At 48.0% G+C, this 142,116-nt stretch overlaps 2 protein-coding genes and 1 pseudogene across 7 annotated transcripts; all 3 read right to left on the reverse strand.

Annotated features, from left to right (window-relative positions):
- Positions 1-18,231: 18,231 nt before the first annotated feature.
- Positions 18,232-59,376, reverse strand: TOM1 (target of myb1 membrane trafficking protein). Of its 4 annotated transcripts, none has more exons than XM_053585924.1 (16): positions 59,113-59,376; positions 42,848-42,932; positions 39,595-39,673; positions 38,583-38,732; positions 38,104-38,238; positions 37,811-37,957; positions 35,314-35,430; positions 31,102-31,235; positions 28,996-29,029; positions 28,559-28,652; positions 27,571-27,691; positions 22,985-23,060; positions 22,021-22,074; positions 20,477-20,536; positions 19,152-19,194; positions 18,232-19,070 (listed from the first exon to the last, which is right to left on the reverse strand). In XM_053585924.1, the coding sequence occupies exons 1-16, from the start codon at positions 59,162-59,164 to the stop codon at positions 18,916-18,918; spliced, it is 1,536 nt and encodes a 511-aa protein (XP_053441899.1). In that variant the 5' UTR covers positions 59,165-59,376; the 3' UTR covers positions 18,232-18,915. The 4 variants fall into 4 exon arrangements, with proteins under 4 accessions (XP_053441899.1, XP_053441900.1, XP_053441901.1 ...); XM_053585925.1 differs by having other exon boundaries at positions 19,155-19,194; positions 59,113-59,375; XM_053585926.1 differs by lacking the exon at positions 22,021-22,074 and having other exon boundaries at positions 59,113-59,375.
- Positions 19,405-19,525, reverse strand: LOC128582954 (uncharacterized; annotated as a pseudogene).
- A 4,966-nt stretch (positions 59,377-64,342) lies between the features above and the next one.
- On the reverse strand, positions 64,343-106,184 carry HMGXB4 (HMG-box containing 4). 3 transcript variants are annotated; one of them, XM_053584942.1, is made up of 11 exons: positions 106,085-106,161; positions 100,394-100,494; positions 99,608-99,756; positions 99,282-99,360; positions 97,299-98,257; positions 80,782-80,863; positions 79,226-79,290; positions 75,122-75,227; positions 73,694-73,860; positions 67,450-67,572; positions 64,343-66,445 (listed from the first exon to the last, which is right to left on the reverse strand). In XM_053584942.1, the coding sequence occupies exons 2-11, from the start codon at positions 100,422-100,424 to the stop codon at positions 66,401-66,403; spliced, it is 1,806 nt and encodes a 601-aa protein (XP_053440917.1). In that variant the 5' UTR covers positions 100,425-100,494; positions 106,085-106,161; the 3' UTR covers positions 64,343-66,400. The 3 variants fall into 3 exon arrangements, with proteins under 3 accessions (XP_053440917.1, XP_053440918.1, XP_053440919.1); XM_053584943.1 differs by lacking the exon at positions 100,394-100,494 and having other exon boundaries at positions 106,085-106,184; XM_053584944.1 differs by lacking the exons at positions 99,282-99,360; positions 99,608-99,756; positions 100,394-100,494; positions 106,085-106,161 and adding an exon at positions 99,061-99,131.
- Positions 106,185-142,116: the final 35,932 nt, after the last annotated feature.

The following is a 142,116-nucleotide window of genomic DNA, read 5'->3' on the forward strand; positions in this document are numbered from 1 at the left end:
AGTCTTACTATATCACCCTCGGTAGAGTGCTGTGACATCACAGCTCACAGCAACTGCCAACTCCTGGGTTTAGGTAATTCTCTCGCCTCAGCCTCTTGAGTAGCTGGGACCACAGCGCCCGCCATAAAGCCTGGCTATTTTTTGTTGCAGTTTGGCTGGGGCTGAGTTGGAACCGGCCACCCTCAGTATATGGGGCCAGCGTCCTACCCACTGAGCCACAGGTGCTGCCCCCCAGCTATTTTTTGTTGCATTTGTCATTGCTGTTTAGCTGGCTGGGCAGGTTACAAACCCGCCAGCCTCAGTGTATGTGGGCTAGTTCTGTAACCACTGTGCTATGGCCACCGAGCCCAAGATCTCACTCTTGAACAGGCTGGTCTTGAACTCGAGCTCAAAGGATCATCCTGCCTGAGCCTCACAGAGTGCTAGGATTACAGTCCTGAGCCACCCTGCCTGGCCAAGAGTCGAAATGTTTTTAAGGCTTCTGCAATCACCTTTCATTCAGTTATCAGTAAAAGTAAATGGTTACTTTTATTATTATTGTTATTTTTAACTTGGAATATTCCCCATCTTTTTATTATTTTATTATTGGAGTAGGAGAGATCCTTCCGTTTGTTTGAGTGACAGCTGGGACCTGCAAGAGGGTAGGCTGGGAGAGACTGTAGTGGGGACTTAAAGGAACTACTCACTAAGGATCCTGGTTTCCGGGAAGAGGCCTGTTGTGCTGAATCCCAGGCTGGGAGGAGCCTCCTCACAGGTGAGCTGGCAGAACTATGCCCCAGCAGCTGGCTGGCAGCTGGGTGTGGGGGCAGAGAGGAAGAGGAAAGGGGTGGCAGGAAGAGGAAGAGCTTCCCTCCCCCCGCCCCCTCTCTCTCCTCTTCCCGCTTCTACCTTCCTGGGCCGGAAGCAGCACCCCCTGCCCCAGCACCGCCTCTGGGTTGTGCAGGAAGGAGTGGAATTGTCTGAGAAATGCCCCAGTGAGGTTCAGAGCTGGAGTGAAGCTGATGATAGCCTCAGAGTCTGCTATGGCGGAATTATGTCCCTGCAAAGTTCATCTGTTCAAACTCTAACCTCCAGCACTTTAGACTATTTGGAGATTGTATCAGAGACTTTGAAGTGGTGATTAAGATAAAATGAAGTCATTAGGGTGACCTCCTAATCCAGTTTGACTGGGGACCTCAAAAGAAGAGGAGATTAGGACACAGATAGGTACAGAGGGTGCCCATGTGAGGACACAGGGAGAGAGGGCCACCTGCACGCTAAGGAGAGAGGCCTCAGAGAAACCAACTTTGCTAGCCAGCTGCAGTGGCTCAAGCCTGTAATCCTAACACTCTGGGGGGCCCAAGTGGGTGGATCTCCTGAGTTCAGGAGTATGAGACCCACTTGAGCAAGAGCGAGACCCCTTCGGTCTCCACTAAAAATAGAAAATTAGGCTCGAAGCCTGTAGCAGAGTGGTTATGGCGCCAGCCATATACACTGAGGCTGGTGGGTTTGAATCCGGCCTGGGCCAGCTAAAACAATGTCAACTGCAACAAAAAATAACCAGGTGTTGTGGTGGGCGTCTGTAGTCCCAGCTACTTGGGAGGCTGAGGCAAGAGAATCACTTCAGCCCAAGAGTTTGAGGTTCCTATGTGCTGACACCATGACACTTGACCAAGGGTGACATAGTGAGACTCTGTTTAAAAAGAAAATTAACCGGGTGGCACCTGTGGCTCAGTGAGTAGGGCGCCGGCCCCATATACCAAGGGTGGCGGGTTCAAACCCAGCCCCTGCCAAACTGCAACAAAAAAATAGCCGGGCGTTGTGGCGGGCGCCTGTAGTCCCAGCTACTCGGGAGGCTGAGGCAAGAGAATCGCTTGAGCCCAGGAGTTGGAGGTTGCTGTGAGCTGTGTGACGCCACGGCACTCTACTGAGGGCAGTAAAGTGAGACTCTGTCTCTACAAAAAAAAAAAAAAAAAGAAAATTAACCAGGCATTGTGGCAGATGCCTGTAGTTACAACTGCTTGGGAGGCTCGGGCAGGAGGATTGTTTAAGCCCAAGAGTTTGAGGTCACTGTGAGCTCTGAAGCCACAGCACTCTACCCAGGGTGACAGAGTGAGACTCTATCTCAAAAAAAATAAATAAGTAAAATAAAAAAAGAAAGAAAGGGGCGGTACCTGTGGCTCAAGGAGTAGGGCGCTGGCCCCATGTACCAGAGGTGGCGGGTTCAAGCCCGGCCCTGGCCAAAACCAACAACAACACACACACAAAATAGTAAAAATAAACAGGCAAAATTACTTTGAAAAAAAAAGAAAGAAAGAAAGAAAAAAGAAAATGTCCCATGTTAAAAAAAAAAAATTTTTTTTTTTGCAGTTTTTGGCTAGGGCTGGGTTTGAACCCGCCACCTCCAGTATATGGAGCCAGTGCCCACTCCTTTGAGCCACAGCACTGCCCTCCATGTTCAAAATTTGTCCTTCTTCTCAAGGCTAGATTCTGGTTAAACCAATTTTTGTTAAGAATACTATATAGTATGGCTCGGCACCTGTAGCTAAAGTGGCTAAGGCACCAGCCATATACACCAGAGCTGGTGGGTTCGAATCCAGCCTGGGCCTGCCAAACAACAATGACAATCAACCAAAATATAGCCAAGAGTTGTGGCGGGCCTGTAGTCCCAGCTATTTGGGAGACTGAGGCAAGAGAATCACTTAAGCCCATGAGTTGGAGGTTGCTGTGAGCTGTGATGCCACAGCACTCTACTCAGGACAACAGCTTGAAGCTCTGTCTCAAAAAAAAAAAAAAAATACTATATAGTGATGTTAGATCCTCTCATAAGGGAGGTGAGGAAACCAAAGCCCAGCAGGTTGATGGCAGAGTTTTGCTACATTTCTTTCTTTCTTTTTTTTTTTTTTCGGTTGAGAAAGTCTCACTATGTCGCCCTTGGTAGAGTACTATGGCGTCACAGCTCGCAGCAATCAAACTTTTGGACTTAAGCAATTCTCTTGCCTCAGCCTCTCAAGTGGCTGGGACTACAGGCACCCACCACAACACCCCGCTATTTTTTGTTGCAGTGGTCATTGTTGTTTAGCTGACCCAGGCCAGGTTTGAACCCTCCACCCTCAGTGTACGTGGCTGGCGCCGTAACCACTGTACTACAGGCTCGGAGCCTGCTACATTTCAATACCGGATTTTTTTGTTTGCCTGGGCTCTTGAAGGATTATGTAGGACAGGAAAAGTGCTAGTGTGGAAAGCAGGAGACCCTTCCCAAGCAAAAGGAAATGGGATCTATAAATAAAAACCATACTGTTCCTTCCTCATAGAGCCTGGTGTTTAACAACATCCCTAGACCTGGCTTTGCATCCCATGAGTAATAAGCTGTGTGACATGGGCAGGTCTTTTCATGTCTTTAGGGCTCAGTTTTCTTATCTATAACATGAGGATAATAATAGTACCTACCTCTTAGGCCAGTATGAGGGTTAAATCAAAGTATACCTGTCAGGTGTTTAGCATTGAGCCTGGCTCATTGTAATTGTGCGATACAGTGTAGTTGTTTGTTACAGTAATGATTACCAACCAGTAAAGTGCCCTGGCCTTGCCACTTGTCTCCTTCCCAAACACTGAAGTGAGTGAGCAGCAGTGAGGTGGAAGTGGGGAAGAGGAATAGGCCTATAACTTGAACTTGAGCCCCACACAGAAAGACACAGCCTCAAACCTGCGTGTCCCAGGCTTTTCTGAGGAGCACAGGACTCAGAGACACTGGACAGCAGAACTCCAGGGGTACTGTCCACACCTGGACCATGGGAATGGCCCCTGGGCTGGGTGGTGTACAGCCTGCCTGGATGTTCAGGTGGCCAAGTAGGACTGGGTGAATCTTCCCCAAGGGCATCCGAGTGCCCACCTCTTTGTTGTGCAGGTGAGGAAACTGAGGCCTTAGAGGTGGGACCACATTCCCCTTCTCTGCCCTCCAGTTTCCACCAGGGGATATGATGGGGGAGGAGGTGAATCATGGATGAAGAGCTGGGCTGAGCCTCTGTTTCCTCTTTTCTAAATTGAAAATTAGTTAATTAAAAGTAGTTTTTTGCCGGGTAAGGTGGCTCATGCCTATAATTCCAGCACTCTGGGAGACCAAGGCAAGTGGATTGCCTGAGTTCAGTAGTTAGAGACCTGCCTGAGTAGGAGCAAGACCGCCCCCCGCCCCACCCCCACCGGCTCCAGTCTCTACTACAATTAGAAAAACCAGCCAGGCATTTTGGTGGACATCTGTAGTTCCAGCTACTTAGATGGCTGAGGCAAGAGGATCACTTGAGCCCAGGAGTTTGAGACTGTTGTGAGGTAGGCTGACACCATGGCACTTTAGCCTAGGGCAACAGAGCGAGACTCTGTCTCATAAAATAACAAGAACAAAACAAACAAGCAAACAAAAACTAGCTCTTGGACTATCATAAGACCAGTAGTGACACACTGTGTCAACTGTCAAATGCCGGGAACTGAGCTGCCGGGAACTGAGCATTTGGTTTGGTTTCCAGGGGTTCCCCCTTCTTTGAAGATAGCTATTCCCAAGGCCCTGTAGGAGGGTCTGAAGTCCAGGGATCCAAGGGTCTTCTCTGAAGAAATTCCAGAATGTGGGCTCTGCACCTTTAGCTCAGCGGCTAAGGGTGCCAGCCACATACACTGGTGCTGGTGGGTTCAAGCTCAGGCCGGGCCTGCCAAACAACAATGACAATTGCAATGAAAAAATAGGCGGGCATTGTGGCAGGTGCCTGTAGTCCCAGCTACTTGGGAGGCTGAGGCATGAGAATCGTGTAAGCCCAAGAGTTGGAGGTTGCTGTGAGCTGTGACTCCATGGCACTCTACCGAGGGGGATGTAGTGAGACTCCGTCTCAAAAAGAAAAAAAAAGAAATTCCAGAATGTGCCCAGCCTGCTGAGGAGGCAGCAACAGCTTGGGAAGGTGGGCTGAGGAATGGCCACAAGCACCTGGCCTCTGGCGTCAGACAGAGCTGGGTGCCAGACTCTACCATTTGCCCTCACTGTCACCTTTTCACTATGCAGAACCTCAGTTTTTTCTTCAGGAAAATGGGCATAACAATCTTAATTTTCCAGGGTCAAATGAGATCATGGAGGTAGGGGGTGGTGGCTCAAGCCTGTAATCCCAGCACTTGGGGAGGCTGCGGTGGGAGGATTGTTTGAGGCCAGGCATTCAAGACCAGTTTGAGTAACATAGTGAGACCCTGTCTCTACAAAAAATAAGAACTATTAACTGGGTGCTGTAGTGTGTACCTTCCGGTTCCAGCAAGCTACCCAGGAGGCTGAGGGAGGAGGATCACTTGAGCCCAGGAATTTGAGATTGCTCTGAGCTGTGATGATGCCACTATTCTGTGACTTGAGCAACAGAGTGAGACCCTGTCTCAAAAACAAGAGAAACAGGCTCAGAGCCCATCGCACAGTGGTTACCATGCCAGCCACATGCACCAAGGCTGGCGGGTTCGAGCCTGGCCTGGGCCAGCTGGCCAACAATGACAACTGCAACAAAAAAAATAGGTGGGCATTGTGGCGGGCTCCTGTAGTCCCAGCTACTTGGGAGGCTGAGGCAAGAGAATCGCTTAAGCCCAAGAGTTGGAGGTTGCTGTGAGCTGTGATGTCGCAGCACTCTACTGAGGGCAACATAGTGAGATTCTGTCTCAAAACAAAACAAAACAAGAGAAACAACCAAAGAAATGAGATAACAAGTGAAGGAGTTTAGTTGACCCAGTGTGTGTTACACAGCAGGTGCTCAGTCAGGAATACTTCCTTTCCAGGGGAGAGCTGATCCTATTGAATAATTGATAATGACCATGATAATGGCAAACGTGACAGTCAGTGTGCTTGTCAAGCTCTCTCCTTGCCAGCTTAGGTTTGACTCCAGCTGTGCCACTTTTTAATTGTCCGACCTTGGGAAAATAAATCTAGCCTCTGTGCCTCAGGTTTCTCTTCTCCAAAACGTGGTAATGTTACTGCCTACCTCTTAGGCTGTGGGGAGAATGAGCTGATATGTAAAGAACAGGGAGAAGGCGGGTGTGGTGGCTCACGCCTGTAATCCTGGCCCTCTGGGTGGATTGCCTGAGTGCAGGAGTTCAAGACCAGCCTCAGCGAGAGTGAGACCCCATCTATACTAAAAATAGAAAAACTAGCTGTGGGCGGCGCCTGTGGCTCAGTGAGTAGGGCGCCGGCCCCATATGCCGAGGGTGGCGGGTTCGGACCCAGCCCTGGCCAAACTGCAACAGAAAAATAGCCAGGCGTTGTGGCGTGCGCCTGTAGTCCTAGCTGCTCGGGAGGCTGAGGCAAGAGAATCGCGTAAGCCCAAGAGTTAGAGGTTGCTGTGAGCCATGTGACAACACGGCACTCTACCCGAGGGTGGTACAGCGAGACTCTGTCTCTACAAAAAAAAAAAAGAAAAGAAAAACTAGCTGTGGTCCCAGCTGCTTGGGAGGCTGAGGCAAGAGGATTGCTTGAGCCCATGAGTTTGAGGTTGCTGTGAGCTATGATGGCATGACACTCTACCCAGGCAACAGAGTGAGGTGGGACTCTCTCTGTCTCAAAAAAAAAAAAAACAACAAAAAACAAGGAGCGCTCAGTATACACTCAGCCATCATAATATGGTGATATGATGCTATTCCCATATTGGGTGTGCTCTGGGCTACTGGGAGCTGTACTTAGTACATCTCAGGCCTGCTGTCCTTTCCCCTCATACACAGGCTGCCTGTGGCAGTACTAACCCTCTGAAACATGAGGGCTTTTTTGTTTTCTTTTTGAAATAGAGGCTCACTACTTTGTTCCCTTGGTAGAGTGTTGTGGCATCATTGCTCACAGTAACCTCAAATTCTTGGGCTCAAGCGATCCTCTTGCTTTAGCCTCCTGAGTAGCTGAGACTATAGGCACCTGCCACAATGCCCGGCTACTTTTTTTTCCCCCAGTTTTGGGCTGGAGCCGGGTTTGAACCCCCACCTCAGGTATATGAGGCTGGTGCCCTACTCCTTTGAGCCACAGGTGCTGCCCCCAGCTATTTTTAGAGACAAGGTCTCACTCTGGCTCAGGCTGGTCTCGAACCCATGAGCTCAGGCAATCCACTTGCTTCAGCCTCCCAGAGTGCTAGGATTACAGGCGTGAGCTGCTGCGCCTGGCCCAGGAAAGCTGGACCTCTGTCCTGTCAGTGGTTGGTGGCTAATGCCTGTGACAGTGCCTGCCATGTCAGGGCCCTCCAGGAGCTGTTGAACAAATGAATGAAGGAAGGAAGATGTGATGTCTGTGTGGCTGAGCCCCCCTCGGCAGCAGAGGCAGAGAGGAGGTTGGAAGGTGGGGCACACTCAGCTAAGCACTGACAATCCTGTGACCTTGAGGGAGGTTTTCTGGGAGTCTGAGGAGGAGCTGTTCCATGCACATCTTCCTCCAGAGCCCCTCTGTGGAGGTCATGTGGGATCTGCTTGATGACGCCTTGGGGGAGGGGCAGACTGCATGATTAATGGGGGCCAATGACTCAAGTGTGGAGGGGTTGTGTGGTTCGACAGCCAGCCATTGAGATCCTCCAAAGCTCTTTTCCCTCTGATTTATTTTTTAGAGACAGAGTCTCACTTTTTCACCCTCGGTAGAGTGCTGTGGCGTCATAGCTCACAACAACCTCCAGCTCTTGGGCTCAGGTGATTCTCTTGCCTCAGCCTCCTGAGTAGCTGGGACTACAGGAGCCCCCCAGAATGCCTGGCTATTTTTGTTGCAGTTTGGCCAGGGCTGGGTTCGAACCCGCTACCCTTGGTATATGGGGCCGGTGTCCTATCCACTGAGCCACAGGTGCCGCCCTTTCCCTCTGATTTGGGATCATCAGTGTTCAGGATGGCAGCTGCTCTAGCAGCCTGTGTCCCTAAGGTCTTCTGCCAGCCTTCTGTGGATATGGCTGTGATGTAGAAACAGGCTTTGCTGGGCGGCGCCTGTGGCTCAAAGGAGTATGGCACCAGCCCCACATGTTGGAGGTGCCGGGTTCAAACCCAGCCCTGGCCAAAAGAAAAAAACTGCAAAAGAAAAGAAAAAAGAAACAGGCTTTGTTGTCTGGAGCTGCTGAGAGGAGGGATGGTTCATTCCATACCTTCCTTGTCATTGTCCCGACTGATGACTGAAGTGTGGGTGCCCTTTCCCCAGATTCTTCCTGGATCGCTGCCTCGAGCTCCCACCCCGACCCTCCCACCCAGCCCCCAAATGCCTTTCAACTTGCAAACCTGGTTAGGGAAACAGTCCGGAGGAAGCAGCAGGTCTGGCAAGTCTGGTGAGACATGGAGCTGGGATGAAGCCAAAGGTGGCAAGAATCACGCTCTGGGATTGTGGGACATTATCTCTGTGTGACTGTCATTCCCAAGAGGGCACAGGCTCCACCCCACACGTATCCTGCTTGTGTCCAGTGACCAGTGTCATCCTGCACTGTTGTCATCCCACCCCAGCAAGGGCTTGTGGGGACGCAAGTCATCATGGCCCAGTCCCCGGGAGGTTGGCAGCAGGGAGCGATTTCATGGAGACCGGAGCACTATCGGTTCCCACTAAACAAGCACATAGATAATCCAACCCCCTCTGACTGTCCCGTGTGTGAGGAGGCAAGAGCTAGGAGTCATTCTGCGTCCTGAGTCCAGCACAGAGTGGGCTCGTAGCCGGGTAGCGTGGCAGCAGCAATCGATACAGCCCCTGCAGGGAATAGAGGCAGGATTCAAGCTGGAAATACTCAGCGGACACAAGTGAACCAAAGAAATCCAGGATCCAAGGTGAGGTGGGCCTAAGAGTTTGCCTTAATTGCCACTCAGATTTCTTTTCTTTTCTTTTTTTTTTTTTGAGACAGAGCCTCAAGCTGTTGCCCTGGGTGGACTGCTGTGGCATCACAGGTCACAGCAACCTCCACCTCCTGGGCTCAAGCGATTGTCCTGACTCCACCTCCCAAGTAGCTAGGACTACAGGCGCCCGCCACAACGCCCGGACACTTTTTGATGGTTGCAGCCGTCATTGTTGTTTGGCGGGCCCCAGCTGGATTCGAACCCGCCAGCTCAGATGTATGTGGCTGGTGCTTTAGCCGCTTGAGCCACAGGCGCCAAGCGCAGATTTTTTTTCTAAAGTAACCTGCTCAAAACCACAGTTTGTAAATTGTGAAACCTAGAGATAGTGCTTTTTTATTTTTATTTTTTACAAAAAGATTGTGAAATACACATAACACAAAATTCACCATTTTAACCATCTTTAAGCGTACAGTTCTAGAATTGTTCCACCAGCTCAAACTGAAACTCTGTACCCATTAATCAATATGCTTACTAGATTTTATGGCTTATTTTATGGGGTCAGTGTTGAGGGATCACCAGGTGAGATGGCTCCCATTGGAAGTGGTGAGTGCTCTGTCACTGCAGGCATGCAAGCAGAGACTGGACATGAGATGTGAGTTGGCTGGAATAGAACCACTGATTATGGCTCTGTGCAAGTCTCTGCCAGGTTTCTTTTGGAGGGTGAGACAAAAAGCCTTACTAGGGCGGGGCCTGTAGCTCAGTGGGTAGGTGCGGCCACATACACCCAGGCTGGCAGGTTCAAACTGGGCCCAGGCCAGCTAAACAACGACGACAACCGTAACAACAACAAAAAAATAGCTGGGCGTTGTGGCGGGTGCCTGTAGTCTGAGCTACTTTGGGAGGCTGAGAGAAGACGATTGCTTGAACCCGAGAGTTGGAGGTTGCTGTGAGCTGTGACACCACAGAACTCTACTGAGGGCAACATAAAGAGACTCTGTCTCAAAAAAAACAAAAAGACTTACTATTGCCAACTGAGCCGGGGGGTTCTGTTGTGTGTGGGTTGTGTGTATGAGTGTGTCTGTCTATCTCTCAGGGACATGATTTGACCTGCAATTATCTGTATGAAATGCAAGCTTTCTGATAATGAGGCTGTATCACACTTCACACACCTCTCATCTCAGCAGGCCTGGCTGGGACCAGTGCCCAGACACGGTGAGTTCATGTCTAGTAGCCTCCTTCCTCCTCTGCAGGTGAGGTGAGCTGGAGAGTGTGCAGGGTATGGTAATGGGGCTGACTCTATGGCCAGACCCTCTGACCCTTGATGATAGCTCCCCCAATTTGCTAAGATGTGCCCAGCTCTAGGAGGAGTTGTGATTGGTCTGAGGTGAGACTCTAAGTCATCTTGTGGTTATCCCACTCCTATTTGCCAGTGCAATTATGGAGGTGGATGAATGACTGGTCAGGAGGTTAGGAGTGGCTTGTCTGAGGAGGTGCTACTTCAGCTGACCTGAAGCATGGATGAGTGGCAGATGGTGGTGGAGGGTGTTCTATAGGGAGCAGCATGTGCAAAGGCCCTGTGATCAGGGCATAAGACTTTTGGCTGACAGCCTGTGCCTTTAGAGCTCAGGGAGACTGGAGAGTGTGGCAGGGCTAGACTTCAGGGCCATGGAGGCTGGGCCAGTAGGTGGGTCTTTAACCTGACAGCAAGTGGGCTGGGTGCAGTGGCTCACACCTGTAATCCTAGCACTCTGGGAGGCCGAGGTGGGTGAATTGCCGAAGCTCACAACAGGTTTGAGGCCAGCCTGAGCCAGTGTGAGATCTCATCTCGAAAAATAGCTGGGTGTCGTGGTGGGTGCCTATAGTCTCAGCTACTTGGGAGGCTGAGGCAAGAGAATCACTTGAGTCCAAGAGTCTGAGGTTGCTATGAGGGCTACAGCTTGAGACTTTATTTCAAAAACAAAAACAAAAACAAAACAAAACAAAAAAAACCTGAGGGCAAGTGAAGGGTTTTAAGTGTGTGTGTTGGGGTTTGGAGGTGCAGATGTTGCAAGACACAATCAAAATTGCTCTTCAAAATATATTTCAGTTACGTCTGCCCCTGTGGCTCAGTGAATAGAGCTCCGGCCCCATATACTGGAGGTGGCGGTGGCAGGTTCAAACCTGACCCTGACCAAAAACTGCAAAAAAAAAAAAAAAAAAGTGTATTTCAGGGCGGTGCCTATGGCTCAGTGGGTAGGGCACTGGCCCCATATACCGAGGGTGGTGGGTTCAAACCCAGCCCCAGCCAAACTGCAACAAAAAAATAGCCAGGTGTTGTGGTGGGCATCTGTATTCCCAGCTAATCAAGAGGCTGAGGCAAGAGAATCGCCTAAGCCCAGGAGTTGGAGGTTGCTGTGAGCTGTGACGCCACGGCACTCTCCCGAGGGCAATAAAGTGAGACTCTGTCTCTACACACACACACACACACAAAAATGTATTGCAGTTACATGTGGGGAAGACACTGGGGGAGGGGGAGAGCAGATTCACGCTTTAATCTCCTAACTTCGGGTCCAGTAAAGGTCCAAAATCCTCCTGAAGATCTGGGCAATCCCTGGGTGCTTGTGTTTGCCCCACTTCCCCTGCCTGCTGGCCTGGCTGGCTTCTTCCTGAGTATTTCTGCTAAGTGCTGTGCTGACTCAGATGTGAAACTCACCCCTTCTCCATTTCCACAGGACCCTACTCTGCATAAATACTTGTTGGCAGAACATTTAATGAAGATCTTGGGGTCACAGAGTGGGGTGACATCAGATGGACACAGCATCTGTCCTTCCCCGTCCCTCCCCGCTCTGGTAGACCATCTTGGGTCCTCACAGACCCTCTGCCAGGGGGCCTCACCCCCTCCTGCCCCCTCTCGCCTCCCTTCCTCCGTCCTTCCTCTGTGCCGTCTGTTTCCTATTCCAGATGGTACCGAGTAGTCCCCTCCCTCTCACAGGCAGAGGGATCTGTCTCTTCCTTGCTCCCTCTCAAGCACAGATGCAAAGTCACAACAAAGCTGGGCACATTATAGTTTCCTTTTCTCTAATCACTGCCTTTGACTTTGTCCACCTCCCATCAATGTCCTTTGTGACATCTCAGTTTTTTTTTTTTTTAATTAAACCATAGCTGTGTACATTAGTATGATCATGGGGCACCATACACTTGGTTCATATATCGTTTGACACATTTTCATCACATTAGTTAACATAGCTTTTGTAGCATTTTCTTAGTTATTTTGCTAAGACCTTTACATTCCACATTTACTAGGATTCACATATACCCTTGTAAGATGCACCGCAGGTCATCTCAGACAGTTTTGCTGACTTTATTGGCACTTGCAAGCATGAAAAAGTGCAGTCTCAAAGTTCAAGCTCACATCCCATTTAACACCCATCTCCCATCCCCACTCAGCACTTCAGGGCTTTAAGGAACAACCCAGAGATCGGGGGTGTGGCTGCTGCAGAGCTCCCCTTTCCTCCCTCTGCAATGTCCATGTGGGGCCAGTGCAGAAGCCAGGGAGGTTATAGAGGGCAGTGCCCAATGAATGTGAAGGCCAAGGCTGTCAAGAGCCATGGCCTAGCCCCTATGGGCAGCAAACATTGCCATCTTCAGCTCCTGCTCTCTTGGGTCCCTGTTCCGCCCTGAACAGTTGGGGACTCGGAGGGGCTGGACAACCCCAGGCTGTGCGGGTAGTTCCCTGGGGTAACGCTGCCCGGACAACTGGAATGAGGTATCACCTTGGTGTGTAAAAAATCTGACTGCTGATGCACAAAAGGGAAAAATATGAACTATTGAATGCATTGCAAAATATTTTATTGCCAAAAATCTCTCCCATCCAGGGTCCTGAGGAAGACTACGATAAAGGAATTCCTTGGGGAGAGAAAGTTTAGGACTATGGGACTAGCTGGTCCCCCAGTTTAACACTCTGTGGGGGCTCAGAGCAGAGAGCAGTGAGCAGGGTGCTGGGTAGGCATTTCCAGAACCTCCCTCCCCCACCACTTCCCCTGCCTTCCCTTCATCCTCTCCTGCTGGGCAGGTTCAGGGAAAGACCTGGGTTCTAATGTTGCTTCTGTCATAACTTTGCTATTTGGCTTTAGGCAAGAGGACTCCGACTCCACTTCCCAGCTGTGTGACCTTCGTCAGTTGACTTTTCTGACTTCGCTTCTCAGAATGGAGATTCCTTTTCCTTCCATCGGGGAGCTTCCAGAACTGCAGTGAGGCCAGTCCCGTGGGGGCACAGGCAACCTCTGGCCCTCCTCCTTGTGGACCCTGCTTCCCCTTTCCGGGGACTGGCCTTGGGGCAGGTGCAGGGATGTCCCAGCTTTGGTTTCATTTTCCTCTGGTGACATCCCCCACCCTTGCCAGCTCCCCTGTGGGCGCCCAGCAGGGCAGTGAGGCAGTTGCTACCTCCACCTCCCCTGTCCCACTGTCCCTGCGGGGGCCTTTTCTCCACCCTTGCTGGCCTTGGAGTGGGAGATGAGCTCAGAGACCCTGCTTCCCCATCTCTGTAGATTTTTGGGTTTCTTTCCTCATGTTTCTTTTTTGGAAGGAAGATCATAAAATCTGGGGGTTGATAGAACAGCAGAGTGGAAAGGGGCTGTAGAATTATTTAATTCATCCCCCTAGGTTAACAGATGGGGAAACCAAGGCCCAGAGAAAGAGCTTGCACCAAATCAAATAGTATGTGGGTGGCTGTGTAAGCCAGAAGATTGCTTACCCAGGCAGTGCTGAGGGCACCACGGCACCTGGCCCGAAACAGGAGCCCCAGGATTCCCTTCTTGGACCTTGCTCTGCTCTCCCTGTGCTCCTGGGGGTGCGGGAAGCTCCTCCCCAGGCCAGGCTGCAGCGGGTGGTGGCAGCAGCTGATGCAGGCCCCTCCTTTCTCTGGGCCCCTGTTTCCATGTCTGTACATACTTAGCACACTGGCCTTAGGAGGTCTGAGGTCCTGCCAGCCTGACACACTGGGGATTTGGGGTTCGCATCAGCTAGCCTGGAGCATGGAGAGACCAGAGGAGTTCTGAGCCAGAGGCAAGGGCAAGGATAGGCCAGGGAGGCTGCTCTCTCCACTCGTCTTGTCCCAGAGTGGGTAGGCGCTCGTATAGCACAGTGGTTATGGTGCCAGCCACATATACCGAAGGTTTGGCGGGTTTGAACTCAGCCTGGGCCAACTAAACAACCACCACAACAACAAAATAGCTGGGCGTTGTGGCGGGCACCTATAGTTCCAGCTACTTGGGAGGCTGAGGCAAGAGAATCGCTTAAGCCCAAGAGTTTGAGGTTCCTGTGAGCTGTGACACCCCAGCACTCTACCGAAGGGCGACATACTGAGACTGTCTCAAAAAAAATGGATCTAGCAGCCATCCTGAAACCCCCACCAGGGGCAGGGGCTGGAGTGAAGTGGGCGTCACCCATGGCCGCCCTTGCAGAGCCTGTGGGAACCTTGGAGCACTGTACCTGGGAGGGAATGAGGGCCTGAGAGAACTGAGGGCTAGGCTGTGTCCCCCCAAATTCATATGTTGACTTAGGACCTCTGAATGTGACTGTATTTGGAGATGGGGACTTTAAAGACGGGATTAAGATAAAGTGAGGTCATGAGCCTGTGCCCTAATCCACTGTGCCTGGTGCTCTTAGAAAGGGGAAATCTAAACACAGACACACACAGAAGGGGGACCATGTGAGGATAGAGGGAGAAAAGAAGCACTTGCAGCCAAGGAGAGGCCTCAGAAGGAGCCAACCCTGCTGACGCCTTGGCCTTGGTCTTCCAGCCTCCAGAACCGTGAGAGTCAATTTCTGCTAAGCCCCTGGGTGGAGGCACCTGCAGACGCCATGCTGGCTGAGCACTGTGCGGTGCTTTCTGATGGAGAGGTGGGCAGGGTAGTCTGGAGTGTAAACACCAGCTGTGCATGAACATGTGGGTGGTTTGTGGAGACACGGGGGACAGACATCATTTCAGAGAGGCTTCCTCCATCTGCTTAATATTAAACCTCTTTCTCTTCTTCCTCTTCTTGTTTTCCTGTCTCAAAGCCATGAGGTGGGCCAGGCAAGGTGGGGGTCTGGGTCATGATGGTAGGGTCCTGGGGCCTGAGCTGGGGAGGAGGGCTCCTCCCGGGGTGGGCAGGCGGGGCAGGGTGGCCATGGAGATTTGTTACTGCCAGGGATTGAACAAATAAGGGAAGGACAATGGGAAGCAGGCTTCTCACTGCCACAGGACAGGGTGAGGGATGTGGACGAGGGGAAAGAAGGGATCTGTGGTGTCGTTGGAGTCCCTGGTGTGATTTTCCATGTACACAGACCCAGCAATACACACAGAGCTCGGTCCACGTCTGCCTGGAGGGGCTGGGAGGAGGAGCTGATGACAGCACACACGGAGTACAGAGGGCACAGGGCTGGTTCCTGCCCACCCAAAGCTTGTCTCACTGGATCCTCCCCACAACCCTGTGAGTCAGGAGCTGTCAGGAGATCTGAAGCTTCTGGAGATGAAGACCCTTCAACAGTCACACAGCAGAGCTGGCCATGAAGCTACAACCTCAGACTGCTGCTCCCAGGCTCTTTGCTACCCGGGTAGCTGGCCTCAGAGCAGGGAGGGCTGGCCTGGCAGTGGTGGCTGCGGGCCCCACCCTGCACCCTGCACATGCAGTGCTGCTGCCATCTTGTGGTCACCCTGAGGCATTGACCCTGAACTATCCAGGAGTCAGAGCTGGACAGGCCTCCAACCACCTGGGTGAGGGCAGAAGCTTCCCCTGTAGTGCCCACTGTGAGTCAACAGAGCCCCAGCCAGGACCATGGGTGGACCCTGCCTCGTCCTCCTTGCTGTGATCAAGGCAGCTGTGGGCCCCCTTAAGGGCAGCAGCTCACACCAGGAAGAAACATTGTCCTTTGGTTCTCCATCAGCTAAGGAGAAGGGACAGAGGTTGTCCTGGAAGCAGGGAAGGCAATCCCAGAGGCTGAGCTGGGGTTCCCGAAATGACCCAGGAGTCCGAGGGGCAGTGCTCAGGGCCAGTGTTTGTACCATCCCTGACAACAGAGATGTGTGTGGAGCACTTCCTGTGTGGCAGGTGCTGTACCCCTTGTCAGCTCAGTCAACCCTCACAACAAATGTTGGCCCATTTATAAGTGAGGCACAGAGAATTCAAGTAATTTGCCTAAGGCCACACAGCTCAGAGGTGGCTGCACTGGGACTTAATTCTTTTTGTCAATGTATTTGCTTTTAGAAACAGGGTCTGGCTGTGTTGCACCGGCTGGAGTGCAGTGGAATGATGATGGCTCACTGCAGCCTCAAACTCCTCGGCTCAAGTGATCCTGCTGCCGAGCCCTCTCAAGTGCTGGGACTACAGGCATGTACCACCTTGCCAGGATTAGCTGCTATATTGCAATTGCAGAAGTTGTTTCTGAGTCTGAGAGTTGAATGCTGCCAGGAGGTCCAGGGGTCAGGGTCTGGGCCCAGGGTGGGATTCTGACAGTTTATGGATGCCAGGAGGGAGTCTAGGCACCTCCCAACCCCTGCCCACAGCTCCACTGTACCCTCCCTGCCATGGCCCTGGCCCAGTGCCCTCTTCCAAGCAGCCGCCGGTGCCTCCTTAATCCTGCCCTGTGGCGCCAGGTGGAGGCCCTATTGCTGCCCAAAGTCCCCACAGGCAGCTGCTCCTCATTTTTGTGGGGCCGTGACTTCCTGCCCCTGTAAAGTGATCCGGCCCTGTGGCCTCAGACTCAGCGCCTGCTGCCAGGAAACCCAGCCTGGCTGCACTAATGGCTTCCTGCCAGCACCCCCTCATCAGCCCCAGGCCCAGCAGCCTCCTCTCTGGAGGAGGGCCCTTCAGGAGCCTGATGCCATGTTGGCCAGTGGATACCAAGAGAACTCCACAGAGCCCCTTCCTGTCTGGCATCCAGGGCTCTGTGGCTGGCCGTGTCCTCACTGACCTCCCATCTCCAAACCGTCTGCATCCAGTTCTCCTTCCATCGGTTGCAGACCAGGAAACCATCACTGCGCTTGTCTGTACTGTCCTCTTGCCTGACATGTGAACCCACAGGGCCAGCACAGCCACGTTCACTTCTGTATCACAGCCCCTGCTGCCATCCCTGGCATGCTGTTGGCTCTCGGCAATACGTCCACAGGAGCGACCAACTTGGTGTTTTTAGCCCTTGGCTGGGCGCTGAGTCCCTGCAGCCAGGATGGAAAGTTCTTTGGGCTTCCCAGCTGACACAGGAGAGAGGTAGCCTCCGCTTTGATCCTTGTAAAAATCACAATTTTCCTAAGGGGTTTGCAGTTAAATGGAGGGGTTTGATGGAGGCAGGCAGAGGAATGGGGGCTGGGCAGGTAGGAGGGGCAGCAGTGAACAGGGGACTGGGCTATCTCACCCCTCCGCTGCTTAGTGTGTAACTGGGCAGGACCCTGCTTCCCCAAGCCTCAGTTTCCCCCACTTATGAACAGAGGCCAACACCATCAACCTCCCAGGACTGTGCTGAGGTGTGGAGAGGGCCAGGCTGGGTTCAGCACACAGCAGGAGCTCACAGACACCCCGAATGGGGGTGGGAGAGCTGGACCACAAACCCTCCTGAGGGCAGTAGTGCCTCCCTCCTGCTTAGGGTCCCGTGTCTGCCCGCAAGCTGCCTTCCTTACCCCACCTCCACCTGGAACCCACCTGGAGCCGGTAGGTGCTGCCTATTTGCTGGCCATGGGAGCCGGTGGCTGCTCACACAGACTCAGGCCCCTGTCCCAGGAGCCCAGGCCCTTTGGGACCCATTTGTTTCAGTCCTCCCGCAAGCCCCTTCCCTTCTGCCACCAAGGACTGGGAAAGGAGGCTCCAACATGCCCATAACTCTTGGGGGGCCTGGTGTGGAGATTCTGGACCTGAAAAGGTGGTATCCCTTCAGCCCACCTCGAAGCCTGGGCTTTCCAGCTGCCATGCAGGGAGGTAAGAACTGACCCCTTATACCTGCCCCGTGACTCAGCATCTTTAGCTGTATGCCAAGTCATCCAAACCGTGCTTCTGTGTGGTCATCTGAAAAATGGGAACAATGTGCTATGAGGAAGTGCCCAGCACATGACAGACAATAGTCTGTCCCTCTTCCTGAGCTGGGGCAGCTCATGCAGCCCACAGAGTCACAGTCTCCATGTTTATAAGCGAGGATGGTAAATTTGCTTCTCCTGGGTTGGTGTGCTGAGCCCGTGAGCTGGCAAGGAGCCTAGTGCAGTGCTTGGGCCTCAGCGGGGACCAGCAACCTCCTGTGGCTTGTTCACTGACACACCAACATTGTCCACGTGAGCTCCCTCCCTTGTGATTAATGTAATGTTGTGCAGGGCAGGAGGTGGCCTGAAGGAACAGCAGTGGGAGGTGGGAGGGTCTGCACCGTCTGCAGAAGCCACCTCTTAAGACAGCCCCCAGCCCAGCCCCAAGTAGTCCCTGCTCTGTGAAGCCAAGAAGTCACTTCCCACCAGGAGACCGAACAACACTGCCAGAAGGGTGGTTTTCTACCTTTATTGGGGATATATATAAAAGGCACCTCTCCCAGTACAAGAGGACCAGCCACCAACAGGCCCAGTGCCAGAGGAGCCCTGCCGGCAGCAGCAGAGGCAGGATGCAGACCAGGCAGCAGAGGGAGTGGCCCAGGCGCGCCTGGAGCTTGGCCCTGCAGCCTATGGCAGCTCATAATTGGACAGTGGGCAGCGCTCTATGGCTAGCTGAAGCCATTGGGTGCCCTCGGGCAGGGCAGAGAACCGCACAGCTTCCACTGTGGCCGGCTTCCAGCCAGGCAGTGAGGCCTCTGAAGGTGCTCGGCTGGGTGAAGTCCAGGACAGACACCACCCAGGGCAAAGAGAGTCACACGGGGTCAACCAAGCAGCTAGCCCATCTGTTCTGGGGCTTCCCACTTCTCAGCAAAATTGTAGCTGTCAGCTCCGGTGGGGAAGGAGGCAGGAGTGGTCAGGACCCTGCTGGGGCATGGGCCTGTCTTCTAATCCATCCTGCTGCCTCCCACCCTGCCCCAGGCATAGCCCAGCCGTGGCTGGTCAGCTCCATCCTCGAGGAGGGAGAAGGGGGAGTTACGAGCCACCCCCAAAGCAGCCTTAACACCAATGGAGGGAGAGAGCCCCAGCCCAGGGGTATGGGAGCAGCGGGGACCTGGCCTGCAGGGTGTCAGACCCTCCACTCATAAGGCAAACAGCATGTCCTCATCTTTTTCCTGGGTTTTCTTCCGAGGGGCTGAGCCAGGAGGTGGGGCTGGGGGCCCTTCAGCTGAGGGGCTGGAGAGATTGGGCAGCCGATCAGCAGCTTTGGCCCGTTCTTCCAGGAACTTGTCAAATTCTAGAGGAAGGAGAGAGGGTGCAGTTGGGCTCTGAGGTCAGAGCCCAGAAAAGGGGGTGGCTAGTAGGGGATGGGGACTACTACCTTCACTGGTGACACCCTTAGGCTCTTCGGTGCCATCCCCCTGAGAAAGCAGAAGGAGAGGAGGCAAAAGTTAGCTGAGCTCCTGGGAGGAAGGCCACTGTCCAGCCACCAGGTGGGGTGGGGGTGGTAGCTCGGGTGCCGCTGACCAGTGTTGGCCTTCCCAGGACCTGGACCTCGGGGTCTGCTGTTTCCTGAGCCCCAGGGCCTTGGGTGCCACCTGACTTCTCCATGCTTTGGCTTTTTCTTTTTCTATCAGATGGGTAATGTATATCGTAACGTATGTATGTAATGCCGTCGTAATGAGAATTGTGGGCAGGGCATCTCACGCATGCGCATGAAAACCCAATCATGCTTATGAACTACAAGAGGATCTGCCTTGGCTTTTTCTTCCATACAATGGGGAGGTTGAAGTTAACTTGGGAGGGTTGCTGGGAGCTAAAACAGGACAATACACAGAAGGCCAAGCACAGGATGTGGTGCCCAGTGGGTCCCGACAAACACCAGTGCCTTTCGTTCCAGGGTCTGGAGGGGTGGGCGTTCTCACCCCCATGCAGACAGGGAGATATGGCCATTTACGCTAAACGGGGGAAGCGGAAAAGGGGCAAAACTTTTACCACCAGACAGAAAGGTCGGAGTGCTTGCCCCCTGACCTGACCCTGGGCAGGGAACCTCCTGTGACCAGCAACCTGGGCAGAAACAGTCTTGGCATCTGCAGGAGGCAGCCTCTGGGCCTGGAGGGGCCCAGGCTCTGGTGTGGTCCGTGGTGCCCAGAGTGGGTTGTGGATCCTGGGGAGACCACTGCCCCTCTCTCCCTGGGGTCCCCGTCTCCTGGCACCCACTGCTTCTTCTTACCAAGTCTGATTAAGACTGAGTACCAGTCTAGTCTGTAAAACAGCGCTGCGGGGTTTCCCTCTGAGTGGCTGTAGGTACACTGAGCTATTGCAGGTACAGAGCTCATGCTGCCACCCTTCCTCTGTTAGCCTCTCTAGCCTGTCCTGCTGTCCCCACAGGGGGCTGACACCCACTGGGACTGTGCACTGGGGGCAGGCTCTGGGAAGCAGCTGAGGGGTGCTGTGCCCAGGTCCTTCTCTGGGGAGTCGGGTAGGGGGACGTGCCTAGGAGGTGGTAGGCTGGTGGCAGGAAAGGAGGACTTTATACTCATCCCTCCTCACCAGTGGTTCACCCCACCCCCGTCAGTGTACTGGACTACTCTACCCTGGCCCTGTGGCTATTCATTTCTTCACCAGAAAAACAGGCCCCTGCCAGGTGAGTGAGGGATGAGCCTGAGCCTTTGCTTCTTGGCTGAGTGGGCCCCAACGTACCACATCAGTGGACAGCCACTGCTCAATGTCCTCCATGAGGCAGGCCTGGGAGACAGGGATCTGGAAGGAAGGGCAGAGGGTGAGGCAGGGAGGGGCAGTGCCCTGGTGATAAGCAAAGGCTCCCCCAGCTGGGTGGCCTTGGGCAGTCACCCACTCCTGCCTTGAGCCTCCTCCTCCTCACTTAGACCTGCCCTGTCCCCTGCTGGGGTAGAGACCCTAGTATCATTCCCCCCTCCAACATTGGACCTGTAAGTCTGCCCACTGTGCCGGGCTGTGGGTGAGGCAGTGGAGAGCCAGGGCACTAGGCAGGGGATGGGGACATTCCTCCTTTCAGCTGGAGAAGGGCTGACAGTGACTGGGAGCTCACAAGGAGACACAGGACCCCTGTCCTGACACACCAGTGATACGGGGAAGGCTCTCACTTGAGGAGGGGCTGCTGTGTTAGGGCAGGGCAGGGACCATCCCACAGAAGCATCTGAAAGAGAATATGCAAAGCCCAGGGAGGGACCCCAGGTGTCTGCTCCAGCCATGGAGGTTGGGGTGAGGTGCACACTTAGTGGGCCAGAAGCCACCAGGTTCTGTCCCCTGTACGTCTACAGACTCAAGAGTTCATGACAATAGGTGGTTTAAAAGGGCCCAGGAGCAGGGAGGTACTGAGTCAACCGGACAAGGCCAGTCTGGTGGACTCAGAGGGGAAGTGCTTCAGATGGGGACATTTCACTTTGGGCCACAGAGACACAGGCTGTGCCACAATGGCTCCCACTCAGGGGCACGGCTTGGAGCTTCCTTCTCTAGCCGAGTTCTGCACTGGGAGACTCCAGGTGCAAGTTACAGGGATAGAATTTGGAGCCAGGACTGGAATCTGGCCAGCCCCTAACAGTGTGACTCTGGGCAGGCCGCTCCATTTCTGTGCCCTTCACTTCCCTCGTCCTTACAGTGAGGATGACAACAGTGACCACGTCCAGACTCTTGTCAGGAGGAAATGGAGAAACAGAGATCAAGAGCTTGACACAGTTCCGGGCCCCGAGCAGCCGCTCAGGAGATGCCAGCTTCCACTTATGGTGGTGCTGTCTCCTAATCACTGCGTGGTTGCTTAGGGCAAGAGGAGGAGAGTGAGAGTCTCTCCAGCTAAGACAGTTCAGTCTCCAAGTTCTGTCACTAGCAGCTCAGGACCCCACTGGGCAGCAGCAAAGTCAAGGGGGAAGGCGGCGCCCATTTCCTGAGGCAGCCACAGCAAGTGCACTTGACTGCCCACACCGCTCACTCTCCCAGCCCACTCTGCCCCAGGTGCCTCTTAGCTGCCAGAGCAGCTGCCTTGGCCTTGTCTGAGACAAGAGCAGGAACTGGGCAGAAGGGCTGAGGAAGCTGCACAGGCCTGGCCAGTCTGGGAACAGGCCAGGCCACGGGGCCCCACAGGGCCCTCGAAGCCCCTCCTGTCTCCTCTGGGCCTTTGGCCTGGTCCTGCTCCCTCAGGCCGCACCACTACACCCTGTGCTGTGCGTCGGCATGTGCCCTGTGAGTGGCCAGGCCTGGCCCCTGCTTACCATGCCTTGTCTCACCATCCAGTCACTGAGGCTCTTCTCGCTGCCACCTCCCGTCTGGGTGAGAGAGAGTCACACTGATGGTGGTGGCATGGCAGGGCCGGGGTCACTGGCACCCATAGTTCCTTCCAGCAGGGACTGTCCTTTTGGGTCAGGAGCCCTCCCGTGTGTGTGCGCACCCATGTGTGTGTGGCCTGGGAAGCCCCCGAGGTGCTGCCCCCATTCCTCCCGACTCCCAGTCCTGTTGCTTCTATCTCCCATGGAAGACAGCTGCTCTGCTCACGGTGGAAGCAGAAATTCTCGCCCTGCCTGAAAGGCATCTGGATACACATGTATAGACAGAACTGTGCGTGGCGTTCTTGTCAAGGCGCAGGGGTCACCCACAAAGCATGCTCATGCCAGTGCCGGGCATGTGGCTGTCAATAATAGTGAGAAACCAAACGGAACAGACCCCGAAAACCCCCCTCTGCTATTTCAGGGTCTGTCCTTGAGTTCCTCTGCCCACGATCCTGCACACAAAAGGTCTCTGGGGAGGCAGCGAGGTATGCTGTCGACCGGACTCTAACTCTGGGCCAAGAAGCCTAAATTCATCCCCTCACATCCCCTCCTATTATAAACTATTTAAGTACTGCCAGGTCCCCAGGGCGCAGATGAAACAAAGGGCCAGGAAGGCTAACAGTCTGCCTGAGGACACGCAGCTGGTAAGTGGCAGAGCTGGGACAGGAATCCAGGCCTGCTGCATTCCAGCTTTCTGGAACTCAGGTCAGAACCTCTGCCACGTAGGGTTGGACAAACATCTTTGCCTCTCTGATAGTTTCCTTAGCTGTAAATTGGGAACAACCACATTAGCCACAAAGAGCCAATCTAAGAGCCAAACGAGGAAAAGGGGCAGGGATGTGCCACGTCAGGGCCTGGCACACAGTGGGGTGTTTATTCCATCGTCCTCCTTCCAGGCCCCTCTGCTTACCGCACCAGTGCTCTGCTGCCGGGCGTCCAGGGCTCCAGCCAGGCCATCTGTTGCTTGGGGGGCTTCATATTTCACCCTGAAACAGAGGCCACCAGGCCATCAGATGCTGTCTCTGCCTTTCTGGGCCTGCCGGCTGATGCAAGCAGCGGTGTGGGCTGAGGCTCCTACTCTCCTAGGGCTGCCTGGGGGTTGGTAGGAAGGGTCTCATTTCCCGCCTCTGGGCATCAGAGTCAGCCAAGTGCCCCACATGACAGGCAGCAGCAAAGGCTGGTGAACTTAGGGAGGGTGTCAGTGGCCAAAGACCAATACCAACACCACCCACAGCTATGACCAGATTTGGCCAACTCAGGGGACCAAGATGAGGCTGTCATGACCCCACGTGGGTTCAGGATTATCTACAGATCCTTTCTCCAGCAGTCCCTGTTCCCTCATTTTATAGACTGTGGTCCTGTATAAGGTTGCATTTGAACAGGGGATTCCGTTCCACCCAAAGTGGGGAGGTGCTGCTTTGCACTGGGGACCCCCATCCCACCGGTTCCCTGTCTCAGCAGCATTAGATGACTGGGTTAGGACTGGGCCTGGGAGCTGCCAGCCACAGGCAGGGTGGGAAGGCAGGAGCTGGGCAGATGGGGAAGGGCAGGGATGTGCGCGCTACGTTTGAGGTGAGGTCTCAGGGGAGCAAGAGAAAAGACTGAGTGGGAGGAGCAGCTAGGCTAACAGGGAGGCTGGAGAGGCTCCCCTGGATGCTGCAGGGGGATGTCCAGGGCAGGTCTTGGGGTGCAGCACTGATGCTGGGAAAGAGTCCACCTATTTTCTCTCTGAATTGCTGGCAGAGGCCAGACCAGCTTTGAGGCAAAGAAGTGAGCCACAGACTTCTGGTCATGAAGGGAAAGCCGCCTGCAGTTAGGAACGAGGGTCTCTTCCAGGTGGGGACACTGACACTCTAACTTTGGGCTTCAGGAATTGGGACCGTATCACATTTAACTTTTGCAGTGCCATGAGTAGCGCCTGTGGCTCAAGGAGTAGGGTGCTGGTCCCATATGCCGGAGGTGGTGGGTTCAAACCCAGCCCCAGCCAAAAAAAAAAAAAAAAAAGAAAACTTTTGCAGTGCCAATTTGCCTTCCTAGGAATGAGGATGGCACAGAAAGGGTTTTTTTTTTTTTGAGTCAGAGACTCACTTTGTCACCCTCATTAGAGTACTGTTGCATCATAGCTCACAGCAACCTCAGACTCTTGGGCTCAAGCGATTTTCTTGCCTCAGCCTCCTGAGTAGCTGGGATTACAGGCACCCACCACAACACCCATTTGTTTTTAGAAGCAGGGGTCTTGCTCTGGCTCAGGCTGGTCTTGAACCTGTGAACTCAGGCAATCCACCTGCCTTGGCTTCCCAGAGTATTAGGATTACAGGTGTGAGCCACCACGTCTGGCCAGAAAGGGGCTTCTTAAATTAAGACCCCTGGTTCTAGGCCAGGCACGGTAGCTCACGCCTGTAATCCTAGCACTCTGGGAGTCTGAGGTGGTTGGATTGCCTGAACTCAGGAGTTTGAAACCAGCTTCAACAAGAGCAAGACCCCATCTCTACTAAAAATAGAAAAACTAGTGGTGTGTTATGGCAAGTTCCTACAGTCCCAGCTACTTGAGAGGCTGAGGCAAGAGGATCTCTTCAGCCCAAGAGTTTGAGGTTGCTGTGAGCTGTGACACCGCGGCACTCAATACATGGTGGCAGAGTGAGACTGTCTAAAAAAAAGACACCTGGTTCCCAGGCAGTCATTTGATGAGCACTGGCATGGGCTCCTTCTTGCGGGCAGAGTTCCCTGGAAGAGTGTGACTGCTACCTGGTTCATTCTTGGGTTACAGGCTCTCCCTCCTGGCAAGGGAGCTGGGGACTACTGCAGGGCATGCAGGTACCACCCTTAAACCAGTGGGGTGGGGTCCAGGGTGCTCACCCTTTTGGAGGGCAGCTTAGCATCCCTAGCTAATCTGGGCAATGAGGGTGGCAAGGAGGAAGTGACACCAAAGATGTAGCATTGCGCCCTGCCCCAGAGAAGGCTGCTAATTCAGGGCGTGCAGCAGCACAATGCCGTCTCTGTCTAGGGTGTGCAAGGTGCACTGTGGAAAAGGCAGAAGGTGGCATGCCCAGCCCAGGAATGTGCAGAAACTGATGCTTTCGTTTTTTCACAATTCCTCCTTGCTAACTCTGCCTTTCTCACACGCAGCTCTGAAGCCGAAGCGCGGATGTCCTCGAGAGCCACATCTACAGCAATGGAGGGCCGAGGTCACCCTGAGGAAGTGCGCACAACCCACGGCCGGGCCCTGCTCAGTCCGAGAGGGAGGAGGGATGCTCCTGAGGAGAGCCTTGTAACCCAGGGATGAACCAGCTAGCAGTCACGCAAGGACAGGCTATTTTTTGGTTGTAGTGTTGTTGTTTGGCAGGCCCTGGCTGGGTTCGAACCCGCCAGCTCTGGGAGACGGGCTGCACCTAGGCTGGGGTAATGCCTGTCTAAGTACTTCTTGGAGAGGAGGTATCTGTCTGTGCACAGTGGCACTGAGGAAGACCCAGGGCACGTTCCCAGGATGACAGTGTGGAAGAGGGTGAAGAGGAGCACCCCACCTCCAGGGGGGTCTGGCTGCTCAGATGCCTTGCGGCTCCTTGGCACCCAGTGCACGGGTCTGTTCAGTAAGAGATGCTGTTGACAGTGCCAGCTATGCTGGAGCAGAAACAGGCTGATAAGGAGCTGGCTTCCCTGTAAGCCGAGTTGGAGCTGGCTGCAGGCTGACATAAAGTGGGAACCAGGCAGGCAAAGGGCGGGGTGGGTTGGACACCAGGCAGGCACAAAAGGCCAGGCAGGTGCCCAGAGCCAGGAGATCCACCAGAAACAGGTTGAGTGGGCCAGCCCCGCAGGAAAACTAGGGGAAGAGGGACTTGATTCTGAGGCACATTTCTGTCCCCAATGGCTGTTTTGTGCTCAGGGGGAAACTAAGCCCTGGGAGGGCCTGCAGCTGTACCCAGAGGGAGTTTCAAAGATGCAAATCTGGTAAGAAAAAAATCCTTCCTGTGCTCTCTTCTGCTAATGCTAAGATCAGGTGTCTCTGCATGGCCTGCAGGCCCTACCATCGCCAGCCTTCTTCCCCTTTCCTACATGCACCCTGTGCAGGACCCGGGGCACCTCTCTCCCACACTGCCTGAGCCTCCGCACATGCTATTCCCAGTGCCTGAAATGGCCTTTTTTTTTTTTTTTTTTGAGACGGAGTCTTGTTATGTCACCCTCAGTAGAGTGCCATGTTGTCACAGCTCACAACAACCTCAAACTCTTGGGTTTAAGCCATTTTCTTGCCTCCGCCTCCCAAGTAGCTGGGACTACAGGCACCTGCCACAATGCCAGGCTATTTTTTGGTTGTAGTTGTTGTTATTTGGCAGGTCCAGGCTGGGTTTGAACCCGCAAGCTGCTGAGCTACAGGCACCGAGCCTGAAATGGCCTTCTTGACCACCTGCTGCCTGACCCAGCCCTAAATGCCCTCTGCAGAGTTGCATGCCCCCTCCTGTGTCCACAGTCCTCCAGGACAGCACTTAGCACCGCACAGTGATGGTCCCAGCACACAGTCCTCTCCCTGTACTTTCCTGTGTCCCACAGGGTGGGCTCCCCAGAGGAGTAATGGTGCAACAGCAAACTCCAGCCAGGCTGGTAGCCAGCCAGGTGCCAGGGGCTCTCCACTGTGGCCAGCAGTGTTGCCTGCTGGGGCCTCTGCAGACGGCCACCCTTCTGGCTGCAAGTCTCACCGGACTCATTAGCTCAGCAGCCTCAGTGGTGTCCCTGACTCCAGGGCATCCATAAGCTGCTGGTCCCAGAGCACCCGGGCTTGGGAGTGCAGACTCTGCACAGAGTAAAGGCAAGTATGGCTCTCAGCCCAGGGCGACCCAGGGACTCAGGCAGGCTGCAGCCTGTCAGGCCTGACCTGGATTTGTTGGTATGGATGGGGTGTCCTGGGCTCTCTGGAGGTCCAAAGACACTAGTACCTGTGCTGCTGAAAGTGCCTCCCTGAAAATGCACAGTGTGTGGGAAGGGTAGAGCCCCAGCTCCGAGGCACGGCGGGCAGACCTGAGTGGGGCAACAGAGACTTCTTTGGAAAGTAAGGGTGGCTATGGAACAACAGCAGTGACTGAATTTGAAAGTCCCTGAGGATTTGTCAAGCTTCCCCACCCCTGGAGGGTCTGGTATATGGTGTACAGTGCAGGGAGGAGGGGGATAGGGTAAACACATTGGGTTTTGGAACCAGACAGCCATGAGCTCTTACCTAGTGATGCCTAATACAGTTTCCCTGACCTGGGGCAAGTGCCCCAGCTGCTCAATGCCTCGGTTCCCCCCTCTCATCAGATGATGTGAGATTCCAACACACCTGTAAGAAACCCTTCCCTACCCATTCCTGCCTATGGGGCATGCACTCTGTCACTTGATCAGAGGGCTCCTAGGCCATGCTGGACTGACTTGGAGGAGCCTAGGGTGCATAGGCAGGGGCGCACCCAGGGGCTCTATCTGACAGAAAGCAACCCAAACTGCAGGGGATCAGGGCAGGACCAGGCCACTCACTCCTTCCGTTGGTCAGCCAGAGAGCTGCCTCGTGTCAGTGCAAACATATCAAACTCGTCTTCCAGTCGGCCAGAGGCTTCCAGGGACTGCAGGCCTGCCCTCACACTGCTGGAGCCCAGGTCTACAGGGACAGAAAGGCAAGTGAAAGACCCACCACTGTCCTTGTGCCCTGAGCCACTGCTGAGCTTACCCTGGCCAGGCCCAAGGCTCTGTGCTGGGGAATCGGCACGGCTGGGGCAGGCGGGGGAGCAGAGGGACAGGCACCTGCTGGTGTGGGACCTTGGGCAAGCCACCCCTCTTTTCAGCTTTGGTTTGCTCACTTCTAAGGTGAGATACAGTCACCCCACTGGGGCTGCTGTGAGGGTTACAGAACAGGTAAAACACTGCCTGTCATGTCTGCTCAAGGCTGGGCAGGAGGACAGTGATCAGATGTATGGTAGATTTTTCCAAAAGTATAGTAGTAGTGATTCAAAATGGGATTTTAATGATTTCCTAAGGCATAGTGCGAAGCAGGCAGTCAGTGATATTAACACCAGTCACACTGATGAGGGTGATGACTGCCAGTGCTCATCCAGGGTGTGCCAGGGCCTGGCGTGGTCGAAGCACCTACCACTTGTGGGCCTACTCAGCCTTGCAGTGACCTGGGAGGAAGGGCCCATCTCCACTCCTGTCACAAAGGAGGAAAGAGGGCTCAAGAAGTTCAAGTAACATGCCCAAGCTCACTCAGATCGAGAATTCAGTATAGAGGGAAAACCACAGGATGGTGAGATTTCTGAGATCCAAAGGGGCTCAGGAATTTTGGGGTTGCCAGAGGCAGTTGTCCCGAATGCTCCACCTTGCAGCAAGGTTTGGGTTGAGACCCCAGTGAGGTGGAGTCTGGACCAGTAGTGTTCTGCTATTGGTGTATAATGGAGGGGACCCCCAGAACTGTGTGGGTGACCACAGCACCATAAAGTACCCTCGGCCAAAGCCCCCGCATCACACTTACTCATTCCTGCCAGCTGGGAGGAGAGGGTGTTGGTGGCTGCTGGGTCAGGACCCATGTCGATCAGGTCATCTGCCAGCTCGGCCTCACCTGGGGCCTGGGGGAGGAGGGAGAGGCCCTGATCACCCTCCTTGCCTGCAGCCTCATTTGCTTCTGCCCCAAGCACTGTGCCCTAGGATCTGTCACCAGGGGTTTTCTTCCTTCCATTTGGCTCCAGCTAACTGGACCCACTGGGAAGCTGGCAAGACCCTTGGACATCAGCTGGTGGCACAGGGTCATCTACCTTAAGGGGGCAGTGGCACAAAATATTAGAAGGGGACTTGTCTGTGAGCTGGATAAGAAAGCACTATCCTGTCCAGATGTCGGGGGAGAGAACAGCCATCCTTCCCACTAGTATGGCATGACCCAGTCACAGAAAAGAAGACTTTTACCCCTTTTACCTTGGCGGTCTGGCCTGTTCGGAACCGTTCAAACCTACAAGAAAGAAAAGACCCAAGTCAAGAAGACAGAATGAGACGGGTGGCTCAGCACAGCCAGGCAGAACTTCCCGAACTGTGGGTCTCAAGATCGACATGGGGAGTCATGACCAGGGTGATGACACATCCAGTTTATGCCTGCGGCCTCCACGTAATGGTTGACAGTGCCTCTCTTCACCTGCAAGTGTCCCAGTTTAGGTTATCAATTTTGACTAGCACGGAACAAACAAATAGGCTGGAACAGAAAACAGGAATGCACGGCGCACAGTGAAGGTCACGTTTTGTTTCAGTTACGTACAGATGTATTTGTGTGCGCGTGTGTTAGATGCTCTCTGAGGGGGCGTAAGAAAGATGCACTAAACTCTGACCCTGCCTTATGGAGACACAAAAGGGCCAAGGGCCAGGGAGGTGGATCAAAAAGGCCTTGCTCTGGGATCTGTTTGAGCCGTGGCCCTGTCACCTACTGGGTGGTCTTGGGGGGAGTGACAATGCTTTTGAATTTCAGTCTCCTTGTCTAGTGTCTCTAGGCACCTTCTTCCCAGAGGTGGTGAGAACCGAGTAAAGACTCTGAATCTCAGTGACCGTGACGTGGGAAGCACCAGCGGATGCTGGGCCTGATGACTGTGGGTGTTCAGATCGGGGCCCTCAGCCCCAGCACAGCCCATACCTCAAAATGGCAGGGGAGGGACCCTTTCATTTCATTGGATCAGTGACCAGGAGAGGTGGGCAGATGTGACCTGCAGGGGCCCCATCCTACTTTCCACTGATTTAGAATCACTCGGTGGGTGTCCACTGGTGGATAAAGACAGAAGAAATGAACACCGGGCTGAAAGAGGCTGGAATAATTAGTATCTTTTTTTTGAGAGATAGTCTTACTGTGTCACCCTCACTTGAGAGTCTCACTGTGTCAGTAGAGTGCCTGCAGTCACAACTCACAGCAACCTCAAACTCTTGGCCTTAAGCGATTCTCTTGCCCCAGCCTCCCAAGTAGCTGGGACTACAGGTACCCGCCACAACGCCCAGCAATTTTGTTGTTGTTGTTGTCATTGCTGTTTAGTAGGCTTGGGCTGGGTTCGAATCCACCAGCCACAGTGCAGGTGGCTGGCACCCTAACCACTGAGCTATGTTGCCAAGTCATAATTAGTATCATTTACCAGACACTGCTGGTCACTAAGTGCTTACCAGGCAGTATCTCCTGGTCTCTTGGTTATGCTATCAGCCCCGCTCTACAGATATGAGGAAGTGTGTGGGTACACTGTTGCTGTAGGCTCTGCAACCCTCCCCCTCTTTTGTAATAGCACCTAAGTGCTTTTGGGAAACTGCTCTTCTCCCATTTCAGGTGATCCTGGTGGGCCTGCCACCAAGGGGCCCTCTCCTCTCCCCCAACTGGTGGGCACTATGAAGCTAAGATGTGACTTAGCTTCAGGGCCTCTCTTGGGGATGTGACTCGGGCAGAATGATACAAGGCAGAGTGTTTGAGCTGATCCAGTTACTGATGGCGGCACCCCGGGAGCATGGTCCCAGGAGATCCTGCCCCTGGGACCTCTGAGTTGCCTGGGGTCTGTCCTTCCTGCTCTACTGGGAGGTTTCACTGTTTGCCTCTTCTCTGCATTCTGAGAGCTACCCATTTATTTTTATATATTTATTTTTTGAAAGCTACCCATTTAATAAAGGCTATTCTCCTAATAGATTTGTGTCTGATTAAGTTAGCCAGAAATGCTCTGCATACATAGCTTGCAGCAGTTGAGTAACTTGTCCAAAGCCTCAGAGGCAGGATGTGGTGGAGTGAACACTCCTGCAGGGCCCATGGTCTCAGCCACCACCTGTGACCATCTCCCGGGGCTGGACTTGGGCATGGGCAGGAGGGTTATCTCTGGAATGGAGACACAGGCTGGGCAAAGGATGGGCCACTCATGCACACACTGGAAGAAGACAGCTGCGGGCACATGACCTGGGGAGCCTGCCTTGTGTTGGGAAGAGGACGAGAGACCACTCAGAGGGTGTGAGGATACCAGGAGAGCAGGGCAGGAAGGCAGAAGGCTGGGGCAAGTGGCTAGAGGTGGGGGCTACCGTTCATGGCGCAGGAACACGTTGTTGAGATTGTCATTGATGATGAGCAGCTCCTCCGTCAGCTGCTCGTTGGCAATCCGAGGGATGAGCTCCAGGATCCTCTGCTGCATGGCTCGGCACGTGCGGTTGAGCTCCTGCCAGGAAAGGAAGAGGGAGTAAGGCCATCTCTAACGCACAGGGCACCAGCCTCTGGGTGAGCCTGGAAGGGGGAGAGGCATCCAAACTGGACTTCAGGTTTCCATGTAACAGCTTTTCGTGTTCTACAAACATGAATTTGAATTTCTTTCCTTCTTCTTTTTAGAGACAGAGTCTCAAGCTGTTACCCTAGGTAGAGTGCCGTGGTGTCATAGCTCACAGCAATCTCCAACTCTTGGGCTGAAGCTATACTCTTGCCTCAGTTTTTCTAATTTTAGTAGAGACAGGGATTTCACTTTTGCTCAGGCTGATTTCGAACTCCTGAACACAAGCAATCCACCCATCTCAGCCTCCCAGAGTGCTAGGATTACAGGCGTGAGCCCCTGCGCCCAGCTGAATTTCTTTCCTTCTTTTCTGAAAAAACCTTTCAGAGACAGACTCTCGCTGTTTTGCTCAAACTCCTGGCCTCAAAAGATCCTCCCACCTTGGCCTCGCAAAGTGCTGGGATTACAGGCATGAGTCACCATACTCGGCCTTGAATTTCACTGCCAAGTGTTCCACACTAACATTTAATATACAGGAAATCACTAACACATTTGGCTGTGCTGCTGGTTTACTTGCTTTTGTGCAGACTTCAGAATGAAGGTTCTGCCGCCATCTTTGCTGAGTTAAAAACAGCCTGCACAGTGTGTGGGCTGCAACTTCTCTGGGAGTGCTACGATTTTTCAACCAAAGCGTGAAAAGTGAACTAGGTGACTCTATTATCCACAAACTCTCACTTCAAATTTTTGCCTCATTATTCTGATTTCTTCTCTTTCTTAATGAAGTTTTTATTTTGGAATAATTTTAGATTTACAGAAGGTTTGCAAAGACAGTCTTTCCAGTTCCCATACACCCTTGACCTACCTTCTTCCTAGTTCGACATTTGTCAAAACTAAGACATTGACAGTGGCACAGGACCACTAACTAAACCACAGACTTTGTTCAGGTTTTACTACTTTCCCATTAATTTCTTTTTGAGACAGAGTCTCACTTTGTCACCCTTGGTAGAATGCTGTGGTATCATAACTCACAGCAACCTCAAACTCTTGGGTTCAAGAGATCCTCCTGTCCCAGTCTCCTGAGTAGCTGGGATTATAGGCACCTACCCCAATGCCCAGCTATTTTTAGAGACAAGGTCTTGCTCTGGCTCAGGCTGGTCTTTAACTTGTGAGCTTAAGCAATCCATCTGCTTCAGCCTCTCACAGTGCTGTGATTATAGGAGCGAGCCACGGTGCCCGGCTTAACGTCCTTTTTTTGTTCAAAGATCCATGCTGCCTTTAGCCACCATGTCACTCACTGACTTTTAGTTAGTTAAGTGTCATATTTAAACTTGCTTGGGGGTGGTGCCTGTGGCTCAACGGGCAGGGCGCTGGCCCCATATACCGAGGGTGACGGGTTCAAACCTGGCCCCGGCCAAACTGCAAACAAAAAAAAAATAGCTGGGCGTTGTGGCAGGCGTCTGTAGTCCCAGCTACTCGGGAGGCTGAGACAAGAGAATCCCCTAAGCCCAGGAATTGGAGGTTGCTATGAGCCGTGACGAGACGGCACTCTACCACAGGCGACAAAGTAAGACTGTCTCTAAAAAAAAGAAAAATGAAAATAATGGCTCAGTGCCTGTAGCTCAAGCAGCTAAGGAGACAGTCACATACACCAGACCTGGCGGGTTTGAATCTAGCCCCGGCCTGCCAAACAACAATGACAACTACAGCCAAAAAGTAGCTAGGCATTGTGGTGGGTATCTGCAGTCCCAGCTACTTGGGAGGCTGAGGCAAGAGAATTGCTTAAGCCCAGGAGTTGGAGGTTGCTGTAAGCTGTGATGCCACAGCACTCTACCCAGGGCAATAGCTTGAGGCTCTGTCTCAAAAAAATAAATAAATAAAATAAATAATAAATTAAAATAAAAATAAACTTGCTTGGGAAAAAGAAAAATAATTAAAAATTGTTGCTATAGGGCAGCGCCTGTGGCTCAACGGGGTAGGGCGCTGGCCCATGCTGGAGGTGGTGGGTTCGAACCCAGCCCCAGCCAAAAAAAAAAAACTGCAAAAAAAAAAAAAAATTGTTGCTATATAGGTTTTGATTCATAAGAGTGGCCATTTATTTCTTCAGGTACCTCCCAGGTAAACAGCGTCTGCGTCACTATTCTGAGGCTTTGCTGACCAGGCCACACGCCAGCACGCTTTTCCCCTGGCAGCATCATTAACACGAGGTGTGGCTCAGCACTTACCCAGGCTCTCTGTGGACCTGGTACCCACCCCTCCTGGGTCAGGCTTAGGATTAGGGCAGGCCGGAGTGACTTTCAACACCCTCCCCTCTCTTCCTCCCAGGACCACGTCTGTGGCTCTGCTCCTGTTCCCTTGCTGGGACCTTTAAAGAGCAGATGAACAGGCCCCTGGCTCAGATCCCAGCTCTGCTACTTACTAGCCATATCACCCTAGGCATATTATATGACCTTTTTTGCCTCAGTTTCCTGAAATGGAAAATGGGGGATGGTGAAGATTATGTGAGTGAATATGTATCAAGGCCACACAGAGCCTGGTTCTGGGAAGTGCCAGACACATGGGTCTATCATTATGTCAACCTTGCCCACAGGCTCCAGCCTTCTGTGTCCCTGAAATGGCTCACATGAGAGTGACTTTGGCTTGTGACTATGAAACTACCTGCCTCACTCTTACCGGGCCTCATATAGTTCTCATGTTTATGTGCTCATTCAACTTTAAGACCTCTCCTTCACTCCCCAGCCTCCACCTGAATTCCAGGACCCCGGAGTAGCCAGCTTGGTCAGGTACAGGGACACAGAGGTGAGGAAGATGCAGCCATGCCCTTAAGGACTTGAGGCCTGGCAGGCAGGAGACATAAAATTAGACAATCAGGCTGGGCACGGTGGCTCACGCCTGTAATCCTAACACTCTGGCAGGCTGAGGCAGCGGATCACTTGAGCTCAGGAGTTTGAGACCAGCCTAGCAAGAGTGAGACCCTGTCTCTACTGAAAACAGAAAAACTATCTGGGTGTTGTGGTGGGTGCCTGTAGTCCCAGCTACTCTGGAGGCTGAGGCATGAGGATTACTTGAGTCCAAGAGTTTGAGGTTCCTGTGAGCTATGATTCCGTAGCACTCTACCCAGGGTGACTAAGACCTTGTCTCAAAAAAAAAAATTAGGCTCGGCACCTGTAGCTCAGCGGTTAGGGTGCCACCCACATACACCGGAGCTGGCGGGTTTGAAACTAGCCCGGGCATGCCAAACAACAATGACAACTACAACCAAAAAATGGCCAGGCATTGTGGCAGGCGCCTGTAGTCCCAGCTACTTGGGAGGCTGAGGCAGGAGAATTGCTTGGGCCAGGAGTTTGAGGTTGCTGTGAGCTGTTATGCCACGGCACTATACTGAGAGTGACACAATGAGACTGTGCCTCAAAAAAAAAAAATTAGATAATCACCAAGCACTTTGTCCCCTCACGGGTTCTAATGACCCCTGGACTTCAGGGATTCCCAGCTCTACTGGTTCCTCTTCTACAGGGAGGGTGTCTCTCCCCACATGCAACCCCCTCTGCTCTAGGGCCCCCCTGCTGGGGACAGAGCTGTGGAAATATCATGTAACTCAAGAGAGGGAGCCAGCAGTCCCCCCACCCTCGTCTCAGCTAGCCAGGACCTGCAGAGCCTCTGACTCTGAAAGGGGGACATCTTACCTGCCAGCTCTTTCAGGACCGTTTACTGGCACTAACCCTGCACCAGGCACAGGCCTGGGTATTTGATATCCAAAAGCTTATTTCTCACCTCACACTAGTTCTATAAAGGCTATTGCTATAGTAATGTTACAGATGAGGAAACTGAGGCATGAGGGGCTACCTTGTTCAAACCAGAAAGTAGTAGAGATGTGAGTCCCGACTGATGGCATCCAAAGTCCCTGGTGGTAACACCCCCCACTGTGACCCAGGAGTTTGGGGCAAGCCATGAGGACTTCCCTGTGGGTGGGGAAGGAACATGTGTGGGGGAATGGTCAGGAGTAAGCTGAGCCCTGGGGGAGGGGCCGTCTGCTCACCTGCAGCAGCTCCAGGTCTGCAGGCTCAGCCTGGGTGGGTACCAGCTCCGTCAGCATCTCCGACATCACCCTCACATTCCCATTCACCATCTCCAGCTCACTGCGCAGCTTCCCGATCTAGAACACACCGTGGGCCGCAGTGGTGAGAGAAGCCCAGGGTCTGGAGCTGTGTCCGCAGAAGGGGACAGAGCCCAGCACCACCAGCCCTGGGTGGGGCGCTGGGGTGCTGCCGGCCAGCCAGCACCATCCTAGGCAGCCCCATGCCTGCCCCCTGAGCTGCAGCCCTGCACTAACAGGCTGTGGTGAGCTTGCCCCACCCCCACAGACCCCTTACAGAGGTGCTACCAACCGTTACCATCTCCGAACTGGGGAGCCTGATACAGGGAAAAGGCTGAAAGCAAACAGTGGGAATGAATCACTGAGCGTCTGGAAGACTCCAGCATCTCCTGGGCCCAAAGTGGCAGCTAATGAGACCCTGGAGGGCAGCTGCCCCAAGGGCAGAAGCGGGGTGACAAGCCTTCTCTTTGCTCCTAGGAGGAGAAGGATTTGGCTGTCTCTGTTCCTAGGAGGGCTGGGTTTTGTCTTGCTCCTGGCTTGCTTTAGTGTCCCAGGCTCATCCAGGGACACTAGCCTTGTGATAAGGATGAAGCTTGGACTGGGTGCTTTTTCCACAGGATGTCGGCAAGTTTTCAGTAATCAGAGCATTCTAAGGACTTGGACTTGGGAAAATACTGCCAATTAAGTTGTAGTCTCTTCAGTATGTTAGGGTGTGAAAGGCCATTGGTCTAAGTGTCCTATGCCGTGGGACCTTGTAGAGAGTTTAATATCCTCAGTACGCTGTGTACACTCTGAATGCCCAGGAAGAAAGCAATATAAGCTTCCAAAGTTATGACCAAATAACCCTTTATCATGGAATAAGCTCACAAGTCTAGCATTCAGAGAATTACACTTTGGGAAATGCTAGTATATTCCAAATTGTGTGGCCACTCTGTAGTTGATTTCAGAATATTCCTGGTGATTGTGATAGCAGCTACCATTTACCGACTGCCTAATATGTCACTAATTCACCTTTTCCACAGATAGAGATCGTTATCCCAGTCTTCAACACGTGAAGAAAGGGAAGTGCAGAAATAAGTAGGATATCCACTGTGGTTCGTGGACAACTACTAAAACCTGCAAAATGTTTCATATCTTTGGCTTAATGAACTCAGTATAAGTGAGTGGAAAAAACTAGTCATCACAAAGCCAACTGATCCAAATCAGAAGGGACTTAATTACAGAGGAGTCTGGGAGGAACGTCAATGTGCACCTGAACGTCTCAACGTGTCCTAGGAGACAAAAGGGGACTCTGAAATTAAACAAAGACTACTCAGTTGTGTTATGTGAGAACCCTCTTTCAACTAGAAGTAATCAGAATCTTCATCTACACATATTTTAGGCAAATTGGTTAAAATCTTAACCAGGCTGGATAATTTTGGGGGCTACGCAGTGGTTGTGCAATTTTTTATGTACCTTTTCTAGTAATCTTTGTAACTCTAGGGGGTGATTTCATAACTTCCTATGAGATAACAAATTACCAAAGTTTCTCTTCAGAGAGGTTAGGGTGAGAATAAGTCCAAGTGACACATACAAGTGGTCATGGAGAACAGTTCCTTGGAAAGTTAGGCTTCACTTTCCTTTCCATCAGGTTTCTGTTTTTCTCACCATCTAAGCCTTGATGTTTAGCTGGTGTTTTGGGTTTAAAGTGGGTACCACCCCCCACAACGTGTGCAGGTCCCACCCAATTCCTCAGAAGCCAAGAGGAGGATGCTGAACCCTCAGCTGGCACTGGCTATAGCTGTCGAAGTCCCTCAGCAGGCAGAGCAGCTTTGATGCTCCACAGACAGCTCCTGGCCAACAGCCAAATCACCTTACCTCCTGCTTGGGGAGGAGAAACTGAGGCACAGAGACTGTCTAAGTCAGTGTGCAACCTACTCTGAGGCAAGTGATCCTTCGAAGCCAGTCATGGGGCCCTGGGAAAACCTACCTCTCTAGAATCTCATACAAAGTCTCAAAACTTAGGGCTTTGCAGAAAGCCGCATGGTGCGATGCAAATGTTTTTTATTTTTAGCACAGATGTTTCAGTTCAAGTGAAACTGTCTGGGAGCAAATAAGCAAACCACACAAAGGGGGCTGCCCTGCTGGGCATCTCCTCTCCGTGGTGCTGTTGGCGTGCTTCACACAGCTGACGGACAGGGCAGCACGTGTCAGGACACACAGGCCTGAGCCTGAGTCCCAGCTATCTCTCGTGAGCTGTGTGTTCTGGGCAAGTGAATTTACCTCTCTGAGCCTCATTTCTTAACCAGGAAGAATCATATACACTTTGAGGGCTGCTGTGGGGATGAAGGGAAGGTTGGCAGGCAGGAATTTCCATACTGACAGGGCCCCTCCCTGCCGTGAGTTGGAGGGTGCAGGGCTCACCTGCTTGATCTGATGCTTCTGACCCAGGCTTGTTTACCTGCTCAGGGGTTGGCGATATGGGCGTGTCACCAGGGAGTATGGCTGGGGTGGGCAGAGGGGCAGTGTGCTGGCTAGAGTCCCCTTGCTGACTGGTGTCGGTGCCCACAGAATTCTGTCCTGATGGTGTCTCCGAGTTGAACACAGTCTAGAGGGCAAAAGACAGGGTCAGTGAGGCCTCCGGGGAAAGACAAGGGCCAGGAAGGTGGGGCCCATGGAAAGCAGCTGCCGGCCGTCTCTGGGGATAAGCCCTGCCTCCCTTGTCATGCTTCCCAACATGGGGACTCTCCTCACCCTCTGGGGCGTGTGGATGGGTGATAGCATGTCCAGGTCAGTCATGGGGAACTCCAGGCCCTTCCTCCGCAGGTCCTCATAGACGGTGACGACACCTGTCAAATCAGGCGAGCTGCGGAACGCGTCAGCCCAGGACTGAGAGGGGACAAGGGGATACGGCGGTAACCACCGCTCGCCTTCTCTCCTGCAAGCCCACCTACCCGGACACTCAGAGAGGGAACAGAAATTCTTTCCCTGATGTGCTGGTCCCTTTACTACCCCGCCCAGCCCACTCTGCAGCAAACCACTCAGCCAACAAGCCTCCCTTGACCTAGAACCACCACCAGCATACAGCCAGGAACCCCCAGCCCCAGTGAGAAATGGAGCCTGGGGCAAACACAGTGGCAAGGGGCACCTCCTTCCTGCCCAGAGCCTAGAGCTCTCCACTGGGAAGGATGCTCCTACCCGGCAGCTCTTCCCAGCCCTGCCCTGGGACTCACCTGGATGAGGTTGAGCACTTTGTCGTGCACGATGGTGGGGGGATTGTTCTTGGGCAGGATGGTCCTCACCAGCACACTCTCCACGAAGTCCTGGCTGGCCACCAGCATGTGGAAGCGGTGCCCACAGTTCTTGACACAGGTTTCTAAGACCTGGAAGGCCGAGAGACACCTGTGAGCACCCCAGTCAGAGGGAGGGGGTGCCCAGGACCTCTATCCTCTTCCTACTTGGGGGCCTGTTTACTGGATGGTCCAGCCTGGGATGGGCCAGGGGTGGTGTGTGGGCTGGAATTCCCTCCCTATCTGGTGTCAGTGCCCAAAGAATCCGATGCTCCTTCTGAGCTGAACGAGGTCTAGAGGGACGGGGCTCTCCAAGAGGAAATCAGAGGGGACTGAGCTTCCAATTTGCTGGTGGCCCTGTGCTTGGAGGAAAAGGCACTAACTCCCCCCAGCCCTCATTTCCCAATTCCTGGCAGAGCTTTCCTTGCTTCTCAGTTTAGATTCACTGGGATATAAATGCTGCTTGCGGGGGAGGCCGGGACAGTGTGCCTCCCCTCAGCCGTCCTGACAGGGAGGATGCCCACTCAGACCCGGCTGTCCTGGGGTCTGACAGGCTCAGTGGTGTGGGAAGGCTGTTCTTAGCTACTGGCATATGTTTTACACTCATTTTTCAGGGTACCAGAGAGCTTGGCGGCACTCAATTCAGTCTGCCAGGCTCCCTGATTCCCCGCCAGAGGCCTGAGTTTACCCTTTGGTCTAGGCTCTCCATGTCAGTGGTTCTAGAGGAACACAGCTTCCATGTGTCTGCTCCCATGCCAGGGAGCTGGGGAGGACCTTTCAAATGCCTTCTCTCGCCATTCCACATCCATCAGCAGTGTAGACAGGACAGTGCTTTTCCCATAGAATTTCCCTTCCCTGCCCTCAGATGAGGAGCCCAAGGGTCTGAGGAGAGGCAGTTTGTTCAGCGGACTGCAGTCCTGCCATGGGGTGGACAGATGGACAGGGGGGCACTCACCGTGAGAGCCAGCATCACCTCGTGGAAGTTCTTGTTCCCCATGATTCTCTTCTTCACTGCTCGGACAGCATCTTTGGGACTAGGAAGGACAAAAGAAAGGATGGGCTTAGGAGCAGAGCCTGCTTGCCTATAGCCAGGAGGCCCGCACAGCTGGAAGGGCTCTCATGCCCCCCCATATCCAGGTTCTGATCATATCACGTGCCAACCCACCGCCCGCCAAACCTTCTCAGGAGGCCAGGACTGCTTAGCAGGGCTTCTCAACGAGTGCTCCCTGCATCTCCTATATCTCAATGGGGGTAGGTGTGAATGTCTGTTAAAAATGCACAGTCCTTGGGCGGCGCCTGTGGCTCAACGGGTAGGGCGCCGGTCCCATATGCCGGAGGTGGCGGGTTCAAGCCCAGCCCCGGCCAAAAAAAAAAAAAAAAAAAATGCACAGTCCTGGGCCCCCACCCTGTATCAGCTAATCTACATTCACAGGGTGTGGGGCCCAGAACCTGCCTGCTTTGTGTGCCCCCCTGCCCCAGGGGCTTCTTACGCAAGCTGGAGTCTGAGAATGAATAAGCTGCAGGCACAGTGCCCTAAGCCTCGTCTGGCCAGCTCCTCTATTTGTTCATCCCTCCTTCCAGTCTTATCAGGCCCCACTATGTGCGGGGCACCATGCTGGGTGCTGGGGACACTGGGGACAAGACTACACGGCCCTGCTTCCAAGTATCCCATGTTTGGGGGAGACCCAAAGATCAGAAAGGAATTAGCAGATCCTGGGGGAAGGGTGGGGCGGTGGGAGAAGACTTCCCAGAAGGTGGCATTGCAGCTGGTAGGAAGGTGGGGAGGACCAGCTGGGGGGAGGGGGCCTGAACTGTTCATGTCGAGGCATGAGTGTGGGGAAGACTTTAGCACCTCAGTGGAGCTATGAGGGAGGCCACACCAAGGTGGGAGAGGTGGCAGGAGGGTGGGTCACAGGAGGGAGGTGGGTGCACCTAGGAGTGGTGGGAGGCTTGGAAGCCTGGGAGGCAGCCTGCCTTCCTGCCCGCCACCCTGCAGGCCTGCACAGGACTGTGGTCAGTGTCGTTCCGACTGCCCACCCTCCTCTGAAGGCTCTCGATCTCCAGAAGAAGGCCCAGCTAAAATCTACTCCCTCCATGATGCTGTCCCAAGTCCTCCAGGCTTCCTGGCACGTTCTGCAAGTGACAGTGACCCGGGCGCCATGCTGGGTAGAGAAGAAGCCTCCTAGAGGATAGGGACAGTGTCGTTTTGGACACCTTCTCCCCTGGAGCTTGGCACACTCAGGAGCATGAGTAACAAACATTTCCTGGGCTGGGCAGTGTTAGCTGAGGCCTGTCCAGCTATCTGCCTGCCTGTCAGTGCCGACCCATTACAGAGAGAAATCAGGGGAGTCTGGGGCCCTGGTCCAGGTCCTCAGCAGGAGTGATAGAGGCAAAGCCTTCTGGGGACGGGGCCTGGATGAGAGGTGGGGCCCTGGTGGGCATAGGCGGAAGGCAGGGAGCATCCCTAGGGCAGTCAGGGCTGTGCAGTAGAGAGAGTGTGGCGGGGCAGGTGAGGGGCTGCCTGTGCAGGGAGGAGGGGACCTTGGCTCAGAAGCCTGAGAGCAGTTTTCAACCTGAGCCTTGCCCTTCCCTGGATGCTTCTGGGGAGAAGCTGGCGTCTGTTTCTGCCTTGGCCACTGACCCACAGGCCACTTTAGGACTCTACGGGGACTTGTTTCCATTTCTTACAGGAGGGCCTGGAGGAAAGGTCATGGCACCACTGGCCATAGGAGTTCTGGCCTGTGCCTCTGCTGTGGGCCTGCTGGTGTTCTAGTACTCCACTAGCAGCACAGAGTGTGTGACAAGGAAGCCACAACCCAATGGAGAGACTAAAGTTCAGCTGATACATTTGCTTGGTGACGTCAAGGGTCATGCTTGTCTTTGTTCACTGCTGGATCCCCAGTGCCTGCCCACATGAGATATCAAACAGCAAATAGTGTATGTGACAGACCCTGAGCCCCAGTTCTTCCCACATTTATAAGGGATGTGTGTGTGTGGAGGTGTCACTGTCTCCAAAGATACCGTGGTGACTTTCAGCTGCTACATCCATGGAGCTCCCAGGCCTTTCTAGAGGCTCACGAGGTTTTTCTGCCCATCTTCTCTCTTGGTGGCCCTGCTATCTGCCCACCACTCCCACCACCCACCCTCACTCTGAGGAGACCAGAGGACATGGGTGAGGAAGACACTGGGGAGCCTGGCAGCCACTGTTCTCTCCTTTCTGGGCCCGACCACGTGATTCAGATGTCCACAGCCTGCCTCCAGCTGGGAGGGGGATGCTCCCTGCCTCCTGCCTGTGCCCAGCCTGGGCCTCCACACACACAGCACTGTGGGCAGAGAGTAACAGTCTACATCATCTGAGGGATCACTGGATTACCCCAGTGAAAAACAAAGAGGGAAACAAGATCCTGCTTTAGGTACAAATCCCCACTTCCTGGACAGAGGCCTGGCAGCACTTCCTGCTGGCCGTGGTCCCCACACGCCGCCCCAGCCTTCACTGGGTTCTCCTGAGAGGACAGAGGCCCTCGCATCGCCAGCAACCCTTATTGCTAGGAGGGTCTAATAAAACTTTGCCTTTGAGGACAAGGACCTAGAGAGGTAAAGTGACTTGTCCCAGGTCACACAGCTGGGCAGTGACAGCTGGTCAGACATCAGAAGCCAAGACCCAAGGTGCCCCCACATTGCCACCCTTGGTTCCTTGACACTGAGCAAGAGCATGGCAGGACTCCAGCCCGAATGGCCTTGTCGGCCTCAGCTCCACTGCACTTTCCCTGCCCTCTGGGCTGATTTCACATCTTAAGGAAATGAAAGTCTGTTTTTGTTCATAGAGAAGAGCTGGATGTCCCTAATGCCTATTCCAGGCCACAGAATGCAGATGGCGCTTGTGGCCAACTTCTAATTGTAAGTCTCCAGCTTGCCTGTGCTGGGGAGACACAGGCTGGGATTCCAGATCCGTGTGGAATCTGGACTGCTGCTGGGTGGTGGCAGCACCCAGGGGCACATGGAAGCACTCTGGCCAGCTGTCCACCTACCATGAATTCCTGCTTTGGGTGGGGCTCTGGGACCAGGGACCACCTCTGCAGCCCCTTTTGGATGGAGGGCCACAGCAGTGGTAGGGCTGGGGCAGGGGCCCCTGCAGGGTGCAAGCGTGTGCTGTGCTGTGGCTGGCTATCTTGCCCGTGCCCCCACCCTCTCCTAAGGGGGGCCCTTACCCTTCCTCAGTCTCATTGATGATGTCACAGATCTCCATGTTGAGGGCCCAGTCCTCACTCTGCAGGGAGCCATCTGTCGCTTTCTCTGAGGAGAAAACATAAGTCATGAAGGTGTGTGTGGGGGTCCCAGGTGAACAAACTCAAAGAGTGGGGTGGGGATCAAATGTCTTTATATACATTACCCTGTCGTCACTCGATTCTAGAAGTAGCCACCTAAAGGGGGGAGCATCCTGACCTTTAACAGCTGTGGCCCAGAGTCCACCACATGGATGAGTGGACACACAGCCTAGGCAGGTCCTGGAGAGCTTGTTTTTGACATGGCAACATACAGTGTTTTGCTTTGTTTTAGTAAACAAGATATTCATTCATGACCTCATATTATCTTTTGAGCGGGTAACAAGCTCTAACGCAGTATAGGACTGAAAGCAACCAGCCTCCACCCTTGCCTCTAGCATCCCACCGCTCAAGAGGCCCCACTGTAACCAGTTTCCTCTCAAACTCCTCAGAGGCCTTCCCTACCCTACGCAAAGGTGACTTGGCCTCCCGGTTTCTGCCCATATATTGGGCTAATGTGCAGCTACCCTGCAGAACTGTGCCAGGGAGTAGTAATTTTTTTTTTTTTTTGAAACAGAGTCTCACTTTCTTGCCCCTGGTAGAGTGCAGTGGTGTCATAGCTCATAGCAACCTCAAACTTTGGGCTCAAGTGATCCTCTTAACTAAGCCTCCCAAGTAGCCGGGAATGCAAGCACTTGTCACAACGGCCGGCTATTATTTTTTTAGAGACAGGGTCTTGCTCTTGCTCAGGCTGGTCTCAAACTCGTGAACTCAGGTGATCTACCTGCCTTGGCCTCCTATAGTGCTGGGATTACAGGCATTAGCCACCACGCCTGGCTAGTAATGATGATTTCGGTAAGGTATTAGCATAATACTCACACGAAATAAGTGCCCAGTAAGTAGTGGTGGTTCTTTTCTTTTTGAGACAGAGTCTCACTATGTCGCCCTAGGTAGAGTGTTGTGGTGTCACGGCTCACAACCAACTCTTGGGGCTCAAGCTCAACCTCCAACTCTTGGGCTTACATGATTCTCTTGCCTCAGCCTCCCAAGTAGCTGGGACTACTGGCGCCCACCACAACGCCCACCTTTACTTTTTGTTGTTGCAGTTGTTGTTGTTTCAGCTGGCTGGGACCAGGTTTAAACCCGCCACCCTCGGTATATGGGGCCAGGCCCTACCCACAGTGAGCCACAGGCGCTGCCCTGGTGGTTCTTTTTTTGTTGTTCTTGCAGTTTTTGGCTGGGGCTGGGTTTGAACTCGCCACCTCCGGTATATGGGACCGGTGCCCTACTCCTTGAGCCACAGGCCCCACCCCTGGTGGTTCTCTTACAAAATTAAAGTGATGGTCACATAACATAAAATTAAGCATTTTAAAGTGTATAATTCAGTAGCACAGCATTTAGTACATTCACAATGCTGTGAATTCAAACACCAACAACTCTATCTAGTTCCCCAACATTTTCACGTCATGGGGATTCCTAGGATAAGATTTCCAGGCTAGGAGTCAGCTATGGGTTCTTAAAGTCTGTCAGAACCAAGCCGAGATCAGCTTGGTGACAAGTACCAGGCTGGCAGCCTTTTGTAAACTCTAGTGTGACAGGGACCCAGGGGTGTTAGAGAACGAGGAGTTCAGGAACCGACAATGGTGGGACCTTTATAAATGTTCTTCAACAAAGAAGAACACTTCGGCGGTGCCTGTGGCTCAAGGAGTAGGGCGCCGGCCCCATATACCAGAGGTGGCGGGTTCAAACCCAGCCCCAGCCAAAAACTGCAATTAAAAAAAAAGAAAAAGAAAAGAAAAGAACACTTGCCCTCCTCTCAAACACGTGGCCTGTCTTGCTGTCCTCCACACTGCCGAGACATCATCCTTGTGCAGACCAGTCTGACCACAGTGGACATGGGCAGCTTTGTACCCTGCTCCTTGCAGGCAGCTTTTTATCATGCATATCATGTCCGCTATATGTGCAGGACTCGATGACAAGACAGGCCTTGCTCAACATTAAGGTTCAGAGGGTGAGACCCCTGGTGTCCTGCTGCAGGCCACTACCCCGGTTCCCCTGCCCTGTGGCCGTCAGGCTCTCTCTGGTCTCTGGCTTCCAGACCCTAGTTCTGGACATGGAGTGTTCACACGTCTGATGGCCGCTGCTGGCCTCAGGTCACCTGATGATAGGCCTGTCTGGAACATGGGCACTGCCAGCTGTCTATCATCTACAAAGAGCGCCTGACAGACTGGGCACACAGAACTCATTATCCCACATGAGGTCACCCTGTTCTCAAGGTGGTTCCCGCATCACTGCTATAGTCAGGACAGCTGAGGCTTGGGAGGGTGTGTATCCCTCACTTGGTGCACAGCTACTAGCCAGACCTGTTCCAGGCCCAGGGACACAGAGGTGGGACACAGGCCTGGTCCCTGCTCTAGGGTGCCCCAAAGAGGTCACAGCATATTCCAAATTAGAATCATCAGAGGACAGAGGAAGGCAGTCTCCCTGTGACTGGGCAGGGCTCTGCCAGCTGGGCCAGCACAGCCAGCTCTCTAAAGCTGCGGCTTCCAAGACCTGGGTTTTGAAATTGGCTGGAATCCAGTTCCACCCTCAGGTCTTGAGGGTGGCCCAGGACACATGCCAGGCAGCTGAGCGGAAGGCTGAAGCAGAAGGGTACTTGCTTTACTCCTAGATTATGGCCTGAGAGGAGGAGATAGGGAAGGGTCCCCTCCGAAAGACAGACTTCCCATCCTTTGAACCACTCCCTGCCTGTGGCTTCTCTGCACCACACTCCCTACCCTTGAGGACTCCTACACTTACAGAGCCACCTCCAAAGTCAGAGTGGGCTGAGCAAGTTCTCTTTGAGCAGAAGGCCGTGCCCTGCTCTGGAGGGCCTGAGCGGTGGTGGTTAATCCTGTTTGTCAGTGTCAACAAGCAGAGCCTGCTCTTCTGTTAGAGACATCATAGCAACCTTAGTCACCTGGGCCAGAAGGATTAGCGACATCCCTGACTCCAGGCCCGCATCGAATGGCCACAAAGTCCCGCCCAGCCCAGCTCCAGGACCTCTCTCCATCTCTATCCCCTGTGCCTACCCTGACTGCCCTCCTCAAAAGCCCTGCCCCACAGGGAACCTTCTGAAACTTGAAAATGACCATGTCCCTCCTGTGCCCAAGTCCTTCCAAAGATCCCCAATATTCAGCCTGGCCTACATGCCTTTCTACAGTAATAATATTTTAACTTCCCAAGTGACATGCCGCTTAATATCAAGCATCATTAGCTATTTATAGAAAGAATGAGATTTAATTCTCATGCCCTACAAGGTATACATTGTTGCTCTCATCCAACTAATGAGGAAAATGAGGCACAGAGCGGCCAGTGACTTGGAAAGGCCACACAGAGGTACGGGAGGGGCGGCTGCTGATGCTGGCGCGGTTCTCCCTCATCTCTCGGTGGGGGCAGGGCTTTCCCAGAAGTGTCCTTCCCAACCACTTGGGCACTGTGCCCTCCCCTTTTCAACCCCAGAACCACGGGCAGGCCTCGCAGCAGCCCCCTTGTGACCCTCAGGTTCCCCTGAAAACAATGGGCACCTCTGTTCTGGGGGAGAGAATGTCAAGGGTTTTAGAAGGGATTATGGCTACTTTGGAAAAGCAAGTGGCTCTCAAGGAGAAGTTGGAATTTTCATATAAGAGAAATCTCATACTGGGGGATCAGGTGGGGAGAGCAGAAGGATCCCTGGAACACGAGTCTGATGCAACTTGGGCAGCACTGGCCAGCTCTTCAGGCTTGAGTGGGAGCAGTGGGCAGGGCCATGCAGAAGATGGCCATTCAGGTGGGGGTAGGAAGAGACATGTGGCCCAAACAGGAAAAGGGCAAGGAAGAGGCAACAGCAGGACAGGACCCTTCTGAGCAATTAGGAGACAGCAGTGGGGAGGCTGAGGGAGACGCCTGGCCAGACCCTCACCTGCCACTTCCCTTCAGCTCTGGGCGGAGACTGCAGAGTGGGGAGGCTGAGGGACGGCAGATTTCCACAGGGTAGGCGTGATCCATCAAGGGCAGAACTTGAAACCCACAGGAGTCTGGGCGTATTTGTTTTGGTCTAACTCAGCCTGCTATTTTAAGAAGGGGGAACAACAACACTGACTGTGGTCACTCAGGGAAGGATAACTGCCTCCTTCACCTCGGAGCTATTGGCAAGAACCTTCAAGGTCTCCTGGGTAGCAGCTGCGCTCCTGTCTCCCAGATCCCATGGGAGCCAGGCCCTGCAAACCTGCGCTTGTCATTAGCGGCTTTGCTGTTGGCTAGGGCTGGCAGGCTTGTGGTTTCGGATCATTGCGCACCTGGGTTCAGCAGTTTGCCCTCTGTGTGTGGGGCCTGGTGCAAACAGTGCCTCTCCAGAGGGCTCCAGACACCTTGCCTGGCACAATGGTAAGACCCACCTGCCCCTCACAGAGAATCAGGACAGGCAGTGGGCACAGGCTTTAGACAAGGTGAGTCTGGCCTCACTCTCTAACTCAGAGACTGTGAGCAAAGATCCAGCCCTCTGAGTCTCTGATTTTGTACTTGAAAGATCAGGTAAGACCACCCTCACAGGGCCTTGTGATCTTTCAACCAATGTCAGTACGTCAGGAAAGGTTAGCAACAAGTGACTGAGGAGCAGTGACAGGGACCTGGTCAAGAGAAGGAAGGAGTGGTCATCAAAGAAATGTCACACTTAGCCAGGATCTAGGTAGTGGGACCCCTGGCCCAGCCTGCTCACCCTCAGGTGTGACTCAGAATCTTGGACATGGGCTTGGCGCCTGTGGCTCAAAGCAGCTAAGGCACCAGCCACATACACCTGAGCTGGCAGGTTCAAACTCCTGGGCTTAAGCAATTCTCTTGCCTCACCCTCCTAAGTAGCTGGGACTACAGGTGCCTGCCACAACGCCTGGCCATTTTTTTGTTTTTGTTGTAATCGTCATTGTTGTTTGGCAGGCCCAGGCTGGGTTCGAACTCACCAGCTCCAGTGTATGTGGCTGGCGCCCTAGCTGCTAAGCTATAGGCACCTAGCCTCCTGCTTGTCTTCTAAAGCGCTGCCTCCCTTGGGGCTGACCGCATCACTCTTCATTCTGCACGGTGACAACGGTGTCATGGAGAATCATGACTAAACGGCCAGCAGCCACTGAACAGGGATCTCCTGTGCAGAGTGCCCATGTACCTCCCCATCCCCCAACTGCTGTGGGGGCAGTTGATATGCAGAGGGTGTGACTTGCCCTAGGCTAGAGTGTCGGGGCCAGAAGCAAAGCCAGGCCTGGGTGCTTTCCACTTTGCTATGTCCCCTGAAGGGTGCCCTCGGGGGCCCATCCTCTGGTGGGACAGAGAGGAGGGGTCCTTACATGGTTGCAGAATGATGGGCTGAGGCTCCAGCATGCCTAGGTTCCATGCTGAGGGCATGTACCTACCCACCTCCCTCAAATGACATTCACCATATTTCACCATACTGCAGACAGTGCAAGGAAGAGCATGGGTGTTTAAGACGAGGCTGAGCTGTACAGTGGACCCTGAAATTGTTGACCTTCAGACTTCTTGTTAGGTAAACACAGTGTGTTGCTGTGGTGGTTCTGGCCTCTGTTGGCTGGGTCTCCTGTTACCTGCAGCTCAAAGTACCCTGATGAATATTCCTCTGTGCCGATGTCCAGCTGCCCTGGCCTTCCCCTGGGACTACGCGGCAGTGGATGGCTACGACTTGGAGCCTGAATGGCGCTGGGCTCCACTGAAGCTTGGCAGTGAGGAGCAGGTGGCCCATTCAGGCTCTCGCCTGCCTGCCTGGTCACCTCTCAGGCTTCTGTGCTTTCCATGGTACTGTCCTCCCCCCAGGATGTGGAATGTGCTCCTCTTCCCTCCCCACCTCAGGCCTGCTTGTGGAGCCATTCTGACCCTGGGGGCCTGTTCCCGCCATCCTTCTACCGGTGGACCAACAGCATTTTGCACAGACCTCAGCTACAGGCTCTGCTTAGTAGACCTGTTAAAATAACTCTGCAGTCATGATTTCTTTGTTTCCACATCTTCTCCCCTCAGGTTGTGAGCTCCTCAAGGGTGGAGGTTATAGCTCAGAATAGTGCAACTCTCCACACCTGGTGGGACCTGGCCTGGATAAACCTGCAGTACCTGTTTGCTAAATGACTGCATGAGGACTAGGCCATAGGCAGCAGCGCAATAAACCTTTATAACATTCCGGTTAAAGGAACTTCTTCCAACCTTTGGCACTCATTGGTTCCTTAGTAGATGTTGTGTGGAAATCCTAACCCTTCTCTGACAGTCCTTTAACAGTTTAAAAAAGCGCCCGGTTAGCAGGTGCAGTGGCTCACGCCTGTAATCCTAGCTTTGGGAAGCTGAGGCAGGTGGATTGCTGGAGTTCATGAGTTTGAGACCAGCCTGAGCAAGAGTGAGACTAAAAATAGAAGCATCTACTAAAAATAGAAAAACTAGCCGGGCATTGTAGCAGTACCTGTACTCCCAGCCACTGGGGAGGCTGAGGTAAGAGGATTGCTTGAGTCCAAGAGTTTGAGGTTGCTTGTGAGCTATGACTCCATGGCACTCTATCCAGAGTGACAAAGTGAAACCCGTTTTTTTTTTTTAGAGACAGAATCTTACTTTATTGCCCTCGGTAGAGTGCTGTGGCATCACAGCAACCTCTAACTCCTGGGCTCAGGCAATTCTCTTGCCTCAGCCTCCCGAGTAGCTGGGACTACAGATGTCCGCCACAATGTCTGGCTATTTTTTTTTTTGTTGTTGTTGTCGTTGCAGTTTGGCTGGGGCCGAGTTTGAACCTGCCATCCTCAGTATATGGGACCGGTGCCCTACCCACTAAGCCACAGGCACCGCCCGACAAGTGATAAAGTGAAACTCTTTATCTAAAAAAAAAAAAAAAAAGCACATGTCCTGGCACCCTGACATCCTCAGTCCCTGTGACCACTCCACGCCGTCCATCTGGAGGTACAGCAAGGGAATATACCTGCCTGCACTGGATACTGCATTTCTATTAATGCACCCCTCGACTACACCGGCTATGTTTTGGTTGTAGTTGTCATTGTTGTTCGGCAGGCCCAGGCTGGATTTGAACCCGCCAGCTCTGGTGTATGTGGCTGGCACCTTAGCCGCTTGAGCCACAGGTGCCACCTACACTGGCTTTTTATTAACTCCACTGCATGGCCCTGACTTCATCAGCTTGTTGTTGTGAAAAACACTCTTCACTGGCTCACAGGACTTAGCTTCAAGCTGCAGCTGGTTTCCTGCAGCTAGAAGTGGCCTTGTGACCTACTACTGGATGCTGAGACACAGCGGAAGTCTCTTGGGCAGCAACTGGGGAAGGTTTTCCTCTCCTGATAACAGAGACACAGGTGGCTGGTGCCTTCACTGGTGCTTCCTGCCACGAGGGGACAAGCATGAGGATGACACCAGTATGTTAAGAAGGGGAGGCACAGACATAGAAAGAGCCATTACTAAAGAAATTCATTCTAGATGGACAGGGATGTTTTCACTCAAGGGGAAACCCAGCGGGGCCCTTTCAATCCCAAGGGGAAGCAGCAAGGTGGAAAATTTAAGTGTGCGGGTGCAGACAGACAAATCCCAGCACTTGCGAACCACTAGCTGTGTGACCCTGGATGACTCCTTAGTCTCTCTGTGCCTCATTTCCTTCTCTACAGAATAAAAATAAAATGGCACTTACTTTCCAGGGATGTGTGAGCAGGAGAGGAGAGTGTGCATTTCAAGTGCCAAAAGTTATGTACTACAAAAATATCAACGGCAAGATGACTGAAAATTTCAAGCACTCCCATAAAAGAGATATTAAAATCAGAAGCCATTTATTTTTCAGCCTGCAACTTGCCTTAAAGCTTATTTTCCAAATGAATAACTCTTTCCAGACCTAGCATGGAAAGTTCCATCAGTTTCCTAATTTGCTGAGCCATCCTTCCTTAAAACCCTGGTTGCCTTTCCCTGGTCATTTTTAACCACAGACCACAAGAAAAACCCTAAAATACCCTGTGAAGGGTATTACTTCCACAACCCACAATTTTAAAGTTGAGGTAACTAACCATAATACTTCACTAAAGAAAACTTCAGCTAGACAAAGGCAGGTTTTCTTTCTTTTTTTTAGAGACAGAGTCTAACTTTATTGCCCTTGGTAGAGTGCCGTGGTGTCACAGCTCACAGCAACCTCAACTCCTGGACTCAGATGATTCTCTTGCCTCAGCCTCCCGAGTAGCTGGGACTACAGGCGTCCGCCACAACGCCTGGCAATATTTTGTTGCAGTTTGGCCGGGGCCGGGTTCGAACCTGCCACCCTTGGTATATGGGGCCAGCGCCCTGCCCACTGAGCCACAGGCGCTGCCCCAAAGGCAGGTTTTCTAAAACTACCCAGGTAATAGGGAACAAGGCTGTGACGGCAGAGGCTTGAAGCCGCTGGCTGAGGTGTGAGGGCACTTTTTTCCTCCACTTGTGGGCATAGAAGATGTTACTGACAACCTGGATGGGGAAGGGGTTTGTGTTATTCAGGGTTCTCCAGAGAAAAGAGAGAGAGAGACTGAGAGACTGATTTTAAGGAATTGGCTTATCTGGTTGTGGAGGCTTGGCAAGTCTAAAATCTACAGGGTAAGCTGGAAGGTTGGAGACTCTGGGAACAGAGTCAGTGCAAGGGCAAGGGCAGTCTGCTGGCTGAATTAACTCTTGTTCTGGAAAGGTCAGTTTGTTTTTATTAAGGCTTTCAACTGACTGGATAAGGCCCACCCATCCAATGGAGGGCAATGTGCTTTACTCAGAGTTTACTGATTTAAATGTTAATCTCATCTAAAATCTCACCTTCACAGAAACACCTAGAAGAACGTTTGACCAAATATCTGGCTACCATGGCCTGGCCAAGTTGACATATAAAGTAAACCACCACAGGGTTTTGCTGCACCAACACAAACAAATTCAAACTGAATAGTGGACACTGGGTCTGTCCTTAAATTCTCTGCCTGTCTCAGCCCCCGTGGTCTGGCTGCTTCCTCTCTCCCCTCCGTCCTTTCCTTTTCTACCTTCCTGTCAGGAGCAAAGCCGGTTCCTCTCCTCAGCTATTGCACCATGGCACTTTTTAGTACTCTTATCAATTGCCACATTTCCATGTCCCTTGAGGCACAAAAGCTGGGGAATGTAGCCGGGAAGGGGTAGACTGGCACCTGAACCAGCTCTCTGACGCAGTCCAATCTCCAACCCTATTTCAGGCTGATCACATCTAAGCAATCAAAAAGTGCTACTCAGGGTCGCGTCAGGAGGGCTCACAGGTGAACTTAAAGACGTTTTTAGAGTTACATATTTACACTAATGTAGATCAGGAAAAGGGCACCAACTAGCTCATCGAAGCCATGATTTCACGGATATAATTACCTAGAAAGAGGTCAAACTTAAAAAGGTGATCAGGTTGGGTTATAAACCCAGCAGTTTAGAAGGCTGAGGCAGGAGGATCCCTTGAGGCTGGGAGTTTGAGACCAGCCCGGGCAATACGGGGAGACCCCATCTCTACAAAAAAATTAAAAATTAGCTGGACATGGCAGGGCATTCCTTTAGTCCTAGCCACTTGGGAGAAAAAAAGAAAAGAGCCAAAGAAAGAAAAACATGTAAATAACAATAAAGGTGACACAGAGTGGACACAAATCATAAAGGTGGTTCATGAAGAACAGCAGTTTGGAGAGCACTGGCCTAGATCAAGACCTCCTTGGTCAGGAGATATGAAGAGTTAACCTGTCCTGAATCCCTCTGCTGGTCAGGGGTGATAGCCCCAAGCTAATTAGGAGACACTGAGGGTTTCTGTGTTTTTTCCCCCTAAAACCAGAAAAGTAGAAATCCGGAAGTTGACTCCTATTTCTTTGAACTCAGTAAAGGAACAAAACCTATTTACCAGTTCCATCCACAGGGGCAGTCAAAGGGCTTAATTCCCAAGTGGGAATCAGCTCCACTCCGCAGCCTGAAACCTGACCTGTCTGTGGATGTGGCTGCCACCTAGCCAGAGGCTGCTGGTTCCCCAGGGACACAAAGAACATCACAAAGGCTGCTCTGGAGTCAGAGTCCTGGAATAGCACTGAAGCTCACCACTAACTTAGACTGTGCCCTGGGAATGGTAATACCGGTGACAAATCACCACAGCTAACGATTACGGACACTTCCTGTCTGAAAGGCACCACATCAAGTGCTTCACAACACAAAACAAGAGCCTTGGCAGGTGCTATTATTGTTCATATTTTACAGATGAGGAAACCAAAGAACTGGGAGCTTAACTGGTGAGGACTGAACTTGCACTCAGGTCATTCAATCTGACTCAAGCTCACCCTGGGCCTTACTAATGTGTGTACAGCTGATGCAAAGCCCAGTCATCCTCAAGACAGATTCTAACGTGACTCCCCCATTTATGGATCAGAAAACTGAAGCTTCAAAATGTGAGGGCTCCCCAGGGAACGCTGGAGGGAAGAGTGGAGGTTCTGATACCGCAGGCCCAGCCTGGAGCATCCTCAAGCATCCCCAGCATGGGTGCTCTGTGGCCCCACCTTGAGGAACACTGTCCTTCCTCATTCTGCCTTGGGCTAGCTGCTCTGATCGAGGTCAGCAAAATACGACCCACGTGTCAAATTGAGTCTGTTTTTGTGCTTTGAACTGTGAATGGTCTTTACATTTTTAAATGGTTGGAAAAAATATAATAATATTTCATGACACGTGGAAATGACACGAAATACAAACTTCACTGCCCATAAATAAAGTTTTATTAGAGCATACCCACTCCTATTCATTTTTCTATGGTCTGCGGCTGCTTTTGCCCCATAATGGCAGGTTGAGTAACTGCAACATGGTCCACCTGGCGGGCAAAGCCAGCTAAGTATTTACTGTCTGGCCTCTTTTTTTTTTTTTTTTTGAGACAGAGTCTCAAGCTGTTGCCCTGTGTAGAGTGCCATAGCAACATCATCATAGCTCACAGCAACTTCCAACTCTTGGGCTCAAGCAATCCTCTTGCCTCAGTTTTTTGTATTTTTAGTAGAGACAGAGTCTCACTCTGGCTCAGGCTGGTCTTGAGCTCCCATGAGCTTAAGCAATCCACCTGCCTTGGCCTCCCAGAGTGCTAAGATTATAGGTGTGCGTCACGGCGCCCGGCCTACTGCCCAGCCCTTTATAGAAACATTTTAGTGAACCTGGCTTAGCCCACCCTGCTAGCCAACGCAAGAATCCTCTTCAAAATCTCCTTCCCTTCCAGCCTCTGCCTTCCCATCTCCAGCAGTGGGGGGCTCACCATCAAACAGAGCAGCCTGCTCCACCCTTGGCAGGCTCTAGGCTCTATTTATGCTGCCACCAAACTCCTCCCTGTACATCACACTCTGCCCGGAGCTTTGCACAGTCCGTTCTGTCACTCTTCCACAACAGCCTTCCGTTTCTTTCCTCCCTCTAGTAGCAACGTTTCCCTGGCCCTATTTGGCCCTTCTGTGGTTCCTCACCAACCCTCTGGGTAGCAGAGGGAGACATGGCACCTCTATGTTACAGACAGGAGATGGGCAAGGGAGAGTGAGCGGGACACGGTTAGGGAAAGAATCAGGGCTGGAACTGGTATCCAGCTGCCCAGCCTGGAGTCTCCTCAATAACTTCACTGGAGTGTCCACTTTGGTTTCCAGCCTATCACTCCCCAAATGGCTGCTCAGGGGCTGGTAGTGGTCTCTCATTTCGTCCTTTTTTTTTTTTGAGACAGAGTCTCACTATGTAGCCCTCAGTAGAGTGCCATGATGTCACAGCTCACAGCAACCTCAAACTCTTGGGCTTACGTGATTCTCTTGCCTCAGCCTCCCAAGTAGCTGGGACTACAGGGCATCCGCCACAACGCCTGGCTATTTTTGTTGCAGTTGTCACTTTTGTTAAGCTGGCCCAGGCCGGGTTTGAACCTGCTACCCTTGGTTTATGTGGCTGGCGCCGTAACCACTATGCTATGATTTTCTATGATATCTCGTTTCTATGATTCCTTCCTGTGGCTCCCTTGGATTGACCTTTGCGGATCCCAGGACAGCTCTGACTTTTGCACCTCCTCTCCACTCAAGGCTGCGTGCAAGCTCTGACCTCTTTTCCCTTCACACCCAGCTCCTACCACCCATCCACTAAGTCTGGTCCTTGGGGACTGCCGATATTTATAGCCTCTGATGCCTGAAGCTTGCTTTCAGGAATCATTTGGGATCTAGGCTCCCAGTGCCAGGGGTGAGCTGACAGCCGGTAATAGAAAATGGGATTCTTGGGTTGACTTCTGACATCTAACACAGCCAGTAAGATTTATCCTCAGAGAACATCTGGAAAGGGTTTTGAAAACCTTAAAAGAAGAGGGCAGTGACAAGACGACCAAGGACCCGGAGTTCTCTCAGCTGTGGGCTGCTGCCCCCCGGGAGGCTTTCCTACTAATGGCCAAGGGTAAGTGATCTGCAAGTGTGTGTGGACCCACGAACATGCCCTTGTCTGGGGGTAGAACAATAACTGAGGATCTTGGAGGCCTGAACAAATATAAACTCAGAATAAGCACGGAGCAGCCACTGGTAGTGTGGTGAGGATGCAAGAGAAGACCTGGGTCTAGATTCTGACTCTGAAAAGATGTGAAATGCTAGGAAGAGATAGATACTTTCCCTCAGACTTACTTTTGGCAAAATGGAAAAAAAATAGCGGGTGGCGCCTGTGGCTCAGTTGGTAAGGCGCCGGCCCCATATACTGAGGGTGGCGGGTTCAAACCCGGCCCCGGCCAAACTGCAACAAAAAAATAGCTGGGAATTGTGGCGGGCGCCTGTAGTCCCAGCTACTCGGGAGGCTGAGGCAAGAGAATCGCCTAAGCCCAGGAGTTGGAGGTTGCTGTGAGCTGTATGAGGCCACGGCACTCTACCGAGGGCCATAAAGTGAGACTCTGTCTCTACAAAAAAAAAAAAAAAAATAGCAAGACTGTGGAGGGTCACCATGAAGGTTAACAACTAGGATACACCTAGCATAATACCTGGCAAATGGTATTTGTTCAGAAAATGTTACTTTCCCTTTCTTTCTTCCATTCATGCTAGGTGGTGAGGGTCTGGATAAATAAAGTACATTTCTTGCTCTCAAGAAGTTCATTCTGGCCGGGGAGCCAGACATACACAGCACTAACAGAATGGGAGAGTGGGGCATCAGTGTGATGATGTTAGAAATATTAAAAATGAAGACGATGTCAATGACAGCAAGAACTCATGTTTACCTCACACTGGGCCAGGCACCCTCTGGGGACTATTTTGCTTTATTCTCCAGAGCACCCTGTGAGGTAGATTCTGTTATCATCAACATTTTACTGAGGGGGAGACTGAGGCTCAGATTCCAAAGTTATACAGTGAAGGGACCCAAGGACCTAGCATGACTGGTGAGTAAAAAAAGCAATGGCTGGGCTCGGCACCTGTAGCTCAAGTGGCTAAGGTGCCAGCTACATACACTACAGCTGGTAGGTTCGAATCCAGCCCTGGCCTGCCAAACAACAATGACAACTACAACCAAAAAATAGCCGGGCGTTGCGGTGGGCGCCTGTAGTCTCAGCTACATGGGAGGCTGAGGCAAGAGAATCGCTTAAGCCCAGGAGTTTGAGGTTGCTGTGAGCTGTGACGCCATAGTACTCTACCTAGGGCGACAGCTTGAGGCTCTGTCTCAAAAAAGAAAAAGCAATGGTTGGATCTGAAGGGCTCAGGGAAGGCCTTAGGGAAGAGGTGATAGTGCTCTGTGCTTTGAAGAATGAGCCAGAGCTCCTCACAGGTGGGTGGAGGGGGAGAGAGGCAGGCACTGCAGGCAGAGGGCCCAGCAAGAGTAAAGTGGTAGGTGTGGGGGTGGATGGCAGCTTGTGAGTTGAGTGTCACTCATCCCCCATTAGCATCATCAGAACCCACTGTCCTCGGGGATGCCAATTCTGCCAGGCTCTATTCTAAACAATGTCATGGGAGTCAGCAGGTTTAGGAAGAGATTATTTTACTCCTGCAACAAAGAGGGGCCTAGTTTACAGGAATACAAGCAGCTAATACTAGGTTACCAGTAATCACAACCAACGAGCAGCTGTGCTTCCAATGAAGGACTCCTACCTTCTTATCTAGAAAGGAATATGAAATACTAGGGGGATTAATGTAAGTGGTAGACACTCTTCACTCAATTCTACTTTTGGAGTCTCTTCAACTGTGGTTCAAATTTTAGCTTTGCTAACAATTCACTGAGTCCTGGGAGAGTCACAGCCGCCACATTCCCCTCTTCCAGCCTCAATTTTCTCCAGTGTAAAATGAAGGGGCTAGAACAGAGGCTTTTCAACAACTGGTTGTCAACCCACCTGTATTAGCATCACCTGGGAACTGAAATTGGAGCACTCTACCCCAGACCTACAAAGTCAGAAACTCTGGGTGTGGGGCCCACTCATCCCTGCTTTAACAAGCCTTCCCCAGAATTCTGATGTGAACCACTGGGTTAGAAGATCCCCAAGGTAAGGCTCTTTCAGCGGTAAAATGTGGCTTGTGCTCTAAGATATTATGATTTAGTAGTATCCTCTTTGGATAGAAATATTTCTTGCCCTGAAAGGCAACCCTTCAGGGTAAGAAGAGAAGTTAAATTGCCTTTGACCAGCTGAAACCCAGCATCCACGTGAGCTTTCTCAGAAAGCCTCAGGATATGTGACTAACTTTGAAGGCATACCTTCTATTTTTTAAGTAGGAAGTCTCAGACTTGGCCTGTGATAAAGGCAGTGGTAACAGTAGTTGGAAAGGAAAGGTGAGAAGAGCTGCCTTCTCTTCTCAGCTCAAAATCTGACTCACTGTGGGGTGTGTGTAGCCTGGGGTGGGGGTGTCCTCTAAGAGTTCCCCTTCCTCTCCCTGGTCCAGGAGCTTCCTGGTGTTAACTCCTGGTTTGCCACCTCCCCCTTGGAGAGAACCGATTACAAAACCTCAGAAGAGGCACAAACAGCTCCGGCAGCAATTACAACATACAGCTGGGGTGACGGACTTCAGAGAGACGGTTGGGTTCCAAAACAGTCAAATAGAAAAAACGTCGGCTTCTGAGGTTCTAGTTTTCCTGACCTGGGCATAAGGTTAAAGGTCACCAGCAAGGCGAAGAGATAATTTCACAGTGATGCCATGATTTCTCGTGCAAAAAGGGGCACACCCAGACTGTCCCTGGAGAACTGTCTGCTGTTTGGGCCATGGCCTTTGTTGGGTCTGTCCCTTGTGGGGGCTCCAAATTATCAATTTCCAGGGAGTCCCACCCCTCACTGGGTGGTATCTCGGTAACAACGATTATAAGTACTAGGGCTTTTTAAAAATATAGCATTTGCCACGTGCCCGGCGCTTTTCCAAGTATTTCACATTAATTAATAAATTTAAGCCTCACGGAGGTAGGGACTGTAATTACCCTCAATTACATGGGAGGAAACCCTGGCCTAGAGAGGCTACGTCACAGAACTATGAGTCCCTGACAACAGGGTGCAAAGAACCACAGCCCAGCAGCCCAGCCAGAGTCAGGAGCCCTGGCCCGAGTGCTCGGCAGCCCCATCTACTCAGCAAACAGGGAGGCTAACCCAAGGGTTTCCAAGACCACTTTCGGGTCGGAGGTTCTCCGAGTCTGTGCAGGTCCATGCGAAGCTGGTTCGTGAAAGAAGCCAAGGTGGGCTCGTCCCGAGACCCGGGTCTGTAATGCCTGGCCTCCTCCAGGCGGGGCGGTGTCCTGGGCCCCTCCCGCAAGTCTCCCCCAAAGACGTCCCGTCCTAGGCTCCCGGGTCCTGGGAGAAGGAAATTCTAGCCTTCTCAGGTGTTCGACTCCAGAAAGCCCGGAGAGTCAGGAAAGACCCGGCAAGAGCCCTGGTGGCGGGACCCTAGCCAGCGCCCCGCGATCTGCCAACCACGTAGTCCCTTTAACCCCACAAACTTTCTCTCTCGATTCGGACCCCCCAGCGGGGGGGTCATATTGGCTGGGCCGCGGCCTCCTTGACCCGCCTTTCCTCTTTGCCTATCGGCTGTTGTAAGTATCCATCACATGCAGAGGCCGCCTAATGGCCCAGAAGCTTGCCAATCAAGGGTGGGCGGGGGAGACTGGGCGGAGCCGGCCGGGAAGCGACACGCCAGCCTCTTTGCCCTCCCTGCCTCGTTGCCTGGGGACCTGGAGGCGCCCGGGGACCAAGGCCAGGTGTAGAGCACCGGGACAGCCAGTACGGGGCTCCAGGGACTCACCAATGCGCTGTCCCACCGGAGAGTTGAACGGGTTCCCCAGGAGAAAGTCCATTGCCGCGACTGCCGCTGCCACCAATCCTGAGAATCAGCTGACAGTAACCGCCAGCGCCGCCAACCCGTCACGTGACGCGCCCGACGGCCCGCGGGGCGGGGCAGAGGGACTCCAGAGCTTGGCAGCAGGCCCCGCCCCGACGCACGAGGGTCCGGCCGGGGGCGAGGGCGATGACCGCCCTGGGCCGCTCTTGGCGTCGGCGGACGTCACGCACGACGTGGGGGCCAGGGTGCTCGGGCCTTTCTAAGCCACGCCCCTGACGAGTTTTAAATGGATTTCAGGGGCGTGGTCTGAAGGTCTCAAAGTACCTGGGAAACCGGTCTCAGACCAAGTGAATGACATGGGTAGGGTCACCCTAAAGCCCAGACTCTGAGTCCTTGGGCCCTCACTGCACACCTACCTACTCCTGGGGCGTCGATGTCCTCTCTAGGACTGTTGTCTCCCTTTCTGGGTGTGACTCTTCTATTTGATGTGGAGGAGGTCTCCTTACTCCAAGATGCACCTTGCTTGCAGCACAGATTCGCTTACCTTAAATAGGAGGCAGGGACCAGAGGTTTGTGATCCCTTGCGACTGAGAGTCAATTTAATGAATTGCAGGTAGGGACCCGCTAGTGCTCAGGATGGCAGAAACTGCACAGGTAGAGTCACGTGTGGGAACTCTGGTACCCATCCCTTCCATTAATTTGCTGTGTAAGCTCCCATTTTCTCGGTGATCAGATCAAGGACTCTTAACTCATATATATAAAAATACACACATGTACACACACACACATATATGTACTTTTTTAATTTTAAATTTCAGCTTGCTTGTTCATTCTTCTTCATTTGAAGTGTTTTGTTTTTCTTTTCTTTTTTTCTTTTCTGTTCTTCCTTTGGCGATTCTCTTTCCCTTTGCCTCCCCAGTAGCTGGGATTACAGACGCCCGCCACAACGTCCGGCTTCTTCTTTTTCTTTTTTTTTTTTGATGTTAGTAGAGACGAGGTTTCACTCTGGCTCACTCCTGCTCTCGAACCTCCGAGCTCAGGCAATCCACCCGCCTCGGCCTCCCATAGCGCTGGGACTACAGGCGTGAGCCAACACGCCCGGCCCATATATATACTTTATAAAGGTTATGGGCTTGAGAATTTGAAAAAACCATAAATCCTTCTGCCTTTTCTGGCAGTGATGAAATTTTGTTTATAACCTCAGGGAATTTCTGGGTCCCTGAAGTACAACTGTGGACCCCCACATTAAAAATTTCAAAGGCCAAAAAAAAAATTTCAAAGGCCAGGTGCAGCAGCTCATGCCTGTAATCCTAGCAGTCTGGGAGGGCCATCCACGAGGGTCACTTGGGGCCAGGAGTTCAAGACCAGCCTAGTAAGAGCAAGACAATGTCTCTGCTAAAAATACAAGAAATTAGCCTGTGTGGTGGGGCACACCTGTAGGCCCAGCTACTCCAGAGGCTGAGGCAAAAGGATGGTTTGAGCCCAGGAGTGAGGTTGCACACTGAGTTATGATAAAGCCACTCACTCCAAGCATGGGTGACAGAGCCAGCTTTGTGATTCTGATCTCTTCTAAAGATCATCCTTCCTGGCTGTGTACCCTGTGCCATATGTTACTCTACACCCTAGATAACTAGGTTATGGTTAGGATTTTTTCTTCTGATATACACTCCAAAAAATACAATACCCGTGGCCTTGATCATTTGGGCTGCTAGATGGCGCTGTATTATTTATTTTGCAGTTTGGCCCAGGGCTAGGCTTGAACCTGCCACCCCCAGTATATGGGGCCAGCACCCTACACCTTGAGCCACAGGTGCCACCCGACTTTAATATTTATTGATCATGGCTGGGCAAAATGGCTCACGCCTGTAATCCTAGCACTCTGAGGAGGGTGGATTGTCTGAACTCAATGGTTCCAGACCAACTTGAGCAAGTGAGACCCCATCTCTAAAAACATCTGGGTGTTGTGGTGGGTGCCTGTAGTCGCTGAGAGCTATGGCACCATGGTACTCTACCAAGGGCGTAGAGAGACTCTGTCTCAAAAAAAAGAAAACCCAACTAAATTAGGACTTAATCACTTCTGCACATTCACTTGTTTGAGCAGCCATGGTGTCTGATGTCTGTACTGTACAATGTAAAAGCTGTGCTCTTTGAAGTGTTTTCATGATGTTCATAAGACCTGTTAACAAATGACCTTTCCCCCCCACTAGTCCAGATGCTCCTTGAGGGCTGGGATACTATTTTGCTCACCATTGTTGTCTAACAGAAGAACCAGCACATGAAAATTTAAATCAATTTACCTTTTGTACATGGTATTTGGACTATAAAGGGGGCAATCTGTTTAAGATGACCTTTATGTCAGGTCCCTTCCATGTCTTTCTTCCTTCAGACATATTGATTGGTTGTATGGAATATACTCAGCATGAACTTCTTCTCGATTCTTCCAATCACAACCTTATCATCCCTGTGTTGGGTGGTAATTTGCTAGTTCTTTTAAGTGCTATTATTTTTTTCTTCTTTGAGACAGAGTTCAAGCTGTGGCCCTGGGTAGAGTGCCGTAGTGTCACAGCTCACAGCAACCTTAAACTCTTGGGCTTAAGCTATTCGCTTACCTCACCCTCCCAAGTAGCTGGGACTACAATGCCTGGCTGTTTTGTTGTTTTTTGAGACAGAGTCTCATTATGTCACCCTCAGAAGAGTGTGGTGGTGTTACTGCTCACAGCAACCTCAAACTTTTGGGCTTAAGCGATTTTCTTGCCTCAGCCTCCCAAGTAGCTGGGACTACAACGGCCGGCTATTTTTTGGCTGTAGTTATCATTATTGTTTGGTGGGCCCACGGTGGATTTGAACCTGCCAGCTCTGGTGTATGTGACTGGTTCCCTAGCCGCTGAGCTACAGGCGCCAAGCCATTGTTATTCTTCATGGTTGAAAATCAGAAACAACCCATATACCCCCAAATAGGAATTAGGAAGTGGACCATGCAAACAGAACACTTCAGAGCTATTCAAACAAAAATGGAATTAGGTGGACTCTAATCCACCATCCGGTAGGCAAGGATGTAAATAGCAAACCTTAAGTTAGTACAAACCTGATTAAAACCATTAAGTGTGTTAATAAGGAACCAACTCATTTAGTAAAAATTTCAGTTTACTTTTCCCTTTAAAGTGTTTTGGCAATATTAATATCATGTCTTACCTCACGAAAAAATAAACATTCAAGTCCCTTGAGGCTGACAGTCTGCATAAATGTAATCTGTCTTTTTTTTTTTGAGACAGTTTCACTTTGTCACCTTTGGTAGAGTGCTGTGGTGTCGCAGCTCACAGCAAGCTCAAACTCTTAGGCTCAAGTGATTCTCTTGCCTCAGCCTCCCAAGTAGCTGGGACTGTAGGTACTGGCCACAATGCCCAGCTATTTTTAGAGACAAGGTCTCGCTCTGGCTCAGGCTGATCTCAAACCGGTAAGCTCAGGGAATCCACCTGCTTCAGTCTCCCAAGTTATTATGTCCTTTAATCACTTATAGACAAAAAGGGACAAATACTGCTTCCAAAATTTAAAGGCAATAGTGTGAGAAGAAACTGAAATCCAGTTGGACGCTGGAATAATGCAAAGATCTCAGGTAGCTTTCCTACAATCACTTCAGTCAGGACTGAAGATAATGCATTCTGATGAATTACATAGATGATTCAAATTTGAAAGTAGCTTAGCGTAAAAAGAGTCTAGGTTTCCAGGTCAGCTGTACTAGTGCTTTTATTCTGGTTTTGCCATTTACTAGCTGTATAAACTTAGGAAAAAGTGCCTTTTCAGCATCTATCTCATCTGTTTTTTTTTTTTTTTTTTTTGAGACAGAGTCTCTCTGTTGCCCTTGGTGGAGTGCCATGGTGTCACAGCACATAGCAACCTCAAATTCTTGGGCTTAAGCAATTCTCGTGCTTCAGGCTCCCAAACAGCTGGGCCTACAGGCACCTGCCACAATGTCAGGCTATTTTTTTTTTTAATTGTTGTTGTAGTTATTGTTGTTTGGCAGGCCCAGGCCAGGTTTGAACCCGCCAGCCTCACTGTATGTGACTGGCGCCTAGCCCTAGCAGCTGAGCTATAGGCCCTGAGCCCATCTCCTCATCTGTTAAGGGGGATAATATAAGGCTTTAGGAAGGAGTAAGTAAACAGAGTATGCAAATCACTCTCACTAATAGTCATTCAGTGATACGTTAATCTCTGTCTTGCTGCCTCTCCATAAAATGTTAGCCTTTTAACCAGTCATTTTACAGGTATTTCACTATTTATGACCGTATCCGTGTATCTGCACTGGAAAGTCAACCAATCCCTATAGTCAATGTTCTTAATATTACTAAACATTCCTGTCAGGCTGGCTGGCTGACTGAAGGCTCGGAGGCAGGGAGGTGACATTAATGCTATTTTACAGATAGGGCTTTGAAAGCCTATAAAGATTAAGTGACTTATCTAACATCACTGATTAAGCCAGGACAGTGTCGAAACAGCAAGACACATATACTGATTCAGGTGCAACTCTTTTTTTTTTTTTGGCCAGGGCTGGGTTTGAACCCACCACCTCTGGCATATGGGACCGGCGCCCTACTCCTTGAGCGACGGGCACCGCCCAGGTGCAACTCTTATACAAGATTGATGAATGTTTTCTTGATTTAGGCCAATACCATAATGTACATAGTTTCATTTGCCAATAAACAGGGCCACAGTCATTGGATTCCGTGGGTTTGTCATCTGAAAAGTGAAAACAACAGCCTCTATAATGTAACAGTTAATAGAAACAGTGTAAGGTTTATGTCAGAAAAATAGCTAAGATTAAAAACTTGACTTCTATTCCAGGTTGACTTTTTAAATTTATTTTTATTTTTATTTATTTATATATTTATTTTGCAGTTTTTGGCCGGGGCTGGTTTTGAACCGGCTACCTCCGGCATTTGGGGCCGGTGCCCTACCCCTTTGAGCCGTAGGCGCCGCCCCAGGTTGACTTTTTTTTTGTGGTTTTGGCTGGGGCTGGGTTTGAACCCACCACCTACTCACTGAGCCACAGGCGCCGCCAACTTTTTTTAAAAGAATATTATGGTAGAAAAAAATAAAGAAATTATGGTAGGCTACAGAATGAAAAACAGGTTTTACAACTTTGTAGAAACAATAGTTAGCACAATTATGGAAAAGACGGCTGAGACTGGACTACAAATATTAAAAATGTGATTTTTAATAATATAAGTACAAAATTTTATTTCTTTATACAACTGTCACGGGATTTGGATCAAACCACTAGAATTTATTTAAAAAACAAAATAAAACAATGATATAAAAATTGCAAGAAGGTCTGAATCCAAAGTATTTCCTCTAATAGTACCAAATACCACAAGGTACAGATTATCATACAAATGTGTACAAATTTTAAATACAAATACAATAGGGCTGGGTTTCAAAGGAAAACAAACAAAAAGCAGGTCCTCATCAGGATTTCATTAACGTATACACATGACAATGGAAGGTCTAACTTCTTTTGTACTATTCACGCCTTCCAGGCCCCTCAAGCTGCCCTGTGTCAAACAGGAAACTCTCACAGGTACAAATGAGGCATGATGTAAGGTTCTAACATATAAAAATCATGCTAAGATTTGGGCTTTTCTTGATTTTTGGTTTCCAAACATTCCTGCTTCCTTCTCTGTTTCCCCAAGTACATCTCAAAACTACTCTTGATCTGAGAAAGGGATTCGGCAGCCAGAACACCTTTAAGCAGCATAGCCCTGTGACAATATTGGTGGGAGAAGGGAAGCAATGAAATAGGATGCACCATCACCAAAGATTTCCTTTGATGCTGCAGTGCTCTGTTTAGGCCAGGAGTAGAAAGCACAGTCACCTCAGAGCTTGGTTCATACCAAATTTAAAAGCAAACCTGAAGTGCTCAGCTGCCTTCTTTCCAACTTCGAAAAAAAAAGTCAAGTTCTTTGGGAATATGTGCAGCTGGGGACGGTAACATTCTCTTTATTTTACTTTTCTTGACATTATTAAAGGCCATGACGTTCTTAAAAGATTAGAATCCTAACATAATGATTCCTTTTTGAGGTACAATACCGTGATATGCACTAATAGATGATTTGGAGTTTTCGGAACAGACCAGAGGAAGGGAGAAATGACAAATCTGTATCTTCCACGTGCGGTTGCTGGTGGAGGCTTTTGTTATTAAACTATATATACAGAAATTTACAGGATAAATTAAAATCTAAGAGATTTAAAGAGTTAAATACACATAATTGAAATACACGTTCATACACACATAAATAAACCTACATGAGAATTGAGTACTATTTTTTGCAATTTACTTGTATGTGGAATGCTGAACATGGTCTATCTGCTCACCAGGGGAACCCAGAAGCTGATCCCAAGAATCATGCAGGGTGAAGTTTATCCACAACCACCAAGCAACTAAGCAGCAGCTTGTGGGACTTGGTATCTTAATGCTGCCAGTGAAAGATACCAGCTCTTGGTGTTGCAGACCAAATATTCTGGGTCAGCTCAGAACTTATGTAGGTTCAACTGGTGGCGCTGACAGCTTTACCCAAACCATTTCAAGGTATTTTTGCTGTCAGCACTTACATAACATGTTGGCCTCTAGTGAGGCTACCAATGATTACAATAAAATTTGAGACATGGACACCTGTATAGTAGGAATTAGAATAAAGCCCCTATTCAGTTCATCTAAACCATCTCAATAACTATCACGGGAATGAGTTTATTACCTCCCACCCAGGTCACTTCAAATTGAAAGGCTTTGTATTTTCAGTCAACTGGCATCCTCCCATAATCTTTTCCATTACATTTCAGACTGTAAGACAGGTAAGGCAAATGGTCAGTGACGGGTCTGGAGGTCCAACTGAGTGTGGAAAAATAATCACATTTTAGCTGTCCATTAAGAGATGCACTTGGCACCCACAGCAAGCCCCCAGCCCCCAAGTTACATTGATTTTTAAGGCAGATTTATCCACCACAGGAAAAAAGAATCCCAGGCCCATATTCATGCTGAAGTTTTCTCTTAGCTAAACCTTTGCCATTTCATAAAATTATTAAAAGCAAAGTAGTTACAGTCCTATGTATATATTATACATTTATATATATATATATTATGTATAGATAAAAAATTTAAAACCTACACCAAGAGGCCAGTGAAGGGGTTTGAAATAGTCATATATACACAAACCAGCAACGGTGCAGGATAAGGTTTCTGTCTCGGGATTCTTTGCCATCACAGTCCAGGCATGATGTAAGCAATGTTGTCTAGTGTGTTTGACTGAAAAACAAGGAGAAAAGGTTCAACTGAAGATCACTTTACTTTGATTTCCTGAGACATGTTTCTTTCTTTTGAGACAAAGTCTCACTCTGCTATCTAGAGTGCTGTGTCATCAGCCTACCTCATAGCAACCTCAAACTCCTCGATTAAAGCCATCCTCCTGCCCCAGCCTCCCAAGTAGCTGGACTACAGGTGCTCACCACGATGCCCAGATAACTCTTCTATTTTTAGTAGAGATGAGGTCTCACTCTTACTCAGGCTGGTCTTGAACTTCTGAGATCAAGCAATCCTCCCACCTTCACCTCCCAGAGTGGTAGGATTATAGGCTTAAGCCACTGCACCCAGCCCTGAGACATGTTTCTTTGTTTGAGGGGAGAGAAGAAAAAGATAAAGTGAAGTCAGAAAAAAACAGGGTAGGGCAGTGCCTGTGGCTCAAAGGGATAGGGCACCAGTCCCATATGCTGGAGGTGGTGGGTTTAAACCCAGCCTCGGCCAAAAACTACAAAAAAAAAAAAAAAAAAAAAAAAACAGGGTAAGGGTGGCACCTTTGGCTCAAAGGAGTAGGGTGCTGGCCTCATATACCGGAGGCGGTAGGTTCAAACCCAGCCCCGGCCAAAAAAATAAAGAAAAAACAGGGTAAGAATTAGGATGGCAACCTGTTGTCTGTTATGCTGGGAGCTTTTCTGCTGACTTCTCCCCCATTAATCCTGGTAAAAAGAAGAGGCAGGAAATTCCTATACTGTCTTTGTGTGTAGACTAGCCAACAGGAAACAGGGTGGCAGTACCTCAATGGCTAGAATCCTTTTCCCCAAATGGCATATTTTCTAGTTTCAGTGAAAACATGGCATTGGTTTCATAATGTAGTATCATGTTCCATAGGCTAGTACATCAAGGAAGCACCAGGTACTACAAAGCCTTATGAGCCTGTGCCTTACAGTGCTCAAAGAGGCAGGGCTTCTCTGACTTCCAATGGATCTGGCCCTAAAAATCCAAGGAAAACTCACCAAGACCTGTTTGGGACAGCCATTCAGCTCAGGTAGTTGTGTGGTCAGACATGCCAAGGGGCCAAGTGCACAGATGATGGAATCCAGAAGCACAGACAAACTGCCAGACACAGCCACCATGCCCTGAAAAGGAAAGCATTAACAAAGAGAGATTGTAACTCAAATCATACTGATGCTATCTCCCTGTTCTGATTAACTTCCTCACCTGGATCTTTAAGTCCCAGGCAGTTCTAATCATACAACATGAAATTTGCAGCAGAAATGCAAGTTGACTTTGATAACTCTGTAAGTTGTTTAAAAAGAAAACATTCACAGTACATTCCTAGGTTTCCTTTGTATATTCCTAACCCATTTTACCACTGATGGGACCTTGAGGACATCACTTAACTCCTGAACAGGAATAGTGACAATGCTTTACCTACTCTGGACAGCTGTTGACAAGATTTGTAAGATCATGTATGCCAAGTGTATCTGTTATAAACTCCAGAAATATAGCTGAGATGTGATTAGGAGAATTCTATAACCCTACATGTTAATATTTAACATATTTCCACATGTATGTGGCTTTTGGTAGCTGTTATCACTTTGAATTGTTCACATCTGAAAATAAGAGAATTCAGATCATTGTAAATTTTTTTTTTTTTTTTTTTGGCCAGGGCTGGGTTTGAACCCGCCACCTCCGGCATATGGGACCAGCGCCCTACTCCTTGAGCCACAGGCGCCGCCCAGATCATTGCAAATTTTAACATCTTGTATAATTCACATTGTCTATATATTTGTGATTCAAAGAGATAAATAAGATTATTTGCTGCAAATGCTACTGCCCAGCTCGCGTATAACTGGCTTTAATTAGAAGCACTGTGACATTAGGGAGGCAGCATAGCAGAGTCCCTAAGAGAATGAACTCTGGACTTGGGGGCCTCGGGGTCCACATCCTGGCTCTGCTACTCGACATTGCTGTATCTGGGCAAGTTGCTTCCTAAGCTGTGTCTGTCAAACACAGCACTAAGAGCATCTGCAGCACGCGTGGGATCGAGATAATAAAGTACCTAGGATGGTGCTGGTACATGGTAAGTATTTAAAATATCAGTAATTACTGCTATTATTTCCACTATCTTTACCTTCAAAACTGCATGTCTGGTGCTCCGCTGGGTCTCTCCTTTTGGATATTTCTCAATCTCAACAGGCCATAAATAACCTTCCCATTCAAACTCACCGTTCCTCCCAGCACCCATTCCTTTCCCAAGTCACCGCCCTTCACACAACTGCCCAGTCTCAAGGCCTCAGCCATCACCGACTCTTCCTTTCCCTCATCCTCCTTATCCAACATCTCCCCTCTGCACTTTTTGAGGCAGCAGCAGCATGGACCCTGAGGTCTTCAAAACATAGGGGCTGAACTCAAGAGCAAGTCACCTAACCTCTCTTAGGTCTGTTTTTTCTTCTATGAAAGAGGAAGGAAAATTCTGCCTCACAAAGCTGCTGTAGAATTAAATGAAATGATCCATATAAAGCATTCTGAACCAAAGCTGGCTGTGTTAGTATTCAATCAGTGTTGGTAAGTAGTGGTGTGTAACATTAGTCCATTACCTCTGCCCTACAGTCATTTATAACCACTATTTCATGTCTGACTCTCCTAATGGATTCTAGGCTCCTTGAGGGCAGGAGCCATATCCTATTCCCTTTTATGTCTCCTGATAAGTACCATTTTCCACATACTGTAACAAAAAGCTAGTGAAACCTATTGTTTCATCATTTTAGCAGTGAAACTCTTCTTCAAATAAACCTTGTATGGAACCCAAATATAACCAACAAGCTAAAAGATAGGGTTAAAGTAGAGGTGGGGACTGAGGCCTCAATGGCCTTCCTTTCATCCTACTTTGCAAAAGCCCCTGAGGCTGAGCAACAGATGCAGGCCAGTTTCTTTTTTTTTTTGTAGAGACAGAGTCTCACTTTATGGCCCTCGGTAGAGTGCCGTGGCTTCACACAGCTCACAGCAACCTCCAACTCCTGGGCTTAAGCGATTCTCTTGCCTCAGCCTCCTGAGCAGCTGGGACTACAGGCGCCCGCCACAACGCCCGGCTATTTTTTTGGTTGCAGTTTGGCCGGGGCCGGTTTCGAACCCGCCACCCTCGGCATATGGGGCCAGCACCTTACTGACTGAGCCACAGGCGCCGCCCAGATGCAGGCCAGTTTCTTACTTTGGAATGTCTTTAACATCTCCACAGGACATAGTCCTACTTATCCCTTAAGGTGCAGTCTGAATGCTACAAAGCTCCCCATTCCCCCAACTCTTTGCTCTCTAAAGGTACTTTAATGGGGTAAGTCAGCACACAGGACAAGATAAGCAGAGGGCTGGAAGTGAAGCAAGCTGGACTCTAGCTCTGTCAGGATAGCTGTATAAAACTTGTAATATTCACCTAAGTTCATTAGGTGTCAGGTATTCAATCTATAAATGAGCAAACTGTATAATCAATGATCCTTAAAGTATGATACAAATTTCAGGTAGTATACAAGGTCAGACAATTAAATTCATAAACTCATCCTAGAAAAAGTGCGACATGGGTGGCGCCTGTGGCTCAGTGAGCAGGGTGCCGGCCCCATATACCGAGGGTGGCGGGTTCAAACCCGGCCCCGGCCAAACTGCAACAAAAAAATAGCTGGGTGTTGTGGCGGGCGCCTGTAGTCCCAGCTACTCGGGAGGCTGAGGCAGGAGAATCGCCTAAGCCCAGGAGTTGGAGGTTGCTGTGAGCTGTGTGACGCCACGGCACTCTACTGAGGGCGATAAAGTGAAACTCTGTCTCTACAAAAAAAAAAAAAAAGAAAAAGTGCAACATACCTCATTGCTGACTATCACCATGGTCACATTCAAAGTACTCCCCCTGGGAAGCTATGCAATGATGCCAGTGCCTAGTCTACCCCTCAAAACAATTTTGGTATTTTTTCTCTGGAATGACCATCAGAGCTATTGTTATATAGTACACAAAGATAAAACATGCAACAATAATAATGAATGCCACTCAGCAAGACACCGCCACAAATCAACATGAACATAGCTAGGAGACATGGATATATTCAAGGTTATGAAAGCCTACCAAGGGCGGCGCCTGTGGCTCAGTGAGTAGGGCACTGGCCCCATATACGGAGGGTGGTGGGTTCAAACCTGGCCCCGGCCAAACTGCAACAAAAAAATAGCTGGGGGCGGCGCCTGTAGCTCAATGGAGTAGGGCGTAGGACCCATATGCCGGAGGTGGCAGGTTCAAACCCCGGCCAAAAACTGCAAAAAAGGAAAAAACAAAACAAAACAGAAATAGCCAGGCATTGTGGCAGGCACCTGTAGTCCCACTTAGGAGGCTGAGGCAAGAGAATAGCTTAAGCCCAAGAGTTTGAGGTTGCTCTGAGTTGTGATGTCACGGCACTCTACCGAAGGTGACAAAGTGAGACTCGGTCTCTTAAAAAAAAAAAAAAAAGAAGGAAAGCCTACCAAGTTGTACAGTGCTGCCAATGTAAGTGGAATGTGCCAAGCTTGTGAACTTAATTGTGAGAACTTGTACGCTATGATGGTCATTCCAGAAAGAATTCCAAAATTTTCTAATGACCATTAGAATATGGCTCGGCACCCATAGCACAGTGGTTATGGCTCTTGGGCTCAAGTGAGTCTCTTGTCTCAGACTACACAGAGGCTGGTGGGTTCAAACCCAGCCCGGGCCAGCTAAACAACGACAAATGCAACAAAAAAATAGTTGGGTGTTGTGGCGGGCGCCTGTAGTCCCAGCTACATTGGTGGCTGAGGCAAGAGAATCACTTAAGCCCAAGAGTTTGAGGTTGCTGTGAGTTGTGACACCACAGCACTCTACTCAGGGCAATGTGGTGAGACTCTGTCTCAAAAAAAAAAAAAAGAGGGCGGCGCCTGTGGTTCAGTGAGTAGGGCGCCGGCCCCATATGCCGAGGGTGGCGGGTTCAAACCCGGCCCCGGCCAAACTGCAACGGAAAAATAGCCGGGCGTTGTGGCGGGCGCCTGTGGTCCCAGCTACTCCAGAGGCTGAGGCAAGAGAATCGCGTAAGCCCGAGAGTTGGAGGTTGCTGTGAGCCGTGTGACGCCATGGCACTCTACCGGAGGGCGGTACAGTGAGACTCTGTCTCTACAAAAAAAAAAAAAAAGAGAGAAAAGGGCAGTGGCCCCATATATCGGAGGTGGTGGGTTCAAATCCAGTCCGGGCAAAAAAAAAGAAAGATACTAGAATATGACCCTTGCAATAGCAAGGACATCACTATAAAAGCATGGATAAATTTATTTAAATAAAACTATGAGGTAAGTGACAGTACAAGTGGTACACAGAAATTGCAAAATTGTGGGGACACATGCAAATGTTTAAGTTCTGGGAAAAAGTGAACTAAAGGGGGACTGGGGAATGACTATTAATGGGTATGTGGTTTCTTTGGGAAGGCAATGAAATGTTCTGAAATTATATTACAGTGATGGGTCCACAATTCTGTGAATATACTAAAACCCATTAAATTTTTCACTTTAAAAGGGTGAACTTTATGATACATGAATTATAGCTCAATAAGACTGTTAAAAAATAAATGGACTAGAGAATCTGCACAGTCAGACAGAGTATTAGCTATGGTAATATAAGAATGATTAAATATGAAATCACAGAATATTTTATTCCAGAAATACTTACATCCATCCTTATCTTGCGCCTGCATAAAGTGCTCAAGTTCTTTTTAGACATGCTAAATTTTTGTTTTTATTTTTTTGAGACAGTCTCATTTTGTTGAGTGCTGTAGTGTTACAGCTCACAACAACCTCAAACTCTTGGGCTCAAGTGAGTCTCTTGTCTCAGCCTCCCAAGTAGCTAGGACTACAGGCACCTGTCACAATGCCTGGCTATTTTTTAAAGACGAGGTCTCGCTGTGGCTCAGAATGGTCTCAAAGTCGCGAGCTCAGGAGTTCAAGACCAGCCTGAGCAAGTGCAAGACCCTGTCTCTAAAAATAGCTGAGTGTTGTGGCAGGTGCTTGTAGTCCCAGGTACTTGGGAGGCTGAGGCAAGAGAATCGCTTGAGCCCAGGAGTGTGAGGTTGCTCTGAGCTATGACACTATGGCACTCTATCGAGGGTGACAAAATGAGACTGTCTAAAAAAAAAAAAACTGGCCAAAAAACTTAAATACAGCTTCTGTGGCCTTTGGCATTTTTATTTACTTACTTACTTATGTATTTATTTATTTATGAGATAAGAGTCTTGCTCTGCCCCAGTAGAATAGTGGCTTACTGCAACCTCAAACTCTGGGCCAAGATGATCCTCCTGTCTCAGCCTTTCAAGTAGCTGAGACTACAGGTGTGTGCTACAATGCCTGGCTAATTTTTCTGTTTTTTTTTTTTTTTTTTTTCCTCTCACCCATGACCTCCAGCAATACTCCCACCTTGGCATCCCAGAATCCTAGGATTACAGGTGTGAGACACCATGCCCAGCCTGTTAATTTATTTGTTGAATAATAATTCAACTTCCACACAGAAGCAAGTGATTAGTTTTATATTGCTACCAAAATGGCTTTAGTAACTTAGACCAATTTCTTTGCTGAAAAGTCTAATGAGAACTCGGTAGAACGCTGAACTACTGTACTACTGAGTTAGCTAAGAGGGCAATAAGGTTAGAACTGAATATGACAATAGAAATGGAACACAAGAGCCTCACAGTTTAAGTGATTTTGAAATTGAAGCCAAAAGGGACAAAGATCGCCCTAGCACTGCATACTTCAAGTGTAGAGTAATGAAGAGCTTGGAACCTCAACTTCTTTACTTTTGCTACCTATTTTCAAAGTAGGGGATCTCTATTGATTCCCCTATACAACCTATCTAATCTGCCTATTCAAAACTTGCTGGAAATGCACAGAAAAATTAAAATTCTCTTAGAAGTACAAGTGTTCAAAAGTGCTATGGGATTTGTACTTATCTTTTCCACTGCATTGAAGAAGAATTCAAATAAGTTACAGGGCATTCTAACTTCTTTTTATGCCACCGTTTCAATAGGATAATATTAGTATGAACTTTGAGAGCTAATAGGTAGATTTCCAAACCTCTAGGTTAATTTCTGTTACCATTATATTTTCTTTCTAACTGCATCCTGAGTACCTGACACAATTTAGCATAAAGTATTAACAGTTGTTCAGTGAATGTATGTGGAATGAATGAATGAATACAAATTACACAGGGGAGAGTAATGAGATGACAGTTGCACTCACCTCGGTTTCCTGCAGGCGGTGTCCAATGAGGCTGAGGGACTCTCCTAACAACTGAAGATGAGCAGCAACATCAATAGGCTCTGTCTCGGGGGCTTTGGCTGGCGAGGCTGGCAACAGCATGGTGGTGGGTGGAGACTTCTTTTGGGGTGACAATACTGCAGAAGAAGCTGAGAATGGTGGGAGGGATGAGGCAGTGAGGTAAAACTTGCCTATAGCCAGGAACACGACCAAACGTGTTCTTCCTGATTTCTTTTTATGAACTATCCCAGGCATTAGGAAAACTATGGCCAGAAGGCTAACCTAGCTCAGTCTCTTCTTGCATGGGCTGTGAAGGGATCTTGGTGAAATCTGCCCCTTTTCCTTTTCTTGGTTTGCTAAAAAATCAACTCACAATTATGGCAGATTAAGAGAACGGTTTATTTCCAAATACCATGTGCATGGAAGGAAACACAAGAATGATTACCCAGTCTCAGTGATGGTCAGAGGCGTTCATAGATGGCTTTTGGAAGGGAGGGGGTAGAATGTGGAAAGTATAGGTGCAGTAAGTGGTTGCTTGGGGGCCTGTGTAGATGGAGGAAAGGAGATTGATTTGTAAATTAACCTGAGAGACGGGTATTGTGCTACAAATGACCTTGCAGCCAGGTCTATTAGCATGTGATAGGAAGTAACCAGCCCCTTCTGACACTCAACCAGGTTACTCAGATTTTAGGTAGACAGAGGAAAGGCCTCTTTCTGATCATGAATGGCTTTTAATTGAAAATATTTTCTCTACCAAGGAATCATATGTTGGGGTGAAATTTCCTTAGCTCCTTCAGGTGTGAACTAAGTTTTATATTCTTAAAAGATTGTAGAAAAAACAAACGAACAAAATATGGAACAGAGAATGCACATGGGACACGAGGCAAGTAATAGTTACTCTCTGGGTTTTTATAGGAGTGTGCTGACCTATGATTTAATTTTCTAAATTTGAACAACTTTGTCTGTAGCCTATAATTTTCTTTCTTTTTTTTTTTTTTTGAGACAGTTTCATTTTGTTGCTCTCGGTAGAGTGCTATGGCATCATAGCTCACAGCAATCTCAAATTCTTGGGCTCAAGTGAGTCTCTTGTCTCAGCCTCCCCAGTAGCTGGGCTACAGATGCCCACCACAACGCCTGGCTAGTTTTTAGAGATGGGGGTCTAGCACTTGCTCAGGTTGGTCATGAACCTGTGAGCTCAGGCAATTTACCAGCCTCTGCCTCCTAGAGTACTAGGATTACAGGCATGAGCCACTGTGTCTGACCCTGAAGCTTATAATTTTCAATAATGACGCCTGAGAATGAAGGTCTGCTTTTAATATAAGCAGCTCTCCCAATTTCTGAGTAATGAAGCAAAATTCATGGAGTTTTAGAGAAAAGAATTAAAAGCAGGAGGAGGATATGGTCACTTACCTTTTAGTTTCATGGAACCCTCTGAACTAGATGCTTTTCTTTTCACAGTTGTAGCTTCTGCTTTATTCTGTTTGTGCTGTAGATACTGAGCTTTTTGCTTCCAAATCTGCAGTCGCACCAGTGCACAATAAATTCAAAAGGACAAAAAAGTGAAAGGGAAAACAGTCAGGAAAGAACTAAATGAAGAAGAGACAACAGTGGAAGGGGGAAGATGGAAGGTTAATGCTAACCTTTTTTATTTGAGACGGTGTCTCCCTCTGTCGCCCTGGGTGCCGTGGCATCATAGCTCACAGCAACCTCAAACTCTTGGGTTTAAGCGATCCTCTTGCCTCAGCCACCCCTGTAACTGGGACTACAGGTATGTGCCACTAGCCTGCCTAGTTTTCATTTTATTTTTTTAAGTAGAGACAGGGTGTCCCTCTTGCTGGTCTCCAACTCCAAGCAATCTACCCCTCCCTGCCTCCCAGAGTGCTAAGATTACAGGCTTGAGCCACCACTCCCAGCCAATGGTAGCTGGGGGCTGGGTCACTGACTTCCAACAGTGCCTTATGTTAATATCTTAATAGAGGACTATAAACACTCCTCAAGGCGAATGGTCAATTCTCAGCACTGATATTTATTTATTTGAGACAGAGTCTTCCTCTGTTGTCCTGGGTAGAGTGCCCTGGTATCATAGCTCAAACTCTGGGGGCTTCAGCGATCCTCTTGCCTAAGCTTCCCCAGTAGCTGGGACTACTGGCGCCTGCTACAACACCTGGGTAGTTTTTTCTAATTTTTTAGTAGAGACAGGGTCTTGCTCTTGTGTAGCCTCGGCCTCCCATAGTGCTAGTGAAAGCACACACAATGAGAATAAGATACAGTCTGTCGGGCGGCGCCTGTGGCTCAGTCGGTAAGGCGCCGGCCCCATATACCGAGGGTGGCGGGTTCAAACCCGGCCCCGGCCAAATTGCAACCAAAAAAATAGCCAGGCGTTGTGGTGGGCGCCTGTAGTCCCAGCTACTCGGGAGGCTGAGGCAAGAGAATCGCTTAAGCCCAAGAGTTGGAGGTTGCGTGAGCTGTGTGATGCCATGGCACTCTACCGAAGGCCATAAAGTGAGACTCTGTCTCTACAAAAAGAAAAAAAGATACGGTCTGTCAGGCTGGGCAGACATGACACAGCTGGTCTGGCTGGTTTAGGTCCTGCCTGACTTTCACTCGGTCTCCCACTCTTACTGTTTTGTAAATTTACCTCCTACCCTAAAGATGCCTATCTTGAGTAGTTTAAGTGCATTGAGTAAGAAGATTAACTTTTGAATTGGAATGTTGTTTTGGGTCGGAGTTATAATGATCATTGTTTACTATGGGTCCATGAGTTTTGCCCATTTTGGTTTAAGATAAGAGTTAATTCAGTCTTCATTTTGAACTTAATGTATAAAACTGTAATTTTGGGAATGGAGGTACAGAACAGTCTTAGGGAGGCTATTCTCACTGTTCTCCAGGATCCTGGCCTTCCAACTAAAGTTTGGTGGACTTGTCCCCATCCCCATCTTTGCATATTGGCTGACAATGACAGGCAGCTAAACCCCCTTCATCCCCTAACATAGGATTATAGGTGTGAACCACCACCACAGCCAATGCTAACTTTTAAGCTGGGGGTTGGATCACTGAATTGACTTTCAACAGATTATGTCAATATTTTAGTAGGAAACTATAAACATTCATCAAGTCTCAGTAGTGATATTTATTTATTTATTTATTTATTTATTTGAGACAGAGTCTCCCTCTGTTGCCCTGGGTAGAGTGCCGTGACATCATAGCTCACAGCAACCTTAAACTCTTGGGCTTGAGCAATACTCTTGCCTCAACCTCCCCAATAGCTGGGACTAAAGGTGCTTGCACAATGTCTGGCTAGTTTTTCTGACAGGGTCTCACTCAGGCTGGTCTTGAACCTCTGAGCTCAATCAATCCACCTGCCTCGGACTCCTAGAGTCCTAGGATTACAGGTGTGAGCTACCAAGTCTGGCCACAGTACGGATTTTTAGATCATTCTAAGGTTGAAATAAAAAATAATAGTCAATATCTGACTCAGTATAATGCTTATGTGGTTTAAATATTCCCTGTAACCTCCTGGTTGACAATTCCAATGGCATGGTAACAACGGCATGAAAACAGAAAGTAAGGATGATGTACCTAGGTACAACTAGATGAGCTGTACCTTAAACCACAATGGCAATTCTTGTTTCAATACTGCCTTTATTTCACTCAACTGGAAAGTGTGAATGATGCAAATATGACTGTCTGTCATTGTCTTATTAGTTTCTTTTTTTTTGTAGAGACAGAGTCTCACTGTACCGCCCTCGGGTAGAGTGCTGTCGCGTCTTATTAGTTTCTTGATAGTAGGGCACATTATTATATTATATATATATATAATTATTTATTTATTTATTTATTTATTTTTTTTTATTTTTGGCCGGGGCTGGGCTTGAACCCGCCACCTCCGGCATATGGGACCGGCGCCCTACCCGTTGAGCCACAGGCGCCGCCCATATTTTTCTTTTTTTTTTTTTTAGACAGAGCCTCACTTTCTTGCCCTCAGTAGGGTGCCATGGCATCACAGCTCACAGCAACCTCAAACTCTTAGGCTTAAGTGATTTTTTTTTTTTTTTTGAGACAGTCTTAAGCTGTTACTCTGGGTAGAGTGTTGTGGCATCACAGCTCACAACCTCAGACTCTTGGGCTTAAGTGATTCTCTTGCCTCAGACTCCCAAGTAGCTGAGACTACAGGTGCCTGCCATAACGCCCGGCTATTTTTTTTTTTGTTGTTGTTGTTGCAGTTATCATTGTTGTTTTAGCTGGCCTGGGCAGGGTTCAAACATGCTAGCCCCAGTGTATGTGGCCGGTGCCCTACCCACTGAGCTACAGGCGCCTCAGCCTCCCGAGTAGCTGGAATTACAGGCACCTGCCACAACACCTGGCTATTTTTAGAGACGAGGTCTCGCTTGGCTCAGGCTGGTCTCAAACCTGTGAGCTCAGGCAATCCACCCATCATGACCTCTCAGAGTTCCAGGATTGTACGCGTGAGCCATCGTGCCTGGCCTTGATAATGGTTAATGAAGACAGTGACCCGGGACCTGCTTATCCAGTAAGCACACGCCCATGTTTTTAGTGACTATTAAGTGGATAACTTTCCTTAGTTCTCTGACCGTGACTGACTATGACTATTAGGTATCTGTGGTAGAGGGCTGACTTTAGATTTTCTCTTAACACTTTATTTTTATTGACTGAGTGACTGAGACAGGGTCTCACTCTGCTGTCCAGGCTGGAGTACAGTAGCACAATTATAGCGGATTGTAACCTCAAATAATCCTGTCCCAGAGCTTCCCAAGTAGTTAAGACTACAGACTGTGCCACCACAACTTGCTAGGTGATCTTGTTTATTGTTTGCCGAGATGGGTTCTTTTTTTTTTTGAAGACACAGTTTCACTTTGTCGCCCTCTGTAGAGTGCTGTGATGTTAGCTTACAGCAACCTCAAACTATTGGGCTCAAGCAATTCTCTTGCCTCAGCTCCCAAGTAGCTGGGACTACAGGCGCCCGCCACAACGTCCAGCTATTTTTAGAGATGAGGTCTCGCTCCCGCTCAGGCTGGTCTTAAACCTGTGACCTCAGGCAATCCACCCGCCTCAGCCTTCCAGACTGCTAGCATTATAGATGTGAGCCACCACACCTGGCTACTAAGATGGGTTCTTGCTATGTTGCTTGGGTTGGTCTCAAATTTCTGGCCTCAAGTGATCTTCCTGCTTCAGCCTCCCAAAGCACTGGGATTAACGGTGTGAGCCACTGCACCCAGCACTTTAATCTCTGCCTGTTAGGTCATCTTTTGGCTCACATGTAACATTGTTGGAAAAAATTAGACGAGATTAGAAAAGAGTCTAGTTATCGCTAAAAATCCTCACCTAGATTAAATTGACATCAACAGTAGTAATGTTGACTAGACTATTTTTCTTTAATTTGTAGTTTTTCTCACTATTTTCAGTGTTATCTGGCTGGCTGTTCTATAAAAGAGTCACACATTTTGGAGAGGCAAAAAGCATTAAAAAAATATACTTGTAAGAAGGCATACTTACTAGTTTGTCCTTTTCTGGCAATTGCTTCCACACCTCAGCCAGTTTTTTACTAAGTTCCCCAAAATCTGGCATAAAAGAGTAAAAAACCCAATATAGTAAAGGGTTAGCTATTAACAAAACAGACTAGTGAGTGCAAAAACTAGAAAAAGGGTTTGGGAGATCAGATTTAAATACTGCAAAATTCTTTCAGAAAACCAAGCCAAACTCCACCACTTCTGATTTTTTTTCCCAGGAAAGGGGAGGTTTTTGTGGTCATGAGACAGGCTCAAATCCTTATATGCCTATTTTCTGGGGATTTATTCCTTAGGCATCTTTCTAGTGTCTTTTAATCCCACAATATAAGGCCTATCAAGTTAAAGAAAATATGTTGTATAGACTTTGATAAAAGGTATCAGGTTTTTACCAAATTTCTGAGAGATCAGATCAAATGTGTAATATTACCCTTCCACTTATGTAACAATTTCATGCTTCAAAGAACACATTCCTGTGTGCCTCATGACAGCCTTGTAGAGTAGGGAGGGCAGGATTTTACACATTAAAGGCAAAGGAGATTTGTAGAAGTGACTCGCCCAAGGTCTGTGATACAGTGCTTTTCTCTTCTCACTGACTTCTAATATAGAGACAAATATAGTCGGTCCCTAACTTGCAGTGGTTGGACTCACCATTTTTTGACTTTACAGTGGTCGAAAGTGATATGCATTCCACGGAAAACATGCTTTGAGTACCCATACAACTATTCTGTTTTTCTTTCTTTCTTTCTTTTGAGACAGAGTCTCACTATGTCAACCTTGGTAGAGTGCTGTGGCGTCATGGCTCACAGCAACCTCAAACTCTTGGCTTAAGCAATTCTCTTGCCTCAGCTTCTCAAGTAGCTGGGACTACAGGTGTCCACCACAACGCCTATTTTTTTTTTTTTTTTTTTTTTAGGCTAGTTTTTTTTGTTGTTGCAGTTGTCATTGTTGTTTAGCTGGCCTGGGCTAGGTTCAAACCCACCAGCCTTAGTGTATGTGGCCGGCGCCATAACCACTGTGCTATGGGCGCCGAGCCTGTTTTTCATTTTTTTAGCATAGTCCTCAATAAATTACATGGGATATTCAACACTTCATTATGAAATAGGCTTTGTGTTAAATGATTTTGCCCAAATATAAACTAATGAAAATGTTCTGAGAATGTTTAAGATTGTCTGGGCGAGGCTATGTTGTTCAGTGGGTTAGGCATATTAAATGCATTTATGACTTACAATATTTTCAACTTTTGATGGGTCTCGTAAGTCAAGAAGTAACATGATGATATAACACAAGGCATCTTGTTATAACTCTACATCCAAGAAAAAAAGGTCAATTGTAGAATCTTGGCAATAAATAACTGTATATTTGTTTGCATTTGTATCTGTAATGTACTTTGTAACATTTAATCTTACACAGTTTCCTATGTTGTCAGCTTAAGAAATATGTGGATGGGGTACACTAAGACAAAATCCAAAGTGATTTGCAGAACCGAGGAAAGAAACAAGAATTATGGAAAGTAAAAACACTAAAGACCACGAGTGTTCTTACCTATACCTGGATGGTCAGCCACAATGGTTACACGATACTCTTTACAGAACACCTGGTAGGCAGACATATTCTTCTTTTTTGGCTAGTGCCACATAGAAAATAGAACAGGGTAAGACTTGATTAGAACCCATGTTTAGTAACCCTGAATCTACTATAGTTAAAAAAAATAAACACCTACACTTTTCACACAAGGGAAGAGTTCTACATTACTAACCAGCTTTCCTAAACAGGAAAATTAATTTTTTTTATCCCTTGAGACAGAGTCTCAAACTATTGCTCAGGTTAGAGTGCTGTGGTGTCAGTCTAGCTCACAGCAACCTCAAACTCCTGGGTTCAAGTGATCCTCCTGCTTCAGCCTCCTGCGTAGCTGGGACCACTGGTGCCTGCTACAATTTCAGCTAGTTTTTTTTATTTTTTTGTAGAGACAGAGTCTCACTTAATGGCCCTTGGTAGAGTGCTGCAGCCTCACACAGCTCACAGCAACCTCCAACTCCTGGGCTTAAGCGATTCTCTTGCCTCAGCCTCCCGAGTAGCTGGGACTACAGGCGCCCGCCACAACGCCCAGCTATTTTTTGGTTGCAGTTTGGCCGGGGCTGGGTTTAAACCCGCCACCCCCGGTATATGGGGCTGGCACCTTACCTACTGAGCTACAGGCACCGCCCAGTTTTTTTTGTTTTTTTTTTTTTTTTAGAGACAGAGTCTCACTTTGTCACCCTTGTAGAGTGCTGTAGTGTCACACAGCTCACAGCAACCTCCAGCTATTGGGCTTAGGCGATCCTCTTGCCTCAGCCTCCCGAGTAGCTGGGACTATAGGAACCCACTACAATGCCTGGCTATTTTTTGTTGCAGTTTGGCAGGGGCTGGGTTTGAACCTGCCACCCTCGGTATATGGGGCTGGCACCCTACTCACTGAGCCACAGGTGCTGCACACAGCTAGTATTTTTTTTTTTTGTAGAGACAGAGTCTCACTGTACCGCCCTCGGGTAGAGTGCTGTGGCGTCACACGGCTCACAGCAACCTCTAACTCTTGGGCTTACGTGATTCTCTTGCCTCAGCCTCCCGAGCAGACAGCTAGTATTTTTAATAGAGATAGGGTCTCGCTTTTGCTCAGGCTGGCCTTGAATTCCTGAGTTCAATCAATCCTCCTGCCGTGGCCTCCCAGTTGCTAGGATTACAGGCATGAGCTACTGTTCCCAGTTGGAAAATTATTTTTGACTTTATTTATTTTTTTTAGAGACAGAGTTTCATTCCGTTGCCCTCTGTTGAATGCCGTGGCGTCAGCTCATAGCAACCTCCAGTTCTTGGGCTTAGGCGATTCTCTTGCCTCAGCCTCCCAATAGCTGGGACTACAGGCGCTCACCACAACGCCCGGCTATTTTTTGTTGCAGTTTGTCTGGGGCCGGGTTTGAACTCGCCACCCTTGGTATATGGGGCCCAGCGCCCTACTCACTGAGCCACAGGAGCCACCCATTATTTTTGACTTTACAGTGGTCAAAAGCGATGTGCATTAATCCATGTTATTTATCATGCTGATGGGCAGCACCTGTGGCTCAACAGAGTAGGGCGCTGGCCCCATATGCGGTGGCGGGTTCAAACCCAGCCCCAGCCAAAAATTGGAAGAAAAAAAAAAATAATAAAGTATCATGTTGAGATGACTATCAGGTTTTAATTTTAGCAGGTAAAAACTATATGCTAAATTATTTTTGAATTTTTCTTTTTTTTTTTGTAGAGACAGAGTCTCACTTTATGGCCCTCGGGTAGAGTGCCGTGGCCTCACATAGCTCACAGCAACCTCCAACTCCTGGGCTTAGGCGATTCTCCTGCCTCAGCCTCCCGAGCAGCTGGGACCACAGGCGCCCACCACAACGCCCGGCTATTTTTTGGTTGCAGTTTGGCCGGGGCCGGGTTTGAACCCGCCACCCTCGGTATATAGGGCCAGCGCCTTACTGACTGAGCCACAGGCGCCACCCTATTTTTGAATTTTTCATGTTGTTGCAACTACATTCCAATTATTTGTAAATCCCTCATGCTTCCCATAATCCCTGTTACATATTTCTTTTAGAACTGTTTTTTTTTTTTTTTTGGGGCGGCACCTTTGGCTCAAGGAGTAGGGCGCCGGTCCCATATGCTGGAGGTGGCGAGTTCAAACCCAGCCCTGGCCAAAAACCACAAAAAAAAAAAAAAAAAGGAACTGTTTTTTTTTTTTTTTGAGACAGAGTTTCACTTGTCACCCTCGGTAGAGTGCTGTGGCGTCACAGCAACCTCAAACTCTTGGGCTCAAGTGATTCTCTTGTCTCAGCCTCCTGAGTAGCTGGGACTATAGGTGCCCACCACAACGCCCAGCTATTTTTAGAGGTGGGGTCTCACTCTTGCTCAGGTTTATCTCAAACCCATGGGCTCAGGCAATCCACCTGCCTCGGCCTCCCAGAGTGGTGGGATTACAGGCGTGAGCCACCTCACCCAGCCTCTAGAACTAAGTGCTAGAAAATCTATACCTTACCTTGAAGGGTCTATTTTTCTCATCTTTGAAAATCAGGATCACTTGGCTTCCTTTTAAACTTTTTTTTTTTTAATAGAGACAGAGTCTCACTTTATGGCCCTCGGTAAAGTGCCGTGGCCTCACACAGCTCACAGCAACCTCCAACTCCTGGGCTTAAGCGATTCTCTTGCCTCGGCCTCCCGAATAGCTGGGACTACAGGCGCCCGCCACAACGCCCGGCTATTTTTTGGTTGCAGTTTGGCTGGGGCCGGGTTTGAACCCATCACCCTCGGTATATGGGGCCGGCGCCTTACCGACTGAGCCACAGGCACCGCCCTTCCTTTTAAACTTTAAGAGCAGAAATCTAAAGAGCTAAATCCATGTTCTTTTTGTTTTTCTGGTTTTGATTTCTTGTCTGATAATTTCCCTCATCCTGCTTTTAGTATCATTTATAGTTTACCATTACCATTATTTGATTATTCACCTTCTTGTGGTTCAAAGTGAGAAGTAAATAAGTACCCAAAGTCAATGTCAGAAGAACCTCTTTCACTTTTTTTTTTTTTGAGACAGAGCCTCAAGCTGTCGCCCTGGGTAGAGTGCCGTAGCATCACAGCTCACAGCAACCTCCAACTCCTGGGCTCAAGCGATTTTTCTCTCTCTGTCTCCCAAGTAGCTGGGACTACAGGCACCCGGCTATTTTTTGGTTGCAGTCATCATGGTTGTTTGGCAGGCCTGGGCTGGATTTGAACCTACCAGCTCAGTTGTATATGGCTGGCGCCTTAGCTGCTAAGTCACAGGCACCAAGCCGGAACCTTTTTCACTTTAATAAACTCTTTGCATTACTTAAAGTATGTTTGTTCTCGGGTAGCGCCTATGGCTCAAGGAGAAGGGCACCTGCCCCATATACCGGAGGTGGTGGGTTCCGGCTCCAAACTACAAAAAATAAAAAGTATATTTGCTCTTCATTGTATTCTGATAGTGCCAACAGGAGTGTATGAATTTAGAGAAACAAAATCAAATCACTTTTAAAGGCAGTTCAACACAGGATAAATAAAACAAAATATTGGGGTTGGGCGTGGTGGCTAACGCCTATAAACCTAGCACTCTGGGAGGCCGAGGGAGGTGGACTGCCTGAGCTCATGGGTTTAAGATCAGCCTAAGCAAGAGTGAGACCCTATCTCTAAAAACAGCTGGGTGTTGTGGCGGACACCTGTAATCCCAACTACTTGGGAGGCTGAGGCAAGAGAATCTCTTCAGCCCAGGAGTTTGAGGTTGCTGTGAGCTATGACACTAGGGCACTCTACCGAAGGCGGCAAAGTAAGAGTCTGTCTCCAAAAACAAAAACACCCAACAAAAAAAAATATTCCTAGGGATTCCTTTTTACAACTATCAATAGACTGAAGGAAAAAGGTTTTCCCGTCTGGAAAGTAGCATCAGATTAGATATCATCTGTCCAAACCTCTTGTTTTGAGGATGGGAAAAAAATAAGCCTCACAGAAATAGTTTGTGCGGAGGGCATCACAACTGAGCTAATTATATAACACCAGAATGAGTATAACCCAGGTGGCCCTGACTTTCAAAGCCATGCTTTATGAGCCAAGGAAAGAAAATATGTTGCTTCCTTACAGAAAGTTATTATTATTATTTTTTGAGACAGAGCCTCAAGCTGTCCCCCTGGGTAGAGTGCCATAGCATCACAGCTCATGGCAACCTCCAACTCCTGGGCTCAAGCGATTCTCCTGCCTCCGCCTCCCAAGTAGTGGGACTACAGGCGCCCACCACAACACCTGGCTATTTTTTTGGTTGCAGCTGTCATTGTTGTTTGGCGGCCCTGGGCTGGATTCGAACTCGCCAGCTCAAGTGTATGTGGCTGGTGCCCTAACCGCTTGAGCCATAGGCGCTGAGCCAGAAAAAGTTATTATTTAAAATAAAAAATGAGGTCTCGCATGGTGAGTGATGCCTGTAATCCTAGTACTCTGGGAGGCTGAAAGGGGTGGACTGCCTAAACTCAGGAGTTTGAGAGCAGCTTGAGCCAGAGTGAGAGCCCATCTCTAAAAATACAAGGGCATTGTGGCAGGCACCTGTGGTCCCACTATTCAGGAGGCTGAGGCAAGAGGATCACTTGAGATCTAGAGCCTGAAGTTGCTGTGAGCACAGCACTATACCAAGGGCAACAAAGTGAGACTCTGTCTCAAAATAAATAAATAAATAAATAGTAAGAGGTCCTGCATCTCTTCTTAAGGAGTCTTCTATTTCCTCTTAATCCTTTCTGGTCCTACAGGTATTAAAATGACAAGAATGGTGCTTTAAAAGCCACTATGAGAACTTTTGTAGGCCTTGAGAGTCAGATTTTATGACAAAAACCAAACCAACAACAGTCTTGTCTTGTGACTTCAATTGCATTTTTTTTTTTTTGTAGAGACAGAGTCTCACTTTACTGCCCTCGGTAGAGTGCCGTGGCGTCACACGGCTCACAGCAACCTTCAGCTCTTGGGCTTACATGATTCTCTTGGCTCAGCCTCCCGAGCAGCTGGGACTACAGGCACCCGCCACAACGCCCGGCTATTTTTTGTTGTTGTTGTTGCAGTTTGGCCGGGGCTGGGTTTGAACCCACCAACCTCGGTATATGGGGCCGGCGCCCTACTCACTGAGCCACAGGCTCAGAATTGCATTTGGTTTTAAGAAAAGCTTAATCATGTACTCTGTTGACCTGCCTTAACTCTTTTTTTTTTTTTGTAGACACAGAGTCTCACTTTATGGCCCTCTGTAGAGTGCCGTGGCCTCACACAGCTCACAGCAACCTCCAACTCCTGGGCTTAAGCGATTCTCTTGCCTCAGCCTCCCGAGCAGCTGGGACTACAGGTGCCCGCCACAATGCCCGGCTATTTTTTGGTTGCAGTTTGGCCGGGGCTGGGTTTGAACCCGCCACCCTCGGTATATGGGGCCAGCGCCCTACCGACTGAGCCACAGGCGCCGCCCAACCTGCCTTAACTCTTGAGGTTGTTTCCTTAAAATAACTATCCTCACAGAACAAAGACTAATGACAATAAAAAGCTGGTGTGATAGTTCTGACATTAACTCTGAAATCATTCTGATGAATAGAAACATTCCTAGAACACCTTCCAAGACAATGCTTTGAGTAAGATAGCACATCCTTGGCCTAAAAATTGTGGCATGTTTGTTAAAAATTTAGCTTTAAAATTTTATATTCATCAGGGTGGCGCCTGTGGCTCAGTCAGTAAGGCGCCAGCCCCATATACCGAGGGTGGCGGGTTCAAACCCGGCCCCAGCTGAACTGCAACCAAAAAATAGCTGGGCATTGTGGCGGGCGACTGTAGTCCCAGCTACTTGGGAGGCTGAGGCAAGAGAATCGCTTAAGCCCAGGAGTTGGGGTTGCTGTGAGCTGTGTGATGCCATGGCACTCTACTGAGGGCCATAAAAGTGAGACTCTGTCTCTACAAAAAAAAAAAAAAAAAAAATTTATATTCATCTTTTGTTTTTTTGAGACAGAATCTCATTATGTCGCCCTCAGTAGAGTGCTGTAGTGGCTCACAGCAACCTCAAACTCTTGGGCTTAAGCGATTCTCTTGTCTCAGCCTCCCAAGTAGCTAAGACTACAGGTGTCCGCCACAATGCCTGCCTATTTTTTGTTGTAGTTGTCACTGTTGTTTAGCAAACCAGGGCCAGGTTCAAACCCACCAGCCCCAGTGTATGTGGCTAGTGTCCTAACCACTGAGCTATGGGCGCTGAGCCTGTATACTCATCTTTTTTTTTTTTTTTTTTTGAGACAGAGCCTCAAGCTGTTGCCCTGGGTAGAGTGCCATGGTGTCACAGCTCACAGCAACCTCTAACTCCTGGGTTGAAGTGATTCTCTTGCCTCAGCCTCCCAAGTAGCTTGGACTACAGGTGCCCGCCACAATGTCCGGATATTTTTTAGTTGTAGTTGTCATTGTTGTTTAGCAGGCGTGGGCTGGATTCGAACCCACCAGCTTTGGTGTATGTGGCTGGCACCTTAGCTGCTTGAGCTACGGGTGCCGAGCGTGTATACTTATCTTTTTTTTCTTGTACAGACAGAGTCTCACTTTACTGCCTTCGGTAGTGTGCCATAACGTCACAGGACTCACAGCAACCTCTAGGTCTTCTGCAATTCTCCTGCCTCAGCCTCCCGAGCAGCTGGGACTACAGGTGCCCTCCACAATGCCTGGCTATTTTTTGGTTGCAGTTCAGTGGGGCTGTCTTTTAAAAATAACTTATCTATATGTTTGACATTAGTAGAATATACAATGGAAGAGTAATCTGTGGAAGCCTATACTTTGCCAAATGTTTTCCAACTGCAGAATTAACATCACTACTAAATATTGAGAATGTTAGAAAGAATACGTGCTTGACATTTCATAGTTGACTTGCCCATATTATAAAACTTGTAAGGAAGGTGTTTTAACAATGTTTTCTCTGGGCGGTGCCTGTGGCTCAAGGAGTAGGGCACTGGCCCCATATGCCGGAGGTGGTGGGTTCAAACCCAGCCCCGGCCAAAAACCGCAAAAAAAAAAAAAAAAATAAATTAAAAAAAAAACAAAAACAAAAAAAACAAAAAAAAACAATGTTTTCTCAAGCATGATATAATACTGTAAAAGGTTAAAGTTCTGATACTGCACAGCTAACTGTAGCTGTAACATAAAATTAAAGCCACCTTTAAGAAATTAATCACGGGCGGCTCGGTGCCTGCGGCTCAAGTGGCTAAGGCGCCAGCCACATACACCTGAGCTGGCGGGTTTGAATCCAGCCTGGGCCCACCAAACAACAACAGCTGCAACCAAAAAATAGCCAGATGTTGTGGTGGGCGCCTGTAGTCCCAGCTACTTGGGAGGTTGAGGCAAGAGAATCACTTGAGCCCAGGAGTTGGAGATTGCTGTGAGCTGTGACACCACTTCACTCTACCCAGTGCGACAACTTGAGGCTCTCAAAAAAAAAAAAATCACGGCTGGGCATGGTGCTTCATGCCTGTACTCCTAGTACTCTGCGAGGCTGAGGGAGATAAATGGCTTGAGCTCAGGAGTCTGAGGTTGCTGTGAGCTTATGATGCCATGGCACTCTACCAAGTGCAACAGAGTGAGAGTCTGTCTCAAAAAAACAAACAAACCACAGTTCTTGGTCAAAATGCCACATCCAAATTTACATAGTAGAGAGGGATCCCCTTCATAACTCTTATAAAAGACTTTATTCAATTAGGTAGAAAATAAACTAGCACTTATTGAGGACCTGTACTGGGTGATGGCATATTAAGTAGTTAAGAGGATGAGCTTTTGGGCCAGGAGCAGTGGCTCACACCTGTACTCCTAGCAGTCTGGGAGGCCAAGGCAGGTGGATTGCCTGAGCTCAGGAGTTTGAGAACAGTCTGAGGAAGAATGAGACCCCATCTCTAAAAATAGCTAAACATTGTGCTGGGCAGTGGTGGGTACTTGGGAGGCTGAGGCAAGAGGATCGCTTGAGCCCAAGAGTCTGAAGTTGCTGTGAGCTATGACACCATGGTCCTCTACCAAGGGCAACAAAATGAGACTGTCTCAAAGCAAAAAACAAAAAGAGGATCTTTGAAGCCATCTCTTATTCTAAGGCGGTTAAGCAGCATAAAATAGTTTCAAGATACATAATCTTGTTCCAACTTTACTGTGTGCTAATCATTTGATTCTGAATAAAACACATGGACAGCTTTCCTGACATGTGATTTTAAACATATTTTTCTGGCTGGGCATGGTGGCTCAAACTTGTAATTCTGGCACTTTGGGAGGCTGAGGCAGGATTACTTAGGGCCAGATATTCGAGACTACCCTGGGTAATAGCAAGATCCCATCTCTACAAAGAATAAAATAATTAGCTAGGTATAGTTGCTTATGGCTGTAGTCCTAGCTACTGAGGAGGCTGAAGCAGGAAGATTGTTTAAGCCCAGAAGTTTGAAGTTGCAGTGAAATATGATGACATCACTGTACTCCAGTCTGGGTGACAAGGTGAGACCTGTCTAAAAAAAAAAAAAAAAGTGCTTTTCAATGGCAAAGGAGGAATAGCAAAGACTAAAAAGAGGAAAGATTTTAAAGACAATAAAAAAAGTAACCTGTTAAAGTACCCTGCCATTTGTTTATTAATAAACATTTGCAGAGTATCCGGATGTAAGACCGTAATCTATCACATAAGACAGATAAATGTGTCATTATAGTAGAGTGCAATGCTATTACAGGGAAGTACTGGGTGCTGTGGGAACATGCAATTGGAGCACTTCACCAAATCTGGGAGTCAAAGAAAGCTTTCTGGAGGAAGAAATTTCATCTAGACTTGAGAGCTGGGTAGAATGAGGCAGATGAAAAGTGGTTAAGAGCGGGCAGCGCCTGTGGCTCAAGGAATAGGGCACCAGCCCCACGTACTGGAGGTGGTGGGTTCAAACCCGGCCCTGCTCAAAAACTGCACCCAAAAAAAAAAAAAAAAAGTGGTTAAGAGTGTTCCAGGCAGCAGGGACAAGTGGTGCACGCATCAAAGCAGGGAGAGGTAAGAGATGATGTTAGAGAAGTGAGGAGACCTCATAAATTGGGGCCCTGAAACCATACTGAAGTGTATGGACTCTTTGCAGTTTTTTTTTTTTTTTTTGGCTGGGGCTAGGTTTGAACCCACCACCTCCAGCATATGGGGCCAGTGCCCTACTCCTTTGAGCCACAGGCGCTGCCCTGAAGTGTATGGACTCTTAACTGGAAGAAGCAATTTGAATTCAAGCATTCCAGGCAGGAAGTTGTACAGTCAGGGCTGCATCTGAGGACTGTTGCAGAATAAAACCAAAAACAGCATGAGCAAAGGCCATCTCTGGGTTGGGATGATGACGGCCTACAGCCAAGTTTGGCCTTTCACCACTTCATTCAACTCTGCCTCCTAAATTAAAACAAAAATGTTTTTACTTCTCAATAGGGCACATCTCAAATACCAGGATACTATAATCAATTTTTTCTGACTTAGAATCTACTGTCTTAGTCAAGGACGTTTCGTGGCACTGAATAATCATGCCTTTTTTTTTTTAGAGACATAGTCTCACTTTGTCGCTTCACAGCTCACAGCAACCTCCAGTCTTGGGCTTAGGTAATTCTCTTGCCTCAGCCTCCCAAGTAGCTGGGACTATAGGCGCCCGCCACAACGCCTGGCTATTTTTTGTTCCAGTTTGGCCAGGGCCGTGTTTGAACTCGCCAGCCTTGATATATGGGGCCGGCACCCTAATCACTGAGCCACAGGCACCGCCCATGAATAATCATGTCTTAAAGCTTTAGAAAGGCATGTTGTATAGTGGAAAGATTTCAGGCATGGAAAGAATCTGTATTACAATTCTGGCTTCACATCTCTTCAGCGCCTGCCTCTGCCAAATGAGGCCAATGGTAACTATCAATTGAGACCGACTAACTTATGGAAAATGCCTCGGAGAGCCTGGCACACAGCACTCAATAGATGGTAGTGACTAATTTTTACCATTTATTATTGTTATTCAGCCTCAGTTTTGCCAGAAGAACTTTTGCAATATCATCACAAATCTAGTTTTATCTCAGAATTCAGTTTTTAGCAGCTCAATAATATCTGACTGCCAGGCACAAGGCTACCTGGCCTAGCCTTAGGCTGCTTAGAGGTCATGTGCATATTCTGGAAACATACACGCAAATGAAGGGGCCTGTGAAGTGGTCACATCACAGGATATTATTTTGAGTGAATGGGCTTTTATTTTTTTTATTATTTTTTTTTTTTGTAGAGACAGAGTCTCATTGTACCGCCCTCGGTAGAGTGCCGTGGCATCACACGGCTCACAGCAACCTCCAACTCTTGGGCTTACGCGATTCTCTTGCCTCAGCCTCCCGAGTAGCTGGGACTACAGGCGCCCGCCACAACACCTGGCTATTTTTTTGTTGTAGTTTGGCCGGGGCTGGGCTTGAACCCGCCACCCTCGGCATATGGGGCCGGCGCCCTACTCACTGAGCCACAGGCGCCGTCCAGATGGGCTTTTATTGATTTAGCAAAACTAAAAGTATAGTATGTTTGAAATGTAACTTTTTCTTGCTCTTCCAATATAAACCAAAAACAAATTTAAGAGGCAGAATTTAATGAAGTTAAAAGGTAGACCTGAATCCAGCAGATTTGGATTCTTACTGGTTTTATTCCCTTCAATGGGATGCTCTTCAGTGGAAAAATCATCGAGGTACTGACATATGATTTCTCTACTCTTCCTTAGAAAGGACTCAAAACAAGCAAAACAAAGCAAACAACAAAAAGCAAAAATCACTCCCATACCAAAAGAAGACTGACAGGCTGCCATTCAGGAGGGAGAGAGGATGATTTCTCTTCTTGTGTCAGGCCAACTCCCCACTGAAAGCCACCCTGATGCACTCACTTCTCACCACTCAGCCCTCCCTCACCCCACTGATTGAGCTTCATTCTATCCCAATGCATTGGGAATTCTCTGCCTCTCCAGCATGAGCCCAGACTATTCCTGAAATTTTCTTTCTTTCTTTTTTTTTTTTTTTTGTCGAGACAGAGTTCTACCCTATGCCCTGAGCAGAGGGCAATGGCATCGTAGCTCACTGCAACCTCAGACTCCGGCTGTGGGCATCCTGCTGCCTCAGCCTCTGAAGCCGCTGGGATTACAGGTGCTCGCCGCGGCGCCCGGCTGGGTTTTTCCATTTTTTTCCATGAGTCGGGGTCTCACTCTTGCTCAGACAAGCCTCGAACTCCTGAGCTCAAGCAATCCTCCCTCCTCAGCCTCCCACAGTGCTGGGATTACAGGCGTGAGCCACCGCGCCCGGCTTATTCCTGAAATTTTCAATGAAGAAATTCAGATTATGACTACTTCAGATTTTTTTGACAATCAAATATTCATTCATAATAAGGTTTTCTTATAAAGTAAAATTCATTTTTTGCTAGTAATATTGCTGGCCATATGGGGGAATTATAGATGAGTAAGTCCCTAACCTTGATGAGATTATTATTATTATTCTTTTTTTTTTTTTTTTTTTGTAGAGACAGAGTCTCACTGTACCGCCCTGGGGTAGAGTGCCGTGGCGTCACACGGCTCACAGCAACTTCTAACTCTCGGGCTTACGCGATTCTCTTGCCTCAGCCTCCCGAGCAGCTGGGACCACAGGCACCCGCCACAACGCCCGGCTATTTTTTGTTGCAGTTTGGCCGGGGCTGGGTTTGAACCTGCCACCCTCAGCATATGGGGCCGGCGCCCTACTCACTGAGCCACAGGCGCCACCGGTATTATTATTATTCTTATTATTTTTTGAGACAGAGCCTCAAGCTGTCACCTTGGGTAGAGTGCCGTGGCATCACAGCTCACAGCAACCTCAAACTCCTGGGGCTCAAGTGATTCTCCTGCCTCTGTCTCCCAAGTAGCTGGGACTACAAGCGGCCGCCACAATGCCAGGCTACTTTTTGGTTGCAGCCATCATTGTTGTTTGGTGGGTCTGGGCTGGATTCGAACCCATCAGCTCAGGTATACGTGGCTGGTGCCTTAGCCGCTTGAGCCACAGGTGCCGAGCGGAGATTATTATTTTCTAAGGCACCCAGGTTCAAGCCTTAGAGACATCCTTCATACTAGTTTATGTTTCTGGCTTCCTAGATGTAAGCCCAGTTGCCAGATCCTGTTTACCTTCAGAGTCCCTCCTGAATCTATCTGTTCAACTTTATTTCTTGCAGGTTCTTATTATCCACTTTCTGAACTATAATAACCTCCTGGGAGGTCTGTCACACATCTCCTCAGTTTACTCTACCTTGTATAGCTCTAGCATTTTATTCTTAAATTATCACTTAGATCATACCTAAACCTTGCTCATAAACCTCAAAGTTCCCACTACCAAGTCCCTTATTTTGGCATTTAATATTTTCTACAATTTGCTCCCAACCTATTTTTTCAACAATGTTTTCATAATACATTCGTTCGCACACAAACGAACAAAGTGCTTACCAAGGATACCGAGGAGTTGAAGATACTATCATGTGACTAAAACAGTCCTTACCATGGAGGAGCTTAGTGTCTGTACTAAGGGAAATGGGGTATGTACAAAGATAACTCCAAAAGAAGAAAGAAAATGAGTGTACTAAGAGACAGCAAGGTGTTCTGGGGGTTTAGGAATTCTGACTAGGTAGTTCAGGATGTCTTAGAAGGAAAGGCAGAACTTCCATATGCAAGAAGGAAAAAGTCAGTGCAAAAAATATGCAAAGGAATGGAAAAGTGAGAACATACAGGAAATGAGTCTGATTTCCACACAAAGGATGGAAAGCAGACCAGTAGGAAGTAAAAGCGAAAAGGGAGGATTCGGAGTAAATCCAGATAATTATGAATGCTTGGCCAAGGTCTTGGACTTCGCTATTTATTCATTCAACAAGTATTTACTGACTATCTACAACAAGCCAGACCACTGGTTAAGCACCAGTGACAGAGTAAGGGAAAGACAGGATGCTGGTCCTGTTAGAGCTTAGAGTTTAACACAGAAGCAGGAAGGATCCACTGAAAATGCTGAACGCAGCACTGTCATCTGGGATGGTATTTAAAATCACTCTGGCATCAAAGTGTAAGATTAACTTCATCAAGGAAGAAATGAAAAGAAATGAAAGGGAGGGAAGAGGCCCAAGATGGTAGCAGAGGTAAGGGAGATAAAGGCTTGAAAATTATTAGTGAGGAAGACTCTCAGGCTTAACACTTGAGAGGAAATAGTTGGAGGGGAGCAGGGAGAAGGGAAATGTCAAAGTGAAGACTGGGAAATAATTCCAAACAGTGATTGGCTTTGGGAGTGGGGACTGACTGGAAAGGGGTATGCGAGACTCTCCAGGATGATGCTAATGCCAGGTATATTGATAGAGGTTCGGTTGCACAGGGTATGCATTTATCAAAATGCACCAACATCTGTGTATTTCACCCTATGTACATTTTATCTGAAAAAATCTTTGAACCCTAATATTGAACTCAGGTTAATGATATGCTGAAGTGTGTAGGGGTGTATAATACCAACAATTACTTTGAAATAGTTTTAAAAAGATAAGATAGGTGGCGCCTGTGGCTCAAAGGGGTAGGGTGCCGGCCCCATATGCCGGAGGTGGTGGGTTCAAGCCTAGCCCTGCCAAAAATCGCAAAAGGAAAAAAAAAAAAAAGATAAGATAGACTGATGCATGGATGGACAAATATGATAAAGCGAACAAAATATTAACTGTGGATTCTCAGGTGGTGGTGGGTGTATGGTATTCACTGTACAGGTTTTTCGATCCTTTTTTTTTTTTTGTAGAGACAGAGTCTCACTTTATGGCCCTCGGGTAGAGTGCCATGGCCTCACACAGCTCACAGCAACCTCCAACTCCTAGGCTTAGGCAATTCTCCTGCCTCAGCCTCCCGAGTAGCTGGGACTACAGGCGCCCACCACAACGCCCGGCTATTTTTTGGTTGCAGTTTGGCCAGGGCCGGGTTTGAACCCGCCACCCTCGGTATATGGGGCCGGCGCCTTACTGACTGAGCCACAGGCGCCACCCGATCCTTTTTTTTTTTTTAAGAGACAAGAGTCTCATTTTGTTGCCCTTGGTAGAGTGCCGTGGCGTTACAGCTCACAGCAACCTCCAGCTCTTGGGCTTAGGCGATTCTCTTGCCTCAGCCTCCCGAGTTGCTGGGACTACAGTCGCCCGCCACAACAACCGGCTATTTTTTGTTGCAATTTGGCCGGGCCTGGGTTAGAATCCGCCACCTTTGGTATATGGGTGAGCCACAGGCTCTGCCCAAGAAGTTTACTTTTTTTTTTCTTTCTTTCAATCCTTTTTGTTTGAAAAATTTCATAATGAAATGTTGAGAAAGTGCTCCAGTGGCACAAATGGTTAGCGTGTGGTACTGACAGAATAAAACATTGAGAAAAATAATATGCATATATTTTAGACTGGATTGACTGGTAAGACACTAGGAATATAAAAGAGGTGGGTTTGGAGCCAAGGATGACAAACTTAATTAGTGACCTAAGGTGTTAAGGTAACCAAGGCATCCGAGGAGAAATACTCCCCTGGCAATTAGAAATTCATGACTAGAGTTGTGTTGTTTTACTCTGTTGTGTCCGAGGCATCTCTGCCTGCATGCACTCCCTTCCTCTGTACTCCTCTTCCTCCCTCTCGTTTTTGACTACTCTGCCCTCCCATGTTCATGTACATTTAGTTTATGGCATTATCATCTATCATTAGACTGGAAATCTTTAGGATACACAAAATCTTACACAGGATATTTCATAAAACAGTTTTCAAATAGACAGATGAATAAAACCTGGCTTAGGATATGAATATTCAGGTCATATTGATCTTGGCTCAGAAGGTACAGCTTTGTTCTTTCTGAGATAGATATATGAACACACATACTTTATAAAAGGCATCTTTTGCAGTGGGGAAAGTAACTACCACCTCATAGATTTTAATAAAATTCTCAATATATCTGATTTTCTCTTCATTTATTTATTTGTGTGTGTGTTTTTTTTTTGGCCAGGGCTGGGTTTGAACCTGCTACCTCCGGCATATGGGACCAGCGCCCTACTCCTTGAGCCACAGGCGCCGCCCTATTTATTTATTTTTTTAAGAGATAGAGTTTCATTCTGTCGCCCTCGGTAGAGTGCTGTAGCGTCACAGCTCACAGCAACCTCCAGCTCTTGAGCTTAGGCGATTCTCTTGCCTCAGTAGCTGGGACTACAGGTGCCCGGCATAACGTCTGGCTATTTCTTTTATTGCAGTTTGGCTGGAGCTGGGTTCAAACCCACCACCCTCGGTATATGCGTCTGGCACCCTACTGACTGAGCCACAGCCACCACCTCTTAGGAGCTTTTCTTTCAGATTTTATCAGACATTTCATTTTGGAGAACTATAAAACAAAAGAAGAAATTGACCGTCCTTAGGTGACAAAACTATGCTTGATTTTTTTTTTTTTTTTTTTTTGTTTTTTAGAGACAGAGTCTCACTCTGTCGCCACTGGTTGAGTCCTGTGGCATTATAGTTCACAGCAAACTCCAGCTCTTGGGCTTAGGCGAGTTTCTTGCCTCAGCCTCCCAAGTAGCTGGGACTACAGGCGCCCGCCACAATGCCTGGCTATTTTTTGTTGCAGTTTGGCTGGGCCGGGTTCGAACCCTCCACCCTCGGTATATGGGGCCAGTGCCCTACTCACTAAGTCATAGGTGCTGCCCCTATGCTTGAATTTTAATTTTCTTTCTACTATTCTGAGCTTCTAAATTTGTACAAAATATTTTACTTTGTCATAGGGACTAAAAAATCTATTTATTAAAGGAAACAGCTCATGATATAGTCATCAGATCCTAAAGCACACTGACAAAAACTTACAAGCTGTGAAAAAAATCAAACCAAGGTGATTGATATCTCATTCCTATTTTTCTGATTGTCAGAGAACTCCCTGTTGTTAAGAGGTACATCCTTGCTCATATTTATTTGCACTTCTTGGCACTATTCATAGCATTGAACTTGGCATACAGTAAACAAGCACTCAGGATGGTTAAAGCACACACATTTACATAAAAAGAATACAAGTAGCCAACACCAGTTAGTAGAACGACATTAGCTTACTGTGTCACTTGACTTGATTGCTTGTTATTCTACCAATTCTGGCAATCTGTTTTTCAAAATGAACTCAAAGAATGCCTTTTAATATATCCCAACTGCCCCGGCAGCCTATGCTAAGTGAAAGAAATTGGGTTTAGCTCCTTCCATGAATTCCAAGAACCAGCTACAATAAGCAATGGTATACCTAAATCTATTCTTGGCATAATGGGAGAAAAACTTCATTGAGAAAATCTATGAATAATTAAGATTGCTTCTATTTTGGTAGCAAGCAGACATAACCATTGGTAAGACTATATACTTGATATCATCCCAACAGGTCTCCTTGATCCTGTTATATTCCCACTGGTTCACTGCAACTGCTTAACTCTCAGGTCTACCTACTATCTAGGAAGAATCTTCTTTATCTCTTATCTCCACCACATTTAAAAAAATGTTTTACCTTTTCTCCCCTCTCTCTCTCTTTGTCCTTGTCTTCTTTTTTCTTTTTTTTCTCACTATGCCCATCTGTGTGGAGGGCAGGTACTGGCTGAGGAGGGGCAGCAGCTGCTCCAGTGTATGGGATGCTGGGAGGAGGACCTGGTGTCACTGTGACCTCTCCCACTGCTGCAGTAGAAAGTCCTGAACTTCTCTTGGACTTGGAGTGTCGCTTCTCTTTATGTTTCTCCTTGTCTTTCTTCTTCTTGCTCTTCTTTGACTTCTTTTTCTTCTTGATTTCCCGGTAAGAATCATCTATCACTAATTCCCCAGCCTCTAGTTCTCCACCAGAGGATGAGTCTGATTCTACTAGAATAGGCTCAAGTCCTGAAAGATCAAGGTTAGCACTGTGGGATTCTGGGAATTGGGAGGCGTCAGACCCACAGCCTTCAGGGCCAGGAGATGAATGTGGGTCTGAGGACGACTTGTGCTTCTTCCGGGCTGTTCTCAGAAAGCTCTGTAACTCATGTCCTAGGAGTAAAGCACCTTGCTCATCCCGAGCTGATTTCTTTGAGGATTTTTTCACAGTTGCTTGCTGAGAGGGATACTGAAAAGACTCTTCATCAACTGAGCCGCTTCCTTTTTCCTTTGGTGAGAGAATAAGTTTCATCTTTAAACCATCAGGCTCACGAAGGGTCAGTGTCTCTGTGTTCACATACAGCGGTTTCATTTTTTTGGGTTTGTGGGAGCCACCATCCTCCAGGGACAGTTCCCCACTGCTTCCACTTACTTTCTTCCTGTGGTGTTCCTTTCTACTCTCTGAATGGCTTGAAGAGCCAGCGGATTTCTCCCCTGTCTTTTTGGAGGGCTTAGAGCCTGCTGCGAGTGGGGAAGTGATAGCTCTCAACAGGTCCATAGCTGTATCAGTGGGTTGTGGGCTGGACTTTTTCTTTTTCTTTTGTGACGATTCCAAAGACGAAATGTCTAGAAACAATCAAGAGAAGTACCATCAATACAATAGGCAGCAATGTCTAACAAGTTTCCTCTCTCACGAAAAACACCCACCTAACACGAGGAAGAGGCTAACAGGAATGATTTGAAGGGAGACCCCCCACCTTTTTTTTTTTTTAAGAGACAGAGTCTCATTTTGTCACCTTCGGTAGAGTGCCATGGCGTCACAGCTCACAGCAACCTCCAGCTCTTGGGCTTAGGTGATTCTCTTGCTTCAGCCTCCCGAATAGCTGGGACTATAACCGCCCGCCACAAAGCCCAGCTATTTTTTTGTTGCAGTTTGGCTGGGGCTGGGTTTGAACCCACCACCCTCGGTATATGGGGCCGGCGCCCTACTGACTGAGCCACAGGCCCCGCCCTGAGGGGAGACCCTTTAACTGATCCTAATATTCAGACATGATGCCCATGTGCTTCTTGGCTTGGTAGATTCTGCCTCTGACCATGGAGACAGCTCTTCTCACTAAAGCTGTTTCTCTTCACTGAATCTTCAGAAGCAACCAAAAGATTGGACTATAGCAGTGGGATCATAGGTAGTTAAAATTCAGATTGCAGACAGCATATGATTTGTTTCTGTGTTCAGGTCAAACCCATTCTGGTAAAAGTTTAGTCTTGTCAGCTATGTGTCTAACACAAAACTGGTTCTGTGGGTAGAAATATACTGGTTGAGAAGTGACCCACAGGTGCAGGCCAGAGGGCCCAAGGACTACATATGGCAAAAGGGAAGCTGGATAACAACGGGCACAAGTGGATGATTGGGGGGAGAAGGAACCTGGTACCTGGTATATCACAAATGAAGACTGTTCTTCTATGCTGAATCCTCCAAAATACCAGCCCTCCACCTCTCTCCTCCTTCACACTGGTTTATCGGCACTCAGAACAAGAACCACTGTCCTGTTAAATAGGCCACTGAGTCAGCAACATCTGGATCCCTTCCCCTACCCCGATTCCAAGAACCAGTGATGTGTTTATCCCACTTACTGCCCCTTTCCATCCTTACCTCCATAGTAATAATCATCAGAGGAATGCTTTCTCTTCTTTTTATGCGTGTCCGTCCCCAAGAAGTAGAGTTCACTATCCTGCAATCAAGCAGAAGGAAGAATTAACTCATAGTAAGATGATAAGGGTAAGGGCAGTTTGAAAGTACTTGTTCTTTGATGATATTTGACTTTGGAAAACAAAGTAAAGTATAGAAAACAAAAACAGATGTGAACGTTTTTAATTTTCTTTTGCGAAGTTGTTAAAGGACATTTTCTTTCTTCAAATATTAGGAAATATAATACAAAGTAGTTTAAAAATTTCCTAATGCAAATATTTAGGATTTACCTTTAACTTCTTCTTGGAAGAATTCCTGACCTGAGCAGCAATTTCTTCCTCTTCCCTTAAAAAATCTTTATAAGAACGTTTTTTTTCCCGTTGGCTTCGGCCAGCTACAAGTCCTATGTCCTCAAAGGTGTGATCACCATCAAAGCAATCTGAGAAGCACAGGTTCATTTGGAAAAGAAAAAAATAAAGTCAAGTACATTAATGACCACACATACAACGTTAACAGTCCTTCTATTACCAAATGAAAATAACGTTTCAATAAGTTCACTGAAATATAGGCCCAGGGGGACAGAATATTTCTTAATGACCTGGCTGCAAATACAAGAATCAAACCTGACGAAACAATGCTTCCACACTATGCAAAGGCCCCATGTGCATCCTCAGACATGGACTCTTAGCTGTGATTCAGCAGGTAGACAGACTTGCAGAGGTAAGGCTGAAAAGAATAAGGATATGTGTGCTGCGCTGCTCTGTGGGAGTCCAGCATGTGATTCCTATCCACAGACTCCTGCACACTGGAGCTGGCAAGGACCAAGAGTGCTGCAGGGGATCACCCCAGTAAACTAGAGACTCATATTTCAGACTCTCACTTGGAACCCCTGTCCTGGTTTTCGTTTCCATGGGCCCAGCCTGGGGATGTCGTGGAGGCTCAGTGTCATAACAATGGTCTGGACCATCACTTGGGAGTCCAGACTGTGGTGCCCAGTCCTGGTCTCTATATCCATGGGCTGCAAGGATTGAAGAGGATACCCCCTTTGGAACGCTTCTCAGATTAAGGGGTCATACCTTCTTTCTTCAGGGAGTCATCATAAGCCATGGTGGTCCTGCAGGGCCTTTGAGAATGTGTCACTGTGTGTCCAGGCTCCTTCCCGTCTACAGGACCAGGTCTGAGAAACAAAGAAGGAAAACCCTCCTGTAATGCGAAATCACTGTTGAGAAGTAACTTTCCAGATGAAAATGCGTAGTGATCCAAGGGCAGACTGGAAGGGCAGCAAGAAATAAAGGGGTGTCTTGTCACCTCCTCATTCTGTTTGTAAATATATTGGGGTTGAAACTACAGGAAGTATGCTAGGCTTAATTAGACTTTGGTCATGAATTAAGGTTCTCATTTGGGGAAGTATAGAAAATATTTCCTATATAAAAAACACTGCCAAAATTAATGAGAATTCCTGAAATGCCAACAGGACTGACAACACCGGGACAGAGTAAAAACTGACATTAAGTCAGGGGGACAGGTTCAGTCTTGGTTAAAAAGTGCAAAGGTAAAGCAACATGTAGAGGAAGACAGATTACACCAAACACCTAAGACCACAAAACTCTGCCTACCAAGTGGACTGGTGAAATGATAAAACCTACTGCATCGTAACTGAAACAGAAACTAGGACAGCAATATGGTGATACTGAAGTTTACAGCATAATCTCTCTTGTATGTATTTTGTTGGGCTATATGAACTTGCTTACATTTATAGAATTGTAAACATAGGTATACTGCATATGTTGAGTGGCCATATGACAATTTTCACCACTAACATGCCTTTTTTTTTTAAGATAGAGTCTCATTATGTCACCCTTGGTAGAGTGCTGTGGTGTCAAAGCTCACAGCAACCTCAAACTCCTGAGTTTAAGCGATTCTCTTGCCTCAGCTTCCCAAGTAGCTGGGATACAGCACTTGGGTATTTTTTTGTTGTAGTTGTCATTGCTGTTTAGCAGGCCTGGGCCGGGCTTGAACCCGCCAGCTCTGGTGTACGTGGCTGGTGCCTTAACCGCTGAGCTACAGGCACCGAGCCCTAACAAGCCTTTATTAAAGGAAGTAAAAATATGGAAAATTATCATTTGTTTACTGGTGATGAAATTTTTATGATTATTAAGTTATTCACAAAGAAGTTATCATGATTTAAACATCCTATATTATGTATTAAAATTCAAAACAAAGTTTGGCATTCAAGTTTACACTGTCCATTTTGACTTTGAAGATGACAATGCTATAAACTGCACCGTAAGTTCTTCAAATACTTTAAGGGCAAGCAATGTCACAAGTCCTATACGAAATTTAAAAATTATCTATTAAATATTTTGGAAATGTTCTCATCCAGTTAGTTAAATGCTTAATAGTTAATCTGATTGGTCACTTATTTAAGTTTTATTTTACCTTCATCATTATAATGGGATTTAGAAATACTGAAGAATACTTTCAGTGACATTACTAATCCCTTCAGGTAAATGTGGACAATACTTCAGGTAAATATGGAACTTTTGTGAAAGAAAAGATGAATTTGGTTAACAAGGAAAACTTTCATAATAAGAGTTAACATTTAAAAAACAAAAAGGAAAAAAGACTTATTTGCACGAGTCAGATAAAATACAATGCACAGGTAGGTCTAAGTAGAAAAGAGAAGAAGTATTGCCAAGAAGAATTTAGAAGATTAAGAAACATATAAAAAAGCATTTTTAAATTTTTCTGAGAAGCAAAATGAAGAATGGACATGGTCAAGGTAAGAGAAGCTAGAGTAAAGAAACCCCATTAATTGGATTACTTTAATGATTAGTCTGGACAACTGCCTGCTCAAGGGCTTGTTCATAGGAAGTCAAGGTCAGGCCTCATGTAAAAATGGGAAGAGGCAAGACACACAATGTAGCCAGTTTTCAAGTTCTAGCATTCTTTTTTATTTTTTGAGACAGTCTCAAGCTGTTGTCTTGGGTAGTGCCCTGGCGTCACAGCTCACAGCAACCTCAAACTCTTGGGCTTAAGCGATTCTCTTGCCTCAGCCTCTCAAGTAGCTGGGACTACAGGCCTGCCACAACACCGGCTATTTTTGTCGTTGTTGAAGTTGTCATTGTTTTAGCTGGCCCAGGCCAGGTTCTAACTCATCAGCCTCAGTTTATGTGGCTGGTGCAGTAACCACTGAGCAAGGGCGCCACCCAAGTTCCAGAATTTAAGTATTAAACTTTCTCAAATGGAAACTGCTGTCCTACCTTTTTTTTAAGACAGAGTCTCAAGCTGTCACCCTGGGTAGAGTGCTGTGGCATCACAGCTCATAGCAACCTCCAACTCTTGGGCTCAAGTGATTCTCTTGCCTCAGTTTTTTAAATTTTTAGTAGAGACGGGGTCTTGCTTTTGCTCAGGTTTGTCTTGAACTCCTGAGTTCAAGCAATCTACCCACCTTGGCCTCCCAGAGTGCTAGGATTACAGGCACGAGCCACTGCGCCCGGCCCTGTCCTTTTCCCACTTAAGTGGTGCTGACTCCAAAAGGGGTGCAGGAATGGGAAGGGAGATGTCATACAGGGAATTACATCTATTCATTTGAAAACAGTATATCCGGGGCGGCGCCTGTGGCTCAGTCAGTAGGGCGCCGGCCCCATATACCAAGGGTGGCGGGTTCAAACCTGGCCCCGGCTGAACTGCAACCAAAAAATAGCTGGGCGTTGTGGCGGGCGCCTGTAGTCCCAGCTACTCAGGAGGCTGAGGCAAGAGAATCGCTTAAGTCCAGGAGTTGGAGGTTGCTGTGAGCTGTGTGACGCCACGGCACTCTACGGAGGGCCATAAAGTAAGACTGTCTCTACAAAAAAAAAAAAAAAAAAAACAGTATATCCTTCCATTGGTACTAAAGTATTGAGTTTATAAGAAAAACACAGAGATCATGTTGGTTTTCACAGACTGATAATGCTAAGAACTACCACAACCAGAGACCTCAAGTCAAATGCTGTTCATGCCAAATGAATTTTGGCAAAGAATGTTTGAGAAATAATGACAGAAAATTTTAAAAATTCAATGCTATAGTCATTTATCTTTGGCAACAAAATGCATTCCTAAATGTAAACAAAGGCAGGTCCGGAGACTCATGTATAGGTCTTCCCTTTGGTAACATCAAAACCAACATAAAACAGAGCTAAGCAATCTAATGAATAGGAATAAGTACCTCCAAACACAGTATGAGAACAAATGATGGTGACTTACTGGATTATGGAAAAGCACTCACGGTCTCAGAGCTGAGTGGTTGAAAGACAGCTAATGGATTAAAAAAGTTGTGATAGGGAATAACAAATTAGGAGCTGCTCCTCAGAAGCACAGGCCAATACAGAAAACATGCTGGTGTTACATATTATGTAGTAGAATTAGGCCTGCTAATGTTCAAATTTTCTTAAAACCACTTAAGAGCATTTTGTAAATAATAGGATTAAACAACCTGAAGAAAAAAATGAATGAGGCCTGAAGATAGTCTAATTCACTAAAGAAATGGGGCAGCCAAGAGCTTGAAAAACTAACACTAAACTATACCACCTGCAGCCTAGGCAGACAGATGGGCTCCAAATTACTAGGTTCTTCAAAATCAGGGTTTTACTACAGTTCAGGGGTTAGCTTTGGTTGCTGACTCATAGAAGAAAGATGATACCAGATAAAGAAGTCTCAAGCAACAGTGCGAAAGGCAGAGTGTAGGCCACATTTACGTAAGATCAGAAGAACTCCTGATATTTGCTCTAGGTCTTAAGTATTAACCATGATAAATTCAGAGTTCAGGGGTAGGAAGCAGATTGTGAGGATTAGTAAAAATGAAAAACATCAGGTTTGATTTTCACGTCAAAAAACAGAGATCATAATTACATTAAATGTTGGCAAATGTAAAACAGGTGTTAAAACCCATTCTCCTGAATTCCATAATTTTTGGAGTTTATAAAATTTAATGTTGTCAACTTCAAGAGACAGGGATAGTTTTGTCTGTCTCGATGTGCTAAGATATGACAACATAAGTAAAAGTTCATTATTTAATATTGTTCATGGAATATTCATGTTCCAAATGAATGTTCATGAGGAAACATTCATCATTAAAAAATGTAAACTTGTGAAATGTGCAAATTATTAACTGGCTGTTCTGGGACTTTTCTTCAGGAGATGAAAAAGGGGAGGCAGAGTGGCTCTTCCACTTGTAGATAAATATACAAGTTACATTAAGGCAAAGGCCTCCAGGGTGACCAAAGTAAATAGAGATCGGATGATATAAAATCATCAGAGTACTTGGTCATTTTGGAAATTAAAATTACACTGAAAATGGGTTTCAGAAGGTGGTTTTTTTGAGGCAATCTGAGCTGCAGTGGTCACTAACAATCTTCTTCATCCAATAATATGAATGAGTATTGAAAAAAGGAAACAAACTAAGCCTCCTAAAGTGGGCAGCAAGAGAAACCCTGAAATCCAGATCTAGTCCATGATGAGAGCTTTATCCAAGATTCTGAGTTCTCTTCTTCCAGCACTTGCAGAAAATCAAACTGCCAGTCGGTGCAGGTAAAGGAAGTTACACGTCCGGCTGTTGCCAGTTTCTGAGGTTTTGTTGTTTAGTGTTTTTTTGTTTACTTTTAGTATTTGAACAGGTGATGTGATGTCTTCTCCTTTTCCCCGAGGTCTCCTCCAATCTCTGAATACAGTGACTCCGAATTCTCTTGACACTCCCTTCTCCAGAGATCTACCTATGCAGCACTCACAGCCCCTGCCAGCTCTGGAAGCTGCAGAGATCCGGACAGCCTGGGACGGGGATTGAATCACGGAACCACGACCACCGCACAGATTGGCTGACAACACACAATTCCATAGACCAGCAACAGAAATTTTGACAAGGCTTGTCCAATCAACAGACTTTCTTTTGGATTCCGTTTTTTTATTTATTCTGCTGAGAGGGAGTATAATCAGCCACCAGCTTAGCCATCAGAAAGAAGGAAGGTAAATTTCCTCCTTTTTTGCACGAAACAAAGTGAATCTACAAGTAGCAGTTGTAGAAGGAAGATGGGCCTGTATGGAAAAGAATCCCACTACGAAGGCACGTTCTAACTGGGTCGTACGCAAAGAATATACACAATACCAGGTTATTTATACAAACAGCCCGCGGGACCACCATTTTTGCGGTCCCTACGGCAAACCAATGGGATTCTGCCGGCAGTTTTGCAGCAACAGCTAGTTTAACAAAGCTCTGCGAAGAGGAAAAGAAAGCTCCTTGTATACTCTCCTGCCAGCCGAGCACCCAGCCCTCCAGTCGGCCTGGCTCTGGAGCCTTTCCCCCCTGACAGCCCCAGGGACCCCTGCATCCCGGGTCCGAAGCTGCAGCTCTGCCTGGACCCAGGTTCCCGCGTCCCAGGCTGCAGCTCTTAGCCCCCGAGGGCGGAGACGGCCCGGGCAGGGGGAGGGGCGGCCCCGGCCCGCAGGCCCCCGGGGCGGCCGCACGCCCCCTCTCGGCCCCGCAGCTTTCCCGCCTTCCCCATTTGAACAGCTCCCGACCGCCTTCCTCCTGCGGCCCGCTCCAGCCTCTTCCCCGGGGCGGCTACGGCCACTACTCAAGTCCCCGGCTCCGCCCCTGGGCTAGGCCGCGACGGGCCTGGGGCGTCCCCGGGACGGTGTCGCGGACCCAGGGCGGCGGGTGGCGGCAGGGCGGGGCTGCTGCCGCCCCAGGGTGGGGCCCAGCCCGGCCTCGTGGGGGCTCCGCTCGCCGCTACCTTCACTCGTCTCGCCCGGATCCCGCCTCAACGCTGCCGACAGCCGCCATCTTGGAGAAGGAGAGAAAAGCGCGAGCGGCCAGGGAGCCTCAGTCAAGCGCAGAGCGCAGACTCCGGCTCAGGAGAGGGGAAATCCCATTCGAGAAAGAGCGCCGAGCACATCGAATAAAGCTCAGCTTGTGGAGCGTGGGAGCCAGTGTTTACTGAGAATGTGCTGTGTGCCAGGCTTGGGCTAAAAGCTTTATGAATATTATATCATGTAAATCTCTCAGGATCTCTGTGAGGTAGGTTTTGTTGCAATTTGCAGAAGAGAAACAGCTCAGAGAGGTTAAGTGACTTGCCCAACGATGCATTGGTAATAGTTGAACAGCGTAGTGCTTTTACCAAAAGACTATGCTGTTTCTTTCAACATATATATATATATTTTTATTGTTGGGGATTCATTGAGGGTACAATAAGCCAGGTTACACTGATTGCAATTGTTAGGTAAAGTCCCTCTTGCAATCATGTCTTGCCCCCATAAAGTGTGACACACACCAAGGCCCCACCCCCCTCCCTCCTTCCCTCTTTCTGTCCCCCCCCATAACCATAATTGTCATTAATTGTCCTCATATCAAAATTGAGTACATAGGATTCATGCTTCTCCATTCTTGTGATGCTTTACTAAGAATAATGTCTTCCACGTCCATCCAGGTTAATACGAAGGATGTAAAGTCTCCATTTTTTTTAATGGCTGAATAGTATTCCATGGTATACATATACCACAGCTTGTTCATCCATTCCTGGGTTGGTGGGCATTTAGGCTGTTTCCACATTTTGGCGATTGTAAATTGAGCTGCAATAAACAGTCTAGTACAAGTGTCCTTATGATAAAAGGATTTCTTTCCTTCTGGGTAGATGCCCAGTAATGGGATTGCAGGATCAAATGGGAGGTCTAGCTTGAGTGCTTTGAGGTTTCTCCATACTTCCTTCCAGAAAGGTTGTACTAGTTTGCAGTCCCACCAGCAGTGTAAAAGTGTTCCCTTCTCTCCACATCCACGCCAGCATCTGCAGTTTTGAGATTTTGTAATGTGGGCCATTCTGACTGGGGTTAGATGATATCTCAGGGTTGTTTTGATTTGCATTTCTCTAATATATAGAGATGATGAACATTTTTTTCATGTGTTTGTTAGCCATTCGTCTGTCGTTTTTAGAGAAAGTTCTATTCATGTCTCTTGCCCATTGATATAAAGGATTGTTGGCTTTTTTCATGTGGATGAATTTGAGTTCTCCATAGATCCTAGTTATCAAGCTTTTGTCTGATTGAAAATATGCAAATATCCTTTCCCATTGTGTAGGTTGTCTCTTTGCTTTGGTTATTGTCTCCTTAGCTGTACAGAAGCTTTTCAGTTTAATGAAGTCCCATTTGTTTATTTTTGTTGTTGTTGCAATTGCCATGGCAGTCTTCTTCATGAAGTCTTTCCCCAGGCCAATATCTTCCAGTGTTTTTCCTATTCTTTCTTGGAGGATTTTTATTGTTTCATGCCTTAAGTTTAAGTCCTTTATCCATCTTGAATCAATTTTTGTGAGTGGGGAAAGGTGTGGGTCCAGTTTCAGTCTTTTACATGTAGACATCCAGTTCTCCCAACACCATTTATTGAATAGGGAGTCTTTCCCCCAAGGTATGTTCTTGTTTGGTTTATCAAAGATTAGGTGGTTGTAAAATGTTAGTTTCATTTCTTGGTTTTCAATTCGATTCCAAGTGTCTATGTCTCTGTTTTTGTGCCAGTACCATGCTGTCTTGAGCACTATGGCTTTGTAGTACAGACTAAAATCTGGTATGCTGATGCCCCCAGCTTTATTTTTGTTACAGAGAACTGCCTTAGCTATACGGGGTTTTTTCCGGTTCCATACAAAATGCAGAATCATTTTTTCCAAATCTTGAAAGTACAATGTTGGTATTTTGATAGGAATGCCATTGAATAGGTAGATTGCTTTGGGAAGTATAGACATTTTAACAATGTTGATTCTTCCCATCCATGAGCATGGTATGTTCTTCCATTTGTTAATATCCTCTGCTATTTCCTTTCTGAGGATTTCATAGTTTTCTTTATAGAGGTCCTTCACCTCCTTCGTTAGGTATATTCCTAGGTATTTCATTTTCTTTGAGACTATGGTGAAGGGAGTTGTGTCCTTAATTAGCTTCTCATCTTGACTGTTATTGGTGTACACAAAGGCTACTGACTTGTGGACATTGATTTTATATCTTGAAACATTACTGTATTTTTCGATGACTTCTAGGAGTCTTGTGGTTGAGTCTTTGGGGTTCTCTAAGTATAAGATCATGTGGTCAGCAAAGAGGGAGAGTTTAACCTCCTCTGCTCCCATTTGGATTCCCTTTATTTCCTTGTCTTGCCTAATTGTATTGGCTAGAACTTCCAGCACTACATTGAATAGTAAAGGTGACAGAGGACAACCTTGTCTGGTTCCAGTTCTAAGAGGAAAAGCTTTCAGTTTTACTCCATTCAGTAAAATATTGGCTGTGGGTTTGTCATAGATAGCTTCAATCAGTTTTAGAAATGTGCCACCTATGCCTATAGTCTTCAGTGTTCTAATTAGAAAAGGATGCTGGATTTTATCAAATGCTTTTTCTGCATCTATTGAGAGGATCATGTGATCTTTATTTTTGCCTCTGTTAATATGGTGGATAACGTTTATAGACTTGCGTATGTTAAACCAGCCTTGCATCCCTGGGATGAAGCCTACTTGATCACGATGAATGACTTTTTTGATGATAAGCTGTAATCTATTGGCTAGGATTTTGTTGAGAATTTTTCCATCTATATTCATGAGTGAGATTGGTCTGAAATTCTCCTTTTGTTTGGGTCTTTTCCTGGTTTTGGTATCAGGGTGATGTTTGCTTCATAGAATGTGTTGGGGAAGATTCCTTCTTCCTCAATTTTTTGGAATAATTTCTGCAGTACAGGAATAAGCTCTTCCTTGAAGGTTTGATAGAATTCTGGAGTGAAGCCATCTGGACCAGGGCATTTTTTGGTTGGAAGATTTTTTATTGTTTCTTTGATCTCAGTGCTTGAAATTGGTCTGTTCAGGAGCTCTATTTCTTCCTGGCTGAGTCTAGGGAGAGGGTGTGATTCCAAATATTGATCCATTTCTTTCACATTGTCAAATTTCTGGGCATAGAGTTTCTGGTAGTATTCAGAGATGATCTCTTGTATCTCTGTGGGATCAGTTGTTATTTCCCCTTTATCATTTCTGATTGAGGTTACTAGAGATTTTACTTTTCTATTCCTCGTTAGTCTGGCCAATGGTTTATCTATTTTATTTATTTTTTCAAAAAACCAACTCCTTGTTTCATTAATTTTCTGAATGATTCTTTTGTTTTCAATTTCATTGATCTCTGATTTGATTTTGGATATTTCTTTTCTTCTACTGAGTTTAGGCTTAGATTGTTCTTCTTTTTCCAATTCCATAAGATCTCTTGTGAGATTGTTGATGTGCTCTCTTTCTGTTTTTCGAATGTAGGCATCTAAAGCGATGAATTTTCCTTTCCAAACTGCTTTTGCAGTATCCCACAGGTTTTGGTAGCTTGTGTCTTCATTGTTGTTATGCTCAAGGAAGTTAATGATTTCCTGTTTTATTTCTTCCTTCACCCATCTGTTATTCAACAGAAGATTGTTTAGTTTCCATGCCTTTGGGTGGGGTCGAGCATTTTTGTTAGAGTTGAGTTCCACCTTTAGTGCCTTATGGTCTGAGAAGATACAAGGTAAAATTTCAATTCTTTTGATTCTGTTGATATTTGTTTTGTGTCCCAGGATATGATCAATTTTGGAGAATGTTCCATGGGGTGAAGAGAAGAATGTATATTCTTTATCTTTGGGATGGAGTGTTCTATATGCGTCTATCAAGCACAGTTGTTCTAGGGTCTCATTTAAGTCTTGTTTAATGAAGACTTATATTAAAGTCTTTATATCCTTGTTTAATTTCTGTTTAGAGGATCTGTCCAGCTCTGTAAGAGGAGTGTTAAGGTCCCCCATTATTAAGGTATTATCAGATATCATATTGCTCAGACTGAGTAAGGTCTGTTTCAAGAATCTGGGAGCATTTAAATTGGGTGCATAGTTATTTAGAATTGAAATGTCTTCTTGTTGTATTTTTCCCTTGACCAATATAAAGTGACCATCTTTGTCTTTTTTGACTTTAGTAGCTTTAAATCCACATGTATCTGAAAATAAGATTGCAACTCCTCTTTTCTTCTGAATTCCATTTGCCTAAAAAATTGTCTTCCAACCCTTGACACGGAGCTTTAATTTGTCTTTTGAAGCCAGGTGTGTTTCTCGCAGACAGCAAATGGATGGCTTGTGTTTTTTAATCCAGTCAACCAATCTATGTCTCTTCAGTGGGGAATTCAAGCCATTAACATTTATTGAGATAATCGATAAGTGTGGTAGTAGTCTACTTGTCTTATTTGGTGAGAGTCCATTGCTTAGTTTTATCTTTTGCATCAGTGTGGAGGTTAGGTTCTGTCCTTTAATTTCTGAGTTCTTACTTTGCTGCTGATCCATTGTGGTGGTCAGTGTGCAGAACAGGTTGAAGTATTTCCTGTAGAGCTGGTCTTGTTGTGGCGAATTTCCTCAATGTTTGTATATCCGTAAATGATTTGATTTCTCCGTCAATTTTGAAGCTTAGCTTAGCAGGGTACAGAATTCTGGGCTGGAAATTGTTCTGTTTAAGTAGATTAAAGTTAGATGACCATTGTCTTCTTGCTTGGAAAGTTTCATTAGAGAAGTCTGCGGTCACTCTGATGGATTTGCCCCTGTAGGTCAATTGGCGCTTACTCCTGGCAGCTTGCAGAATCTTTTCTTTTGTCTTGACTTTGGACAGGTTCGTCACAATGTGTCTTGGAGAAGCTCGGTTAGAGTTGAGGCGACCTGGGGTCCGATAGCCCTCTGAAAGCAGTGTGTCAGAATCTTTGGTGATATTTGGGAAATTTTCTTTTATAATATTCTCTAGTATGGCTTCCATTCCTCTGGGGCATTCTTCTTCCCTTTCTGGAATTCCTATAACTCGTATGTTGGAACGCTTCATAAAGTCCCATAATTCTGACAGTGAACGTTCTGCTTTCTCTCTCTTCTTTTCTGCCTCTTTTACTATCTGAGTTATCTCAAAAACTTTGTCTTCTACCTCTGAAATTCTTTCTTCTGCATGGTCTAACCTGTTGCTGATACTTTCCATTGCATCTTTAAGTTCCCTGATTGACTGTTTCATTTCCTTCAGCTCTGCTATATCCTTTTTATATTCTTCATATCGTTCATCTCTTATTTGATTCTGTTTTTGGATTTCCATTTGGTTATTTTCCACTTTATTAGCAGTTTCCTTCATTGTTTCCATCATTTCTTTCATTGTTTTCAACATGTGTATTCTAAATTCCCTTTCTGTCATTCCTAACATTTCTGTATAGGTGGAATCCTCTGCAGTAGCTACCTCATGGTCCCTTGGCGGGGTTGTTCTGGACTGGTTCTTCATGTTGCCTGGAGTTTTCTGCTGATTCTTCCTCATGGGTGATTTCTTTTATCTGTTTCCTTGCCCTAATTTTCCTTTCACTTCCTCTTGCTCTTTAAGTTCTCGTGCCTGTGGAAGTTGCGGGTGGGTTTAGACGGATTGAACACACGCGACCACTTGCCGGTTTTCCACTGTTTTAGTCCTCCTCTTGGGGTCCAGAAGTCTCTCGCTGACTCCCTGTATCCTCTCAGGGGTGATGATAGGCAGTTCCCACCAGCCAGAGATGCCTGGAGTCCTGTATCCCCAGACTCACGGTGCCCAGATGGAAGGAAGCTGTTACTCGGCTGCCATCTTGCTCCGCCTCCCCGGCTATATGTCTTTCAACATATTTTTATACAGTTATTTCCCTCTTTGCAAAACCCAGATCCACCTAGATTAATAGCAGTGCTGCTTATTTGGAATGTAGCAACTGCATTTGGATGAACTGTAAAATAATTTGCATAGCTAATTATCTACATCCCTTCCCCATAAATTATTTTCATTTAAGACTTAAAAAGAGTCTTTGGAGAGGCTGGGTGCAGTCGCTCAAACCTGTAATCCTAGCACAGTGGGAGGCCGAGGCAGGTGGATTGCTGAGCTCACAGGTTCCAGATCAGCCTGAGGAAGAGCAAGACTTCGTCTCTAAAAATAGCCGGGCGTTGTAGCAGGCACCTGTAGTCCCAGCTACTTAGGAGGCTGAGGCAAGAGAATCGCTTGAGCCCAAAAGTTTGAGGTTGCTGTGAGTTGTAACTCCACAGCACTCTGCAGAGGGCTACTAAGTGAGACAGAGTCAGAAAAAAAAAAGTCAGGAAAAAAAAAGTCTTCAGAGAGATGAAGAGATGTCATAAAGAGGAGAGAATATGATTTTTCTGATTTGTGTATTTTTCCCCCCTGTGGAGGATTTGGACCAATGGGTAGCAATTACAGTGTGCAGAGATTGGTTCAATATGAAGAACTTATTTTTCTAGCACAGTTGGATAGTACAATGGGCTGCCTTGTGAATAGTGAGCTTCCCATCAACAGAGGAGTCCAAGCAGAAATTGGTGTGTTACTGTAAAGCAGAGAGATTTAGAGATACAGATTGGCTTCTAGAGTTGTGAGCCCCATGAAACTCTATTCAAAATCATGTGTGTGTGCACCAGTGCCATCATCTGGGGCTCAGGCCCCATCATAGTTTAAGAGCCCCTGTCCTAGTGGGCGTTTCGTGCAGAAGGGATGAGTGCTTAAAGATGATGTAGTCCCGAGATCAAGGGAAGCGAGGTGATTTGCCTCAGATCACACTGCTGATTAGTGATCAGATGAGGACCAGAAGCCAGATTGTCAGACTCTAGCCTTATCATGCATTGAGGAGGAGACTGGATTCTGTTTAAGAGCTGTTCTTGAAATGCTGAGATGCTGAGATGTTAAAACACCCAAGACAAAATTGCTGAATTTATACCCAAAATGTAACTGCAAATAATAAAACTGGCACCATGGCCACCTGGGTAGCCTCTATCTGGCTCACCAAAAACATAGGCAATGAATTTCGCTAAAAGGTATTAGATTGCATTTCTGCAATCTAATCTACACCTTGCCTGACATTAGGCTTCCCTTTGAAGTATTTAAGAGCCTTAAGAATGTGTTTTCTTTTTGTTTTTCTGTACCCTGCACGTATTGGTCAGGATGTTTTCAGTTGCCAGTGACAGAAACCTAATTCAACATAGTTTACCAGAAAAGGGGAATTTATTGACATTTCTAGTACCTTCAAGTATGGCTGGGTTCAGGGAGGAACTCAGGCTGGTGCCCTGACATTTCTCTGGGATACTTTCCTCTGAGTTGGCTTTATTCTCAGATTCAGCAGATGACTCCAACAGCTCCAGGCTCCGCTATCTTTACTGCTAGCAGTGTCCCTGGGAAGAAGTTTCTTTTTCTCTTTTGCTTTGGCAACAGTCTTAGGATTGACTTTTATTGCCTGAAGTGGGTTGGGTGTCCGAACAGAAAACAGTAACTATGAGCAAAGGTGTAGGATATACTAATCGGCTAACTTCTCAAAGTAAGTGGTAGACACAAGGAAAATTAAGGGTTATTGTTAGAAGGGTGAGCGGATGCTAGGAAGGCAAGAGTAGCTGTTGACCCAGTGTACCACTAGCTGGGACCTAAATGCCCCACGGGTCCCATTTGTCCCATTTCCTTTTCCCACAGAGGATGTTCATATCAAGTTCTTGTTCACCTTAAACTTCCATATACCTGATGTCAGATTGTTCCTCAGCCTACTCTCAATCACAAAATACTATTAACTTGCTCTCAGTGTTGGACCACTGTGCGTCATTCGTTCATTTCTATATTTATAGAAAGCATCGCCTGTGCCAGGCATTGCCCTAGGTGCTGAGAATAGAACAGTGAACAAAATCAAGAGTCCTTGAGCCCCTGGAGCTTACTTTCTAGTTGGGTTGAGGGCAAAAAATAAAAATATATATATTGGCTTGGCACCCGAAGCACAGTGGTTATGGTGCCGGCCACATACACCCAAGGTATCGGGTTTGAACCCAGCCTGGGCTAGCTAAACAACAATGACAACTGCAACAAAAAAAATAGCTGGGTGTTGTGTCAGGCGCCTATAGTCCCAGGTACTTGGAAGGCTAAGGCAAGAGAATTGCTTAAGCCCAAGAGTTGGAGGTTGCTGTGAGCTGTGATGCCAAGGCACTCTACCAAGGGCGACAGTGAGACTCTCAAAAAAATATATGTGTGTGTGTGTGTGTGTGTGTACACACACAGGGTGGCCATAAAGCTTGTGTGCAATTTAAAATAGCACACAAACGGATGGCTGTTCTGTAATATATACTACATTAGTTGATGATCACGGATGGAGAAAAATAATGACAGTATAAGAGAGTACCAGGAAGGGATAGGAGTGGGAATGGGTCGTTGTTTAAAATAGTGGTTGGGGGGTGGCGCCTGTGGCTCAACAGAGTAGGGTGCCAGCGCCATATGCTGGAGGTGGTGGGTTCAAACCCAGCCCCAGCCAAAAAAAAAAAAAAAAATAGTGCTTGGGGAGGCTAGGTCAGCCACAGGTGGGTTGATGGTGAGAGCCAGGGGGTCATAACTCCTTCAGTAGATTCAGGTCCTTCCTCTGTACCTAGATGGAGAAGTATTCTCTGTTAAGGATCATAGTTGTTTTGTATTTTTGAAATTTGTAAAGAGAGAAAGGAGAACCCCTGGGGTAACCTGAGGTAGAGAGAGGCCTGGTCGTGGTGGACATTGAGAGAAAAAGGTCTTGTCCCACAGTGAGTTGAGGATGGCATCTGGGATATGTGACAATAGGACCCTCCTTAAGTGTCGGGCTGTTGTCTGGACCACCTGGCCCGTGTAAAACTGCCTAGTGCATCGCAGCAGTGGGAGATGAGGGGCAGCAGGTTGCGCTTGTTTGGGTATCTCCTTCTTCTGACCATTTTTCTTTGCTCTGCCGTTTCTAGCTGTGTTTTGAGCAGCTTCTTTGTCTTAGGTCTGATAAGAGGATATAGTCATGGGTACATACATTAGGCAGAGTTTTTTGGTTAGCAGTGATGGATCCTAATTAAAATTCCTTAAGAGACAAGTAGTAATGTATACCTCATGTAAAAGAATACACTCAGAGCCATAGAGAAGCTAGTCCTATGGACAAAACAGTTCAGGGATTTAAATTCCTTCTTTTTAGCTCTATTCGCTCAGGCTAGCAATCCTTTGGGCCTGGAATTACAGCCACAGGTAGCCCATGCTTACATTCTTACAATCACCTGACCAGAGAGGAAAGAGTACTTTCCCACACCAGCACCATGGGAAAAAAAAAATACCAGGGAAGGACTCCCATTGGCTGGCATGGGGTCATGTGATCATTCAGTATTGCAACACATGATTCCCAGCAGAATTATAAAGCTGAAATAGGGCAGGAGTTGTTCCACAAAAGAAAGTGAGTTCTATGCTGGAAAAACAAATAATATAGAGAAGCAACAATACTCTATTGTGGCTTTTGAGAAACTTACTATTCTGTGTGTAGTGTGTGTGGGTGTGTTTATACGAATGTTTTGTGGGAAATGGAAAATAGGTCCATAATGGCCATGGTACAAATGAAAAAGAAAGGTGTGCCATAGTAGATATCCCATCCCTCGTTGGGCTATTACAACAGCTTCCTAATGGTTTCTTATCTTCCAGGGTTCCCTCACCACTTCCAAGTCCACTCTGTCAGCCATCATGCTCAAGCACAGCCAAGGCGAGCTTATATTCCAGGTAATGAGATTTTAACAGCTCCATGTTGCCTACACTGTAAGGGCCAACCTCCTTAGTCTTCCTCAAATTCCTCTTCACCCTCAATTCTTCATATTCTTCAACATCAGGCTTCAGCCACCCTGACCTCTTCAGTGTCCCCCAAGCATGCAGCACCCGGTTGTGTGTCCCTACCACTGTGCACACATTTTGTTTTCCTTAATAAGTCTCCCACATTCCACTACTTTTGCCACCTCTGACCCAGAAAACTCGTATCTCTTCTTCAAGATCTATCTTGAGGACAACAGTTAAATGGATAAAGAAAATGTGACACACACACACACACTCACAGTGGGATATTAGTCTTTTTTTTTTTTTTTGAGACAGAGTCTCATTTTGTTGCCCTCGGTAGAGTGCTGTGGTGTTACAGCTCGCAGCAACCTCAGATTCCTAGGCTCAAGTGATTCTCTTGCTTCAGCTTCCTGGGTAGCTGGGAGGTTACACTACAGGTGCCCAACACCGGCTATTTTTTAGAGATGGGGGTCTCAAAAAACAAAACAAAAAAAACCCTGTGAGCTCAGGCAATCCACCCGCTTTAGCCTCCCATGTGCTTTTATTACAGGTGTGAGCCAATTCTCCTGGTGGCATATTAGTCTTAAAAAGAAGGACATCCTGGCAGGGCCTGTTGTCTCACGCCTATAATCCTAGCTTTCTGGGAGCCCAAGGGAGGTGGATCAACTGAGCTCAGGAGTTTAAGACCAGCCCGAGCAAGAACAAGACCCATCTCTACTAAAAATAGGAAAAAAAAAAAAAAAACCAAACTAGCTGGGTCTCGTGGCAGGCGCCTGTAGTCTCAACTACTCTGGAGGCTGACGGAAGAGGATCACTCATGCCCAAGAGTTTTGAGATTGCTGTGAGCTATGATGATGTCATGGCATTCTACCCAGGGTGACACACAGTGAGACTCTGTCTAAAAAAAAAAAGGAAGGATATCCTGTCATTTGTGACACATGGATGAACCTGGAGGCTATTATGCTAAGTGAAATTAGCCCATCATGAAAGGGCAAACAGCGCTATTCCACTTATATAGGGCATCTATTACAGTGAACCTCATAGCATCAGGGAATGCAATAATGGTCACCAGGGGCTGAAGGGTAGGGGGAGAGGAGAAGTTAATCAATGGTTATCAAGTTTCAGTTATGCAAGATGAGTAAGTTCTAGAGGCCTGCTGTACAGCAGCGCCTATAGTTGACAATAGGATATTGTGCACTTCAAAATTTGTTCAAAGGCTAACTTCACAGTCGATGTTTTTACCTCCAAAACCAAACCAAACCAAAACAGAACACCAAGAACCAGAAGACTGGGACACAGAGAAACTTTGGGAGGTGTCAGATATGACTGATCTCGAGTGTGAGGATAGTGTCGTGGGTGTTTGCATAGATCCAAACGCATCAAGTTGAACATATTAAATCCGTGCAGTTCTTTGTAGATCAATTAGACGTCAGTAAAGCTGTTTAAAACATTGGATAAAGCAAAGGGAAAAACAACATGCACACACACACCTAACTCAAATACTCCCTCTTCGAGTCAGCGTCTCACGTTCCCACACACCTGTGAACAGGCTTCTATTACTGTGTTTCCCATGTTGCATGGTAACAATCCTTCTGCACACCATGTTTCCCCGTTTCTCAAGGACAGGCCCTGTGTCTAAGTCATCTTTGTCCCTCTGGGCACGTGGAAGGTACAGTGTTTAGTGAATCCTTTTGATTCGCTGTTGGTGAATGAAGAGTGGGACACACACACTTACTTGGGTCCCTGAGGAGGCAGAGATGAGGACTGGGTGGGAAAGTTGGAGAAGGTGTATTGGTAGTGGGTGTGGTTTGCCCTGTCCCTCTCTCATCATCCGGAGCAGACAGTACCTCGGCCTGGGCTGTAGGGGTGGGCAGATAAAGTGCAAGAAAGCTCAAGCAGGGCACTGCCCACTGCCCAGGTAACTGTAGTACCTTCATTTGGGCTTTCCTGCACGTGTTTTACAACCACACAAGGAGGTAAGAGGCCTTTGATTGTCTCATCACAGGTTGTGAGGCATGAGAAGCCGGGAGGGGGGTGGGGAGGGCTGCCTCTAGCTGCGTGGGGAGGAACTGTGACATTGGGAAAGACTCTGAGAGAGGTTCAGTGCCTGGATCAAGCCATTCCTGAGGTGGGCTTGCCCTGTCCGTTACATCATTTGAGTCAAGAATCTTCCCCTTCTTCCATTTGTGTAAGGGGCCAGGTTGCTCCTCTGCCCTGTGGAATGGCGAGGAGCTCCCCAAGTCCAATCGGCCTCAGGGAGAGGGGCCTTTGAGTTGGCCCTTGGCCCTGGGGTAAGCTGTGGACGGGTGGGGAGGGAGGGCATTCCCAGTGGAAGAAGATGGGTGAAAGGAGGAAAGGAAGCTCAGCGCTACCCTGTGTCCTTGGAAGGACAAGCAGCAGGGTGTCCTGGTCTGTGGCCTTAGTTCCTGGGAGTTCTAAGGGAACGTTGGGATGATTGGCCCTCTCTCCTCCTCCAGAACTGCCTGCCTCACTCCCACCTTTGCAGTTTTAACCTGTGGTCACTCTCCACTTCTTTCCCTCTCCTTTCGTAGGTTAATGCCTGTATTTTAAATTTTAAGGTATTTCAAAGTACAAGCACCCCTCTGCCTACCTCTCAGATCAAAGGTTATCCTTACTGTCATAGCTTTAATTTTTTTTTTTTAAGAAAGAGAAACACAGTTTAAGCTCCATCCTTACCCCCAGTAGCAGTAGCTATTTCCTTCCCTGCCTTCTCAGAGGAATCAAAACTGGTGTATGTATCCTTCCTGTCCATGTCCTGGCCACCTGTCCACATGAGAGGCAGTGCAGTCTAATGGTTAAGGGCGTAGACTCGGCAGCTGGGCTTCGTGGGTTTAAAGTCCCACTCTGCCACTTTCTAGCTAGCTGAGTGACCTCAGGCAAGTTACTAAATGTTTCTGAGTCCTAACTTTGTCTTTTTCCAAAATGAAAATAAGATATGCAAAGCACTTAAGCAGTACCTAATACTTGGAAGATACTCTATGGGTTAACCATTTTTTTTATTAAATCATAGCTGTGTACATTGATAGAGGTTAGTCGTTTTTATCCATGAATAATATGTGGTGCTCTATGGCACTGCCCTGTACTGTATTATTATAGCCAGCTATATAAGAGGTATAGAACACACACAGTCATGCGCTGAATAGCAACGTCATTCAGTCCAATGAGCGCTACATTGATGACTGTTTTGTAGATGTCCTATTTGCCATGAATTTCATGAATTTTCCCAGTGTTTGACTGTGCTTTTTTTTTTTTTTTGCAGTTTTTGGCAGGGCTGGGTTTGAACCCGCCACCTCTGACATATGGGGCTGGTGCTCTACTCCTTTGAGCTACAGGCGCTGCCCTTTCCCAGTGTTTGATGACCATCTTGGATCTGTATCTCTGGTGGTACCAGGAAAGTTTTCCTCAATAATTCCCTTAAATAGGTTTTCCATGCTTTTTTTTTTTTTTTTTTTTTTTTGAGACAGAGTTTCATTTTGTCGCCCTCGGTAGAGTGCTGTGGTGTTATAGCTCATAGCAACCTCAAACTCTTGGGCTCAAGTGATTCTCTTGCTTCAGCTTCCCGAGTAGCTGGAAGGTTACGCTATAGGTGCCCACCACAACACCTGGCTATTTTTAGAGATGGGGTCTTGCTCTTGCTCAGGCTGGTCTTGAATCTGTGAGCTCAGGCAATCCACCCACCTTGGCCTCCCAGAGTGTTAGGATTACAGGCGTGAGCCACTGCACCTGGCCTTTTTGCTTTTTCTTCTTCATGTGGAGTGGTGCATTGGTCCCCAGACTGCTGTTGGAAGCTTAGGTGGGGGGTTGAGTGAGTCCCTCTCTATAGAGGCAGGCACTGTGCGAGATTGTTCTGCTCTGGTCTCTCTTTGGTGATGGTAATGGCAGTTGGGTGAGCCTATCTAGGCAGTGGCCATGTCATGGCTGCAGGCATTTGCTCCACCCGGGTCCAGGTACAATGACAGTACATGGCTAGTCTGTGGTGGAGTATCGAAACAAAGAGCTGGTTCTTTTCCTTTTTTGAGACAGAGTCTCACTTTATTGCCCTTGGTTGAGTGCTGCGCTGTCACAGCTCACAGCAACCTCCAACTCTTGGGCTTAGGTGATTCTCATGCCTCAGCCTCCCAAGTAGCTGGGACTACAGGCACCCGCCACAATGCCCGGCTATTTTTTTTTGTTGCAGTTTGGCTGGGGCTGGGTTTGAACCTGCTACCCTCAGTAGATGGGGCCAGTATCCTACCCACCGAGCCACAGGCGCCATCCAAGATCTAGTTTCTTGATGAGATCAATGAGAGAGAGAGGACAGATTACCATTATCGGTAATGAAACAGGAGATGCTGCTATAGACCTTAGCAGATATCACAAAAAATATTAAAGGAATACTGTCAACAACTCTACACATATAAATTTGACAATTTAGATGAAATGGACTAATTCTTCAAAAAACACAAACTACCACAAATGGGTCATTTTACAAGCCCTGTAATTAATAAAGAAACTAAATAATAAAATAATTTTCAAGAAGAATACTGTGTGGGCTCAGCGGCCATAGCTCAGTGAGTAGGGTGCAGGCCACATACACCAAAGCTGGCAGGTTCGAGCCCAGCCCGGGCCTGCTAAACAACAATGACAACTGCAACCAAAAAATAGCCGGGTGTTGTGGCAGACGCCTGTAGACCCGGCTACTCGGGAAGCTGAGGCAAGAAAATCGCTTAAACCCAAGAGTTGGAGGTTGCTGTGAGCTGTGATGACACTGCACTCTATCGAGGGTGACATAGTGAGACTCTGTCTCAAAAAAAAAGTAAAGAAGAATACTGCATGAAGACTTAGTCTCCCTGATTTCAAGACTTATACCTACAATAAATCTGGAGTATCAACGAGAAAGAGACACATAGATCATTGGAACAGATTATAGAACATCAGAATTAATTCACACAAATATTCCCTAGTGATTTTTGACAAAGGGGAAAAAGCAACTTGGTGAAGGAAAGATAACCTTTTCAACAAATCGTGTTGGAGTAATTGGACTCTCATAGGCAAAAAAACAATGACAACAATCAAACCTTGACCTAAGTCTCACACCTGTACAAAATTTAACTCAAAATCGATAGATCATAGACTTCAGTAAGTAAAATCCAAATCTATAAAACTTTAGGAAAGAAAAAAACTGGAGAAAATCTTTAGGACTTAGGGCTAGGCAAAGAGTTCTTAGATTTGACCCTGAAAACCATGATCCGTAAAAGGAAAAAAAATGGATTAATTGGATTTTATCAAGCTAAATAGTTACCTGGAGGAGGCCCAACTTTCCCTAGGGTTTCCCAAATCTCCCTGGTGCCCAGAGGTTCTTATGCAGACCTGGGATTCAGCACAAGAATTCTGCTTGACCTTGACCCAGCATTCCTCCGGATGGCGTGTAGTCTTCAGAATATCTGCAGCAGAGTTCTCCACTCCCTGTGACCCCAGCTTCATCTTCTTCCACTTTTCTGTTTTAGGTTTAGTCGGGGGAGTCACATGGCAGAAGTACCTGGTCCCCAAGTGTCCCAGGAGCTCTTCAGCAACAAGCCATGTCTTGTCTCCAAGGCACAACCACAGTGCCAGATGGCTGGACTGTCACTGTTCTCTGAGGACAGAGTTATCAGGTTGAGTCCACACCCCCATCACCATACCCTTCAGAGCCTACCCCAGTGTGAACTTCCTCCCCAGGGTCTGTCCTTCCAGCAGTTAGGCTCCTGGGGTTCAGTTAGGTGACCCTGGTCCATAAAATGTAGTTGAACAACTTTGAGTTTCCATTGAAAGGGCTCAGAGTACCTTTCCCTCATCTCCCAGGAGGCACTTTTCATATATAAAACTGTCTACAAACAAATAAGTAAAAAGCAATGGTCTGATGAGGGAGGACTGGCATCCCTTTACTCTCCCATCTAAATGCTAGGCATCTGCTTAGGACTGACTTCCTGGGATCTGAAGAAGCTACTTAGTTCCTACCCAGCCCAAACCTACTGGTCCCCTCGTCTTTCTTAGGGGCCATATCTAGGACAATTTGAGCATGAAAATAAATAATTGTAGTAATGCATTACAAATAATGAACAGTGCAGAAATCCTTGAATTTGCTAGAGAAAGAAAGTAAAATATAATAGGCTAGAAGGGTAAGCGCTTCCTCATAGAGGAAAGGCAGTTAGTAAATGGAGAAAAAATGACACAGTCACCATCTCACAGTTGTTACGGTAACAACGGATTCAGGCAGGTGTGGTCAGGGGATCCTGACGCTAGAGGGTGGACTTTGAGGAGGAATAGGATAGTTACATGGCCATAAATTATGTCTTGACAAGACACTTATTCATCACGAAGAAAAAAGTAAAGGAATAGTGGAACAACCTGGAAGATGTCACTTCATCCAAGCGGTCAAAGTTAACATCTCCAGTAAGGGGGACAACTTGTTGGGGCCCTAAACCCTTCCCCCTCCACCTTCTCCTCTTCTCCTCCTAGAACAAAAGGTCTACCTGGCCCCACCCCAAGAGTTCCACTGGAAAGACCCAAGCCTGCCAGAACCTTCCAGCAAGCTGTGGAATCTTCCTCCCCCTACGCCCAGTATAAAAACAAGCCTCCAACCACCCTTGGTGCAGATGCCATCTTTGCCCAGGTGGGTCTCTGTCCCCTGTCATTAAACTTGGCCTGAACCTCTCCCAGTCTCATTTCTGGGTACATCGCCAACCCCCTTTCACAAATGACACTATGAACTTCCCTCTGTGATGTACTGAGGAGAAGAAACATCACTCCTCTGGCATTCTTACCGAAAATGCATAACCTCAATCTAAGGATAAGGAAACATCAGGCCAATTCCAAATTAAGGCCATCCTACAGTATAAGTGGCTTGCACTCTTGAAAAAATGTCAGTGTCTGGTGGGGCCTGTAGCTCAAGTGGCTAAAGGGCCAGCCACGTACACCAGAGCTGGCGGGTTCAAATCTGGCCTGGGCCTTCCAAACAATGACAACTACAACCAAAAAAATAGCCAGGCATTGTGGTGGGCGCCTGTAGTCCCAGCTACTTGGGAGGCTGAGGCAAGAGAATTGCTTACGCCCAGGAGTTGGAGGTTGCTGTGAGCTGTGATGCCACGGCACTCTACCCAGGGTGACAGCTTGAGGCTCTCAAAAAAAAAAAGTCAGTGTCATGAAGTGTGCATGGATGCCCGTGTGCACACACACACACACACACACACACACAGGACTGGGGAAGTACATCAAAGAAGACTGAAAAGACCTACCAGTTGAATGCAGTTATGGCCCTGGGTTTTGTTTTGTGTAGATGACATTACTGGGACCACTGGTAGAACCTAAATAAGGTCCGAGGTGTAGCTAATAGTATCATGTTTAGGTTAATTTTCTGATTTTGCTCATTGAACTACGGTTCTGTAAGGGAATGTTCTTGTTTTCAGGCAATATGTACTGCAGATCTGGGGACAGAGGAGGATCATGTCTGCACCTCACTCGAGATGCTTCTGAGGCCGCTGCACACCAGCTCAGGTGTGTCGAGAGGGGGACAGAGAAGGGTGAGGCTGTGTGGGAAATGTGTCATTCAGGGAATTTGGCTGAAGGGCACAGGAGAAGTCTGTGCATTATCCTTGCAACTTTTCTCTAAATCTGAAATTATGTTGCAAAACAAAGTTACAAGGAGGAAAAGCAAAACCACTGGCTTCATTTAGCTCACACTCACTGAGGCCTCTCCCAGCTCCTCCTTCCAGCAGTGACTTTTTCTAAGGCCTGTGATGGCCTATGAAGCCAGGGAGGTGCTGGGGGGAATGTAGAGGTGAATAAACTCCCCCCTCTGTATTTAGGGGGCAGGTTCTGGGGAGCAGTGCATGAGATGGGCACTCCCCTCCTCGTTCGTGTGACTGGGCTCTGGGTTTGCTTGCCAGTTGGCGGTGAGGGTGGACTTTGAGGAGGAACTAAGAACTCTTCTTCAGAAGAGCAGATTCAGACGCAGCAGATGTTAATGTCAGTACGTTTTCCTGAAAAAAGAACTTACATATCAAAGTACCCTTACATGCCAGTCTCCCTATTTAATGTTTTTAAAGTTTATTTATTTATTTATTTGTTTTTATTTTTTTGTTGTTGCAGTTTGGCCGGCATCCTACTCACTGAGCCGCATTCAATTTTTACAGCCATCCTCTGAAATTGGTGCTTATTTAATCCTATGAAGACAACTTATTTCTAGGAAGGGAAACTGATGAAACTCAGAAGAGTAAAGTTACTTGCCCCAAGTCAGACTACAAGTAACTGTACATCTGGATGCTGGGCTCTGAGCCTCTGCTAATAATTAGCTCTGGGGGTGGGAGGGGCAGGGCTGTAGGCCGACGAGACAGTTTCTAGGAAGATACTGGTCCAGGTGGTCCGCCTGGCCTTACGGTGCCTGGGATGGGGGTGTCCGAGCCGCTCAGGGCTCGTTGAGCCCTTTCTTCTTATAACCACTAGAGGGCGCTGCCTGCCCTTGAATTTAGGTGTGGTCAGGGGAGGAATTGCCGTAAAACCTGAAGAAGTTTCAGCATGGGGCCTCTGACCTCTACTTTTGTATCCAACTTTGCATTTATAATTTTGTTTCATTTTTCCATAAAAGGGCTTCCTGAATCAGTTTCAGCCTCCCCTAATCTGTAACCATCCCTGCTATGTGAAGACAGTGGTGGTCTTAAACTTCACAGAGAGCAGATTTCCAAGGGATCCGGCCCCTCCCTTGCTCCTGGGTGACTGTGAGTCCCACTGGGGGAGGAGGGAGGGTCTGCCCTGTTTGACCTTGACTCTCTGCTATGTAGAACAGGGTAAGTGTTTGTAGATACTTGCTGAATGAACAATGCAGGAAGGGAGGTAAACACCCCACCCCAGCTCCCTGTGCTTTGATCTTCTCTTTGGGTCTCAGTTGTGTTCTGAATATTGTTTACTCAGTTGTTTACAATTATTTATTCTTGTATTTGCTTTGGGTTCAGATATTCTATTATTAGGTGAGCTTTGTCTTTTGAAATAGACCATAAGCATTGTGCCACCACGCCCAGCTAATTTTACTATTTTTAGGACAGATGGTCTCCCGCTTTCTCAGGCTGGTCTCAAATTCCTGAGCTCAAGGGATCCTCCTGCCTCAGCCTCCCAGAGTGCTAGGATTACAGGCGTGAGCCACCGTGCTGGCCAAGATCTGCTATTTCTGACTCCTTGGGGGATGTGGAGGAGAAAAGAGCCAGAAAAATTTTTATATGCCTGTTAATGTCACCATAAGATGACCTTATGAAGGTCATGACCTTCAGCGCTGCATGAGATTGAAGCTGACTTTTTCTCTTCCAGACACAGATGGGTTTTCTGCAGATTCCTTGCTGCCCTCCACTCCACTCTCTTCTTCTGGGTATGGCTATCCACCAGCTCCTGGGCTTCCCACCTCCTGCTCACATGACACGCAGACCCTCCCAGTTGGTGCTGGTCTCCCGATGCAAACCCTGTGTCCCTTCCAAGGAGCAGACCCTGAGGTGAGCTTTCAGCCACATGTGGCTTATGAAGGAGGTGCTCCCAGGTCAGCAGATGTGTGAGCTGAGTTAAATGCCTTTTAAGTAAATCTCAGTGTGAGTTATCTGTTCATTCAGAGGTGCAGGAGACCGAGAGCTGTAAGCAAACTGAGAAAGGAGGACAGAGAGTGGGAAGGAGCCAGGCAAGACGAGACTCTGGGGAAGCCCTGGAATCCAGTGGATTCTATGGATGGCTCTGGAGTACATATTAGACCTCAGAGTTTGTTCCAACTCGCAAGGTTGCTGGGTTTTCGTACTTTTGTGCCATACAATTCTTGGCTAACGGAGCCCCCTGGCGGCTGTGGAGCTGCAAAGCAAGTTCAATCACCCAAAGGTCAGGCTTCCAGAGACTTGGCAGGTGCAGCCTTTTGAAGCAAAGCACCAGGAAGCCAGGGGATGGGCACCCAGGACCCAGTAGGAGCCATCAAAGGAATGTGAACAGAACACTGGCCAGTGTCGCCAACACTGTCCTTCCTGGGCCCTGGGGGCTGTTTATTATATTGTCCAGACTGGTTTTTCCAGAGATCAGCTCTTCCTGTTTATCTGGATGATCCTCCTCTAAAACTCCTTTTGAGAATCTGAGGCCAGTTGCAGTGGGAGGAAGTGTACATGGAGAGTGTCTCTGTGCCCAAAGAGACCCTCTCCAAGTACCCAGCCCCCATTCTTCCAACATCATCACAACTCATCACCATTCACATAAACTTTGACATACACTTTGTGTATTTCCATAATGTTGTCAGCTACCCAGATAGCATCGAGAATGTATCTCCCTATTTTAGAGTGCTGGTAACTCAATTTATAGCAATTTATTCCACAAAAGCAGACAGTAACTCAACTGGTAAGAGGAGGGAAAAAAAAGGCCCTACCAACCCTCTGCTGTTTCTCAGCAGTGGAAATCAAAATGGTAATGCATAGCATGGATTTCTGCAAGTGGTAGGCTTGGTCAGCAGATGTGTGAGCTGAGTTAAATGCCTTTTAAGTAAATCTCAGGGTGAGTTATCTGGTCATTCAGAGGTGCAGGAGACCAGGAGGCCGTGTGGACACAACAGCACACTCTGTAACTTTCATTATCCCACACTAAGATTCTTTTCAAGTATCCGCAGTAGAAGAGAGTATATTTTATGAGTGCTGTGACAGGTGGCTGCCGGTGTGAGGTTGAGGCTTTCATTCATTCATTCATTCTTTTATTCATTCTCTAAGCCTTTGTAAGATGTGCCGAGAGTTGTGCTAGGCAATGAAGATGCAGAGGTGCAGAGATACTCAGTTGGGGTCCCTGTCCCAAGCTCACGGTCTGGTGTGAGGAAGGGGGCAGCAGGTATGTGAGGTGACAGCATGTTACCACGCTGTGAGAGTGGGCAAGGTCGCAGGCTCTGGTGTCAGACTGCCAGCGTGGGAGTCCTGCCACTTGCTCAGGTGAGATGCTTAACCTCAGTCCTCATCTATAAAATGGGTCTATAAATAGTTTCTGCCCAAAAGGGGATGCAAGGATTAAACAACAATGCAGTTATAAAATGTATACCAGGGCATCTGATTATAGTAAGTGCTTGATGAAGGGGAGTTGTTGCTACCTTTACAACTGACACCCACCCAGGACTCAGTGCAACAAGGGTCAGGAGTGTTTTAATGGCACAGGTGATGCTTGTTCAGAGATTTGAATGGCAGGCCAGGTGCAGTGGCTCAGGCCTGTAATCCTAGCACTCTGGGAGGCTGAGACGGGTGAATCGCTTGAGCTCATGAGTATGAGACCAGTCTGAGCAAGAGTGAAACCCTGTCTCCACTAAAAATGAAAAACTGAGGCAAGAGGATCCCTTAAGCCCAAGAGTTTGAGGATGCTGTGAGCTATGATCTCACAGCACTCTACTGAGGGCAACAAAGTGAGACTCTGTCTCAAAAAAAAATGATTTGAATGGTGTTGGTGCATCTAAGTCAGGAAAGGACTTGAGCACAGAGGAAAGTGGGATGAGCCATGAAGAGAACCCCACTAGGGTGGTGCCCATGGGGTCTGTGGGGTGGGGACCTCCACAGTGAACCCCAGTAGGGCAATACCCAGCAGAGCCAGCGACCTGCAATTCCAGCTGGGGGTAGCTGCCGCCAGCACTAACTATAACTCCATGCAACTCCAACCCATGCAAACTGCTGTGTGAGCTGCCCCCAGAAAAGCCATGGGGGTGGGACTGCTCAGAACCCTGGGGGTCCAGCCTCCACCCCAGTGTGCCCCCAAAGACAGGACACAGTCAAAGAAGATTCCTCTCCAGCCTTAAGTCTTCCTGCTCTTCTCCCTGTTGAGTTTTGGACTTACTTGAGACCAGTCGTCCCTTTCTTTCTAGTTCTCCCCTTTGCAGTGGGGGTGTCTGTCATATGTTCGTCCCACTCTTGTATTTTGGAGGTGCACGACTTGCTTGATTTTGCAGGCTCACAGCTAGAGGGAAATTTCTGTCAGGATAAATCACACCTGGAGGCTCACCCAGATCTGATTTAGGTGATATTTAGCTGAGCCTTTGGACTTAGACTTTAAAGTTGATGCTAGAATGAGGGAAGACTTTTAGGGCTATTGGGACAAATTATGTGTATTCAGCGTGTGACGATTTTATGGGGCCTGGGGTAGAAGGCTATGGTCTGATGTTCGTGTCCCTCCAAAATTCATAGGTTGAAACCTCAACCCCAAGGTGGTGGTATTAAGGGGCTAGCCATTTTGGAGGTGACTAGATCATGAGGGTGGAGCCCTTATGAATGGGATTAGTGCCCTTATAAAAGAGCTCACGGGAGTGTCTTTGCCCCTTTTTGCTATTCTGCCACATGAGGACACAGAAGGCGCCATCTATGAAGAACAGGCCCTCACCAGACATTGGATTTTCTAGTGCCTCAATCTTGGACTTAACAGCTTTCAGAACTGTGAGAAACACATTTCTATTGTTTATAGATCACCCAGTTGAAGATATTTCATTACAGCACCCAAAGGGACTAATACAACCTCCTAGGGTTGCCTTGGGAGTAGGAATGGACAGAGGATAAAATGTTATGTTAAGAAACTAAGTTCTTGGCCAGGCACCGTGGCTCACGCCTATAATCCTAGCACTCTGCGAGGCTGAGGCAGGTGGATAGCTTGAGCTCACGAGTTCAAGACTAGCCTGAGCAAAATTGAGACCCAGTCTCTACTAAAAATAGAAAAAACTGAAGCAAGAGGATTGCTTGACCCCAAGAGTTGGAGGTTGCTGTGAGCTTTGACGCCATGGCTCTGTCTCAAAAAAAAAAAAAAAAGAAACTAAGTTCTTGGCACAATTTCCAGGGTTTGAACTCCAGCTTCTCTACTTCCTAGAAGTGCAAAGTTAGGCCAGGGCATGACTTAAAGCCTCACTTTGCTCATCTAGTGAATGGGTATATGGATAACATCTACATTATAGGATTGTTAGAATCTGGTAAGATAATGCAAGTGAGACTCTTGGTTTAGTGCCTGGTGTAAAGTCAAATTTCATCTGAAGTTTGCGTTATTATTATTGTTATTACCATTATTTCCAGTTACATGACTTTTGATCAGAAGACTATTATAGATACACACAAACTCTCAGGGAGTCAGTAGTGTGAACAAGGAAAGGGAACCTAGGAGTTTTGACCCTCCAACCTCCTTGCTTTCCCCGTGGCCTTACCTCCTTGTCTCAGAGCCTACAGCCTCGCCAACTGGCACCAACTAATTGGATTCTAGTTTCAGAACAGAGCAGAGAGCAGGGGATTATAGCCTGTTGCCTTTTTCTGTGTCAGCCTGGGGGTATTTCTATGGAACTAATTGAGAGTACAGCTCGGTATGTTAATGTGATCCCATTTTGGCCAGTGAGAAGTAAGTAGAAGTCTGTTGGGGGTGAGGGGAGGAATTCTAAGAAGGCTTTCACTTTACTGGCAAAAAGCACAGGTCATCTTTCCTCTCCTCTCCTTTTCATCCTACTTGGAATGTGGAAGTGGTGCCTGGAGTTGTAGCAGCCACCTCAAGACCACGAGAGAAAGGCCAAGAGAATCAGAGGGACCCTGCCTTGACTTTGCTGAGCTACCTCATGGACGCTTACAGTCTCTTGTTTGTTTGTGTTAGTTACTCAGGTGTCAGCAGAAAGCATCCCTGACTGATGGAGCCCCTCCGCCTGTCCCTTTGTTGAGCTCCATCTTGTAGGTGACACCTTCAGATGGGAGAGAGGGAGCACAGCCTAGGAAATGCTGGTGGTCACACAGAGCACTAACCCTTTGATCTAGCCATTTTCAGAAGCCTGCTTTCTGTTCTCATTTGTCTCAGGGGCCTCATTCCAGCCTGTGACTTAGGGCTGAAAGCTCAGTTACCAGTTAATAACACAGGCTGCTGAACAGCGGTCTCTGCGTACAAAGCATCATCATTATTAACCCTGCCCTGGTCCCCCGAGCCTCCAAGGAGCCAATGAGAATGAACCATTTCCCTTGTCCGAGAGACAGTGAGAGGAATGTAATTCTGATTTAATTCTTGGCTCCTGTGAAATGTGCACTGTTCAGAGGTGGGGGCAGGAGGGAGCGTGCAGGAACAAGACTTCTCATGGACAGGGAGGAGAGAAATAGCAGTTTGAAGGAGCCCTGGGCTTCATTTAAAAGCCCATTTTCCACGAGACACTTTATAAATTATTTCAAATATAATGTCGACTAGAATCAACAGTCTCCCTTCCGCCAACTCTCTGCACTCCCACTTCTTCCCCCACTAATCTTCAGGGGAGAAGATCTTAGGTAAAGCTGACGCTTCACTCATTCCTCTGGACTTGCAGAAAGCTGAAATGATGGCGTAAATAACTTCTTTCCTTAAATGAGGGTAAATCCATGCTGAGCACAGAGAGGGCCAAGCAGGTTTGGCTTCTGTGGCTCAGAGCGGCCCTTTCCCCTTCCGTCCTAATTCAGAGAATTTTGAATTAATTAATTTTTTTTTTTTGTAGAGACAGAGTCTCACTTTATGGGTAGAGTGGGTAGAGTGCCGTGGCATCACACAGCTCACAGCAACCTCCAACTCCTGGGATTAAGTGATTCTCTTGCCTTAGTCTCCCGAGTAGCTGGGACTACAGGCGCCCGCCACAATGCCCAGCTATTTTTTTGGTTGCAATTCAGCTGGGGCCGGGTTTGAACCTGCCACCCTCGGTATATGGGGCCAGCGCTTTACTGACTGAGCCACAGGCGCCGCCTAATTTATTAAACAATTATGTGTGAGGCACTCATCCAATTTCATGCATCTGGCCCACACCCTTAGGGTAGCAACTCTGCCTTTTTTTAAATCTCCACAAGGCAGAGTCTGTTTTGTTAGTGATTAAGTGACAGATGCTGGTGCCAGACGTCCTGGGTTTCAACCCTGACTCTGTCATTTAGCTGTGTGAGCCCAACAAGTTACTTGGCCTCTCTGTGCCTTAGTTTCCTTATCCGTAAACTGGGGGTGATAATAATACCTACCTCCTGGGGTTGTTACGAAGCCTAGGTGTGAAGCCGTCAGCAATTCCTCTGTGTCACTCACGTCACTCACTGTGCCCAGCACAGAACTGGGTGTGGTCACCGTCATTCTCCACCAGGGAGAATGATTATCATGGAAATAGTAGCAGGAGCAGCGGCCTGTACCAAGCCCCTGCCTTTACCAAGGCGCTTGGTTAGGATTGTTCCATCCCTTGTCTCATCGAATTCCCAGGCCGACACTGTCCATTGATTTATTCACATTCCACTTCATTCATTCTCTGTGGTCACTGGAAGCCCTTATGGTGCCAGGTATGGTGCATGTAGTGGAGAACATAAGAAACACGGTCCCTGCTCCGAGTGAGTGACATTAGTTACCTTGTTTTGGGGAGCTGGAGAGAAGTTAACAAAAATGCCATCTTGAGTGAAATGGTGCAAAGCGCAGGGAAAGATGCTCTGAAAAGAAGCCATAGACCTGGGAGCAAAGCATCCTGGGAGGAGCTATGTTAGACGGGAGGCTGTGGGGAGGGCCCCAGGCTGGGCGTGAGAGGACCACACTCCTCCCTGGGCTGGGAGGGGATAGGCAGGCAGCCCTGCTTTCCTGGGGCTTCTGCTTTTGTGGGAGAGTCAGATGTGAAGCCTGAGCTTACAATCAAGGATTACAGAGAGGAAACGTACAAGGTACTCTGAAGACGCAGGGCAAGGGGGCAGATGGGGTGGTATCTTTCCTCTGTTCATGACAGAAACTCCAATCAATGGGGTTAACCTATAGGGGGCATTATGGCTCTGGTTAAGGGACAGCTTGGAGGTGATGTTGGCTTCAGGTGAGGCTGCATCCTGGTGATCAAATAGTGGCTTTAGCATAACCGCTCAGCTCAGTTTCCCCAGTATGAGCTTTATTCTCCCAGGCTGTCAAGGAGGTGCCCTCAGTCTCCACACTGATGACCTGGCCAGGAGGATGGACAGCATGCTCTGATTGGCCAGGCTGAGTCAAGTGCCCACCCCGGGAGAAAGAAGAGTGGGTTCCCAAAGGAAACTCAGGCTGGTGCTGCTGCAGAAGGGCTGCCGGGAAGACAGAACCAGACAGATATCCTCTGCAGGGACCAGACCTGGTATCGGGGCAGAGACAGAGCTCCTGGTGGAAGGGACATTAAAGCAAGCCTTGCAGGATGGCAGTTGAAGAGGCTGGACAGGGGTGACAATATAGGGAGAAATCACGGAGTGTCAGGGTTGAGAAGGGTCTTACAGTTGGGGGTCCATGTAATTTATCACTCACTCTGGGACATTTCTAGGAAGGGAAGGAGCCTGAGAATGACAATTACACTGTGACAGACATAAGAGAGACTACTGGGGAAAACTGTGACAAAGGGCCACTCTACTGACACTTGCCTCCCTCCCCAACCCCTGCTGAGTGCCCCTGGGCTTTGGCTAGCAGCTTCCAAGGCCAAGGCCGGGCTCATTGCTTTCTGCATAAGCCCATTTTCTTGGAGCTCCTCTCTGCTTCTTTCTCCATTTGTTGCAGCCTGATTTGCTTCTCTGAAGCATCTACCCAGGGCTCTAGGTTCCAGCTTCAACTCTTTGGAGTGCTTTATTCCTTCATTCCTACTCTAAGAGAAGTCAATTGATTATCTGAAGATGAAGACAAGGATTGAATCTCCTGGGAATATCTGTTCTGCAGGCTAAATCCTCACACTTTACCCCCCGTGAAGTTTCTTCATCAGTAAGTTGTGAATGGTGATGATTATTGCCAGAGCCGATGCACTGGGCTGCCCGAGAATCACAGGTGATGTTCACAGTAGATCCCGGCTCCCTTTGCCTGCCCCTCTTCAAATCCCACCCCTCCTTCCCAGTCTGGGGTACGGCTTGCTTTTGCCAGGCAATGTTCTCTGACTTGATTCATGCAAGCAGAGACCTCATCTCATATCACTCTCTCTTTGTCCCTGTTCCAGCCACACTGCCCTTGTCTCTGACCTTGGATACACCAAATTCATTCCAACCTCAAGGTCTTTGCCCTTCTCCATCCCTCTGCCTGAATTGCTCTTCCCCAGAATTCTGCCTGGAGACACTCTTAGGAGGTCTTCCCTGCCCACCCCTCAGGCTTCATTCATCTCGTCAGACCCCTACTTTTCATCACATGCCTCTGTTGATTGATTTTTTTTTTTTTCGTATTAAAATTTCTTCCTAGGCCAGGTGGGATGGCTCACACCTGTAATCTTAGCACTCTGGGGCCAGGCCAGTGGATTGCCTGAGCTTAGGAATTCCAGACCAGCCTAAACAAGAGTGAGACCCCATCTCTTAAAAAAAGAAAAAATAGCCTGGGTGTTGTGGCAGGCACCTGTAATCCCAGCTACTCAGGAGGCTGAGGCAGGGATTTGAGCCCAAGAATTTGAGGTTGCTGTGAGCTGTGACACCACGGGACTCTACCCAGGGATCAGAGTGAGACTCTGTCTCAAAAAATAAAATAAAATAAAATTTCTTCCTTGGCAATCCTCATATCAAAGATTGGCTTTCTTTAAAGCAGGTAACCAAATGTAGGCTGGACTCCTTTGGGTTTTGATACCATTAGTGCCTCTCCCTCGCCACTCACTATCTCTACTATTCATTTAGTTTTTTGCTCATCTGTCATGGGTATTACTGTCTTTGGTCTTCACCCACAGTCTCTCTCCTAGTCATTGGTGACTGCCTATGACAAGGATCCTGCGCCAGGCCCTGGGTGATCACTCTGTATAATCACCATGCTTATGAAGGATCCTGCACCAGACCCCGGGTGATCACTCAGTAGAATCCCATGCTTGGGATTGGTCATCAAATACGTGGTGGCTAACTTGTCCCTGTGAGATTTCTAATTTCAGGTTAGGCCAGTTTATGTTCAGAAAATCAAAGCTCTCTCCAGCTTCATCATAGCCTGGTGAAATCTCTGGCTGTGGCAATAGGGAGACTTGCCTTTACCGAGTGTCAATGACAGCCCAGGCATTGTACTAAGCATTTCATTCATTCATTCATTCACTCATTCATTCTTGAAGGGCCTAATATGTGTCAAGTACTTCTCTAGACAGGGGTGCGGGGGATATAACAGCAACCAACTGAAGTACTTGCCCACATGGGTTGCACTCTATGAGGAAGACAAGCAATGAAAAATGAAACAGAAGGATATATACTATACTAATATGTACCACATAATAATATAATTTATAACATAATCTATTTAAGCCTTGCAACACCCTATCATATGAACATTTCTTTTTCATTTTTTTTTGAGACAGTCTCACTATGCCACCTTCTGTAGAGTGCTGTCGTGTCACAGCTCACAGCAACCTCCAACTCTTGGGCTTAAGCGATTCTCTTGCCTCAGCCTCCCAAGTAGCTGGGACTACAGACACCCACCACAACGCCTGTTTTTTTTTTTTTTTTCATTTTAAAGATGAGGAAACCAGGGCTGAGAGAAGTTAGAAACTTGCCTAAGACAGCATAGCTCCTGGGTGGCAGAGGTAGTGGTAAGCTTGCACTCTGAGCCCACCCCACAGTGCCACCTCCCAGGCTCTTAATTGGGAGATGTGCATTGGAGTCCCAGCTTTGCACATGCTCATGGTGCCTTTGGGCGCATGGTTTCACCTCTGCAAGCCTCAGACCTCACACTGGAAAATGGATTCATAGGGTTAATAGGTACAGCGTTCGGAGGATTGCTGTAAGATGAGGGATGAAAGAGGCTGTTTGCAAAGTTCTAGGGCAGTTTGTAGCTTTTGTGGCATGCCTTAACTGGCTAGGACACTTGAGAAATTTACCTATGTCCTTGGTTAATGTCCTTATGCACAATTGATCCATTTGTTCCTGTTGCTCTGAAGAGAGAAACCAGCTCCAGAGAGGCCAGGCCACAGGAGGACAGGACTCTGGTCTGGGTGTGTTTTAGAAGGGAACTATTTCCCGAAAATTCTCTCTCAACATCCTGCACACATCTCTCACCATAAATAAAGGTGGTCCCACCAGCAAGTGGTCAGAGGAAATATCAATAACATGACTAATTATGGAAATTGCCTAATGCATCATTAGTTAGTAATTATGACTTTGTCAAGTGCCTGTTAATTTTTATGTAAGACTCACTCAGTGTGTGACATGGAAATATTAGCTTGTCATCTGGCTTTCCTTTCTGGTGGGGGAGAATGATTTGAAAGTCTAGGTTAATGATGTGCCAGGGTGCGGAAGGAGGAGCGGGAGGAGGAGGAAAGGGGGGGGAGGGGCAAGGGAGGAAAAGTGGAAGATGGGGGAAGGAGGAAAAAAAGCAAAGGAGGAGTGTGTGCTGGGACGGGGACAACGCTGTTGTGTGCGGGTGGTGTGGGATGCAGGCGGGAGGACCTGGGAGCTGGCCTTGAAAGGTGAATCACATCAAACTCGCTGGCTTCCTGCTTCTGGGCCAGACCCACAGAGTCTGTGCGAGGTGTTGACACATTTTCCTAATAAGCAGGCATTATCATTTTACAGCCTCCCCGGAGATTCTTGGCATGTCTCATTTTGCTTGAATAAATTATTAATTTGGTCTAATTAGGCTCACCCAGCAGCTGGAAGGCAGGTCGAGCTAATTCGGGATTCCTGTGTGGGTCTGCATGAGTGCTTGGCTCTGGGGAGGTGGGGGTTGGGCTGGAACAGGCGCCCCGTCCCTTTTGGAGGCGGTGAGGCGGGTGGGAGGGCAATGCAGGTGAGAGGAAAGATTTTATCCAACTCCATCCACTCGCGACTGTTTCTTCACAGGCACCTGCCACCTGAGTTGCTGGTGGTGAGAATCTGTGTCTTTCTTTGGACACTTAGATCCTTAATTGGATCATCTGCAGAGTTGCCTACGTGAGGACATGTTTGACGAGTGGATGCAGTGAGTTGGTCCTCAGCCTGGTGTTCAGGACGCTTCTCAACCAGGGTGGATCTACCAAGTTTATTTCCTGGGAGTTCCTGATGCCTAGAGATGGCTTCGGCTGCACAGTTTGAAGCATGACAGCTCTGGGGTTCAGAATGGACCTCTACCTCACCCAGTCCTTTGAACTTCAGAAACTTATACATCAGCTCTCCATGGCCTTGATCCTGGGGGAATAATAGCTACCTGGCCTGCTCTGTTGCTGTGCAGATGACCTGAGATGATCAATGCATGTGATCTTCCTGGTGTGGTGTCTGGCTCCTTGTAATAAGTGTTCAGTAAATGGTAGTTGTGATGTTCATGAGAGAAGTGGGACAGAAACGGTTGTGGCTATTTTATGCACAAGAAAATTAAAATCCAAGGAACTGCCATGACTTGCCTAGGATAGAAGAGACAGAAGTCTCTGTTGTTCTTCCTACCTCTGCCTCTGCCCCCCAGCCACCTCTCAAGGTTGGCACTGACGTTTTGCTATTCATTTGGCACTGCTGTTTTGCTATTCATTTATTTTTTTTTTTGTAGAGACAGAGTCTCACTTTATGGCCCTCAGTAGAGTGCTGTGGCCTCACACAGCTCACAGCAACCTCCAACTCCTGGGCTTAAGTGATTCTCTTGCCTCAGCCTCCCGAGTAGCTGGGACTACAGGCGCCCGCCACAACGCTCGGCTATTTTTTGGTAGCAGTTTGGCCGGGGCTGGGTTTGAACCTGCCACCCTCGGTATATGGGGCCAGCGCCTTACCGACTGAGCCACAGGCGCCGCCCGCTATTCATTTATTTTTTGGAGAAAAGTTCATGTTTGCTGGAATACAGGTAATGCAAAAAAAAAAAAAAAAGGATGTGGTCAAGAGCCCTGATTATTTATTAATAAATAATTGACAGAGTGACAGTCCCACTCTGTCACCCTGGCTAGAGTGCTGTGGCATCATAGCTCACAGCAACCTCAAACTCCTGGGCTCAGGTGATCCTCCTGCCTCAGCTTGCCAAATAGCTGGGACTAGAGGTGCCAGCCACAATGCCTGGCTATTGTTTAGAGATGGGATCTCGCTCTTGCTCAGGCTGTTCTCGAGCTCCTGAGCTCAGGTGATCTGCCCACCTTTGCCTCCCAGAGTGCTAGGATTACAGGTGTGAGCCACTGTGCCCTGCGAGCTCTGATTATTTTTTAGTCCACAGAAACGAGGAGTTTTAATATCCTCACCTGCTTGGGCTTTTTTTTTTTTGCAGGTTTGGCCGGGGCTAGACTTGAACCCGCCATGTCCAGCATATGGGGCCAGTACCCTACTCCTTTGAGCCACAGGTGCTGCCCAAGCTCTGATTATTTTTTAATGGCATTCAAATCTCAGTGATGTTTCTCCCTAGGTAATAAAATTTCAAGATGTAACCCATTTTTAAGAGAACAAAATCACCTTCTTGGGTTTTCCTGTGAACAACAACCTGTTTCCAAGAGGCAACACCACTGTCCATCAGGCCTCCTCGGTGTCCCGGTGCCCTTTTAGGAGCGCAGGCAGCTGGCCCACTCCGGTGTCCACTGGCTCTTTATGCGCTTGTCTCCTGGTCTGGGCTGCGAGCATCTGGAAGACGGTGTTCTTCCCTCAGGGGTGGGAGCCACAGACTGGGCGTCCTTCCAGGCCAGGAGCCATCTTTATCTCAGGGCCCCCAGCTCAGTGGATGGCATGTGGTGGCCTTTCTAAAACTTTGTGAGAAATGAAGAAAAGATGCCCAACAAAAAACCCTCTGCCACTGTGATTTTATCTTTCTGTTGTGTTCAGAAGGCCTCAAGCACCTCAAGGGCAGCAATTTGAATCAATCAACACAGAATAACATCACTTCTGTGCACTGCCTCTGTCCCCAGGTGTCAGCTCACATTATCAGAGAGTAGGCGACTGCCCACCTCCTCCTGCTACAGATGGGGAGACTGGGGACGGGGGGCCAGCAGTAGAAAGCAACCCACACTCTGGCACCTATATTTAACTTCCCTCTCCATGGCCCCTTTCATCAAATTGATTAGATGTTCTCCATGCTTCCATTGATATATATATTTTTATTCCTGTCTCCCCCACTTTGTGCCAAACCTCCGCCCCACTGGTCTTTCTGCTTCCTGTCCCTTCCATCTTGGGCTCCTTAGCTTCACAGAGAGGCTGGAACACGATTTCTTTGTCTTACTCCTCTGATTTTTCTTTTTCAATATTTTTGCCATTTGACTTTGTGATAATATTCCACTTCTCAAAAGAACCTGCTGTGGCTTTTTAATGCCTACTCCTGTCTAGGGAAGGAACATTTGCACAAGCTCATTCAAGAAAAGTATGTGCACGAGAGAGGGGGTTTCAAAATTTGTCCATGTGCCTAAAAAGTACCCAATGCATAGTGCTATAGACGCTCTTGTTGTGGCTACTATCATTATTGTTTGCTGTGATTATTGTTATTGTTAATCGGCTCTAATGGGGCCCCAGGCTAACACATCAATAAAGCAGGACACTCGAATCAGAGCTCAGCAACTGCGTCACCTCTTCTGGGAACTGTTCCTGACGTTTGGCCTCTTGGACAACCCCCCCCAAAGTAAAGAATCATTATCCCGGTTCTTATCAACCTTGCCCTTGGTTCAAGCCAGACATCAGAGAGCCAAGTGTCTAGACTTTACTGATGCATTGTAGAATTGCTTTCACACTGGCCTTCATTGAAGGGCAGCATAAGAAACTAGGGCAAAAAAACCAGGTCTTTGTATCTGTTGTAGAGGTACATTGGGAGTGATTTTTGTTCTTGGTGAGTAATTTCTCTCAGGTCTCTACACCAAGGAAAGATATTATCTGTCAGCTCATCCATGGCCTTTGTATAAATTAGAAATGTGGCTTCCCCGAGGACAGCCATGGCTGGGGTCACAGCTTGGGGGGCACTTGGTGAGGGTAAAATGTACTCTTCCCCTACCTAGCCCATCTGCACTGGTCTCAATAGCAGATATGTCATGGTGGTAGGTGCTGGGAGAAACATAAATCAGGGAACAGAGAGGATGGAGTTCCTAATTTACTCAGGGCTGTCACTGTCACCCAGTGATGAGGTGACATTGGGCAGAGACTTGAAAGAATGGAGGGAGTGGGCCACAAGGACATCAGGGAGGACATGCTAGGGAGAGGAAACAGCAGGTGCAAAGGCCCTGAGGTATTGGAGTTCAAGGAAAGAGCCTGGTGAGTTGGAGGGCAGTGAGAAGACAGAAGGGTGGTAGCAGACGGGGTCAGAGACGTTGAATGGGGTCGGCTCATGTAAGTTTGTTTATGAGACCCAATGATCAGGTGGTAGATGAGTTTCAGAGTGTGATTTCAGACACTCTTTGTAAGTATTGTGCCCATGCAGAGAATTAGACCCATGCATGATGTTCCAAGCCTTATAAGTGGCTTTCTGAGCTAAACAGTGCCTCAGTGCATACTTGAGTTCAATGACCCTGGAGTGTTTGGATGACTCTGTGAAGGCCAAGGGGGAGCCATGCCTGGAGAGCACCCATGCTGGGGAAGAAGAGCCTAGAGATTGTGACATCGATAGAACTACAGGGTCTCTCCTGCATTTAACTCACTTCTGTTTTTTTTTTTTTTTTTTGCCGTTTTTGGCCGGGGCCAGGTTTGAATCTACCACCTCTGGTATATGGGGCTGGTGCCCTACTCCTTTGAGCCACAGGTGCCTCCCCTTAACTCACTTCTGAAAGCATTTATAAAGTACCATCCTAGGCTCTGTTGAGCTCAGCCTGGGTGGTACAAGCCCCTGCCTGATGTCTCCTTCTCACAGTTGGGAAACAGCTGTCATTCTTATTATATCTCTTCTATATGGGATGTGGCATTTTTTCCTGTATGCTTTTTTTTTTAGAGACAGAGTCTTACTTTGTTGCCCTCAGTAGAGTGCCATGGTGTCATAGCTCACAGCAACCTCCAGATCTTGCCTCAGCCTCCCCAGTAGCTGGGACTACAGGTGCCCACCACAACACCTGGCTATTTTTTGTTGCAGTTTAGCCAGGGTCGGGTTCAAACCCGTCACCTTCGGTGTATGGGGCGGGTGCCCTACTCACTGAGCCACAGGCGCCGCCCTCTAGATACTTTTACGATAGCCTCTTAATCCTTTCAGTAGTTTGATTGCAATATGCACAAGTGTAAATTTATTTGCATTTCAGATCTTTGGATCTATAACAAGCTCTTGAATTTCATGTAGAGATGAAGTTTAAAGCTAAGTTAACAAAAAGGAAACTTTGATTAACTTACCACTTATCATATAAAATCTCTACTCTTCTCAATATATTGGAAGAAATGCATTATGATTTAAAAATCTTCCCACCATAGTAGAGGTATATATCTCCTGGAATTGAGAAAAAGAGAGAGAATAGTCAGTGAAGATGGGGGCTTAGATGTCTAGTTCCTAGCAAGAGCTCTGCTGGCATTGTCCTTGGAAGAATAAAGGGGCTGGTGGTGATAGAATTTCCCAGTTACTTTTGGTATCTGATAGTAGAGGGAACACGTGCCTCTTTTCCTGCGTAAAGTTTGGGGAAATGGTAAGACCCCATGATTCTCCTCTGCTGGTTAGTGGCCTCTATGATTGAGTAGAGCTGATTTCAAGCATCTAGACAGTGATTATCGGGCAAGCCTCATATGTTTCCTGGGGAACAAAAGAATGACTTTTCTGGAACTCAACTATATCACTCAACTATATCATCACTATGTCAAGACAAGCCTAAGTCATCCCCAGAGAGTTTTATGAAGGACCTGAGTGGAGTTCAGCTGTGAGAGAGCTTGGAGGCTTCGCTGTTGGGACAGGCATACACAGAAGGTGCAGACTCTGAAGATACCGAACGGATGGAGGATAAAGCCTAAGGGTCAGGTCCTGCTCTCTGCACTCCGAGCCTTGACATTTTTAAATTCTTGGGAATATAGATACTCCCCAGTAGGAAATTAGACCAGAAAAGGAATGAAGTTTCGCTCATTCCCCCCAATCAAATGAAGCTCAAGAGAGAAATTAAATTCAGTGATGGCAAAATAAAAGGTTTTCTTTCTTTTTTTTTTCAGTTTTTGGCCAGGGCCAGGTTTGAACTCTCCACCTCAGGTATATGGGGCCGGTGCCCTGTTCCTTTGAGCCATAGGCACCACCCAAGGTTTTATTTCTCACATCCCTGAGTTCTCAGGCCGTGATTCCATCTGTAATGCTGACTACTGTTGTTATTGGGCTCTCATGCTCCTTCCCAGCCCTCCTTTCTTGTCCAATGTTAAAGCAAGTCTCATGAGTGTCTTTATCTGCTATATTATGTTGTTCCTGTGACTTAGTAAATGTTTCATAAAAATTGAGCTCCACGGTTGACTTTTTTGACCCATTGGGCTAACAAAAGTTGCACAGGTTTGCGTCTTGGGCTGCCTAATCCACTTTCTGTTTAGTGCTTGGTTGATGTTATTAGGACATTATTTGTAATTTAGGCAGAAGCCAGTTTGGAAAACCCCAGGGGGAAGGAGAAACTCAATGGGGAAGATTCCAGATCTGCCTGTCCTCCCTACCAGGAGCACTTTGTAACTCTTCCTCAATCAAACCTCAGACCATTCTGTGTTGTCTGTCAGCCAGTGGGTTACTCCCAGGGTCTACCTGGAGAACATGCAGAAACAGCAGATGGGAGGCCAGAACCGTCATGTGGAACCAGCTCATGGAAGACCTCACAGCCAAGCTCATGTGTTTGGACAGGGTCCTGCAGGTATGTGGGGTGAAGCGCCTTTGTGAATTTTAAGACTAGAAGAAATTTGATAAAAATGATGTTTGATTTTCTGATACTGAGACAATTAGGAAGATAAATGACAATTAAAAAAAAATACCCTCAACTTTTTTTTTCTTTTTTTCCTTCTCAGGAAAAAGAGACCAATTATCTTATATAAAGCGATATGGATCAGGCAGACACAGAGGGGTTAATGGTAATGAAAATCTAAGTCTCGGAGCAAAAGGCATATCCAGTCTTTGTAACCTTCTATGTCTTCCTATCTGCAGAATTTCCAATGGTGGTACCAAGAATTTGCAAGAATCCAAATCCAGAGAATCCTCAAAATCCCAGCGATAATGCCTCCTCCCTAGAAAATCTTTCAGGATACTTTCAGCCCCCAACTTGCATTGTAATATTTATTTCTTCAAATATTAGGGCTCATATCACTTTCTTACCTTGACCTTGAGGTAAAACCATGCGCTTTTTGAAGGCTGGGAAACAGTTTACATCTGCCATGCAGTGGGTACTCAAACTATGCTGGTTAAGCAATCTAGCAGGGACTTGAGACACCTCAGAGGGGAAAGAAGAGATTAGTGACTCATCTGGGCAATGTTAGGTG

The sequence above is a fragment of the Nycticebus coucang genome, chromosome 3, assembly GCF_027406575.1.
Source record: "Nycticebus coucang isolate mNycCou1 chromosome 3, mNycCou1.pri, whole genome shotgun sequence".
In the NCBI taxonomy this organism is placed as follows: domain Eukaryota; kingdom Metazoa; phylum Chordata; class Mammalia; order Primates; family Lorisidae; genus Nycticebus; species Nycticebus coucang.

Bases quoted from the DNA above. Each gene is read 5' to 3' on its own strand.
- TOM1 (XM_053585924.1), bottom strand. From the start codon at position 59,164: ATGGACTTTCTCCTGGGGAACCCGTTCAACTCTCCGGTGGGACAGCGC. The intron at 39,674-42,847 runs GTAAGGGCCCCC...TGTCCTTCCTAG, and splicing joins ATCAATGAGACTGAGGAAGG to TCCCAAAGATGCTGTCCGAG. The intron at 37,958-38,103 runs GTGAGGAGAGTC...TTTGCCCTCTAG, and splicing joins CCATCCACACGCCCCAGAGG to ACTGTGTTCAACTCGGAGAC.
- HMGXB4 (XM_053584942.1), bottom strand. From the start codon at position 100,424: ATGGCTTATGATGACTCCCTGAAGAAAGAAG. The intron at 99,361-99,607 runs GTAAATCCTAAA...GCTTGATTGCAG, and splicing joins CTTCCAAGAAGAAGTTAAAG to GATAGTGAACTCTACTTCTT. The intron at 73,861-75,121 runs GTAAGTGACCAT...CACCATTCTCAG, and splicing joins GGGTTCCATGAAACTAAAAG to CTTCTTCTGCAGTATTGTCA.